Source organism: Micromys minutus (genome assembly GCF_963924665.1).
Source record: "Micromys minutus genome assembly, chromosome: 18".
In the NCBI taxonomy this organism is placed as follows: Eukaryota; Metazoa; Chordata; class Mammalia; order Rodentia; family Muridae; genus Micromys; species Micromys minutus.
Genome location: NC_137953.1, coordinates 23,308,250 through 23,452,428, shown reverse-complemented (window position 1 = coordinate 23,452,428; position 144,179 = coordinate 23,308,250). Strand labels below are relative to the sequence as shown.

At 40.6% G+C, this 144,179-nt stretch overlaps 1 protein-coding gene and 1 pseudogene across 6 annotated transcripts; one reads left to right on the top strand and one right to left on the bottom strand.

The window, feature by feature from the left end:
• Window positions 1-13,967: 13,967 nt before the first annotated feature.
• Window positions 13,968-68,736, top strand: ABCG2 (ATP binding cassette subfamily G member 2 (JR blood group)). 5 transcript variants are annotated; one of them, XM_080932498.1, is made up of 16 exons: window positions 13,968-14,039; window positions 34,532-34,750; window positions 42,441-42,500; window positions 43,239-43,353; window positions 43,898-44,050; window positions 45,485-45,642; window positions 47,441-47,592; window positions 49,421-49,525; window positions 51,980-52,230; window positions 55,498-55,580; window positions 60,051-60,140; window positions 61,218-61,342; window positions 62,641-62,795; window positions 66,083-66,172; window positions 66,916-67,007; window positions 68,528-68,736. In XM_080932498.1, exons 2-16 carry the CDS (start codon window positions 34,551-34,553, stop codon window positions 68,673-68,675), a joined length of 1,977 nt encoding a protein of 658 aa, XP_080788624.1. In that variant the 5' UTR covers window positions 13,968-14,039; window positions 34,532-34,550; the 3' UTR covers window positions 68,676-68,736. The 5 variants fall into 5 exon arrangements, 4 of the variants coding, with proteins under 4 accessions (XP_080788624.1, XP_080788626.1, XP_080788627.1 ...); XR_013975420.1 differs by lacking the exon at window positions 62,641-62,795; XM_080932500.1 differs by lacking the exons at window positions 13,968-14,039; window positions 34,532-34,750 and having other exon boundaries at window positions 42,467-42,500; window positions 43,239-43,752.
• A 6,726-nt stretch (window positions 68,737-75,462) lies between these two features.
• Window positions 75,463-141,190, bottom strand: LOC308432423 (mitotic checkpoint protein BUB3-like; annotated as a pseudogene). Its single transcript has 3 exons — window positions 140,280-141,190; window positions 137,457-137,480; window positions 75,463-75,764 (listed from the first exon to the last, which is right to left on the bottom strand). The product of its transcript is annotated as a mitotic checkpoint protein BUB3-like (transcript).
• Between the last annotated feature and the right edge of the window lie 2,989 nt (window positions 141,191-144,179).

Here is a 144,179-nt window from a genome sequence, read left to right as displayed (position 1 = left end):
CACAGATATGGAGGGGCTGGAGAGATGGCTCAGTGGTTAAGAGCACTGACTGTTCTTCCATAGGTCCTGAATTCAATTCCCAGAAACTACATGGTACCTCACAAACATCTGTAATGGGATCTAACATCCTATTTTGGTGTGTGTAAACTACAAAACAAAACAAACAAACAAACAGAATAAACAACATCCCCCCCACAGATATGTATATTATAATTCATAGCAGTAGCAAAATTACAGTTATGAAGTGGCAACAAAAATAATTTACAGCTAGAGATCACCACAACTGTATTAAAGGGTTGCAAAATTAGGAAGGGTGAGAACTAGATATTTTCCAAGGTCCTTGAAACAAGGATTAATCAGGAAAATGGTCTCAGACAAACTTGCTCTGCTATTTTTTTTCCTTGCACTCTAAGGTACTAACATGTTTTAATGTAAAATCAAGCCTTTTTCAGTACTCAACTTTGATAAGGTAAGTAAATCAAAGGCATACGAGTGTAGTGGCACACGCCTCTAATCTCTGTATTTAGGAAGTGGGTTATTTGTGGGCTGCCTGGGCAAAAGACCATTTCAAAATAAATGATTAAATTAGCTAATCAATGAAAACTAAAATAAGTAAATTATATATATATATATATATATATATATATATATATATATATATATATATATATATATGGTTAATCTTAGTTCTCATTGTCCTACAATAGTATAGCACAGATGACATATTCCTGGATAGAAGAGAATGGTTACTCACTCCAGATAGAGCTAATGATAGAACAAAGTGAAGATACTACCAAAATTCAACTTGGGTATTACTGAGTTTTACTGAGGTGGCTTACAGGAATATAGATGAGGGCTTGTTTATAGGGCAGAAATGACTCAAAGACAGCCATTTCTCCATCCCTCATGGGTGACAGCTCATGGGATCTGGAAAGTTGTAGTGTACTGTATAGCCTAAAGGTAGGTCAGTATGTCAGAGAGTGTCCTTTCCTGTTAGATCAGTAGGTCTGAGCCTCTTCCAGGCGGCTCAGTTTATATGAGAGTCTTTTAAGCAGCTTGGCTGGTCTCTGTGTCTCTTGGGTGGTCTGACTGGTCTGTGAGTGTCTTTCAGCAGTTTTAATACTTATATGTGCTTCAGGAGGGTGCGGCCCTGTGTGTCTAATTGGTTTCAGGGACTTCCTGAAACCTCTTGTTTATCTCCTGGGCATAATGAGCTTTTCTGCAGAATGGAAGGTTTTTTTACCTACCTTGAGAATATCTATGTCTTAATGAAGTTCCTGCCAAGATGGAGGTTTATATGATTAACTCTAAATCTTCCTCGATGAAAATTGCTTTTCCATTTCAGAAACTGTAAATTGCTACTGAGACTTTTGGCAGTTGGCTTAGAAGTTGTCATGGTTTTTCTTGCTCTGACCTTGACTTGTGCTTATGAGCAGTGTAATAGTGCTGTGTTTATGGTATATGCTACCTAAGTGTGATTGTTGACCAAAGAATACAATTTATCCTATATTAGTTATTATTAAAGTCTCATTTTTCCCCATGAGAAAAGAAATTCTAAAGTCATTTTGTATAAATGTTGAGCATTCCCAACCCCAACAGGTTTATCATTATTTTGGAAACAAGAACCTTTCAGAATTTTCATGTGCTATAAAGTTTCTGGGTGTTTTTTTTTTTTGTCATTGTTTTCCAAAATCCTCAACCCTGTGAACACTGGCTTTAACACTTATGATCCTCTCAGGGTTTTAGGCCCAGAGACTGTAAGAACAATCTCTAGTTCCTAAGGGCAGGAGAGCAGTGTTAACTCTCTAGAGTTTCTCTGAATAGTCAACTAATCTTCTAGACCTGCTTGATAAACATTCTAGTTACCATGTGCAAAGGGAATCCAGAGAAATGCATGAACGTGCTTTGCTTGATGGGGGGATTCGGGGTATTCTTCCCCATCTCCTAGAAGAGGTGAAAATTTGTATTCTTCTGGATCTCAGGCACCTCTGCATCGATTTGCTTATGGACATCATTACACCGAATGTAAGGATTCTAGCCAGAGTTCTGGATGCTTAGTACCACAGTCTAACTCAAGCCATGGCCTCTGAACAGGTACCTGCACCAGCGGTTCAGTCACAGCGCTGGAAGCAAATGTGCAAAATGCATGGTTGATGTGTTCAGGCTTCCTCTTCTCCAGAAATCATTTTATTTAGGGGTCCGGAAAGCCCCATGAGAGACCTGAAGCATGGACATGTATCCTCCACCTGTCTCTGACAACCCTCCCCACCACACCACAGGCTGCACGAAAGTTTCATCTAGTTTTCTGTGTACTTTGTAGCGCCAAAGTACGTGGAAGCCTACCTCCTAGCATCTACATGGTATTTTCTGTGACAAACATGACCTTCTTCATGGCCAACAAGCAAACATTGTGAGCCAATGCTAAGGCTTCCATCTTTCATTTCTGTCCCTGTTTTGTAGTCTTGCCAGGTCACATTTGCACAACTTTTGTACATAAAATGTTATCTGATCACAACCTGTCTTTGGGAGTCTGGGAGAGGTGTTTAGGACTCTCTGCCTTAGGTAGAGTTGGTGTTATGAGACCGAGATTCCCTCCCTGAAGGGAAGATAGGTGTAAAGAAGCAGAAGGCAGGATGTGTGGTACTCTGGTGAGTTGCAGGGAGGTAGGTGGAGTTGCTAGCCTGTGCCTAGTGTCTGTCCACTGCTTAGGGCATTTCCCCAATCACAGCAATGGATAGAGTTGATGGGAGTGGATGAAGCTGAGGCGGGAATCTAAATTTCCTACCTGTGGATGGGACAAAGGTACTAGGTAGTGATTGATTGGAGTTAATGGCTCAAATTGAGCCTCCATGTGTGAAAGTGAGGCAGAAAGGGATTTTAGGAAGGTAAGCAGACCGTGTGTTCCCATAGGCAGGTCGCAGGAATGGGAAGAGCTGCTTGTGTGATTCTAGTAACTTCCCTGGAGGGGAGCAGTTCTCAGGTGGTGGGGTTGGGCATAGCTGTTAGCATGAGTCAGCTATAGAAGATACCAGGTTCCCACAGAAGGGATGAGTGGAGCTGGTGGGGTCCATGGAGTTGAGTGTTGGGCATGTCTAGGTGCCTTGGCTAGGGATGGGCAAGTGCTCTGGCAGAGAGACCTTTAATCCCAGAGCAATCTGTGCCATTGTGATTTAAGTATAGATTTAAGTCTATACAAATAAAAAGAAAGAGAACAGGGCAAGACCAGTTAATAGACAAAAAGGTGAAATTATGTTACATATATTAAATATGGGAAGCATAAAAGAAAACTGGGAGAGTGTGTAGTGTCTGCATATGGTCCTTCACCTTGGCATGCGTGCCCTGTCTGCCTCAATATGGTCCTTCACACACATGCAAGAGCTGTGACAGCCTCTATACCACATAGCTTGTGGCGCAGACTCACTTCTGCCTCACAGAACACACATGGCAAGCCCATGGAAGTCAGAAAACCGATAGGAATTGGTTTTCTCCTTTCATTATGAGGTACCCAGGAATTGAACTCAGGACTACAGGCTTGGCAGCAAAGCACCTTTATCAACTGAGCTATTTCACCAGCCTGTGTTCATGGTTTTGATCCAGTGCGTCATGAAGTCTAGCTGACCTCAAACTTGTTCTATAACTCATGGTGATCTTGAGCTCTTGATCTTTCTGCCTCTGTCCACCAAGTGATGGTATTGAAAATGTGCTATGACATTGCGGTGCTGGCAGGTGAACTCACGCTAAGCAAGCACTATACCATGTGAGCTACACCCCCTACCCTGCCCCTATAGCTTTAAATGCTGATTTCTTTCCTGAGTAGGGCAGAAAAGCATTTATTTTGATGTCTAAATCAATTGTTGATAAGTTGTGATTAATCGGAAGCACTTTGTCCTTGATACTGACTTACAAATTATTCTAGGTACAAGACTGAGCCTCCCAAATCCAAGTCTAGAAAATGATTTAAGTATACTTGGCTAATTAGGTCCATGGTTGCCAACTAAGGTCATAAGAAATTAAGGTATGACTCAGAGCGGCAATTAATCGGTTTCATGTGGTACACTCCTAAGAGACATTCATGTTCTCTGCACAATCATTTCCAGGTAACATTAAAAAAGGAGTGGACGTGATTGGGAACTCTTTCATCCAGGTAATGGCAAATATTTCTCTTATCTGTTTCTCCCTATGAAAAAAATGTCTATAGTCCCAGGAAATGTCATAGTTCCCCAGTCCAGAGTTGAAACTCTGGTTAAGAATCTCAAACACTCAGGGCTGGAGAGACGGCCCAGCAGTTAAGATCACTGACTACTCTTCCAGAGGTCCTGAGTTCAATTCCCAGCTACCACATGGTGGCTCACAACTATCTGTTTTAGGATCTGATGCCTTCTTCTGGTGTGTTCAAGGACAGTGACAGTGTACTCACATAAAGTAAATAAATCCTAAAAAAACTCAAACACTGGTAATTGGGATTAATATGAACTGAAACCATCTAGAAGGTGATTGCTCTTTGCTAGGAGTTCTATGCTAAAATACCAATATAAAGAACCTCGAGAACTGAAGCAGAGAGCACAGAGGAGACCTGCTGCTGACTGGCTTGCTTTCAGGCTCCTAGTTAACTGTTGTCCTCATACCTTTTAAATTAACCTGCGCAGAGAGGGAGCACTACCCACAGTGGGCGGGGTCCTCCTATAACAACCAATCCAAGAAGAAGACACAAAGACATGCCTACAGGCCAATCTGATGGAGGCATTTTCCTAAGGTTCTCTCCCCTAGGTGACTCTAGTTTGTATCCAGCTGACAAAATATCACTAGCACAATATATAAATATATTCGCTTAAGCACACACATACAAGCACATGTTGCTTCTATTCGGAGGGAAATATTATGATATAGATAAAAGTTGCTTTCCAACCTTTGATTTGACTATATTCTCCCAGCCTCTGATTTGTATTTTCACTTTCAGAATGTTTAACATATAGCTAGAAATGATATGTAAGCAAAGAGTTTGTGCAGTGCCTGATGCATCTCTATAGTATCCTGGAATTATTATGCCACAATGTGACATCTAATTATTCACTGACATTTAAACTAAACAAAATGAGTAATGCATCCTTGGCAAAGTCATGTACTAGTAGAGTTGGAAAGGGCCTACATGACATAATGCCTTTCTAGCTTTCAAGTAATTTCTTGCATGTTTGAATGATTTAATCATGATTCCTGTACATACAGTTTTATGAAGTATACGGAGTACAACGTAGAATCAAAGCAAAACACAGAGATACAGTTAACGTATCCAGGGGAGAAGTGTGAAAACAACCAGTTATTCGTTGTAATATTAGGCATTTAGTTGCTGGCTTGAGATAAAAAGAATTGGATGTCAAAGACAATGAAGAACTTTGAACTCTAAAAATAACCACAATGGAAATTCACTGTAGAAACAACTTGTTTTGCAAAAGCAAGACAACAGCAAGCAAGAGCCCATGCGTTTATGGGAACGGTAGTGTGCGCACCAGATAAAGTGTTCCACCGTCCTGAGCCCCCTTCCCATTTGGGATTTGTATAGTTTTTGATGTCTCTTTAAATTGACTTCTTGGTTTTATTTGAACACCTATGGTAAAGCTAAAGAGTAAATTTATACTCTGATAAGGGAAACCAATAAACAGCTAATAATAAGATCATGAGGTGGTTAGAGAGATGGCTCAGTGGTTAAAAGAATGCCTTTCATTTCCCCAGTAATGTACTTCCTTTAGCAACGCTTCACCTTCTACATACATACATACATACATACATACATACATACATGCATACATACATACATACATACAAACAAACAAAATATGTAACAGCTGGGATGGCACAAGAGGAAGAGAAACAATATTAGGTGTAAGTCAGATTCACCTCAACACAATAATAGTGGTGACTTCGATGTCCGTTGGCTTCAGTGTTACCAACTTCTCAGCTCACCCTGGGGAGAAAGGAAACTAAGTAGAAATAGCTGGATTAAAATTCCTCTATAGAAAAACCCTAACAAACGGAAAACCTGCGAGTAAACCTACTAAAAAGAAAATACCTTCAAAACAAACAGAAACTAAAGAAGACACTCAAAGATGTATAGAGCTCTTATGTTCATGAAATGAAAGAGTGAATGTTGTGAAGATGAACATCTTATCAAAGACAGCCTACAGATTCAATGCCATTCATTTCTATTTTTCACATAACCAGAAAAATAAATCTTGAAATTCATATGGAAGCACAAAAGAACTTGGATGGCCAAAGCCTTTCTAAATATAAAGAACAATGCTAAGGTTCACACCTCATTTCTTGTTGTCCTCAGAACCGTAGTAGTAAAAACAATTGTCGAAAAATAAATTAAAATAATTAAAAATAAAAACATCCATTAATCTTTTAAAAATTATTCTAAATGTTGTAAATGAAGACATTCTTTTTATTGTACGAGGTCAGCATACAATACCCTAATATCAAAACTAGAAAACGGGACTATAAGAAAGAGCACCATGGAGTAGTGTCCTTTATAAACAATACAAGAGTCCTTGAGAACACACTGCAAATCAAATTTCATAATATATTAAAAGAACCATACACAGTGACCAAGTGGGGTTCACCTATGAAATGGGAGGATAGTACTTCTGTATGCATGCTTGTTTTGGCAAAGGTAGAAGAATGCATCCAAAATTCATATAAACATCAAGAGATTTTGCTAATGCAGTGTTAAAAAAGAAAAGAAAAGAAACAAAGAGATCTCAAACTTTTTATTTTAAAATATACCACAAAACCACCATTATAACCCAAACAAGATGAACTTAATGGACCAATATTTTTGCTTTTCATTCCTAGAGCTTTTTATTACAATGTTTTCTAAGTAGCTGGGTATTGCGGTCAAGTAGGTTTTTCTGGACTACTATTTTTTTTGAATGTCCAAGAATATTTGCTTCTGCTTGATATGGTTTATACGTTTTGTGTGATGTTACGGGTTAAATGAAGGATCTACAAACTAGGCAAGTGCTGTCCCAGTAAGCTGCCTTCATCTTCCAAGATTCTGTGCTTACTATTTTAAACACAGACAAACATGGAAGGCAGAAGGCTCCAGTGGTGACACTGTGGAGGTTCAATCACAAAAAACAAACAAACAAACAAACAAACAAACAAACAAAAAACCCAGCAATCTAGTTTCTTATTACTTTCTCAAAGTTTCAGTCTAGAAGTTCAAAATAAAGTGGCCGGATCTAGTTTCTCATTTGCTTGCACACAACTATCTGTGTTTTATGCTCAAGTGATCTCTGTGTGTGCAAGCGTCACTGGTGTCTTTGAGAAACCAAATTTCCTCTTGTCAGGACACATGTCAGTTTGGACTAAAACCCATAGTAAAGATCTCCTTTTAATTTGAGCATTTACCCCCCCCCCAAACCCTGTCTCCAAATATAGTCATATCCTAAGGTATTGGAGTTGGTATTTAACAATGGAATTTATGAAGCTCACAGTTTATCCCAACAGAACACGAGGGGGTCCTGTCAATTAAGAGCTTATAGGGACAGTGATTTTAAAAAGCCAATTATTTTGAGACAATCTTGGAAATTTGAATAATGACCAGCTACTTCAGGATAGTAAGGAATTATCAGGCGGCACGTGTGAGACAGTTCATCTAGAAAAACTTACCTACTGTTTAAGTGTGAGGTTAGTGCCACCAGAGCTGCCACTAGAGCTTTTAAGGTACAAATACTGCCACCTGGGCTCAATAGGCCAATTCAAGAGACAAGTAGTTGGAAAAGCGGGGACAGAAATACCCAACACGGTCACACTGGGAAGACAAGAAATAAAGATGCCTAGCATCTCCTGTTTCCACCTTTGACATTCTGAGGTTTAAGTTAAGGGCAATATGCGCGGATGAGTAGTCAGTCTGGGTTAAAGTGTAATCCTGCTATCACTGACCTGTCACCGTCTTCCCTCCTGGTTTCCTGTTTGTCCTGAAAGTTCTCTGTACTGTGTGAGATCCCTTCTATAAGAAACAGGCTTCTCATTTTGTTAGCACCATGGCCTATTTCTTTTTTCCCCGAGTGTCTCTGGGGAAACTCCAGTACTTTGGAGTCTGACAGCCAAAGAGAGGTCATTTTCGTTACCTTTGTGTGATAAAAATACCATGAGCAAAGGTCACTTTGAGAAGAGTTCATTTGTGTTTAGGATTCCAGAGGGAGAAGAGTTCATCATGGTGGGAAGTTCTGGCGTTGGACAAGCATGGCGGTCTCAGTAGGAAGCTAAGAGAGAGATCACAGGCCACACACAAGCGTGAAGCAGAGAGAATGAACTAGAAGAGGCCTGATGCTTTCGATCCCAAAGCTCACCTCTGGTGACAAGCCTCCTCTAGCCACTCCACACCTCCCAAACCTCCCCAAGCAGCACCACTAACTAGAGACCAAGCGTTGAGATGTCTGAGCCTATGGGGAAAGGTTCACATTTAAATCACCACAGTGGGCTCCCACTGTTTCTGTGTGGAATGTCTTCTCTACTGCCAGAATTTATATGCAGACTTAAGTGGAGAAAGGATGTGGAGAAAGGATGTCTATGGAGGAAAAAAAATGAGCATTTAGAGAAAAAGATGTTGTTTGGTCATGCAGCTACTCATTGAAATAGATGTGGTTAGCCTCCTTCCTGGTGAGGATTTTCTTCTAAGAAGACATTTATGGCAGCTTTATTCCCAGAAAGCTTTGCTTTCTGTCAGATAGGTGAAGCTCCAAAATTACATTTCTACCTCAGTTTTATCATAAATATCTTCACTTAAAGTAACCCTCCTCCCAATTCAGCGAGTCATAAATGTTTCTCATATTTGCATACCCTTCCAATTTTTTAAGGCCTTGTGATGGGCAAAAACACACCTCCCAAGATGTCTGCTTCTTAATCCCCAGAGGGTCTGTGTGTTGATTTCAGGGTTATTTATCATTATAAGTGGAAGAGAGAAACAGCTAAAAGAGTGAAAGATTCGAAACAGGAACAGAGGGAGAGATGCTGTGTTCTAGCTTTGAAGATGGAGGTATGAGCCCATGAGTAAGGAATACAAGCCACCTCTACAAGCTTGAGGTGTTCTAGAAAGGACCACCTACATTGACAGCTTTATCCTAGCCTGGAAGATTGTTCTATATTGGGCTTATGATTTACAGATATGTAAGATGATGATACTGTGTTAATTTAAGACGCCAGGTTTATGGACATAGCAGCAGTAGAAAATGAATGTAGGCTGGAATTAAAGGGGGGGGGCATGCCACAGTGTCCAGCTATTTTCTTCAATCCACTATCTTATCAGCCACTGGGAAACAGTGTTTGTTCTCTGTTTCCACTGAACAATAATCAACGCAGATTTCTGTGACCTCAAAGCTGTATGGGTTCTCTCTAGAAGCGAGGTAGCAGCAAATTCTTCAGCAGACATGAACTAGATTCTTCTTGTCAGTTTTCGTTCTGACCCTGGAGATACCATCAGTCCCTTTCCACAGGTTGAGGGGCTCAGTCTTCTGGGTGGCTTCTACTTCAGATTAAGATGAGAGTCTGTGAAACTGTTGGCTAAGCCGCTAAAAATTCCCAGGACTCCATACCCAGGTTCCCTTCATTTGTTCCGGTGGCTAAGCTGAGCTGAGGAAACAGATATCTTAAAGATTACAAATACGCATCCAGATGAAGAGATACATATCCAATGATATCTGGAGGGATCTCAGGCACCCGGATTTCCGTTGATGCAGGGCTGAGGTTCACCACCCGTTCAGCATGCAGATGAGTTTTCTATGTGTTCGGCTGTCCTGAAGTTCCCTCAACCATGCCCTCTGTTATTTCTGTGGAGATTTCAATTTTATAGGCACAACTGAAGCATGATCATCCCCATGAAAATGACTGGGTAAATGGTACAGCTCAAAGCTAGCTGAGGGTGAGGGGACCAGGTAAGGTCCCCATGTTCAGCTCTTTCTGGGTGCCTCTGTAGCGAGGTATAGCTTGGTATTATTTATGAAATATATTTTATTACTGGAGGTGTAGATCAGTTGTGGCAGAGTATTTTTTTTTTTTTTTTTAGCATGTATGAGGTCCTGAATTCTATCTCCAGCACCACAAAAGAAAATAAAACCTCAAGGAGAAGCCACAGTCCTATTTCCTTGCTCCTTTCTAGAGCCTACAATAGAGCTTGGTAAAGACATGCACCAAATATGCAGTTCCTGAAGAAAATGGTATTTTCCTTTTGCATACTTGCTGACAAGACATGAGGGGGAAAAAAAAGATTAGAATTTCAAATAATCAACTCTGTGGATATGAAAGGGGCCTGAAGGTAGGTGTGTGTGTGTGTGTGTGTGTGTGTGTGTGTGTGTGTGTGTGTGTGGCTAAGAGAGAAAGAGAAACAGCATTTTCTAAGGCCTGCTTCTGAAGTACACGAACATTACTGTTACTTAAAGTGAGCCAGACGTCATGAATAAAAAGCGAATTACAATCCACTTTCAGCAGATGCTTCAATTTCAGGGAAAAGCCTTAGTTACCATCCATTCATTTCAACTGTCTCCTTTCCGGAATTAGAACACTTTCCTTAGACCAGGCGATGGTCCGGCAGCTCTGGCCATCACATTTGGTAACCCAAATTCAGCTCCCTGAGCCCCATGGTGGAAGAAATGACTCTGTAAGTTCTCTTCTGACCCTTTGTGTATACATCATGACACAGGTGTCTGCGCACACACCCAGTGACAGAAAAATGTAGTGTGTGTACCCAGTTGTGGCAGCTGTTGACTCCCAACGCACAGAAACTCAGCGCGTGGTCAGTGATGAAGTGTAGACAAACTTGTTTCTTGACCAAAACCACAATTTCTCCTGTTTGAAATATTTCACTCCTAATACGACCCCTGCAGAAGTTGATCATGCATTTCTTTTCCCCAAACACAAATTTAAAAACGTTCTGAGGACAACTGAAGGGGGAGCAGGAGACATGACTCAGAGTGTATACTGTTCTTGGAGAAGACTAGATGGGTTCCCAGTACCCATGGGAAACACAAAACTACCTTCGGGGGATAGGCTTCTGGAACTTCTTAGGCACTGGAACACACACACACACACACACACACACACACACACACACACACACACCACAACACACAAACACATATTAGAAATTAAACTAAAACACATTTCTAAGATATCTAACATCAATTTGATATTTTCGATTTAAGCACAAAACCACACAGTGATTTTAGAAATACAAAGCCAAAACAAAGCAAAACAAAACAATATTTCACGTGTATTGTTTGGGGGCTGAGATTAGAGATACAGTATGGAGAACTCCTGCTTTGCTTTTGACCCAAAATGAAACTCTTGTTACATAGCTAGTCAGGCATTGTCACGCTTGGGGTGGGGGGACTGACGTCATGCTTTATTTAGAATCCACCTTCCATTTCCCTGGTAAAGCTAGAAAAGTAAACATCAGCTTTGTTACTCCCCGGAATTTAAAACTGCATAGGAAATGGTAGACGCGTCAGGGTTTTGAGGCACAGCCATTTCTTCTAGGTCAGAGAATGGGTTAGTTATCTCTAGCCTTGGGTGGAGCTGTGACATTCAGATCTGCTTCCCAGATTAGATCATTATTTATATTATCTCTTCCCATAACAGTTAATTCACGAGGGCTACCAGGAGATGGGAGCAACAGCTGATCCGTTTAAGGAGACAGTGTATGTGTCTTTTCCAGAAGTGCCCCTCAGTACCATCCCTTAGGGAGCATCTCTCTTGGAAACACTGTTGAATTTTCCTCTTTTCTTTTTCCCCACAGCTACTGGCAAAGCCCAAGCATGTTTTTCCAGACACCTTGGGTCTCACTCCACGCCCTACCTACCTCCCGTGCATGGCTGCTTGGTGACCTCCAAAGCGAAAGGGTGATGGCTTTTCCTCTTCCTCTTCTCCCTCCAATGAACCCATCAACAGATACTGGGGTTTCAGCTCGCCTACCCCATTGTTTTTGTGGTGTTTATTTTTTGTTTGTTTGTTTGTTTTGTTTTTAAACTACGGAAACTAAGAACCCGACAAAGGAATCACAGTTTTCTTGGTTACATTGTTAGTAGCAATCTGGGCTAGACTGAGCCATGGCTTGTGAAGTTCAGGGGGAAGTTTAAGGACTGTTGGGACCGTTTGCTGCTATAAAATAACCTGTGGTGCTGGTCAGTTGGGAATCGCTGAGGAAATAACTATCAGAAACACCGAGTGAACCCTTTGCTTTGCCAAGACAATGCAGGTTAGTTGGAAGTGAGAAATTAGCTGAAATTAAGACCAGCACCATCCAGGCAAGACCTACTGGGAAGTGTTTCAGCACACTGGAACACAGATGCTATGCCCCAGAGATAGCCCAGGATTTACCCAGTGTTGGCAGCTGATCCTGGTAGTCACCAGGTGGCACTGGTTTTGAAGGCACAAAAGGATCCTGGAGGGCAGCTACGGCTTGGCACTGGGTAGCTGGGCTGGAATCTCAGAAGAGAGCCCAGGAAAAGCAAAGGGTGAAAGTATACTCCAGTTGCACCAGGAGACCCCAATGTTTCAGAGACACGAGTACCATGGGATACCTGTGAAGGACAGCCGCAGCCCTAGGGTGGAAGGCCTGCAAAACAAGCTGTGTGTGTGTGTGTGTGTGTGTGTGTGTGTGTGTGATGGGGAGGCTTTGGACAAGCCCAGCTTCTGTGACAGGCATCTCACATGAGTCTCAGAAGCCTGGGACTGAGCTTTACACTGTTGGACTTTGGTTCTGCTCTGATCTGATTATGACTGTGTCTGATATCTTCTTGGAATAAGAAAGAGTCGAATATATTTTGATTTTTATAGTAGTACACACACACTTGCAGAGACTTTAATTTAAAAAAAAAGCAAGAGAATGAATAAACATTTAAATTGTTTGAACTTGTAAAGACTATTGACTTGTGTTTTATATTGTCATATTTATTACAATCTTGGGGATGTTTTAAAAAAAAGAAGGAAAAGTTATGGGTCAGTGTCTGGGCTATCTTGTTAGCAACTTGCCACAAGCTAGGATCATCTGAGAAGAGGGACTCTCAGTTGGGAAAGAAAGCTTCCTTAAGATTTGGCTGTAGGCTAACATGTAAGGCATTCTCTTTATTAGTGATCTATGGGGTGGGCCCAGCCCATTGCAGGTGGGAGACACTCCTGGGCTGGTGGTGGTCCTGGGTTCCATAAAACAAACTAACTCTGCAAGCCGTGATCCAGCCAGGTAAGCAGCACTCCTCCGTGGCCTCTGTATCAGATCCTGTTTGCGTTCTGCCCTGACTGCTTCCAATAATTGACCATGGTGTATAAAAGTGCAGAACAAACTCTTTTCTCATCAAGTTGCTTTTTGGTCATGGTGTTTCATCAAAGCAATATAAACTTCGGTCATAGCGGTGCTCGGGATTACCTGGATTTAGGAAATATCACCCTCGTGAGAGACGAATTTGGTGTCTCCCAGTTTATGTGTCTTTTTTTCCCCTATGGCGTTCTGTACATCCACCTAAGAGAAGCCCCCAACTTCTAGCATAGGATCCTTCCATTTTTGGCAGCCACCTGATAGGTAAAGTTCCCAAACAAAAAGGGAACAGGATAATTTTAGAAGCAGAACCCCCCCGCCCCTCATCACCACACCCCATCCCCTTAAATCCTGGGAGAATCCACACAAAGTCCGGCCTGTCACGATTATAACAGTAATTTGCCTAAATTGCATCTTCGGTATCTTGTGGTTCCCCCAAGTTCACAGGGGTGAAGATTTCCCTGAGTAGATTTTCTTTCGAGGCCTCTGATGATATGGCTGCGACTCGCCTGTACTCTGACCCGGGCTCTCAGCCCTAGGCCAGCTCCTGGGTAGCGGCTCACGGGATCGGCTTCCCCTGCGTGCGAGCTGCGGGGCGGCGCGAGCTGACGTCACCGCGGCGGAGCCTCCGGGCGCCTGTGCGGGGCGGGCAGACGCTCCTGGCGGGCGAGCGCGTGCAGGTCGGTGTGCGAGTCTGGGCGGCAGCGGCGGCTGCTCCACCCAGGACGGCGAGGTGAGCGAGCGGAGCGCGGGGAAGCCCGGGGGAGCGAGTGCGAGCGCGGCGTGGGCGGGCGGGCGAGCGGCCCCGCGGGGAGGGGACCGCATGGTGTGGGTTGTGACAGTGAGAAGGAGACAAGAACTGACAGTTAAGTCATTTCTCCAGAAACTTGTGCGGTGTGGTGATAACGGGAGGATAAAGTCCAAGCCTATTTACCCCAAGTGTTTGGAAAAGATGAGTGATCTTGGATGGATAGAGTAAACTGGCTGAGAGTCCGCGCAGCAGTGGAGAAGTTTTCAGGGGGACTGAACAGCCTGTTCTTAACAGCCCACCCCACCCCCGGGCCTAAAGTTTGTCAGTTATAGGTGGATTGTTACTTACTGGGCTCTCTTTCCAACCTTTCTGTGGAGAGTTGAACCTTACTTTTATTGTTATTTTTTTGCCTTTGTCCTTACAGTTTGTTCTTTGACTGTTGCATGCGTGGATGAAATGAATTCTGATAACCCTTTTCCGTTTTCTACTTTCATTTATCTATTTATTCGTTCGTTTGTTTATTTATTAATTTTCGGCTGGAGGGGGTGTCTTTCTATGACTCCAAGGCTAGCTAACAGGTCCAACTCAAACAATTCTCTTGGCTCAGCTGATTCAGCTGGGACTCTTCTGGGGTACCATCATACCAAGCTATTGAGTTTTAATAATTAACTTTAAAAATGGACCTGCTTATCACTGTAGCTCCTAAACTAATGCTGAAAAGTTTTCTGTGGATAGTTGAGTCTTACTTTTATCGTTACTTTTTGCCTTTGCCTTACAGTCATTTCTCATTCACTGGGAAGTCGCGGAGAGTTTTTTGAGCTCATAATTCATTTACTTACAAAGATGAAGCTTATAGGGAATTACTCAAAAGGTGCTAGTGTACCAGTTATTTAAAAATGGACCTGAGTGGATGTGGGTTGACCAAGATTATTTCTCCAACTCCAGCGACAGTTAATCTCAGTGGTATGTGCATTTTTCTCAGGAAGAGGGAAGGTAATCTTGGTGACTTGCCTCTGAAGATATTTCAGGTGACTGTTCTTTAAAGACGAAGACTCCCAGAGGCACTGTGGCCATAACTGTCCTTACTGGTTCCTGGCCCATCATGATTAACCTGGAAGGAAGAAGGCATAGGAAGTAAGGGACAGCTGTTATTTTGAAAGAAGAAGACATTTTCCCTTTCCAGGAATCATTCTGTTAGTTTGACTTCACTCTTCAGATCTCTGGAACAGTTACAAGGAGTGGGCTTTCGAGTGCAAGCATGTCTCACAGCTACTCACAGCTACTCTCATGCTCAAACTCAAGCTACGAGGTAGGCAGTTTAACCTCGTGTTCGTAGGGAAGGAAATCTACGGTTCCCAGAAGAAAAGGACTACTGAACTTGTGTTCACCAAGGCTGTCTCTTCCTTTTAGCTTCCTGTTTCTCCTCCCATTCTTTCCCATCATCCTCTTTCTCCTCTCCCCTCTGCCTAAGCTGTGTGTGTTGGGGAGGGGGAGAGGGCAGAGGACAAGCTCAGGTGTCCAGTCTCAGGTCATCCACCCATCACGTGGTTTTTCCAGAGCATCCCGCACTATAGTCTGGAGCTCACCAGGTAGGCTTGTGACTTATCAGCTAAGCCCCAGGGACTCTCCTGTCTGCCCCCTGTCTGCCTGCTGCTGCCTCAGTAGCGTGCAGATAACCACTCAGGTCTTAATGTTTGCAAGGACTCCACTGACAGAGCTATCTCCTTGGTCCCTGAATGTATATTTTCTATACATCCTACGAGTCCTTAGAGTAGCCCCACTATAAAGGGATGTAGGAAAAATAGGAGAAAATATGAGCTGATAAGAAAATGCAGATTGAACTTGGGTCTACAAACTATATAATTCCTTTCTTACCATTTAATAAGTCACTTCACATCTATGGGACAATTTCTTCATGCAACTAGGGAACAAGGAATTTGTTAACATGGTCCATATTTTATTGAGGAACCCTGAATGGGTTCTAGTATGGTTCAGTTGGAGTCCCAGGAAAGTAGTACTGTGAACGTAGTATTGTCACTGGAAATGCTGAGTGGTTTGATTGTTTAAGCTTTTGTATTATGTAAATATTAAGCAAATGGGAGTCATGACCTGAAAAGCATTTAAAGTGCTAGGGACCCAATTCTAGGACGTCAGTTGTTCATATCCTCTCTCTCCAAGTCAAGTTCATCGTTGTGAGGCACACAGAAGTCAACACATTGTTCTAAACATGTAAAATACTGCATGTGTCTGTAAATAGCGGTATGAAATACTATATTAAGTAGAATTAAATAGAATTGCAGTCAATACTAAACTATTGATAGATTTTTACACTAATTAAAACCTACTGCATGCCTTACCTAAGTCATGTACAGCATATCTTAGTTCATACTATCCACAAGTTACATAGAGCTGGTGGGTGCTCCTGTAGATAACAGAGCTCTAGGAACAGTTCATTGGTACGTGGAAAGAAGTTAACTTAGTCTGGCTTTTTATTGTAAAATTTTTCGTAGTTACAGCTTCTTTTAATAAGTACATTTTGTTTCTAACAATTACTGTTAATGAACACAAAATACAATTGTGCTAGGAGCTGAAATAGAGGAGATCAGACTTCCTCATTATTTCAGTGTGTACCAATACTGTAGAGACCCTGATCTTACCTGTGCACCCTGTGATCTAACTTAGATCTGTAATCTCTCTCTGGGCCTTTGTTCCTGTTCAGTAACATGGAGATGATGTTACTGTGACTCAACACAAAATATATTTGATCTTTGCCTCATCCCAGTCAGAAACACACACACACACACACACACACACACACATTTTTAGTATCTTCTGAGAATTTGTGTCTTTTGTTATTCTTAATAGGTTAGTTTTCAGAGATCCGTCACAGAATTGCACCTTCAACCCCAACCAGAGTGCCTAGTTTGCTCACAGCGCACTTTATGTGAGCCAGGTGACCTAGGGTAGGGCTCTTTGGTAGCCTTAGGATGGGCATGGTCTCAGAAAGGCCTAGTGATGAGAGATTTAAGATATAACTCCACCTGTGGACCTCTGAAAAGGGAGGAAGAAGGCAGGTGGTTCAGCTCTATAAAACTTGTTAATCAGTAATTCCCGGACAGAAAGATTCACTTGTCTGATAAAAGCGTTTGGCACTCAGAGAAGGGGCCATCTCTCAGCTCTGCAGGATAAAAGCTAAAAGCTGTCTTGCTAAGGACCCTGCCTGACATCTCTGTGAGTAGATATTTTTCTTGTCATTCATCCATGTCGTTTATAACAGCTATCTTTTTTTGTTTGCTTTATTTTGTGCTTTTGATCTAGGGTCTAACTGTATGGCTGTGGTTGGCCTGGAACTTGCTATGTAGACCAGGGCTGGCTTTGAACTTTCAGTCCGCTCCCTTCCTCTGCCTCCCAACTGCCAGGATTATAGTTACACACTGTTGTGTTTGGCTATCAATGTTCTTTAACTCTGGTAAACTCAAGTAGAGCGGCTCCCTGCATTTCCACGAACCTGTTTGTGTTTATTCAACACAAGGGGACTATATTCAGCTATAGGAAACATGAATTCTACCCAGTCATTTAGAAGTACAGGTGACGGCCTACTACTTGGATTGATGTCTGAAACAGGGCCTTTCTAATGGGACTGGGCCCTTAGCAGATGGCCAAGTAGATGGAGTTAGAACACAGTTGAATTATTGGACACCAAAACTGGTGTTCACTGGAAAGTTATTTGGTGTATGTACCTGTCTCCAGTCCAGTTACAGACAAGTTTATTTTGTAGGATGGCAGTAGAAGAGAAACACTGTATTTTATATATCCAAATATACCTCCTGTGATAAATACCTCAAGTAACATGTATGCTTGACCCATTATAGAGCAACAAGATACTTCTAGTTAAGATCTGGTTGTGTAACGTGTCACTGCTGAATCTGGTAGTGCAGTTTTAATTCCTCCTGACCTTCAAATCTAAGCCACAAATAGAATGTATTTGGCGGGTGTGGCACTGACTTACACTGTGAGTAAGTAGCCACCTTAGGCTGAGGATCCATTCCACTTTCTGACTACTTCATTTCCCTATTGCATCTATCCAGATCTCCCTTGCCCCAGGAAAATGTGCTCAGTCTTTCCTCAGAGTCCCACTTGTGGAAGCTAATATCCCCAGAGGCCAGGAACACTTTCCACTTTATGAAGAGTTTATTCAAGTGACTTGTGTTTTCAACAAACAACAGTTGCCACTGTTTCCTTAGTTCTTTTCATTCTAAATGTGAAATGATGCAGCAGATGCCTGCGTGACCACCTCTTCCTTGGTCCAGGGTATGCCCTGAGGCTTGGGTGACAGGAGGGGCTCTCAACTGACTCAGTCTCGGTTTCTGATAATCATAAATGTCTGAGATCCAAGAAAAAATGTTAATATTATTGTTTTATAAAATAGTACATTGCAACCATGTAGGCTTGACTGAGTTAACAGGGGATTTGAATTTAAAATAGCGTCATGATCGATGATTATACTTTCAATATAAACATTGGAAAATGATTTTTCTTTTTTCTTTCCTTCTTTCCTTCTTCCTTCCTTCCTTCCTTTCTTTCTTCCTTCCTTTCTTCCTTCCTTCCTTCTTTCCTTCCTTCCTTCCTTCCTTCCTTCCTTCCTTTCTTCCTTTCTTTCTTTTTTACTGGTTCTATTGGGTATATTTATTTATATTTCAAACATTAAAACCTTTCCCAGATTCCCCTTCATATCCCCTATCTCATCACTCTTCCCCCTGCTTCTATGAGGGTGTTCATCCATCTACCCCTGCTGCCTCCCCACCCTGACATTCCCCTACACTGCAGCATTACGCCTTGGCAGGACCAAGGGCTTTCCCTCCCATTGATGCCCAACAAGGCCATCCTCTGCTATATGTGCAGCTGGAGCCATGGGTCTGTCCATGTGCACTCTTTGGATAGTAGTTTAGTCCCAGGGAGCTCTGGTTGGCTGGTATTTTTGTTCTTATGGAGTTGCAAACCCCTTCAACTCCTTCAATCATTACTCTAACTCCTCCATTAGAGTTAGAGAAACCCTGTTCTCAGTTCTATGGTTGGCTGTGAGTATCTGCCTCTGTATTTGTCATGTTCTGGCAGAGCCTCTCAGGAGACAGCTATATCAGGCTCTTGTCAACATGCACTTCTTGGCATCAGCAATATTGTTTGGGTTTGGTGGCTAAATATGGGCTGGATCCCTGAGTGTGACAGTCTCTGGATGGCTTTTCCTTCAATCTCAACTCCAAGCTTTGTATCCATATTTCCTCCTGTGAATATTTTTATTCCCCCTTCTAAGAAGGACTGAAGCATCCACACTTTGGTCATCTTTCTTGAGCTTCATGGGGTCTGTGAATTGTACCTTGGATATTCCAAGCTTTTGTGCTAATATTCACTTACCAATGAGTGCATACCATGGGTGTATTTTTGTGATTGGGTTACCTCATTTAGGATGATAATGTTTAGATCTATCCATTTACCTAAATTTCACGAACTCATTATTTTTAAGAACTGAGTAGCATTCCATTTTGTAAATGTGCCATATTTTCTGTATCTATTCTTCTGTTGAAAGAAATCTCAGTTCTTTTTAGATTCTAGCTGCTATGAAACATGGTGGAGCATGTTTCCTTGTTATAGGTAGGAGCATCTTTTAGGTATATGCCCAGAAGTGGTATAGCTGGGTCCTGACATAGTACTATGTCCATTTTTTTTGTAGGATTGGTAAAGATCTTTTCCAGTTCTGTTGGTTGCTGTTTTGTCCTAATGACAATGTCCTTTGCCTTACAGAAACTTTGCAATTTTATGAGGTCCCATTTGTTGATTCTTGATCTTATAACATAAGCCATCAGAAATTTTCCCCAGTGCCAATGTATTTTAAGTTCTTCCCCACTTTCTCTTCTATTAGTTTAAGCATATCTGGTTTTATGAGGAGGTCCTTGATCTATTTAGACTTGAGCTTTTAACAGGGAGGTAAGTATGGATCGATTTGCATCTTCTCCATGCTGACCACCAGTTGGACCAGCACCTTTTGTTGAAAACGCTGTCTTTTTTTCCACTGGATAGTTTCAGCTCTTTTATCAAAGATCAAGTGACCATAGGTGTGTGGGTTCATTTCTGGATCTTCAATTCTATTTGATTGATCTACCTTCCTGTCTTTGTACAATTACCATACATTTTTTATGATTATTGCTCTGTAATACAGCTTGAGGTTAGGGATGGTGATTCCCAAAACAGTTCTTTTATTGCTGAGAATAGTTTTTGCTGTCCTGAGTTTTTTATTATTCCAAATGAATTTGCAAATAGCTCTGTCTAACTCTGTAAAAGTTGAGTTGGAATTTTGCTTGGAATTGCACTGAATCTGTAGATTGCTTTTGGAAAGATTTTTACTGTGTTGATCCTTCCAATCCATGAGCATGGGAGATCTATCCATCTTCTGAGATCCTCTTCAATTTTGTTCTTCAGAGACTTGACGTTCTTGTCATACAGATCTTTCACTTTTTGTTTATTTTCTTATTTGTCTGAATTTTGAAGCATTACACAAAAGTTACAAGTAAACAACACAGCATCCTAGTCCAGAGGTTCTGGGTGTAACGAACACAGCTGACAGCGGGTCATCCAATGGTAGTGCTGAGCCGAAGTACTGGCCTTTGCACACACTGTTTCTCTTTCTCTTTCCATTGTCTTCTAGGATTCATCTAAATTTGCCACATTATAGTTGACTGCTCTCTATATAGTTTATTCCAGTACACACACACACACACACACACACACACACACACAATTTTATCTATAGTCTTGACACTAAAGAAGATATCAGTTTATTAATGTGTACAGTTCATCTCCTCTGTGTCTGATACTTTCTCATGACCAGATTGATGCCCTGTTTTGGGAGAACAATATGAGGAAAGTGAAGAAAATGTTCTTATAGATCATAATTACATTGAGGAAGTGTTTCACTGTCTCTTTGTTGATGAGTGTATTTGGAGACACACTTGAACTCTGTATATTGTGTTTCTCCTCAAACTTCTGCTTGGTGATTTTGAACCTCATTTGGGAAACACATTGCACTTTATGATTGTTTAGTGCCATGTTTTAAAGGAGTCTCCCTCCCTCCCGAATTTCTAATCTTCTTTTCTCTAAGGAGCAGTTAGCTGTCCCTTTTGTTTACTTACTGAACTGTTTGTGTCAGTACTGACTTGTGCAATTCTACTTTGTTATTTGGTTCTTAACCCCGTGTTTCTGCATTTGATTTGCTACTCAGATTGCCCCAGCTTTTGACACAGTTTGATGCTATGCTATTTTTTATGAATTTACCACTACCATCATTTTTTGAAGCAATTCCTTCTTCTAGTATCATAATCATTTACAGGCTCACTTTTGTGTATCAAACCTGACACTCTGGTTATGTTTATTTAAAATGATACTGAAAACTACGTTTGATTTAGGGACCAGGTATCTTCTGGGTCTCTCTTGTATGTCATTAATAGAATTCAGGGCTGTGCGTGTGCGCTTGCTAATAGGTACTCTCTCCTACTACGTGTGGTCTATGCCCAGACTACTACCACATTCAGCTTCTTACCTTAGATAAGGCCTGACTATAGTCCTCCGTTTGAATTTCCTTTTTTTTTTTTAAATTGAACAACCTTATTTTAAAAAACAAAGATAAATGTACAGATTTTAAAAGCATTTTTGTATAAAAGTATATAAATACACTTTTAACAGTACTTTATTTTTTAAAAGGCTTGATAGTATGCCTTAAAATATTACTAGTTACAATGAGCATAAAGTACATGTAAAATGAGATGTAACCTGGAAATAGTCAAAGTTTTCTTGGTATAAAGATTAAGCATAATGATTTTTATTTATTTATTTTTTTGACTTTTGTTTGTTTTGAACTTTATATAGTCTGTAAGTTGTTCTGGGGTATTAAGAGCTTTCTGGGGTTAGTATCCAATTATCAGTGGCTGCATATTATGTCTGTTCTTTTGTGATTGGGTTACCTCACTCAGGAGGATATTCTCTAGATGTATTCATTTTCTTAAGAATTTCATAAAGTCATTGTTTCTGATAGGTGAGTAGTACTCCATTGTGTAAATATACAAAAATTTCTCTATCCATTCATCTACTGAAGGACATCTGGGGTCTTTCCAGCTTTTGGCTATTATAAATAGGGCTGCTATGAACAATGTGGTGCATGTGTCTTTGTTGAATGTTGGAGCATCTCTGGGGTATATGCCCAGAAGTGGAATAACTGGGTCTTCAGGTAGTACTATGTCCAGTTTTCTGAAAAACCTCCAGACTAATTTCCAGAGTTGTTGTACTAGTTTACAACCCCACCAAGAATGGAGAATTGTTCCTCTTTCTCTGCATCTGCACTAGCATCTGCTGTCATCTGGATTTTTGATCTTAGCTATTCTGACTGGTGTGAGGTGAAATCTCAGGGATGTTTTGATTTGAATTTCCCAGATGGCTAAGGATGTCGAGCACTTCCTTAGATGCTTCTCAGCCATTCGATATTCCTCAATTGAGAACTTTTTGTTTAGCTCCATACCCCATTTTAAATAGGGTTGTTTGATTCTCTGGTGTCTAACTTCTTGAGTTCTTTGTATACCTTGGATATTAGGCCTCTATCAGATGTGTAAAAATCTTTTGCCAATCTATTGGCTGCCGTTTTGTTTGCTTGACCCTATTCTTAGCCTTACAGAAACTTTGCAATCTCATTAAGTCCCATTTGTCGATATTTGACCTTAGAGCACGAGCCATTGGTGTTTGTTCAGGAAATTTTCTCTTGTGCCTATGTGTTCTAAGGTTTTCCCTACTTTCTCTTCTAATAGTTTCAGTGTACCTGGTTTAATGTGAAGATCTTTGACCCACTTGCACTTGAGCTTTTTACAAGGAGATAAGACAGGGTCTATTTTCATTCTTCTGCATGCTGAATGCCACTTGGACCAACACCATTTGTTGAAGAGGCGGTCCTTTTTCCATTGAATGTTTACAGCTCCTTTGTCAAAAATCAAGTGACCATATATGTGAGGGCTCATTTCTGGATCTTCTGTTCTATTCCATTGATCCACATGTCTATCTCTGTACTAGTACCATGCGGTTTTTAACACAATTTCCTTGTAATATAGCTTGAGGTCAGGGATGGTGATTCCCCCAGATGTTTTCTTGTTGTTGAGGATGGATTTTGCTATACTAGGTCTTTTGTTATTCCAGATGAAATTGCACATTGCTCTTTCTAACTCTATGAAGAATTGGGTTGGAATTTTGATGGGGATTACATTGAATTTGTAGATTGCTTTTGGTAAGATGGCCATTTTTACAATGTTGATCCTTCCAATCCATGTGCATGGGAGATCTTTCCATTTTCTGAGATCTTCCTCAATTTCCTTCTTTAGAGACTTGAAGTTCTTGTCATACAGGTCCTTCACTTGCTTAGTTAGAGTCACACCAAGGTATTTCATATTGTTTGTGACTATTGTGAAGGGTATCTTTTCCCTAATTTCTTTTTTCACATGTTTGTCCTTTGAGTAGAGGAAGCCTACTAATTTGTTTGAGTTAATTTTATATCAAGCCATTTTGCTGAACTTGTTTATCAGCTGTAGAAGTTCTCTGGTAGAATTTTTGGGGTCAATTACATACACTATCATGTCATTTGCAAACAGTGATGTTTTTACTTCTTCCTTTCCAATTTGTATCCCTTTGATTTTCTTTGCCATATAATTGCTCCGGCATGGATTTCTAATACTATGTTGAATAGGTAGGGGGAGAGTAGGCAGCCTTGTTTAGTCCCCGATTTTAGTGGGATTGCTTCAAGTTTCTCACCGTTAAGTTTGATGTTGGCTGTTGGTTTGCTGTATATTGCTTTTATTATGCTTAGGTATGGGCCTTGGATTCCTGTTCTTTCCTTTTAACATGACTTTTAACATGAAGGTGTGTTGAATTTTGTCAAATGCTTTCTCAGTATCTAGTGAGATAACCATGTTTTTTTTTGTTTTTTTTTTTTTTTTTTTTTTTTTTGACTCTGTTTATATGGTGGATTACATTGATGGATTTACATATATTAAGCCATCCCTGCATCCCAGGAATGAAGGCTACTTGATCATGGTGAATGATCATTTTGATGTGTTCTTGGATTTGGTTTGCAAAGATTTTGTTGAGTGTTTTTGCATCAATGTTCTTAAGTGAGATTGGTCTAAAGTTCTCTTTTGTTGTAGGGTCTTTGTGTGGTTAAGGAATGAGGGTTATGGTGGCCTGGAAAAATGAGTTAGGTAGTGTTCCATCTGACTTTATGTTGTGGGATAGTTTGGGGAGTATTGGTATTAGGTCATCAATAAATGTCTGATAGAATTCTGCACTGAACCCATATGGACCTGGCCTTTTTTTGGTTGGGAGGTTTTTGATGATAGCTTCTATTTCCTTAGGTGTTATGGTATTATTTAGATGGTTTACCTGGTCCTGGTTTAACTTTAGTATCTTGTATCTGTCTAGAAATACATCCATTTCCTCCAGATTTTCCAGCATTGTTGAGTATAGGCTTTCGTAGTAGGATCTATTGATTTCTAGAATTTCCACAATTTCATTTGTTATGTCTCCACTTTTATTTTTGATTTTGTTAATTTGGATACCCTCTCTTTACCCTCTAATTAATGTGGCTAAGGGTTTATCAATCTTGTTAATTTTCTCAAAGAACCAGCACTTGGTTTCCTGGATTCTTTGAATGATTCTTTTTGTTTCTATTTGGTCAATTTCTTCTCTGAGTTTGATTATTTCTTGTTGTCTATTCCTCTCAGGTGTATCTCCTTCCTTTTGTTCTAGAGCTTTCAGCTGTGCTGTCAAGTTGCCGATGTATGCTGTCTCCAGTTTCTTTTTGTAAGCACTCAGATCTGTGAGTTTTCCTCTCAGTACCACTTTCATTGCATCCCATAGGCTTGGGTATGTTGTGTTTTCATTTTCATTAAATTCTAGAAAATCCTTAATTTCTTTATTTCTTATTTGACCATGCTATCATTTAATAGAGCATTGTTTAGTTTCCATGAGTATATGGGCTTTTTTTTCTTTGTTGTTATTAAAGACCATTCTTAGACCATGGTGATCTGATAGGATGCATGGCAGTATTTCAGTCTTTTGATATCTATTGAGACTTGTGTGGTAACCGATTATATGGTCAGTTTTGGAGAAGGTGCCGTGAGGTACTGAGAAGAAGGTGTATTCTTTTGTTTTAGAATGAAATGTTCTGTAGATATCTATTAATTCCAATTGGTTCATAACCTCTGCTAGTTTCACTGGGTCCTTGTTCAGTTTCTGTTTCCATGATCTGATGAGAGTGGAGTCTTGATGAGAGTGGGGTATTGAGGTCTCCCACTATTATTGTGTGGGGTGCAATGTATTTTTTGAGCTTTAGTAGGGTTTCTTTTATGAATATGGGTGCTCTTGTATTTGGAGCATAGTTTTTAAAGATTGAGAGTTCCTCCTGACAAATTTTCCCTGTAATGAGTAAAAAGTGTACTTCCTTATCTTTTTTGATAACTTTTAGTTGAAAATCTACTTTATTTGATATTAGAATGGCCACTCCAGCTTGCTTCTTGGGGCCGTTTGTTTGCAAGGTTTTTATTCCCAACCTTTTACTCTGAGATAGTGTCTGTCTTTTTCTCTGAGATGAGTTTCCTGTATGTATCAAAATGCTGGATTCTGTTTATTTTTCCAGTCTGATATCCTATGTCTTTTTATTGGGGAATTTAGTCCATTTATGTTAACAGATATTAAGGAATAGTGGTTGCTGTTTCCTGCTATTTTTGCTTTTAGAGGTAGAATTGTGTCTGTGTACCTTTCTTCTTTTGGTTTTCTTGCTTAGGTATTTTCTTGTTTTCACTAGGATGTACTTTCCCACCTTGTATTGTTTTTTTTCTACCTATAATTTGTTGTAGCGCTGCGTTTGTGGTCAGATATTTTGTAAATTTAGTTTTGTCCTGGAATATCTTGGTCTCTTCATCTATGGTGATTAAGAGTTTTGCTGGGTATAGCAGCTTGGGCTGACACTTGTGTTCTCTTAGGATCTGCAACATGTCCGTCCAGGATCTTCTAGCTTTCACAGTCTCTGTTGAGAAGTCGAGTGTGATTCTGATTAGTCTACCTTTATATGTTACATGACCTTTTTCCCCTTACTGCTTTTAATATTCTTTCTTTGCTTTGGACACTGGCTTTTTACTATTATGTGTCAGGAGGAATTTCTTTCCTGTTCCACTCTATTTGGAGTTCTGTAGGCTTCTTTTATGCTCATGGTCATCTCATTCTTAAGGGTAGGGAAGTTTTCTTCTATGATTTTGTTGAAGATATTTACTGTGCCTCTTAGTTGATACTCTTCACCCTCTTCTATTCCTATTATCCTTAGGTTTGGTCTTCTCATTGTGTCCTGGATCTCCTGGATATTTTGAGTTAGGAGCTTTTTGGCTTTTGCATCTTCTCTGACTGTTTTGTCTATGTTTTCTATGTTGTCTTTGGCCCCTGAGATTCTCTCTTCCATCTCATGTAGTCTGTTGGAGATGCTTGCATCTGTGACTCCTGATTTCTTTTTTAGGTTTTCCACTTCCAGGGTTGTCTCTTTTAGTGTTTTCTTTATTGTTTTCATTTCCATTTTAAATTCCTTCTTCAGTTCTTTCATCTCTTTGGTTCTGTTATCCTCTAGTTCTTTGATTTCTTTAATGTTTTTCTTGTTTCCTCTTTAAAAGCTTCTATTTCTTTATGCTTTTCTTCACGTTCTTGTTTAAGGATCTCTATCATCATCTTGTGGTGTGATTTTGGGTCTGAGTCTTCTTTTTCTGGAATGTTTGCCATTCTGCTGTTTGCTGTGATGGGAGAGCTGGGTTCTGGTGTTACCAGGTTGTCTTGGTTTCCCTGGGGTACATTCTTTCGCTTTGCTCCTACTATCTTGTTGTCCGTGACTGGTTCTTGTCTCTCCTGTGTACCTTGTCTGTGTCCCTGGATCTCTGCTGTTCCAGGTGGCAGATGGCGTGAGCGTTTGGTCCACATGCAGGGGCAATGGAGTTCCTAAGGTAGAATTCCTGCTTCCCTGAACCAAGTGCTCAGCCCAGACCTCTCTGTGCCCCAGCTACTTGCAATGCAGCCTCACCAGGCCTGTGTCCCTGGTTCTCTACTCTGGATTTTTTCTTTTTACAAGACAAATAAATTTGGGAAGATTTAGGAGCTGAAGTTTTTAAAATCAAATATTGGTCTAATAAGTATTATAAAATAAACATTCTACATGTTAATAACTTCTGTTTACTAGGCTCTGGTAAGGAACCAGAAATATTTTATTAACTTAGCTTCAAATATATTACCCATGTATACTGACTAATAACAAAGTGTATGAAAGGAAGTTGTGTGAAGACTCTGAGATTTACATTGTAAAAACCTTATGTCATTTGTGAAGCCTTTCCTCTTTAGTGTTTGTTATCTTTGGGTAAGTCTTTCTAGACTTGCCTCTTCCTTCTTAAAATAAAAGTCCTTAGCAATGTCTCTGTTTCCTGTGCTTTTTATTTTATTTTTTTAAAGACCAGAACGTAATGTAATATGCCCAGAATTTGAGACACTCTCCCTCTATGTTTTCTTAATTTTTGATTTGTTTACATTTATAAGGGTGACATGTTAAGTTAAATTTAAAATAAATATTACGCTGTTCCAGTTAGTAGTGGCTCAGACCACAGTGATACACTGTAGAAGGCACAGCTTACAGAAGACAGTAGAAACCAGAATTGTTAAACGGGCAGGCTCTTTTCTTGTAAGGAAGGAAAGGACACCTGTTTACCCCCAAAGGCTGCAGAGGTGATCTTTTCCTGTTCTGTGGAGGCCAGCCTTCATCCAAATCCCCCAGCACCCTGAGCAATCCCCCCAGTCCGTAGAACCTGTCTTTATGCTTATCATGAATTTTCCCTCCCTAGGTCCTCACCCTGAACACTGTTTATCAGTTAAAAGAACTCACAAGGTCTTTGCTAAAGAGATGTACTTTGCAAGGGAATTTTGGTGTAGCCTGTACCTAAAGCTTTGTTGTGATAATTGTCATGTTAAAACTTTCCTCCAAAGTTTTACTGTGTTTCAATCCAAAAAGAAAAATAAACCCGTTGGTAAGACTTAAGAAGTTTGGACCCAGGACCTGCTTAGTCATGCTGACCTGAGTTTTATTAACTAACTTCACCCTAATCATTCCCCCTGACCCCCACCAGCTGGGAGTCTTTCCCCTCTCACACACAAAATGCAGTGTTGGATTTGAGATGATGTTCGGATATGTCCATAGAATAGAGGTTTCTTTTACTGTAATTACGGGTTCTAATACGATTTTTGTGGAACACACACATGATGTAGAGTACATTTACTACGTTAAGTCTCACAGTGATGTTGAGAAACAGGGCTGCTATCGACATCTGCTTTTCTGTTTATGCTTGTGGACATCTGATCATGATTACATTTGTTTCATTACAAACTGGATGTGGACAGGAGTATCGACCTAATGTCGCAGACTGTGTTGTATTAGACTCAGGAGAAAGGGCTAGGTTGTAGACCCTGTGCTGTGCCGTTTCCTGTAAAAATGAGAAATTCAGCCTCACATTTCCTGGTACTCTCAGGCTCTTGGGACCTGAAATTGTGCTCTCTCCCTGTTCACTGAGGCTCATCATCCCATGACCCCAGTCGGGGTTAGGGTCTGAGTTCTTAGATGGTATTGTTGTGGATGTTGTTTTAGCTTTCAAATATTTGGGGCTAAGTCTCTTCATTTGTATTCATTCCCTAACTAAACTTTATTTGCAGTTTCCTAATAACCACCATAATATTTCTAGTCAGGTTTTAGGATCTCATCCGTCCCATGATGTCTAGTGATTTTAATGCCTGTGGCATGTTGTCTTTTACTCATAAGGATCATTGAGAACAGGGTATGAGACCTGAAGGATCCAAAAATAACAGACATTGTTACAGCTCTTCTTTTTAAATAGCTATAAACAGCTGGCAGATTAGATTTTCTTGAATTATTCATTTTTAGTTAATTTTGACACAAAGAAAATTATTATTTTTTATTTTTTGTCATTTTGAGACACGTGCTGACTATGAACTAAGTAGCAGAGAATGGTCTTGAACTACTGATCCTTTTTTCTTCTCCCTCCCAAATGCTGGTACTATACAGGGCCTTTTTTGTTTGTTTGTTTGTTTCTTTCTTTGTTTTTATGAGATAAGATCCCATGTAGCCCATGGTAACTTCAGATTCTTCATGTAGCTGATGACTGGCCTTGAATTCCTGTGGGCGGCCAAGTCTAGCTTACAAATAAAGCTTGTAGAATTTAAATTTTTATTGAAACTTTAGTGTGTTTATTATTTATTTTGTGTGTCTGTATGTATGTGTGCATGTGTGTCTGTCTCTAGGGAATGAACTCCAGGCATGTGGCTTGGTGGGAAGTGTATTCAACTGATGAGCCCGACTTCTAGAAATTGTGGGCTTGTAATGTAATCTAAAGGCAGTTCGGGTCGGGGTGGGGGTCTTGCACTTACAGATACACAACAAGAGATAGCTGAATGTGAAGAACTTAACTAGAAAGAGCTTGCCCTTGGACCTGGGCTATGTTGTTAGTGCTACAACTCAAACTTTGGATTTATAGTTAGGGACCTTGCATTGTAAGGAATGTTTTGGGGGTTGTCTTGAAGGGTTATAGCTATTTAACTTGATCTTTTCATCCCCCTCATAATCATACTTGGAATACTGAACAAAATAGTATGACACTTACTTCAGTAATAAATGTGGTTCTTCATAAAGTTTTATAATTTCTCTTTTGAGAGCGGGTCTAGTTCTTTGTGACTCATTTGTGTTGTGGGAGGATAAAGATTGACTTTAGCAAATAGAAGATGGTTGTGAAAACAGAGTATTTTCTTTAGGCTCTACCAACTCTGCTCATGTTACAGATTTGTTATTTTCATCTAGAAGCACATAGCAGTCACCTACTGCTACATTTACTCTAGATTTCATTTAAGCACTTGATAATGTTGAAGGAAATATAATACTATTTTAAGACTTTAAACATCTGTGTGTGTGCACGTGTGAGTATGTGTGTGTGTTCCAATGTGCATGAAGAAGCCAGAAGACAACTTGGAGTTGGGTCTTCACCTCAAACATGTTGGTTCTTGGAATTAGGCATAGGTTATCAGGCGACAGTTCCCCTCTGAGCTGACTCACCAGCCCTGTTCTGTACTATGTAGAAACTCAGGAATGAATTTATATGATATAAGATATAGAAAAAAAAATCTATGGCTTCATAAAATTGTTTATATTCATTCATGAATTTATATTAATTCAGTAATAAAAAATATATCCTAAAACCAGAAGTAAGGTAGACTTGTATTATCTTGTCCAGTATCATATGTAAAAACTGAACTAAAATTAAGGATGTCTGACTTTCTCAGTCACATTGTCATATGCTCAGGTGAATGTGTCTGGTGGACAGTGTTTGATTCAGCTTCATAGTCAATCTCTTGATGGTTTCTGAAGGAAACAAAGTAGCTAGGCAACTTTTTAAATTGAAAATAGATATTTAAAAATACATTTTATTCTGATTATAGTTTCCCCTTACACAACTCCTCCCTGCCCACTTACCCAAATCCACAACCTTTATTATCCCTCTCATTAGGATACAAACTGGCAGCAAAAGAATAATAAACAGTAATAAAATAAAATTAGATAATATGAAAACAGCATAAGAAGAACCAGAGCCAAAGAAAAAGGTCAATAAACACATATAATCACACACACATACGCAAAAATCCCTTAAAAACATATAACTGGAAACCATAATGTATACACAAAAGACTTATAAGTTTAAAAAAAAAAGCCTTTCAGACTATTCTGAGGCAAAGAACCTCTAAAAATGCCACCAAATTAATTTGTGTTTGGCATCTACTACTGGACATGGGGCCTGGCCTTAAAAGTGGTTTATATCCTCAGTGGGACTCTATTGGAGAAAACTAATCTTTCATTTGTAACCACTTATTAATATAAGAGAAAGCTGCTGGGTTAGGGATGTGGCTCCATTTCCTCTCTCAGGCCTGGGTCACAGGTAATTTTTAAACTGATGCTGTTGCGTTTAGCTGCAACACTAAAAACAAAGACTTTTACTTGTTGACTTTTTTACACATCAGGAACCAGGTGTTTGTTAAGTCCTTTTCTATATGGTTTGTTGGCTTAATGCTGCGAATTTTGAGCTTTTACCAGTACCTGTAGCTGGTACTTCCTGATCTTAGTTTAAGATACAGCATCAGGATTCAGTCTCTGAAAGGCATTGGCTGTGCTGTAGTAGAGGAAAACCTCTTTTCCCTTCTCAGGTTGACTATTTGGAGACATGTGAACTGAATTGAGAAGAACCAATAAGAGAAATTATAACTGCACAGTGAGAGAAAACTGTAAGTCAAAGGAAAAAAGATAGAATTAGGGCCTATTTATTTATTTATTGAAGGCAGGGTCTTACCAGGCCTAACTTGGCCTTGAATTTCCAAGATCCTGCTTAAGTCTGCAGAAGGCTAGGATGACAGTACTATGTTCTACTCTCCCCATTCACCATTTGTATTGCCCCACATGGGTGTAGTTTTCATCATATAGAAAGCAAGTTCTGCTCCCTGATTAGAGCAGTAGATGGTTAAGAGATAATCGAGGAAGCTGGGTGCAGATGGTGGTGAAGCCCTTTGGAGGTATGTTTTAATCTGAGGAGTTACAGTAGTTATAAAAGACCTGGGATCAGAAAATGAGAAAGCTCTATTTGATTAGCAGTCCTCTAGAAGCCAGAAAACAAGGTGAGATGTTAAATTTTTGTCACAGGAAACCCCTAAAAGGTCTGAGTTGATTTCCTTTATGTTAAAATAAAAGGGGGAGAGGGGCTGAAGAGATGACTCAGTGGTTAGAGCACTGACTGCTCTTCCATCAGTCCTGAGTTCAGTTCCCAGCAACCACATGGTGACTCACAACCATCTGTAATGGGATCCGATGCCCTCTTTTGGTGTGTCTGAAGACAGAGACAGTGTACTCACATACATTAAATAAATAAGCCTTTAAGAGGTGGGGAGAGCTCTCTAATGAGCAGTACAGGAAGGCAGCCACCATAAGGAAAGGCTACTGTGAATGTAAGGGTGGTGGGCACTTTTGTGAATCATCTAATTTAACTAGAGGTTCAATGCTGTGGTACGGTGTTAAAGTTTTATTCCTCCTTTGTGTGTGTGTTTTTAAATCTTTAATGTACTTTTTTGCTTCAACCTAGGGTAATACATTTTTCTCAAATGAGAGCTGCAGAATTTGTTCCATTCTCTTCCTCTTCGTGAGTCTCCCTCACTCCTGCTGAGTGGCATTCCTGGGTCAGACCTGTCTAATCTGCTGCGTTGTCATTCTTGAGTTCTGAAGGCACTAAGCCCGCGCGGGAGGCTGTAGAACTCTATTTAGGAATTAGGTGGCTGCTCAGCAGTGAGGGTGCAGACTATTGGGAGAACAACCAACCAACTGCACACGCATCTAACATCGTTACCGGTTTAACAACTCCACATCTCCATCTGCTGTGGGTCATGTTACCTTGGTTCTTTAGCCTTTGGTTCCAGTTATAGCCTTTTATTAGTGAATATTTTACAAAAAAAAAAAAATCTCATTTTTGTCTTGAGCCAGTGACCAATTTAAGTCAAGTGATACATTCTTGATTCTTACGGTGCTTGGGAGGGGGGTTAAGAAGTAGCCGCCATGGCTGGACACAGTGGGTTAGTAGACGGAGACTTGATTGGTGTGTTTGCATTGGCATGTCTTCGTTTCTGAAGATGTGGAGAGATCTAGCAAAATATTTAGAATATAGCAGTAGAATTTCTGTATCACTTGTGCCTTTTATCGAATGCTTCAGAATAAACTTTGTCCAGTTACCCCATTTTTAAAAATGAATAGTAGTAAATGCTGTGTTTGGGATATAAAAAACATTATTTAGAAGTGTGTGCTTTTTGGCTGGTACACATTTGGATTCCTCTGTATCTATCCTGCTTGTTGTTTTTGGAACATCATTCTGAGACTTGAGACTCTCAATCTGTTTGGGAGAATACTGCCCAACATTTTTTTTAAAAATATTGATTCTACTCTGTTTCTCCTCCCTTCCCTTCCCAGGTCTCAGTTGCATACATGAGGGATTATTTTAATCCCAGTCCCCCCCACACATACACACACACACACACACACACACACACCTACACACACACATATAAACACACACATACATATGCACACATACATACACACATCCACACACAGACACACATCCACACACATACACACACACATAAACACACATATACGTATGCACACATACATATACACACATACATATACCTACACACACACTTCTAATGAAGTTCTCCTTAAATCTGGACATTCTCTTTCCTTGTTGGTGACTCTGTTCATAGTTTTAGAAATTTATTCCTAGATATATCCTGCATAAATTTTGTAGAAAACAAAATTCTAGAAAGGAATGGACAGCAGTGAAGGGAGTCCCACCCCTGAGCACTTTCTCATGTCTACACATATAAATTTCACACATGCAAAATAAAACTCACGAAAAATAGACAGAAAGTTCTTCCTGGATGGATGTCTTTTAAACCTGGAAACTAAAGAATGTAGCATGTTAAGCCTATTTCATAAGCTCAGGTAACCTTAAGGTCTCAGACTAATCAGATTTTTTAAGGGGCTTTTTTTTTTTTTTTTTTTGATAGTATACCTTTGAAGCACTATAAACTTAATCTGTATATTTATTTCTCAGTTTTTACTTTAAAGTCCAGAATTTTTTAGTTACTCATCTGATGTAGTTAATAGCTTCCACACTTTAAGTTATCCTAGAATTTAAATGTATTTCCCCACTATGGTTTTGTCACTGGAGGCAGTTTGAGAGTTTATCTTCTTGAAGGGGCAGAGTAACCAGAGGGACAAAGTCTGGCAATCAGAGACCCCTGCTGTACTGGACACTAAGCTAAGCCCATTTGCTAAAAACAGTGTACAAACTCTAAGATCAAACAATCATGCCGCCTGAATTTAAGTTTCATTATAAGCTTTAAAGCTAGAAACAGTTACCCATCCTTTTTCTACTTGACTAGTTTTGAGTACTTTGCATTGAATTAAAGTCTTCTTTCTTAGGCATTTGAAAGCTAGCGGGGGCAGAGGCACTCAAAGTTATGTCTGTTCCATGTTACCTGGTATAAGGTGCTTTTCACCCAGTGGGATGAGAAGAATGTCCATTGGAGAGGAATCTGCAGATCAACTGAGAGGTTTAAAGACTTGTTTTAACAAGTTCTAGTATCCTGCGCTGGAGAGATGGCTCAGCTGTTGACAGGCTGGGCTCACACCCCCAAATAAAAGTGCTGGTCTCTGTGCTGATGCTCTGTTGATTCAGACTGTTAATGGGCTGTTGCTTCTCCCTCTGCAGAAAGGCATAAATCCTAGAGATGTCTTCCAGTAATGACCATGTGCTGGTACCGATGTCACAGACAAACAATAACGGCCTTCCTGGAATGAACTCCAGGGCCGTGAGACCGACCGCAGAAGGAGATGTGCTAAGTTTCCATCACATCACCTACCGAGTGAAAGTGAAGAGTGGTTTTCTAAGCCGGAAAACAGCTGAGAAAGAAATACTCTCAGATATCAAGTAAGTGTCTGGACTCTTCAAAGGTTGCTTTATTATCTACAGCGACCTTTTCAGAATCTATTCTTAACAGGTTGCTATGAATATTTCAGCTCACATCTTCGTACATATGTATAGACACATCCTTTCATTTTCTTTGTCTAAACTAGGACACTAGTGACTTGAGCTCTTGTTAGGCGTATATTTTACTTGCAAAAGAATTGTCGAAACTTAATATATATGTCATTTTGTGGACGTCTGACTGTGAAATTTTTGGTGTGTTGATTTTAAAGACGTAGTTGTAACATAACCCCAGCTTTAGTTTCCCTTTTTTTTTTTCTGCAATAGAAGACCTGCTTAATATGTGTGTACTTTTTATCTATTTTATTCTGGTAGAAATGCAGTATACACAATAAAGACATGTAAAAAGGCTTGGATTATGGCTCACTTTGAAGAGTGCTCACATAGTGTACACAGAGCTCTGAATTCAGTGCCAAAACCACATAAAACCTGTGCCAGCAAGTTTGTAATCCCAGCACTTGGGAGATGGAGGCAGGAAGGTCAGAAGCTCAAAGCCATCCCGAACTACATGAAATTCTGTCTCCAAACCAAACCAAACCAAAACAACAACAACAAAAATGAAGGTAGAAAACATTAACATGTAAGGCAGTTCTCATTTCACTGACTGTATAACCCAATGTGATGAGGAGTCCAACTTAGAGGAGCCAGTTCTGTTTCAGAAGCACTTAGTAATGTGTGGTATTTGTTCTTCTGTCAGGGATGAATTTATAAACAGACTATGGTGTACAGTAGGAACTAGGGGTGGAGAATAACTGTCTATAGAACCTGTCACCACTGGCATCGTGGTTGCCATTAAGCCTTTCATCTTTATCCAGTTTCTAGAGAACTGAGTCTACACTTTAGACAGCCCATCGTCTCCTAGGCTGGGGAGTAGTTACAAGAGTTATTTGATCCGGTGTAACTATAGGTCTACATGGAATCATATACTTCCGTTTTCTTGATGTTTTACATGGAACTCTATTTTCTCCATGTTAATATCAACCTACTTTGTCCAGAAAGCAGGAAGGTGACAACATACGGGAGACAAGGTTCGGATGTAGGTGGAAGAAAAATGATGAGGTTCTGAGACCGGGTTGGCCTGAGGTCAGGAGCATTGCAGAATTATAGCTATCCCTGGGGCCGAACCTGCCGACATGCGTCTCTTTTCATTCTTACGTTAGTTAAGCCTAACGAAGAAGAAAAGGAGGTCTGCTAAGTGCAAAGCTGTTTCTTTTGTGCACGCTTAGGTAGAACTGACTAATGAAAAACTGATCATCTTTTTTGAAGCATAATTATCTAGGAATTAGGATGTAGCTTAGTAATCAGTGGGTTGTCAATCATATACAAGACTGTGGGTTCAGTTCCCATTACCACATGTGTACAAACACACACACACACACACACACACACACTAACACACACTAACACACACAAACACGCACACACACGGACTGTCACTTCACATTTGTATTGAAAGATAAAGGTGGCATTATTTGAATAAACACGGTTTGAATAGATTCACAGTGCATGCAATGAGTTATTGCTCTACACGGGTGTATGCATGTTATGTGTGTAACGATGAGGATTAAACCTGGAGCTCTGTGCAGGCTACACAGTTGTTCTCCCATGCTGCCAGACCCTGGTGGTTCTTTTCAGCCATACAGGAAATGGCTCGATATGTTGCATATATTGTATGCTCCACTCTCTCCCGTCAGCATGGTAGAATGGTATGGGCATCAGCGAAGGAGGCGTGGTCTTAGTATCCCCTAGAGAAACAAAGTATAGACGAGTCTCGTTTTCTGTTTTTTCTTTCTCTTTACAATTAAAATGGCAGCTAGGATTATTACTCATGCTCATTACATCTAGTTCCAGCTTCAAGATCTGAAATGCTCGTGACTTAAAAGGTCATACCTGGGGCGGGAGAGATGGCTCAGTGGTGAGGAGCACTGACTGCTCTTGCAGAGGTCCTGAGTTCAATTTTCAGCAACCACATGGTGGCTTACAACCATCTGTAATAGAATGCTTCCTTCTGAAGTGTCTAAAGGCAACTATAGTGTATTCACATATTAATACAATAAATCTTTTAAAAAGTCTTATTTATTTATTTATTTATTTATTTATTTATTTATTTATTTTTGCTTGCAGACTTTCTAATTTTTCTCCTGTCTGCTGGCTTCAAGGATTACTTTCGGCACTTTATTTTTTATTTGTGTTTGATTATAGCATCACCTCTCAAAACGGTAATTATATTCAAAAAAGAAACCTAATGAGAATCAATTTTTCTTTGAATCATTGTTTCTTCTTTTCCTGTGTGAGAAGAAAGATATACAAAAAAAAAAAAAAAAAAAAAAAAAAAAAAAAAAAATGTGTTCATGAGAAAGCCAAAGGGTTTTCTCCTCATCGTATGATCTTTCTCTTGTACTTCTTTTGTCTCCATGTGAGCTCAACACTTGACATGTGAGCTTTCCTTCTCTGGTGCTGAACATGTCTGGAAGAAACCACCTTCCCAGTACATGTGTGTCCATCGTATACCCCAGTATATGTGGGGGTTGGGGGGGAGTTCATTATACCCTTGGGAAGACGGTTAAGCAACTTATTTGAAATAACTTCAGAATTGAACTTGTAGGAGCATGACACTCCACCCAGTTCCCTGTTGACGCCTCACTGACTTTGCTGTCCTCGCCATCCCCACTGCCACTGGGTTTGGGGGATCCTTGTAAAACTAGGTTATCTCCTTGTCACTCTTCTATTCCCAATTCCTTCAGTGCAAGTGGTTTAGAAAGAGGACCTTTCTCATGGGGACACAGCCACAGGAAGGGGGAACCGTAGTGGCCTCATGGCCAAAACAGTTGTACCTCTGGAGATTCCTCACAACTGATGGACTGCCACACTGTGGTTTTATTCTTCTCCAACCTGACATTCCTCCGTTTCACCCAACAGGCTGTTTCATCCACTTGTGATATTAAAATAGATTAGCCGGTGATGTTATTGTCTGTTAATCTGTACCTGAATGTTATAAATTTGAACCTTTGTCCCCGATTGGCACTACGTGGAGGAGTCTCCTGACATTCTTTCAGAACCCTGGTCCTAGTTAAATGAACATAAATTTGTGAGTTACTGACTCGGAGATGATTCCTGTCTGGATCCATCGCCACTGAGAGCTGCCAAAGGGTTCTCTCTGAACATCATCTCATGGTTGGCATTTCACTTGGGAAAAGCTGAGTCAGCTCCTCTCATTTACTCTTAGCATCCCCCATAGGGTCTGAGATCTGAACTTAGTCCCCAGAGGGCAGCACTGTTTGGAAGGGTTACGGAACCTTTAGGAGGTGAGACTTGCTGGAGGACGTAGACTGGCTTTGAAGGTGTATAGCCTCACCTCACTTTCTACATCCTCTGTTTTCTGGGAGTGGTTGAGATGTGAGCTCTCAGTTTCTGGATTTGGCTGCCATACCTTCCCAGCTGTTGTGGACACCTTGCCCTCTGGAACAGTAAGCCAAAATAAACTCTTAAGTTGCTTCTGGCCGTGGTATTATATTACAGCAACAGAAGAGTAACTAACACAACTGTATATACTCCTGGATCTCTGCTTTCCTCACTGGCCTTCTGCAGTCATTCACTGTCACTGTGGTATTGGTGCTCCTTATGTTCCCAATTTGGTGACAGGGAAACTTTGAGGGTAATTTCCACCTCTCCTTTGTGACATTGGTTTATTCCTTGTTTTTAGTATCTTCGGAAGACGTTCCAGAATTACTGGTTACTGACCCTGCCTGTGACTTGCACTCAGCTGATGTTCATTTTTGTAGAAGGCGGATCTAGGTAGTTGGAGTTTTCACTGCTGTCACAGTGTGACTGTCCCCACTTTCCAAATGAGAAGATCATGTAGACACACACATACTTTGTTTGAAGAAAAAAAAATCTCCCATGTTCAGATGCATGCAGATAGAAGTTAGTCCTGGGCAAAACTCTGGTGAAGGGGCACTTGGTGGGTGTCTACTCTCATGGGTACTGGAAGTTCCCTACCTGTGCTTTTCTGCAGCTGTCTGTATCTAGATAACACATAATTCCTCATGAATGTATCAGTTATAACCTCATACTTTACATTTGTTATGAATTTGCCTGTTTTCTTTCCTGTCAAGATGTCCATCCCCCCAAGCCCTTCGATCTTGAGGATTAAATCCAGGGCCATGGACATACAAGACAAGTATTCTACTGCTAAGACTCGTCTCCAGTCTTCATTGTTCTTCATGTACTTGCCAATCCGCTCAATTTCCTTACTCTGTCCATAGTGGTTGTAGTAATACAGATAAGTAACAATCTGTCTAGCTTGTGGCTATCTCTTCTTTTGTTGCACAGCCTCTTTGAAGTTCCTGTTCTTGGGTGCCAGTATGGCTGGGTAGGACTTAAATAGTCTTCCTACTGAGACAGGGAAGAGAAGAAGAAGTCTAATAGAAGTGATCAGAAGTTGTGATTCTTGTTAATGTTAGGGGGTTTTGTTTGTTTGTTTTGTTTTGTTTTTTTGTTTTTGTTTTTTGTTTTTGGCTTTTGAAATAAGGTTTAATGAATCCCAAATGAACTCTAAACTCACCATTAAATCAAGGATGGCTTAAATTCCTGATCTTCCTGTCTTTGTGTCCCAGGTTCTCGGCTTATAGATGTGCCCACCACATCCTTCTAATAGAAAGGATTAATACATTATTTGAATAAGAAATCACACATGAAAATATAAAGATGGCATTTATTAATAACATTGTCTTAATTCCTGGCTTGTTTTGCTTTGTTTTAAATGAAGATAGTGTTTTTGTTTTTTGGTTTTTTTTGTTTTGTTTTTTTTTTTTAGCAGTCTCAGCCTGTGAGCTCACCAGTCAGGAAGCTGAGGCAGGAAGATTTCTGTGCATTGAAGAGAATTCAGAGCTACATAGTGAGTTCTAGCCTGGGTTACTGTGTTAGGAACTATCTTCAAACAAAATTCTCAATAATACAAATGTGGATTCCTTTATTTAAGAACTTTTTGAATACCTGATAGGTTATTGATGTTACACAAATTTTTTTTCTGTTCTTGGGGACTTTATTTATTTCACTTAGGATTTCTGAAACTGGAATGCTTGCACTGTGTTAATTTCTGCTGTGCCAGAGGATGAAAAGATGGGACAGAAGTAGCCTGCTGTGAATTGGAGGACTGGGTAGTAGCAGAACTGAGGAAGCTTGTTTGTATTTCTGGGTATCTGTGTGTGGGGAAGTGGTCCTCCTGCAAAACTGTCTGTAAGCAAAACAGGACGGAAGTACCGACTGTTACCTACTACAACGCCATAAGAATGACAGGATCCTCCAGTATTTCATTTTCTGCATTTAGAAAAGTGAGCAAAGTCTTCGTTAATCACTCATGCAAAGGGCTGTAAAGCCATAAACAGAGTAGGAAATGGCTGGCGAGGGATGTCAGAAGGGTGAAGGGTAGGGTGGGGTAGTCAGGAAAATGTAGGTCACAGACTGGAGCAGAGGTCATCGGCATATACTTTCTATAAAGGCAGATAGATATCATAAGTTTTCAGCTTTATTAGCCATGCAGCAGTTTTGTAACTGAACCCTGGCATCATGGCATGCAAGCTGATAACATCTCTGAAAACATAGGTTCATTCAAATCACACCATTGATGGAAACAGGAATTGGGTGACCAGCTATAGTGTGCTATCCAGGAGGACCCAGACTTTGTTGTTTTTATTTGATTATCCCCTTGTGCTCTCAGCTTATTCCATCTCCTAAGGTGGAATGGATCAAGAATGCCCCTGGTCCATTCCATCTCCTAAGGTGGAATGGATCAAGAATGCCCCTGGTCCATAACATACAACAATGATGAGTAAGTAGAGCTGGAATTAACCACTGCCTCAGGTTAGAACTCCCGGGATGCAACCCTATTGTTTTCTTTAATGGTAGAATTCAATGTAAGTATAAGCCAACCCCAGAGACCTATTAAAGTATCCTAGCATACCATTTCTGCTTAAATCACTCTATATGTCTTAGTCTTTATAAGAATGGATGTTTTTAAATACTGGAGTAGTTTCATGGCAGTGAATTCTTACTGAATGAAGGTTCAGTTCATTTTAGAAGCAGGTGCTAGGTAGCTATTAATACAGATACTACATCAATAGGTATTCATAGATGCACACTGAAAATTTTTCCTGGCATCTCTGTGTCTGTGTTTCGGACAGTATGTGGGAGGGGTAACGCAATAAAAGAATTATAGTTTACAACTTGATTGAGGCTTACTGACCTATTGTTATATTTGTCTGGTATTTCACTGAGAGGCACATCAGTTAACAAGCCAAGTAAAAGATACATTTCACCTTAATCCCCACCAGCCCTCATATATCAGGCATAAGTGCTGAGCTTCTCTTGGATTTAAGTGCAGGGAGTAGATCCTGTGTTCTGTGGACTACATCTCGACCTACTTAACAGGTCTAGGCTCTGAACACAACAAAGGGAATTGTATGGGACAACTCCGGCCTCTCTTCACCATCCCTGTGCAGCTGTAATGGCCTTGCCCTCAATTCTCCCGTCTCTTCTTTATTTTCTTCAGCCATCCCACTTGTCAGATAAAATCCATATTGTCTTACATAGCATCACAGTCAACATTGCTGTGATTGTCTGTTGCTCTCAATCTAAATATCCATTTAGTTTGTTGAAATGAATGGCTGTAAATCATTAAACACTTCACAGGAATGAAGGCCACCTCTCTTCCAAGACTGTGTTTCCCTCTCTAATTATTAACAAAATTTCTGTTGTTTCAAACTGTGTGTGTGTGTGTGTGTGTGTGTGTGTATGAGTGTGTGTGTGATGAGAAAAGGAAATAGACAGACCAAGGCACACATATGTCGATCAAAGGATAGCTTTGGGAGTCCCTCTTTCCTCCATAGATTCTGGGGATCAAACCGGTCTTCAGACTTGCATAGCCGCGAGTTCTAACCGCTGAGCTGTTTTGCTGACCTGACATGTTTTACTTTGGTGTTAAGTACTTGTGATGCTTCTGTTCTAACATGGAGACTTAGATTTAAGATACTTGTCTTTTTAAAATCTGATTATGTTTTAGTAAAGAGGGTATTTTTTCACTCCTAATCTTCAAGCATTGATTGTAAGTGAAAACAAGTTAAAGTCACCAACTTTTCTCAAAAACTATGGAGCATTTTATATTGGTTAAAAGCAATGCGGATTCTTTGAGAATCTTCCTTCCTTGTTTCGGGAATCTGTTATTTTAAGAATCTTCTAATAGAACCTTTCTTACTTAAAAGACCTTCGGTTGCTGTTCCTGGGATGGAGCCCAGGGCCTCACGTTTGATAAGCACAGCCTGAACTCTAGTAGTATACCAACTCAACATCAAGGAACCTGGAACTTTGGCTATGCCATTTCCAAGATTAAATTGTTCCAGGAGCGAATGACAGAACAATAATAAAAGAAAGGAATTAAAAAGGACCAATCTCTCTCACTGGTACTTGTGGTTGAGAGCCTTAGGTTAGACTTCTAGTATCCGTGATTCTTTGTTTATCTTTAAGAGACTGTGGGTTTGCAATTTTATCTTTCTTTATTAGTGTGTTCAGTGCACATAGTAAGTTTATAGAACTGCATGTAAAATACAGGACTCAAACAATATGGTTTTGTTTCTAGTGGGATCATGAAACCTGGTCTTAATGCTATTCTGGGACCCACAGGCGGAGGCAAGTCTTCGTGAGTATAACATACAAATAAATGAGCCTATTCTGTTCATTAAGCATCACATTTACATAAGCAGTTGTTAGCCCATTATTTCCAGTATATGTGGTCTGGCCTTAGATACCGTGGATAATATGGAGTTGAACTAACACATGGTTTTGTGCCAAGCACCAGAATGAGGTCAGCTCTAGTTCATGTGGAAGTGACTGGCATATAGTGGAAAACCATATTATGTAATAGGAAGGAGGAAAAAGGATGAAGTAATGCTAAAAATGAAGGCATATAGAGAAGGTATAATTGTAATTTTGAGTAATTAAGCAACATTTTGCCTGGATTGCAATCTCCAAGGTCCATTAACCAAGATGACCATTTGCGGAGGTCTTAATATTTAAGCCAGTATATATATTGCTTTTATATTTTGGGTTTTGCTGCAGCATATAAGGAAACAGAAGCTGAGAACTTTAAGCCTTTTCCTTTTTTTCTTCCTGTTTGATTTTGAAATAGGATCTCAGCTTTGTAGTACTGGCTGTCTTAGAACTCACTAAGGGTCTAAGTTGGCCTTGAACTCTCCCAGATCCTCCTGCCTCTGCCTCCTGGATGCTGAGAGGAAAGGTGTATGTCACTATGCTTAGCCTATGAATTTATTTTTAAACTACAAACATAGCAAATAGCAAAATTTGCATTTAGAACAGCTAAGCCACATGGTCTGTGTTGAAAAAAAAAAAATCCTAATAACCTGTGTGTTCTTTACAGGTTGCTAGATGTCTTAGCAGCAAGGAAAGATCCACGAGGGTTATCTGGAGATATTTTGATAAATGGAGCACCTCAACCTGCCAACTTCAAATGCAGTTCAGGTTATGTGGTTCAAGTGAGTGTTAGTAGATTCGAGCAATATATGTGCACATATATATGCTTACCGTGTAGTTAACTGCCAAGTGAATTTATAAAATGCTCATAGAATCTGTGTGTTTGCACCAGATTTTCACAATCTTTCACTGCACTGGCAGTGTTACTTAGGGAAAGACAGTATACCTACCTATACTGTGGGGTCAGTGGGGTCAGTCCTGGCTGCTATATAATTTCAACAACAACAGTAACAAAAAAAATGTTTACTTATCCTTTACTTTCTCTCTTCCCATTGTAGACGTCTTTCCCAAATCCTTCCATCAGCCAGCCTTGAGACGTGTAGCAGTACTTTCACACGTACCCTGTTGGGGTGTATGACTGGGCGATAAAGACATTTAACTCTCCCTGTGCGGTCTATGAGGTCACTGCAACTTAAGAGAACTTGCGGTTTGCCCATAGCCAGATTTTTACCCTGGATGTGTTGTGTATATGGATTGAATTGTATATACTCAGGTCATGGGTATAGAAAGACTCCCATATCTCACTAAATGCCACCTTTCCTTAAGGATGACGTTGTGATGGGCACCTTGACCGTGAGAGAAAACTTACAGTTTTCAGCAGCTCTCCGCCTTCCAACGACTATGAGGAACCGTGAAAAAGATGAGCGGATTAACACAATCATTAAAGAGTTAGGTCTGGAAAAAGTAGCAGATTCCAAGGTAAGAAAACGCCTCATAGCAAGGAACAGAACCTTAGCTAAAAGTTTCCTATAATGTCTAAGTGGCAGAAAGTAACTGCTGTTCTATATGACGAGAAAGTAACTGGCTGTATAAAATAAGATAAAAATTAAGAAGAAGAAACAAGCAATGAATAGTGATTGGTTCCTGGGAATGGCGTGCAGGGAAATGGATTCTCCATAGCCTTTTCTCTGTGTTCTTCTGTATCCTTGTTCTTCTAATCAGAGCTCGGCGCATCCCTGCACTAAGTGCTGTGCTGCTTGTGGAGGGACAGGGACACAAGAAAGACAAGAATCCAGAGGTTCGCTGTGATTTGTCTTCCACATTTGTATCTGCTCACATTGGGATTGACTTACGGTCTGTCCCATGTGCGAGTTACTTTCCTGTAGTCATTCCTTGACGGTTTTGTTTCTCTTCCTTTCCTTCTACCTCTCCTTTCATTTGTTTTCAGACTTCTCCATACCAGGCTGTGTTGGTAAGAGAGTAACAAAGAGAAAAACGGAGCTGCTCCTTTTGCACGGGAATTAGGATCAATAAGAGGAATTGAGACAGTAGTTGAACTTTATAAACCACCAGTCAGTCTAGTTTTGGCTGAGCAGACATTTGGGCATCACGTGAAAATACAGTGGCTGTAGTTTAACCCTCCTGCCCATAATAACTTAACTCTCTAGAGGCCATGGATAATGTGATTGTAAGGAATTGCTGCGTTTCTTGGTACTTGCTAGCAGTCATTCATGTGCTGTTATTTTGTTGGGAAAAAATAACCTTGCATGTTTCCACAGACAGCATCGACTTGGAGACTTAAAATGGTGTAGTAGAATGGGAACTGCTCCCCCCACTCCCACCCCCTGTCTCAGTCCACTTAGGGACCGTTGAACAGATAGTGGGGCTTTAGGTGCTGGATGGTAATAGACTATGACCAGCATGCTTCCCTTTCCTCCTTATTAACCTGTATCTCACTTGGTAACCTGCTTGCAAGCACAAGGACCTGACTTCAGTCTCCCAGTGTCCACGCAAAGCCAGCCTCCCGTGGTGGTCACTTGTAATCTTTGCATTGGGGAGGCAGAGACAGGTGGATTTATGAAGCCTACCTGACTTGACGAGAGACAAAATAAATTGGATGGTTTCTGAGGAATAACACACTGTTAAAAGCATAGACCTCACTTGAGGTCAGGCCACCTTGCAGCTCTAATCAGAGCCTCGGTTTACTTATCTGGCTAAAAAGAAACTGCCTTCCTCCAGGTATTTTGTTGTTGCTAAACCAATGATCTTAAGAGTGAAGGCAATAAAGCATCTCTACAAGAGGCAGGTGATGGGGGTGTGTGCTTACAAGAGACATCCAGAGACAATCAGGGCTGTCTGCCAAATGATGGCAACCATGTTCACTCTGGTTGACAAAGATGTTGCTTGCTTCAGGTTGGAACTCAGTTTATCCGTGGTATCTCTGGGGGAGAAAGAAAAAGGACAAGCATAGGAATGGAGCTGATCACTGACCCTTCCATCCTTTTCTTGGATGAGCCCACAACTGGTTTGGACTCAAGCACAGCAAATGCCGTCCTTCTGCTCCTGAAAAGGTAAACGCTGAGAGACATTTTTTACTCATTTACTAGGGAGTTAGTTCTGTGACACAATGCCTGCTTTGTGCAGGAGTGAACAGCAGATGTCTTCCTACCGTATTAAAGGGAAAGAAGAGATATTAAGAATGGTTATTTAGAACATGGAGAGTAACGGCTGTGGTGCGGCTTAGTTTCTGTTTTACTTTTATTTATTTTTATTGGATATTTACTTACATTTCAAATGTTATCCCTTTTCTTAGTTTCTGCTCTGGAACCCTTCTCCCCCTTCCTCTATGGGGGTGTTCCCCCACCCCACCACTCTACCCTGGCATCCCCTACACTGGGGCATCGAGGACCAAGGGCCTCTCCTCTCCTTGATGACCTTATAAGGCCTTATATAACATCCTGTGTTATATAAGGACATTTTCACACAAATATGGTGTGTGGTGAGCACAGCCCTCCATACTCCCCACTTCTTACTCCCACTCCTGCGCTTTTCTGTCCCCTAGACGGTCTCGCTCCTAATTTTATGTCATATATAAATACATGATTTAATGTATCTATAAAGTATTGGAACCCAGATGAGAGAAGGCGGAGGGTGTGTGTCTTTATGAGACTGGCTTAATTTACTTAACATGATTTTCTCCGTTTAACTCAGCTTTCCTACAAATACCATATCTTATATTACCATGTGTTTACACACTTCGCTCGGATTGACACCTAGGTTGGGTTCCATTAATTTTGCTGCATTCTCTGTCCTCAGTTTCTTCATCTAATATCATCACTGTATACACACAGTCACAGGGAGAGAAAGAGACAGAGAGAAGAGAGAAACAGAGAGACAGAGACAGACCGATGCTTGCTTCTGTAACACTGACCTGTAGTTTCCTGTTTAGACCTTATGTTATAGTTTGATATGTTCTACTCTGAGTGTCTTTTCTTCCTCACTCCTGTGAGGCTCCCAATACTCTACTTTATAAACTCGAGACTGAGCTTTACATTTCGTATTTGGTGAACAATAACTCCTAGATGCATTTATTCCATATTCTATCTCGATTATCCAATTATTGATATTCTGTCTTGGTGGAGTATTATTGGTGGTGGTGGTGGGGTGTTTGTTTGCTTGCTTTGGCTTTTTGAGACAGAGTGTATTCCTAGAACTTACTGTGTCGGCTTCTGCATTTGCAAGCCAAAGTGTCCTTCTTCCTGTGTGCCTTGCTGTATGTGTGCCTGTACCCTAATAAAAGCCTTTTCTTACCTTTCATATATATGTATTGTATATAATATATTATATATATGTACACACATATATAATACATACATACACACACATATATATATATGTATGTATATGTATATATTCTCCCCAGACTATGATTCAGTATCTGTGAAGACTGTCCCAGCACATTCTAATGTTTAATGGACTCCATTCTGCAGCTGTTCCTTTCTTAAGAAATCCTGGCAGGATTTGTTTGACTTGTATTTTGCTTGTTTCTAAGCACTGAGTCCAAGGCCTCTCACATACAAAACACTATTGACAGCTAATCTCCAAGACCTCTATACTTCCAGCTGCTCTTGTTTTTCATAAAAACAGCAAGTTAAATTTTCCTCACATAGAGTTTGACACTTAAAAATGTGTAAACTGAAAGGATGTTCTCAAGCACACACCTTGAGATGAGATGACAGATGAAATGTGTAAGAGAAAATCAGATTGAAATTGGGAGAGATGTTCTAACAGAAGGAATGAAGCACTCCTTAGCAGTGAATGTAAGGGTCAGAAGCTCAATGACTCTTTATTTTCCTTCTTGTCACATAGGATGTCCAAACAGGGCCGAACAATCATCTTCTCCATTCATCAGCCTCGGTATTCCATCTTTAAGTTGTTTGACAGCCTCACCTTACTGGCTTCCGGGAAACTCATGTTTCACGGGCCAGCACAGAAGGCCTTGGAGTACTTTGCATCAGCAGGTATAGTTCTTTTCCCATGCTTCCTTCACAGAATTGTGGACAGAGCAGAGGGTCGGACCGCAGAACTGCTGTTTATTCTTGACTGACCATGGCTTCTTCATTTTAAAGTAGCTTTGCTCCATTTTGTGTTAGTGTTTCTCTTCATTGTGTGCTTGTTTGTGTAGACCTATAATGCTCCCGGTACTACTTGAGTATCTGGGTCATTTGTGCTTAGGTGTATCCATCAACTGGGCCTGGGCTGTTCCCGTTTCCCAGTCCTGGTGGCCTTTCCCATAAACTCAGTAATGAGAAGTAGATTCACACCTAGCAGTTTAGTCAGTTGAACCATTTTGGAAAGACTAGGATTGTGGTTTCCTTAACCACAGGGCAGATCGGTTTTCACAAGCTACCAGGTGTGCGGTCATGCTGGGCTTTAATTGTGAGCGGGGTTGGGGGGTGGGGGGCGTGCCATGGAAAAGATGCTTAACTTTCTTATAATGTGAGACTGATCATTTAGTCTGTGAGGGGTCTGAGTGTTATTAGTGTGACTAGTCTCAAATCTCACTTTGATGAGCCTGCATTTTTGAAGATCTATGTACTTCATTTGTTACATGTATGAATTGTTTTGTCTACATGTATCTATGTGCATCATGTGTAGCACTTATCCCCTCAGAGGTCAGAACGAGGCACTGTATCCCCTTGGAACTGGAGTTACAGATAGCTCTGAGCTGAGATACAGTGCTGAGAACCAAACCTAGGTTCTCTGTAAGAACAAATGCTCATCTCTCCAGCCCTGTAGTTTCTTTTTAAACTCAGTATATAGAATCTTTTCTCATTGTAGAGATACCTGGCTATGATTATAAATGATTCTTTATAACCTCATATACACTTTTTAAATGTTCACAATTATTCTTAATTTTAAAAAAGTCAATCTCTCATTTAAAATAATTGGTTAAGCGCCCTGTCCTCACTTGCGGGGAACCCTAGTTTGAGTCCTAGCACTCACACAGTGGCCAAACTTCTGTGACTCAGTCCACAGAGATCCCCTGGCTCTGGCTCTGCAGGCATTAGGTCCACGTGTGGCACACAGACATATGTGTAGGCGAAATACCCACATATATAGAAAATATTTTTTAAGAAAAAAATACAATAAATTATTGAGTGGAGAGTTCAATAGCTGTGAATTTGAGGCAGACTTCAGGCCAGTGTTAGAGGACTGTAAAGTTGAGACTGGATTGAAGTGCTCTACTGTCTTTGTTCTACTGAGAATGCTGCTCAAATCTTGCTCCCTGTTTGGGATGATGGAAGGGTGACAGAAGAGAATTATAATCTCCCCACTTAACTGAAGAAAGAATAGTGATGTGCAGATACTGAAGTTGGGACGATTAATGTTTCTTTCCTCGCTCCCTTCCTTCCTTCCTTCCTTCCTTCCTTCCTTCCTTCCTTCCTTCCTTCTTCCCTTCCTTCCTTCCTTCCTTCCTTCTTCCCTTCCTTCCTTCCTTCCTTCCTTCTTCCCTTCCTTCCTTCCTTCCTCCTTTCTTTCCTTATTTCCTTTTTTTTTGACTTGGATTTACATCTTAGATAAAAGACTAGTGAGCACCGGAGCCTATCAGTAGTCTTTTATGTCTCATAATTTATGGTACACAGCAATGCAAAGGTTTCTTGAGTGTCCAAAATTGTTGGAGCATTTGTTAAGATTTTGAGGAAAGGATGTGTTAGTGAACGGGAGAGGGAGCATGGTGAGAACTTGTCGAGTTCTGTCTTCCCAAGCCTTTCCCACCTCATCTGAACGCACGTTGTCTTTTCCAAGACCATCAGGATTGTGCCCGTGTATTGCCTTCTTTTGCAGGCTACCAGTGTGAGCCCTACAACAACCCTGCAGATTTCTTTCTTGATGTCATCAATGGAGATTCTTCTGCTGTGATGTTAAATAGAGAGGAGCAAGACCATGAAGGTACATGAATGACTCTTGGAGATTCATTCACTGGTGTCTAATTGATTGATTAAAGCAGAGCAGTGTGACACATTAAAGCATGCGTTTGTAGGCCAGCCAGGACTACATAGTGAGATCCTACCTTAAGACAAAAATCATGTCTTTGAAATTCATGTTAACTCAGTGATGTGAAAACAGTCAGTAGGCAGACTGTTTTCTGTAAGTGCTATGAGTGTGTTTTTAAATTTAATTTGTAAATGAGTGTTCTTCTTAAAGTATCAGTTCTAAGGCAAAATTTCAAGTAAAATGGTAATTTTTAATAGTATTATCAGGGTTCTCTAGAGGACAGAAGCAATAGATGCATGTATGTATGTACATGTGTATGTATGAGAGTAGCTTACAGGCTATGGTCCAGCTAGTTCAATAATGGCTGTCCATTAATAGAAAGTCCAAGAATCCAATAGTTCAGTATTAGGCTGGATGTTCAGCTGGTCTTCAGTGTATGTTGGAACCCTGAAGAAGTGGACTCCAATGCCAGTGAAGGAATGCCTCAGCAACAGGCCAGACAAACTTGCAAGTGGAGTGAGGGCAAGCAGGCAAGAAGCTAAGGCTTCTATCTTCTATGCCCTTTATATAGGCTACCATCAAAGAGAACGGCCCATATTTAAGGTAGATCTTCCTACCCTAAAAAGGGATCCAGATCTAGGGTTCGTCTTCCCACCTGAAATGAATCAAATCAAGAAAAATCCCTCAAAGGTGCACCAAGTCACTGTGGGTATTGGTTAATTCCAGATGTAGTCAAGTTGACAACCAAGATTAGCCATCACAAGTATTTTATAAACAACCCTACATAATGGCTCACACCTTTAATTCCAGCACTGAGAGGCACAGGCCTGCAGGTATCAGTGAATTTGAAGCCAGTCTGGTCTAGAAAGCAAGTTTTAGGCCAACCAAGGCTACATAGTGAGATACTATCTCAAAACAAAGAAGAAACAAGAACCAACACATTATGCATTGTCCATAGAAGGCAAAGGCCAGAATCTTTTTAAAAATTAATTCTAAGTCTGTGGACTAAAGTGTCTATTTAAATAATGAGGGTCTAAACTCATGTGTGTGTGTGTATGTGCATATATTATTATTACAGAGTTTTCTGTGCCCATAAGATGTGACTATGCGTGGCTCAGATGGTTTTGGGGAGGGAGTATGGAAACTAATTATAGTAAATAATTTTATTCTTTTGAGAGGGTTTTACAGTGTAGCCTTGGCTACCCTGGACTCACTATGTAGATCAGGCTGGCCTCTGATTCAGAGATTCATTTGCTTCTGCCTGTTGAATGCTGGGATTAAAGGCATGTTGCACAATGCCGCTCACTACTGCAGAGGGATGGAACCTAGGAAAATAGAGCCGGTGAATATGGTGGACTAAAGTCTCACGAACTAGCCAGCTTTATTCAGAGCCTTGGACAGTTCATACTTTGAGGGTTAAGAAGGGTCACATTAGTAAAGTTCTCATGAATTCAGGATGTACATGATCACAAGGACAAACTGCATGTGGCAAAAAGGTGGTTTTCCATAAAGAGATATAAAAGGTGGTTTAAACATTTCCTTGAGTAACAGCAAGCAGTAATAACTTACCTGAAGTAAACTATCCACCATACTTCTGAGAAGCACAACACATACTCCAAGGACAATTCCATGTTTTGAAGGAACAAAGGTCATAAGAGGTGGGTCCTTAATGGCCCAGGGTTATGGAGGAAGGGTCAAGAGAGTGTAAACCCCAGATACCTCAATCATAAGAATGGCAGGAGTTGGCCATTTTCCTTCTCCCAACCTGATGCCATGATGCTGGCTTTCCCATATTAACCTTAGTAAGAAGTTATTGCCCTGACAGGCATCAGGGTTCCCTCTTTGATCTTAAAAAGGTCTCCCACCCCACAATGGTCAACCCTACCACCCCTGAGTATGCAGATGAGTCTTCCAACACCCCAGCCCTGGTCAGTGGTACCCAGCCACACCAACCTTGCCCCCAAAACCCCAGGGGCATAAATACCCCATTTTGCCATGATAAATGAATCAGTTCTCCGAAGCTGTTTCCAGGTGTGTTCTTTGTCCACACACTCCCTGATCCTGCATTGTGCTTGCCCACACCCAGCTAAGCTTCCCTTCCTCCATGCAAGTCTGGTATGCAAAAGGACTAACTACCCCAAGGGAGAAGCAGACATGGGGCACTGAGTAGCAACACAACTCTTGTCTTGTTTTATAATAGTATTCTTGCAAGCACTCAAAATTCTTATTATATGACTACATTTTTTGACCATGTTCCAACACATGCCCAGCTGGTGTTTACACACACACACACACACACACACACACGTGTAAGATTAAGGGATTATATAGTTGTGGAACCATAGAAAAATGAGTTAAATCTGTCATTAATTGTTAATGTTTCATTTCTTTATCTATGTTTATCCAAAGCAAACAAGAATGAAGAGCCTTCCAAGAGAGAGAAGCCAATAATAGAAAACTTAGCTGAGTTTTATATCAACTCTGCCACCTATGGAGAAACAAAAGCTGAATTAGATCAGCTTCCAGTAGCTCAGAAAAAGAAAAGAACATCAGCCTTCAAAGAGCCAGTATATGTTACTTCCTTCTGTCATCAGCTCAGATGGATCGCCAGGCGTTCATTTAAAAACTTGCTCGGGAACCCTCAAGCTTCTGTGGCTCAGGTAAACCAGCCAATGCCGCTGTGCTATGGGGTTGTCACAAGGAGGAGCTTGGCTCCTGATTAGTCCTCTCCTCCTTCTACTACTGTTCTAGTTGTTTCAGGATTGTATTTTACTTTCTCCTTATCCTTCTGTAACTTTCTGTCCTCTCTGTTGCGCCTCTGTTCCCAGATACTCAAGTTCCAATTTCAAATTATAAACAATACTCTTTTTTTTTGTGGGTCTCTCCCCCAGTGGTAAAATTCAGTGATAGTCGTTCTTAGCTCTTGAGCTTACAGAAGAAGTGTACAGTTGGCCCTGTTTGCCATTTGTACCACAGCTTACTCGTCTACACACAGGGTTTTCTATAATGTGTATTTTTTATTTTATAGGTATTGAGTTAATATACTGTTTATTGGTGTTGTGATGATAAATCTTTTGTTGGAAATAGTTGAACTTTGGTTTGAACCATCTAGTTATTTACACAGTGTAGACTTGGCAGATGTGGTTATATTTTCAAGATCTTAGAATGAATGTGTTATCTGTATAAAGAATTTAGTCTAATATAGTAATGTTTTTCTGGTTAAAACCATTTGTAAGCTATTTCAGTCCCCTGTAGAGTCATTAGGAGCAGACTATGAACTCTTTTATATTTTTGTTTTGCTTTGACTTTTGTGTTTTCAAGACAGGCTGTCCTGGAACTCCCTTTGTAGACCAGGCTGGCTGCAAACTCAGAGATCCACCTGCCTCTGACTTCCAAATTCTGGGATTAAAGGTGTATACCACCATGCCTGGCTCAAACTCACAACTTTTAACTGTGATCACTCAGAACATACTTTGAAAAAAAAAGCAAAAACAACCAAAAAAAATGGATCAGTACCTTTGAGTAAAGAGACAATAACATTTTCAAAGAATTTTTTTAACCCTTTTGTTCAGAACCGCAAAAAAGTCATAAATACCAAAATCTCATAGAAGTGTTCCTTTGTGTCATTGTAGAAGACTTAGCATGGCTGTTTCAAATTCGCCTTTCTATTCGCCGTGGGAAATAACTGGGAGGAAAGAATTCAGGGCCACAGTCACTTAAGGAGGTGCTGAAGCAGAAACCACTGGGGACCACTGCTTACGACTTGTCTCCCCTGGCTTACATAGCTCAGGCTCACCTGCCCAGCGTTGGCATCGCCCACAGTGGGATGATCCCTCCTACATCATTTAACAATAAAGAAAATGCCCCTCAGACACGTCCATAAGCCACTGTGAGGGAGGCAGTTGCTCAGTGGAGGCTCCATTTTCCCAGCTATGTCCAGTTGACAACCCAGACGAGCCACCCTAACAATAACCGTTACACATAGAAAAAGGCTGACGGGGTCTTTAGGAAACAGTCTAAGGGTGATACTTGCAGTGTGAGTATAAGAAGTTTGAATGCCCCCCCCCCCAACCCCAGATTGTGAAGTATGTAGTTTGGAACAGTAAGTACTTTGAAAATTATACTTTGGAAGAATATATGCATGCAAACTATGCATTGATGGAGTTTTCAGGATTTATTTTATAAGCTTGGCCTGCTTAGGGTTAGGTAGGAGAGTTATAAAGATATGCCAAGAAAATGGGTTTCCCCATTCTAAATGTATACCTTAATAGCAAAGGGATTTGTAATTCTCTCCTGAATGTGGGACTTCCCAACCTTTCTTCACAGCTATGATTCTCTGTCTCTATTTTACCTTGCTTCTTGTCAGATATGGCCTTCTCTAGTTACTTTGTCATGCAGGAGAGATAACTTAGGTGCTAAAGAGCATGTCCTTCTTCTGCAGAGGACTAAAGTTCATTGCATAACCCTCATCAGAGACATCAATCATGTATAACTCCAGCTCCAATAGCAGCTGACCCTTCTGGCCTCCTTGGGCATCTGCTCTCTTGTATGTTAGTGTGTATGTGCATGTGGGCACACACACACACACACACACACACACACACACACACACACACACACACACACCACGAAAACCTCATGTTTTGAACCAGAAGATTTGGCTTTTTTCATACACACAAGTGTATCTGTATTGATACAACCACACAGAACATTAAATGTTTGCTTTTAACCAGTTTTAGGTCTGTTCAAGCTGGACTTTATATTGTGATACTGTTAAAGTATTAAGATTTATTCTGAGCTTTGAAAATCCAAGATATATAAATGAATATTTCCATTTTTTTCAGATGAGTTTTTTTACATTTTAAAAATTACCTGTGAATAATATATTAATAGATAGAATTCTTTAGATAAATATTATTATTACCACTTTCACAAGCAGGCCAAGCTCATAAAATAAATCCAGAAAGCTCTATCAATACATAGTTTGCACATATATAAGTAAGTGTAGTTTTCCAAAGTATACTTTTTGGAGTACTCTCTATTCCAAACTACACGCCCTTGCTGCTCGAATCATCCTTAAATATTTTTTTCTCCAAAGTGATCCTGATGCAGTCTCCTTGGAGCTGTCTGCACAGGCTGAGTAGATGAAGATGGGTGTGTATGTGAGGATGTGGTAAATTAGCCAGATGTATTGTGATGACCATAGGCGCACAGCTTGCTGATGTTGGTGGAGAGGCAGTGAGAGAGGAGACAGGTAATGGGAGCTTGGATACCCACAGAGAAACAAGATGGATGTATGGATTTGTTTATTGTGACATGACACTTTACATTCATTCACATGCAGCTTGAATGGGTGGAAATCTTACTTCCTTAGCATCCAAAATTCCATCATAAGAATTTGTGGTTGTGTCCTTTAGGTTTTTTTTTTTGTTTTGTTTTGTTTTTTGTTTTGTTTTTGTTTGTTTTTTTGTTTTTTAATTTTTAATGTTAACAGAAAAGACATCATGTTTTCATTTAAACCTCTTGTGTGAAACATTTTGTTCATTATCAGGAAAGCTTAGTTCAACTCAGTTCAAGACTTTTAGACTCTTAGACTTTGGTTTGTTCTCAAAACAACCTCTGAAGTTTGCCCTGTGTACCTCTATACATGGATCCAGTGTCTCAGTCATGACTGGTAGATCTTAGGGCCCACTTGGCTGACTTGTCAGTTCCCTGGCTGCAAATGCTTTGATTTCCAGCTTAATCTAGAAAGCAGTGTAGTAACATATACTGCTCCATATGTTATCAGGAACTTATTGTAACTAAGTGTCTAAAGTGCTTATGAGAGATTATTGGATTTTGTACATGTATCTTAAAATAAGAAATGGTATGCAGAGATTTTAACCTCTAACGAAAATCCTTTTATCTTGATTTTTCTTTTTGAAAAGTTAATTGTTACAGTCATACTGGGGCTGATCATTGGTGCCATTTACTTTGGTCTGAAAAATGACGCCACCGGAATGCAGAATAGGTAAGTGAATTTGGACCCTGCCCCCATTCTGTAGATAACAATTAGCATGTATTAATTCAGAGCAGAAAAATAGAAAATACGTTTTCAAAAAGAGGTACAGAAGTCTATTCCAGAGGAAAAAAACAACCAAATTTGCATCTTAGTTTTGATAAAATACTGTTACTTTAAGTTTATGAATACTAATTAATGATTTAAACATAATAAATGTTCTGGTTAAATGTCACTGTTTTTTTGTGGGTAGGAATGAGTTGGTGTCTTAGGTAGGGTTTTACTGAGGTGAACAGACACCATGACAGGCAGCTAGGAGGAGGGTATTAAACCTCAGGCCCACACTGACACACCTACTCCAACAAGGCCACATTTCTTAATAGTGCCACTCCCTTGGCCAAGCATATACAAGCAATCACATTCTACTCCCTGGCCCTTATAGACTTGTTCAAGCACATGAATCTCTAGGGTCCATATCTAGCCATAGCATAATTTAAAAGCACATTTAGTCCAGATTCCAAAGTCCCCATAGTCTGTAGCAGCCTCAACAGTGTTAGAAGTTCAGACTCTTGTTCCAAAGTCTGGAATCCACTTAAGATCTTCTGGGCTCCTCCAAAGAGCTTGGGTCACATCTCTAGCTCTGCCCTCTGAAGCACTCTAAGCTCCAGTTAGTCCACTCCACTGCAGCTGCTGTTCTTCGTAGTTATCCCTTGGTATTGGCATCGCCAATATGCCGAGGTGTACCACTACAATTAGGCTTCACCAATAGCCTCTCATACCCTCCCTTTATGGTGTCAAGCCTCAACAGTTTTGCATGATCCCTTCAGTCCTGGGCTATCAATTGCAATTGAGGCTGCACCTTCACCAATGGCCTTCCCTGGCCTCTCACAGTGCCAGGCCTCAGCTGCTCTCTATGACCCCTTCATGCTTAAAAACCAATACACCTGGGTAATTCTTAGACATTGCTAAGTCCAACTGCAGCACAAGGTACAACCTTGGCTATCTCTGGAACACAGCTTCTTTGTGCTTTCAGAAAATGCTTCCCAGATGATTTCCCCTCAGTGATGCTGGCCTCTTCTTAATCAGCACTGATTTCTTAGCTCCAGCTAACCAACATCAATTGTCCAAATAGTTCCTTCTATTCTTTATGCTAAAGCCAGAACCACATAGCTGAAGCTGCTGAGTTCTGCTGCCTGCTGGGGCTAAAACATGGCCCCCAGCTTTCTGTTTTCTAACTCTCTTGGGTATCCTGGAACTTCTGTGGATTGACCTTGAACTCCGAGATCTGCATGGCTCTGTCTCCTGGGATTAAACATGTGTACCATCACACCTGGTCTTAATCTTTTCTTCACCTAGAAAGTGCTCTGTTCCAGGCTAGCCTTAAACTCAGAGATCTGCTTCTCCTGGGATTAAAGGTCTGTGCCACCTTGTTTGCACCTAAACTTAGCTGGGTGGGATCTTGCCTTAAATTCCCACTCCATTAATCTGTTTATCTCCTAGAACATAGGATTCAGCTCTGTTATACTTCCTTGTGCCCCTTTAGTATTCTAACAGTGTATTTTTTTTTCTTTTCTAAGCTTGCTACACTTGTTCAAAATGTTCTTCATGAGACCTAACCAGAGAACAAAGTCTATGCTGGGTGTTTCTGAAACTTCCTTTGCCAGTGCAATTAATCCAAGTCTCTTTACTTTAGCCTCAGGCAGACTCTTCAGACAAGGGCAAAGAGCAGTCATGTTCTTTACCAAAATACCACAAAAACAGTCTTTAGGCCGATTTCTGAAGTTCTTCTCCACTGAAATCTCTTAGACCTGAGCTGCACAATTTAAATCACTCTCAGCAACAAAGTCTTCCATGTTCCTTCTAGGACAGCTCACTAAACCCCACTTAAGATATTCCCATGGCTTTCTGAATTCAAAGTCCCAAATCCACATTATTCCAAACAAAAGCGTGGTCAGGCCTATCACATCAGTACCCTAGTCCCTGGAACCAACTTTGGTCTTAGTTAGACACCATGACTAAGGAAAGTCTTACAAAGGACACCATTTAATTGGGGCTGGCTTACAGGTTCAGAGACTCAGTCCATTATCATCAAGGTAGGAGCATGGCAGCATCCATGCAGGCATGGTGTAGGAGGAACTGAGGTTCTTTATCTTGTTAGGAAGGCAAGCTGGAGAAGACTGGCTTCCAGGCCGCTAGGAGGAGGATATTAAAGCCACGCCCACAGTGACATACCTACTCCAAGGCCACACCTCCTAATAGTGCCACTCCCTGGGCCAAGCATATACAAACCATCACAGTTGGTGAATTGAAAACTGACAGAGTTGGCTTTCTCATACACACAAAGCATGCAGATATGTATGTATTGATATAACCATAGATGATAAGTATATCCTTTTACCCAGATAAGAGTTTTATAAGTATTTTCTCTAATTCTGTAGGAATTCTGTCTGTTGGCAGTATCTGTTGATGCATGCATGGTTTTGATTTTGTTTGTTTGTTTTTCTGTTGCTTGTAAGACAAACTATATGTATGTTTTGATTCATTTAACTTGAGAGTTGAGTACATGTGTGGGATTCAGTGTATGCTAACTCTTTAATATGATAATGTGTAAATTCAGTCATAATTCTTGAATTTTTTTTAAAGATTTGGCTGTGTTTGGGTGTTTTGACTATATATAACTAATAATGTGTACTTGGTGCCGAAGATACCACAAGAGGGTGTCACATTGCTCAAAACTGGCATTACAGATGTTGTGAGATGCTATGTGCATGCTGGGAATTGAACCCAGGTCCTCTGGAACTGCAACGAGTGCTCTTAACCACTGAGATACCTGTCCAGCATATCCTTGAAATTTTTGTTTTCATAGTGACTTAATTTTTTTTTTTTTTTTGGAAATGAGGTGGGGGTACCATGATTCCTAGGCTGGCTTGAACTGATCTTCTTGTTGAGACATGTTACCAAAGCTAGCTTTACAGTGAGATATTTCGCTCTGTCAGGCTGTGAGTATATGTGCTTAGTAGTACTGACCTGGAGATCAGCGTCCGTGTCATGATTCATATAACGAGGGTCACAGTTTGCTATTGAGATTTAACTCAGCATTTGGCACCGATAGCTTCAGGTCACCATTGGAGCCTAGAGTGGATAGATGGTACTATTCCCATTTATTATCAAGGACTGTTGAATTTATTTCACATCTGGAGAAGGCTTATTTCTTTCCACAGAATCAACATGCAGGTCTGTCATTCAGGTCAAATAAGTTTTCTTTCTGTATAGAGTCAGTTAACATTATTCTAGAGAGCTATTCTCAGAGATAAATCATTATGTTTTTACCCACCTTGAAGGTTGAGATAACAAGACTGTCTCCAAAATTGCTAGCCATTGATGGTTATTGTGGGTGCCGTTTCGTAAGCCAACATAGTGTATACATAGGAACCAGAGGCTGAGGACGTGCACATTGGTGAGGGCTAGAGCAGGGCATTTGTTGCTCTTTCAGGACCCCGAGTTTAGCTCCCACTTTCTAAGGAATTTCACAGTTTTATGTTGGGCTATATCCTCATCTTATTTTTACTTATTTATTTTTTAATCATCGCTGTTTTAAAATATCCTGACCACTGTGAGAAGAACGATTACTTGGGTTCTGGGTTAACATTATTTTGGGAAGGTCAATGCCAGAAGTTAGAGCACCACATCTGCTGTCAAAAGCAGAGAGAGGAAGCCCGGGCTCCCTGCCTGCTGCTCTCGGATCCATGCGGGCTCGGCTCAAGAGGAAATCTCTTTACCTGCACATGCCAGGGCTCAGCCCATGAAATGGTGCCACCCACGTTCAGTCAACAGTCACGACAGTCCCCCAGCAAACGTGCCTAGAGGCCATCTGATCTGGATGACTCCTCATTCAGACTCTTCCCAGGTGATGCTAATACGTATCAACGTGGCGGTTAAAATTGGCTAGAACAGGCCGCACTTAGAGCTGCCCTCTGTCGCCTGCCCGGGCACAGTTGGGCATGCCTTAAAATATGTGTCCTATACCATCATATTAGGAGGTCATTGCCTCAACAGGAATTTTAAGGGAACACAGCTCAGTTCACAAAAATCTGAGGTGGAGAACTTCACTGTAACATGCAGTTAGTGGAGTCACATAGTCACCACCACAGGGCCACAGACGCAAGAGTACCTGGTACCATGTGTGTGTGTGGGGGGGTGTATGCAGTCATTCTACCTTCTCGGTATGTATGTTCACACGTGCATGTATGTGTATGTGCACAGTGCACTTGCAGGGGCAGCTCTCTCATGGTGGTACTGAGGTTTGAACTAGAATTGCCACCTATACCTGCTAAGACCCTACGCTTCCTCTCAGTGTTAACCGGAACAGTTTTATTAAAAAAAAAAAAAAACAAAAACAAAAACAAAAACAAAAACAAAAAAGACTACTAGTCTAAGGACCCAGAGTTGACTGGCACTTCTTTTCCCATTCTGTCCTGACAGAGCTGGGGTTTTATTTTTCCTGACTACCAACCAGTGTTTCAGTAGTGTGTCAGCCGTGGAGCTCTTCGTTGTGGAGAAGAAACTCTTCATGTGAGTATGTCACACGGGTCATGTGAGTATGTCCACACTTGGGTTAAAAATATCAGCCTAGCATTATTGGTGTCATTTATCTATCCTTTCAATTGCATGTGTACATATATGTGTTCCACAATATGGGTGTTTTTTTTAAAATGCATAGGATTGCAGTATTATGAAAAGGCAGTCCCAGAGTGGGTGGTTAAGGAAGTGTGGTGCCTGTTACCCGTAGTGAGGAGTTTCAAGTTTGGGGTGTGGTTTGGAAACCTCGGAGCTTCGAGAGAAAGCACAACAGCAGACCTCAAAGCATCTTCTGGTTAGCCATTGATAAGGGGCATCAGAAGTGTTAGGGGGTTCGGCAGCGCGGTAAAGTGGGTCAGTAGGGCAGGGAGCAACTACAAGCCTTGGTGGGCAGCAGCCTGCAGAGAGCCAGCTTCACAGCAGGGAACTGGCTGGTCTTTCTCCCGAGGTTCTCAAAGGTTGGAGAGATTTCTTTTCTTCCCACCTTTATATTTGCCAACAAAATGAACCAACAGAGCAAAGGAGCAGAGACATTGGTGGAAGTGTTTAGAATGAGTAAAGAGAGAGGTCAGGAAGAGGAGAGATTAGATTTGGTACCTGGCAGCGCTATAAGGTTATACGGCATGACTTTTAAAGAAAGAAGTTTTGCTGTAAAACAAATGAGAGTAGCCGGAGCTTAAAGAGTCTGATGCTGGCCTTGGCACCTTGGAGAGTAACAGTGTCATCTTCTTTGCCTCCGGAACTGGAAATGAGCTTCTGAGATACAGTTCTCCAGAAGAACCCAACATCAGAGAAGCAGTGTCTGAGCAGAACACGTGTGCACAGACTTGTTTCCCCAGAGTAGGATCTTCAGATACTAGATTTCACAAGCCAGAAGTGCTGTGAGGAGAAAGGGACAGTCTGAGAGCCTCCTGAAGCTCAGAGAACAGGAGTTGGCACCTAAGATGACAAAAGGCACAGGGGTCACGTAGGATGCTAACCTTACTAGGACTCTAGCGGTACAGCAGGCAACCTGTCTTCTGTTCTGCACCTTCTAGACTAATGTGGAACCTTTGTTCTGTATTTTTATAGACATGAGTACATCAGTGGATATTACAGAGTATCTTCTTACTTCTTTGGAAAGATTATATCTGATTTACTACCCATGAGGTTCTTGCCAAGTGTTATATTCACTTGTATATTATACTTCATGTTAGGTAAGTGAGCAGCCAAGTGAACATACCTGTAGTCACGGATGTAAAGGGAAGCTAACATCTCTGTGTATTTATATTTACATTTTCTATGTGTCTGTATAAAGAGATCTAAGAATTTTAATAACTACACACATTCCATTGCATATTCTCTAATGGGAAAAGCATGTTGAATTTGGAGTTATTTTTTATTTACTCAGAAAAAATCGCAGATTTAATCTTATATTATGCTCAGGTCTCAACCTTAGGATGGTGACATCAAAATTTCCATATTTTCCACCGCTATCTGTGCACATCCATAGAAACCATTCTGTTTTTACAAAACACTATCATGACAACCACTGATAGAGCTTAAAATTTCCATTTTATATATGTGGTTTATCATAAAGGATAAGAGATGGGGGTCTAGACCCTTAGATTCCTGATCTGTTTTCCTGTCACTATTTTAAAACCATCAGATTGTAAAACACACACACACACACACACACACACACACACACAAGATAAAAGGCCATTATTTCACATATTCTGCGGATTTCTTTACATTTCACTAAGAATAATTCTGAGTCCATAGATGGACAGCCACAGGAAACATGGCTGGTCCCACAGCTGCTGCCTTCTTCTGCTGCAGGAAACTCAACCAAGAGAAAACATTTATTCACCTGTACATCTCCACACCTCTCAGTGTTTGTTCTGCATGTATTCGTCTCCTGTAGATTATATGACACACACACACATGATCATGTTAGTGTGTGTGTGTGTGTGTGTGTGTGTGAGAGAGAGAGAGAGAGAGAGAGAGAGAGAGAGAGAGAGAGAGAGAGAGAGATCTCATTATAGTTTATAAAGTAGTTCTCAAACTTGATCCATCTTTTTATGTCTGGGGAGACATAGGTGGTAGAAGGCCCCTTCCCTCTACATGTCAAGCTACACTGAGATTATGTAATTATGATTCAGGTTTCTTTATTAATGTAGCTACAGCAAACACGAAGAGATGGGTGTGAGAAGGCAGTAGTCATGGAGCTGGTCCAGTTTCTCATTGCTGTTTGTTCGTGGATTTAGAATTAATCTTGGTTACATGTAAAGACATCCACATACTATCTGAAATAGTGCTCTTAAAACAAGCCTGGAGGGGAAAACTCTGGTGCAGTTACACAGGATCTAGAACAATGAGTTGGTGACCCAGAGGAATGGGACGATGAGGGACCCTTTCTCATTACTTCTGATGGGCACTTCTGCAGTGTTATGTGCTCAACTAACAAACCAGACACACAGCGGCTGCTCTGACGACCCCTTTTCTTCCCAAGGACTGAAGAAAACGGCAGAGGCTTTTTTCATCATGATGTTTACCCTAATAATGGTGGCTTATACAGCCAGTTCCATGGCACTGGCCATAGCCGCAGGCCAAAGTGTGGTGTCTGTAGCAACCCTTCTCATGACAATCTCTTTTGTGTTTATGATGGTGAGTACAGTCAGTGCTCCTCCGAGGAGCTGCTTCTTGCCTTGCTTTCTCTGAGTATATTCCATCTGTTGCAGACACCTGCTTTGAGGACCCTTGACAGTAGGATGCTGAAACTTCCAGAAAGCCAGATGCAGAAATAAAGTGAATGTTGGGGAAGGCAGTGGTTTTGCTGACATGTCCTTACTAAGGAGTTTTTAAGACAGTGGTTTTTACCCTGGGCATGTGGTGTGTGTCTGTGATCTTGGCACTTAGGACTGTGGCTGTACATTCAGTCCAGGCCTGAGCTACACAGTGAGACCCTGTCTCAAGACGGCTGCCATCGAAGCCACTGCACCTAGTGTGCTTCTTGTTACTCGGGAAACTCTGATGTCCTGGAAGGAAAAGTCACAGAAATGGAAAATAGTCTTCTTGTTGATATTTGACGATCTTGATAAGTCGAAGTTTGAAAACCAGAATCACTGTTGACTTCTTCAGAAAAGGAGCAGCATATCTTGTATGCTGTCTCCTGCTTAATAACCAGAATTGAATTCCCACAGAAGGGAAAGTGAAGTTTATGAGAACTGTAACAGTGTACACCACGGAATCTGTCTTCAGACCTTCTTATATTTTGAAAAGTATTTTTAAAATAGTAAATAAATAAATATAAAAACTTTAAAGGCCAGGTAGTATGTGTTCAGTGTATGTTCTCAGCTCGAGGGAGATCTTAGAAACAGGCAGATCAGTAATGTGAGGTCTTCTTTAGCTCCATAATAAGTTTGAGAGCAGCCTTTAAGAAGAAAAGGGTAGAAACTTTCAGAGTCCACCTACCTTCTCTCTAGGTTCCTGACTGCTTTCCACCAGTACATACTTGCTTACTTTGCAGTGTGTTTCCTTATTCCTAATCTTGCTCAATTTTTCACTCAAGTGATAAACTGAAAAGACTTGCTATGGTTTACTTCCTTTGTCTTTGAATTTTGAAACTACCAGGGTATATGCTATGTAGAAAATGACAATTTGTTTATATTCTCATCCAATAAGTAAAATACCTTCGAACAAGAAATGAATCTTTTCAATTTTTGAAAGACTTATTTATTTTATGTATGTGAGTACACTGTCACATATCTCCAGACACACCAGAAGAGGGCACCAGATCCTATTATAGATGGTTGTGAACCATCATGTGGTTGCTGGGATTTGAACTCAGGACCTCTGGAAGAACAGTCAGTGCTCTTAACCGCTGAGCCATCTCCCTAACACATGTTTTTGTCTTTGTTTGGACTGATTACTGTGTAAGTATTTATAAATCGGACTTTGAACTGGCTTTTGCTCAGAGGTGCTGTGTCATACAGTCAGTACTTGCTTAACACAGTTCTGACCATGAATACACAGGCCAACAACATTGTTGCTGCCTTGCGTACTCCAGCCCTCTCAGTATGTTACAACACATTCCATGAGAACCTCCTCTGCTTCTTTTCCTCTTGAGCATTCCATTTCTGATATATCCACTCAGATTCTGATTTGGGGGCAGTCATGGTTTTCTTAAGATTTATTTTGATGTTTAAATTATGTGAGTGTATGTGCTTCTGTGAAGAGTCTATATAGAGTGTAGTACTCTCAAAGACCACTGATGGCGCCAGATACTTATGGGTGGTTGAGATCCATCTAGTATGGGTGCTGAGAACCCAGCTCAGGTCCTCTGCTAGAGTAGTAAGTTCTCTTGACCCCACTGAGCTATCTGTAGCCCCATAGCTTATGTGGAGGTATTAGCTGTGTTTTCTGCTGTCAATTTCTACATGTGCTTAACAGTTCTAATTTGGAGATAATTTTATACCTACATTCTGAACCTAAAATTATTCCTAGACCTATGACTATGGAATGTACATTGTGGAAGTAACATCTTGTCTGAATGTACAACATGCTTGCCCTGAATTGTTTTAGTGTGCTCCGTATTATCCAGGATTATTAGCAGGAGCATTAGTACAGTCTGCCTCCCATATCAAAAGATTCAACTGAGAAAAAAATGTACATTTTACTTGTGCGTGTATGTCATTTTCTTTGTCATTGTTCCTTAAAGAACAGTATATTCTGATAATGGCAGCGCATAATTTTAATCCTAACATACAGGAGGCAGTGTTCAGAGCATGACTACACATTTGAGGCCAGCCTGGTTTACATAGAGATTCCCTGTCTCATCCATTCACTCACTGATTTGTAAATAATAGAGTATACCAACTGTTTGTTTAGAATTTTTATTGTACCAGGTATTTTATTCATTCGGTGGATAATTTGTAATGTATCTGTTTAAAGTGTAAAGGTGGGCTGGGAAGATGGCTCAGGGTTTGAGAGCACTAATTGCTCTTCCAGAGGTCCTGAGTTCAATTCCCAGCAACCACATGGTGATTCACAACCATCTGTAATGGGATCTGATGCCCTCTTCTGATATGCAGATATATATGCAGAACACTGTGTATATAGTAAATAAATAGATCTTTAAAGAAAATGAAGTGTAAAGGCTAGACTGGAGAGATGGCTTAGCAGTTTAAAGCTCTTCCTGAAGATCTAGGTTCGATCCACAGCACCCACATGGAGGCTTATAGCTGTTGGTAATTCCAGGGGATCTAGTACCCTCTCTGGTCTCCATGAGTATCAAGCATGCACACTGTGCACTTACGTAATGCAGCGAAAACACTCTTACACACAAAACAAAAATGAATAAAGTATAAAGGTTATGTGAAGGTTATGTTACAGTACTGTGCCATCTTAAAACTAAAAGAATTGCACGTCTGTATAATTCAGTTCATGTTAGAGGCCTGGACCTAACCTACACTCTTGGAAGACCAAGGGATAATTCTGTTTCTTGATCTTCCATTGCAGTTAAAAAGAAAGTTGAAGACATATTCTAAACCATTAAGGATCTTCAAATAACTCGGATCTATAATATTAATGATAGGTGTATTATCCCTTTTTATTGCCATAAATACCCACTACAGAAGTACTCGCACATGTCAAGCAAGACTGTTAGCAGGTACAATACCTGGGAAGGTTTCATACTGCCTTGGTCTTTACCGAGATACTTACCAGGTACAGATTATTTGAGGAAGAGTTTTGTTTTTTTGTTTGTTTGCGGTAATCATGCCATATAGCGTAGGCTGGCTTTGAACTCACAGGCCTTCTGTCATAACCTCTCTAGTTTTGATTATAGGCTTATACTGTCATTCTTGTCTATTTGTAGGGGCCTTGAAAGAGGTCTTGTCTAGAGTTAGGGAGTTACTGGACTGGTTCTGACTTGCAGGTTTTGCATCTTACAGCTCTTTTCTGGCCTCTTGGTGAATCTCAGAACCATTGGGTCTTGGCTGTCCTGGCTTCAGTACTTCAGCATTCCTCGATATGGCTTCACAGTAAGTTACACTTGTTTGTCATTGTGACTGTGCTCCTGAGCTAGGAACAGTACAACAAAGTCTAACCATGTCATTTCCTTAGCCACAAGTATGAACATATGCCATCCAAGGTTTCCTTGCAGGAACAGTGGATGATAACTTCCCATTAATCTTTGTTATTGGAGGATCAAAGAGTCATCTGGGATTTTTCAGTTACACCATTATTGGAGGGGCATAAAGAGTGGGGGAAATCACATAAAGGAGAAAGTTTGACTAATTGATGAAAGATATTTTGTTTCTGTTCAGTATGAAAGTAAATGAGAGGACAGGGGACTATTACACATAGTTTACATTGAAACAAATCTGAAGAGAAATAGACTGTAAGACTCAGCAACTGTATTGGTTTTAGCAATTAGTCAAATACAGAGAAAACAGCTGCATCTTAATTCCGTGTAATGAGCATAATTATAATTTTATTAAAACAGGGAAAGATGGTTACTATAAATTAACAGTATCCATTGAGTATGATTATACCCTAAGTTTATTGATTTTTCCAGGGAAAATAACTTCAGCTATTTTAGTGCTGAGAGGGGAGGGAGGGAAAAGGCAAGCAGGCCAAACACATGTATGCACACATATGCATATTGGCATGCTCTTAGAAATAATAATAAAGATTACATTTGTGCATATCATTGTAATAATTCTTTGGAAACATTTTGGAATGTAACACTGTTAATATTGCTCTGACCTTGTGTGTGTTCTAGGCCTTGCAGCATAATGAATTCTTGGGACTAGAGTTTTGTCCAGGACGCAACGAAACTGATGACAACACCTGTACTCCTAACAACTATACAATGTAAGTCTGTGTTCAGTGTCAGGGTATGTTTGAGTTTACTTTGGTGTGCTGTAAATAGTTGCTGGGCTTAGAGGTGGGATGAGTCACACTTTTGAGCCTTGATTTTCCAGTCTGTAAATGGGCTCTTTTCTTTATACAGTTGATCCACGTGAGAATATTGAACAGCTCACCTAACTTATTACAGTTAGATCCATATTTAATGTGAAGAAATGCTTCCTGTATATTGACTGGGACATTTTGAAAGCCCCTTAGTTATTTTTGAATGTCAGTTTGAATTCTTTTCAGAACTTGTGGGTTATAAATGGGCTGCTTTGATAGTTTAAAAGGGATTTGTGGTCTGTGAACTCCCAGAGCCCAGAGCGGAAGACAGTCTTAAACACTAGGACAAGAATGGAGTCCCAACCACTGTGACCTGTCACCTCGTTCTGCATCATTGGCTTTAGGAGCATCATGGAAGACAGGGATGTGTGTGTGTGTGTGTGTGTGTGTGTGTGTGTGTGTGTGTGTGTACAGAAACTCTATAAGAAGGTGTATTCTTTCAAAAATTAAAATAGAATTTGGTTCTAATAAATTAGATGAGCTTATTTTAAAATGTCGATACTTTCTGTAATTGCTAATGGTTTGACTTTTTTAAATACAGAAATTAATGAACAAAAGAATGCTTGTCTCCTGAGCCTTCAGTTGTAGAAATAGTTGCTGATAATAGGATGATTTTTCTATTGTTGGTTGTGAAAAGAGCAATTTCTGAAGAAAGGATTTTTTTCTTGCACTTCTCTTTGCATCCCCACTTCATTTGGGTTTGATCTGGGTGTGGCATCTTTCTCACACGAAGTCCCCTCCTGATGGTCAGGAAAGAGTGGACAGAAAAGGTACAGAGGACGAGGAGATAAGACAGGCTTTGTGCTTACATAGGTTCATACTGCTGAGAAGAAGGAGAAACCTGCTCTTAAAGCAGAAAGGAATGGCTGTTCTGAGAGTGCTGAATCCCAGCATGCACCGGAAAAGCAGCCACGTGGGTAGATTTGCAGCCAGGGCCACTCCATCCCAATCCGATCTACTTCCTGTCTAAGGCTGTCAGCAGCGTTCTCTTGCTAAGTGTCTGCGGTCAGACTGACAGACACGGCTTTTCCTTCACTTTGTGGGTGAGCAAAATGAAGGACTGAGCTACAGCTGAGCTCTTCCTTTTAAAGGCAGCTGATGAAGTGTTTCTGCTCTTTGTGGACAGAGCCTAATAGGTTTAAAGAATCTGAGGAGGCAAGAAACTCAGCTCACAGTGAGACTATGTTAACATGAATAAACTTGTTGAACTACTTAACAGTTATACACTTTTAGATTGTTTTAGGATTAATTAAACTTAACTAGGTACAAGTTGCTTAGCATAGCATCTTGTAAATTATAAGGGATAGTATTTATTTGGCTACGCAATAGGTTTATGTAACAAAGAAATGCTGAATATATTGGTTAATATTTGACAGATGCTAGAAATGAAGTTAATTAACTTTGTGTATTTTCAATTTCAGATGTACCGGTAATGACTACTTGATAAATCAGGGCATTGATCTGTCATCTTGGGGGCTGTGGAAGAATCATGTGGCCCTGGCTTGTATGATTATTATCTTCCTCACAATTGCCTACCTGAAATTGTTGTTTCTTAAAAAGTATTCTTAATTTTCCCTTTAAAGAACTATTCATTGTACTCCAATTAAATATGGGCACTTTGATTAACATACCCAGTGTTCTTTGCTTCACAGTTATTCTGACGTATAAAAATACCTAACACTGAAAACTAAGGGCATTTATGTGTCACATACTAAATCCAGTCGGATTTCCTGACTTGAAAAGGGGAGACTTGGATTCTAGAGACTGCTGATATGTCACTAATATATATTTTCTCATCTTTTAAACTGATGTGCAGAAGCCAGGCATGGTGGCATCCCTAGTAATCCTGGCACTTAGAGGAGGCAGAAACAGACTGTAGGTTGAAGCTTGTTTGGACCCTGTATTAAAATAACACTAAGCGAGGTAATCGGATAGGGGAGTGGCTCTTGAATAGTCTGCGAGTTTATAGTCTGCTACTATTTAATTACTAATACATATGTATTAAATATATATATTGAAGCTGTATCAGAAGTCTGGAACCTATTGTAAAACTTACTATCTTTCCAGTTGAGGGCTTTGGGTATAGTAGAAGGTTTATATTACAGCTCTTATACCATTCTAGGGACTTGTAGTCCTGAATAGTCACTTTCCCTCTTTGGCGTAGCTCAGGGATATAAAATCTGTGTATCAGAGTCTTTTGAGAGACATTACCAAGACACAGATGTCTGGCTCCTGCACTTCTGCCCGAATAATAATAATAATAATAAAAATTCTACTACTTAGGGATTTGCAAATTTCCAGTCGTTTCTAGCCAGAGAAATTATAGAAATTACTATTCAGTAAGTGTTTTGATATATGTTCCTGGGCATGTTTGCTCCACTTATTCATAAACTCTCCTCACTGATATTTAGAGTAACTTGTAAGCGTTTGCCAGTTAACAGAGGTGGTTTTAAACCTTAGTTAAAAGGTAAAGGGTAGGATAAGGCACAGTTCAAGGAATCACTGTAAACTGAAGACACTGTGGAGCAACTGCTGCTGCTCAGGAAATGGAACACAGCATGCAGGAGCTCCTGGCGCGCCTCAGCTACGCCGCCTCTGTCCGCACGGCTTGTTCTGCATCCATGTGTGTGTGGCTGTCACTGCAGCATCCGGAAGCTAGTTTTATGTTCTCGTACACATACGTGCTCACACACGCACACATGCACAGGGAACTCACCTTATTGTACTGCATTGGCTTTGATTTTATTAAAAAACATACTTTATTGTCATAATACACTGCTCACACTAAATAAGGCTGTGTAGAATGATTTGATATCATTTTAAGCAGAATAAGGAAGGGAAAAAGTTAAGGTGAGAAAACCCCTCTCCCAGTTGGTTTCTTGTTGTTGCTTTGCAATTATTTTATCGTTTTTCCGAGAATCCCATTCATGAGTGCTATATTTTTATCTTTGCTCCCAGGCCCCTCTCCTGCCTCTCAGCCTTATGACCTCTTTAAAAATTAAGCATGCAAACCCAACCTGCGGAGCCTATTTAGTGTTGCTCATGTGCATTCACCCTGAGAGGGCTGGTCCTCCATCTCCTCACAGCCCTTAATCACCTTAGGTTTTCCTGTAGACATGGGAGGGCCTTGTAGGAGTTCCTTGCCCATGATGCCGTCAACTGGTTGTCATTATGCAGGTCTCACTGAGGCAACCATATTGCTGAGACCCCAAGGGTGCAGCTTCCCTGTCATATACAGGGGACTCTGTTTCATAGCAGATGTCATGGGCCTCTAGCTTCATTCTGCCATCACTTCCACAATATTCTCTTTATCATCTGATCTAGGGCTGGTTTTGTAGATGTATCAATTAGAGATGTGTGCCAGATAGGCAGTTGCGGCTTTATGTGATGGTTTCCATCTGCAGCAAGAAGGAAGCTTCTAAGGGAATGAGAGCTACACTTATCTCTAGATGTAAGGATAGGTGTTTCCGGTGCAGCTGGAATTTACACTGGTTTAATAATGTGGCAACAGTGAATTCTCATTTATGACTCATGACCTCTCCAACAGATCGCTGACTAGGATTATAGTACCAGCTCTGAATTTCCTCCTGTTAAAGTGGGCCTTGAATTACTCCTGGCAGTACTTTGAAATACAGTAAGAGCAAGTCCTCAGGGAGGAGGCTTTTAGGTTAGTTAGCTTTAGCTGGATTTCCCTAAGTTCTGTGTCCAACCCGCACACTGAATTCAGCAGTACGGTCTTAGATTTCAATCTCAGAACATTCTTTAAATTTAACTTTTTTAAATGTGTCAGTCTGACAAATACATCCAATGCCTAGTCAGCAAATTCCTGTGGGCCAATGTAATTAAAGTACAACTTTCAGAGTTACTGTGTTAAAGAAATAGTACACGTGCTTCTTTTAGAATTTGAGAATAGTTATTTCTGCTTCAGTACACAGAAAGGAAATTGAATATTCATCAGAAAATATATCTGAAAGTTGAAAAACTTAGGCTTATGTCTACTTTAATGGGTCCTTTCACCTGTGCTTCATCCTTTCTTATAACATACTACCCTCTCTTGATCCCTTAAGATTTTTAGATTTTACCCACACATAGGCTTGCTTATGTACATGAATACATTATAGGCCAGAGTCCACATGTGAGAGAGAACATTTTTCTTTCTGAGTTTGGATCACCTTGCTTAATACTATTTTTCTAGGCCCATAAATATTCTTATTAATTTCATTTTTTATACTGAATAATATTCTATTATATAATATATTACATAATTATATATATATGCATGCATACACACACACACACACACAAACACACACACACACACACACACACACCACAATTTCATAATCTATTTGCTGATACATATCAAGGATAATCCAGTTTCCTTGTCATCATGAATAGGGCAGCAATAAACATGGGTGTATCAATATCCTTATAGCAGGGTATGGAGTTCTTATATGTACAGGAAACACACTCAACCTTACCAAGTTTCCTGACACGGTCCACTGCCCCACAACTAGGTGTGGGACTCCATAAAATTTATCCATTTCATGTTAGTATGCCCACGGATACTGCCGTTCTTCTGGTCTTGTTTACTTACATGTTTCTAAAAAAAGACTCTTTGACTGCAGACTTCCTGGTATTCTGGATCTAGCAATCATTAAATTCCCCTCTTCATAGATGTAGGACTTATGATACAGATGTATCTGTTGGGATTGGCTCTCAGTAATCCTCTGAGCTCTGTGTTGTATCCATTTGCTATGAGAGAGTGAGAGTGAGAGAGAGAGAGAGAGAGAGAGAGAGAGAGAGAGAGAGAGAGAGACTTCTTTGATGAATAGGTGGTAGCTATATTTATCTGTGGGTATAAAGATTTAGAAGAGGAGTTTGTCTTTCGAAATGGCAGGGATAGATTGTATTCAAGTGTCCGTAACCTCACTAGCCCGTGAAGCTAGCTAGATATTCAAATCCAGGCAAGATTTCCCTCCTGTTGGGTGGACATTAAGTTCATTTAGACAGCTATTGGTTACTACCAACATGTGAATGCCATTCGTTGCACCTTTGCAGATATCTTGCCCTGTTGGTCCTTGTCATGATTCATGGGTATTGCAGCTAGGTAGGACTATTTAATCCCTTACAAATGATGCAAAGATTGTTTGACAGAGCCTTATGGAATTGTATTATTTTATGTTTTGTTAAAATTATACACAACACACACACACACACACACACACACACCACACACACGCTAAGCCACTTGGGCTGACAATGTATATGACAAGATCCATAAACAACCCCAGGACCAGGCACTAGAAACCTATGAATGGTTGGTCAGGTTTTTCCTGACCCCCAAAGCAATATAGACTATCAGTATAGCCCTCCAGAGTTAAGGGTGGAACATTTTTTGAGTATATATAAATGATAACCATGTTTTACTGTCTTAAAATAAATTTCTATCCATTAAAAACCTACTTTGAAGTTTTGGATATTTTTTTTCAAATATGGAAGAAATTGTCTTTCATGATGTATCATCTGAATTTCTAATTTTCTATTTCCTCCTCCTTGCTTAAATTCTGGTTAAAAAAGAAAAAAAACTTCTGCATCTGTAGGTAGGCAGATACACCTTCCTATAGATTTGGTTCCAGTATGAAGTAGACCTTTGAAAAAACGTTTATCATGCCAACTTATTTAACTACTACATTTTCAGGTTTATTTTCGAAAAGTCTTCTGTGCTGAGTTTAACTTTTATTTGTCATACTTAGTTGACATCTTAGAGGCTTACTGGTAAATAAACTGTCCCTTTCTAGCTCTTTCTCTGGCTGGCTGGTTCAACTCAGCTCTTCTGGCCCAAACTCCTCTACAAGGCGACTATGTCAAACTGACTTCGCACCAGCTTCTGACTGAATTGCTCTGCTTTGCCTCAAACTAAGTCTGGCAATCTGTTTTCATCTTCTGGATCCTTGTTTCTGGCTCATTCTGTCTTCACCTGCAGCCTGTCTTTGTAAAACTATCCCATTAAAAATGCCCCCTATCTCTGTGCTGTTCTTTTAACTTCTCTTTTTCCTATGGTGTTCTCTCTCTCTCTCTCTCTCTCTCTCTCTCTCTCTCTCTCTCTCTCTCTCTCTCTTTTTTTTTTTTTTTTTTTTATACCCTTAAAGGCTGGTTTTACTCTTTATTCTTTAGCAGCCTTCATTGGAATGCCATTTGCTAGGCAAATGTGTTATGTTCATATTTAAAACATTAGGTCTCAGTCACAGCTCCATTTATGACATGAGTGTATCATTCAAAAGTGTGAATATGCTCACCAGGCATGGAGCTGCCTGGGTTCCCTTGCAGCTCAGAGAGAGATATAAGAGCCACTTTAAGTAAAATGCCGTTCAACATATAAAAAAATTATATACATTATACATTTTGTTAATTTAAGTTGATGTTACTGTTTTCTGCTATCAACACATGACAGTGTTACCCATAAGCTGTTTGCTTCTTGCCTTATAGATAATACACTAGCAACAGCATTTTGAGATAACTCATGCCAAATCGTAACAATGCAACTTCTCAGATCGTTAGAAATATTTTCACTAGATTTAAGAGCACACACAAGCGTTTCCTTCTTTATTCTAACTGGGTACACAGGACCCAGATATAAAACTAGACGGTGATGAGACGCCAATGGAGCAGGCAGAAGGTATCTACTCAGGACGAGGAAGTTGCAGTCTCACGATTATTAGCAATGTCTCAAGAGATTTCCAATTATGCACTACAACCAATGAAAGCTTTTAGGGGAAAGAACGCTATATAACGCCACATGTTAGCATAGTAATCTTGGTGGTTTAAAAGGAGGAAATGTTAACACCGTCATTTAGTATTTTCCTATTTAATAAGCATGCTACAATGCACTGCAGTCAGTTTGTAGCAGTGCCCTCACCGATCTCTGCCTCAGATTAATCAAGCTGCCAACAAACAAAAGAGCAAAGAACAGGACAAATGCCCCCTCTGTAATCCTTCCGACCCAGAAAGATTTCAAGCATAGCATTCTCACTTAAACGGTCTTTCAATATAAGGACTGGGTGTCTCAAGTGAGAAGCCATTCCTCCATTTCCTAAATTTGGCTAAATTAAGCATTTGACATACACTGACATGAAGCAGGGACTGAATGGCATAGCGATGTGGCAAGATCTCTGATATTCTCCTGATGGTAAGTCAAAGCCAACGCTCTCCAAAGAGGCATTTTTTGATCCAGTGTCAAATCAAGGGTTAGACCTGAAGGAAGACACTCTATAGTCATAAGACTTGCCTGACAGCCACTGAATCATTATAACTGAGCAGAATATTTAAGTAATAATTTTCCCTTCTAATATGAGAAACCTTAGCCACAACACTAATGAAACCCATGACAGACAGGCCTCTTGTTTTGACCAGGGATAAAAGACCGAAATCCTGAAGGGGTTGAAGCAGCAGCAGGAGAGATCTTGGAAACCAAGGAGCCACATGGGTACTCTGCCTGCCTGTGGGCTACAAGCACCGCCCACGCATGTCCATCTCATCCACATTCAGTTACAGATTTCTGTTCCTGCCAAAACCAGCAGTTGTCTTTCAAAGCTTGATGTCATTAAGAACAGTGATCCTGAATTGCTGATGTATTTGATTGCAATCACATAAGGTCTATAAAACCCACTTTTCTCAACGCTTAGTTGGAGAAGACACGTCACAAGAACGTCTGGTAGTCCATATGATAAGCATAGTCACCCACCAAGCATAGTCAAGATCGAAGAGGAATTAGCTTTTAAAAATGTGAAGCTGACAAGCTCCAGTTAAAAACCATTTTAAAAGATCAATTTCATTACATAGCCAATATATCTTATTTATAAATTCTTGACACGGCCTTCTTAGAATAAGGTCTACGTGGTAACTGGTAGAGAACTTCTCTAGTCTGTTTATCCAGAGTTTGAATGCTGTAAATTCATTCCCACAGAGCTGGGCACCCTTAATGACATTTCCTCTAGGAGCAGAATGACCAGCACACACTGCGGGTGTCAGAGGATGTGAGGCAAACTTGTCCCTGAGGACACAGAAAAAGAGCTCTGATTTCTAGGACGTTAGCTACTGCTTACTGCTGCAACACATAAAATTTGTATGCTGGGTTCACTTCTTCATCTTGAAAAACACTGATCCTGCCATTGTTATTTAACTAAAAAAAAAAAAAAAAAAAAAGGCTATCTTTGTTCTTTAACCCTCAGAGAGCGAATACATTTGGCAAGTAACCAAAAAAGAAAAAAAAATCAGAAACTTGTTCTTTGTCCAGTCTACAGAGGGTTAAAGTGTAGAATTTTCTGTTATAAGGCACCCTTATTCCACTTTTTTCTTAAAAGAAACTTTTTTTGGTTTCTTGTAACTTTTCAGTGAGTCTATCCTTTGTCTCCTCCATTTTCTCTGTGATGAGCTCCTTGGTCTTTTCTATTCTGCCCTGCGAATACTCCTTGACTGGGGGTGGGATTGACATGTAACCATGACTTCGAAAATACTTCACAGTAAAGGACGTTCCTCCCAATGTCACGATGTAGCGGGCAAGCGTTTCCATCTTAAACATGGCGTAGGCTGTCAACGCATTCCCACTTTGGGAGTTTTTCAGGATGTCTACTACACTGTTGGGTAGCCCAATGAACTCTAGGAAGAGGATGACATTCACTCATCTCTTAGGGTGCCGAACCACAGGACTTGAGCAAACGCTAGGCCTCCACCACCCAGGCCAGCCGAGCCCCCCTATGCTGTTCTCCTAAGTACCCTAATCTTTCTGTGAGTTGAGCATATCCTAGTTCTAACTCAGTCTGTCAAATCTTATCGGGGTTGCCACTTTGTGTGCCCCTCAGGTAGACCTTACTTTCAATCATGGCTGCTTCCTTCTACAAACTAACTTTACCTACACAGTTTGGGGTTGAAGGTGTGTCATTCCAGCTGTATCACTGAAACCTAGGAGGTCTTTGGTTGTGATCCCTTGCCAGAGAAGCCATGCTTCTGGGTTAAAATTCCTTCTACAATGTGTAATTAAATAACCCGAAAATGGAAAAATTATTGAGGTCTACCTTAGGGTTCACTGTAGCTTCATGTAGACTCTTCAGACAAGGGCAAAAAAGCAGCCACACCCTTCACCAAAATATCACAAAACACTCTCCAGTCCAAATACTAACATTCTTCTCCTCTGAAACCTCTTGAGCCGCCCCTCCCCTATTTCAAATCACCCTCAGCACCAGTGTCTTCCATAGTCCCACTAGGGTGGCCTATTATGACTCACTTAAAGCATCTGCTGCTCTTTAAATCTAAAGTCCCAACATCCATAATCCTCCAAACAATAAAGGCCATAAAGCCATACCCCAGCCCCAGGTACCAACTTCTGTCTTAATGTTCCCATTGCTATGGAATCCATGACCAAAGCAACTCATATAAAGGCAAACATTTAATTGGGGTTGCCTTAGAGTTTCAGAAGTCTAGTCCACTATCCTCATAGCAGGAAGAAGGGGAGCATGCAGGCAGACATGGTGCTAGAGAATGAGCTGAGAATTCTGCATCTTCATCGGAAACAATTCTATGAAAATCAAGAAAAAGATAAAGCTTTCCTACATCTGTATATCTATTCAGTATAGTGCGTGAAGTAAGACAAGACAAAATTTAAAAGCTACAAGTAGAAAAAAATAGAACTGTCTATATTTATAGACGATGTATTATAAATAAAAGATCCCTCAAATTTCACATAAATGCTTCTAGAAATGATCAACGCACTCAGGAAATTGGCTGGGTACAAAATCAGCTTTAAAACATCAGTAGCCTTTCTATCTACCAATCACAAAAAAATGAGAAGAGCAAGCTCATCGTAATTGCCCCATTCATAAAAGCTTTAAATATGTAGAAGTAAACTTAAAGAGAATTAACTACAATGAAAACTTTAACTCTCTGAAGAGATAAAAGAAGATACTAGAAGGAAAGAGTTCCCATTGTCATGGGTTGGTAGAATCAATATTGTGATGAATACTACCATATCAAAAACAATATACAGATTTAGGGCAATTTTAACAAACACTCCTTCCCCAATACTTTTCATAGAAATAGAAAAAAAATTATAAAATTCAAATGAGGCAATAAATGACCCTGGATAACTAAACAATCATAATTAAAAAGAATAAAGCTGGAGTTATTACCATACCAGATTGTGAAGTATAGTAATAATAATAAAAATAACAGAAAGCGAAACTAGATGTACAATGTGGAACAAAACGAAAGAACATAAATGTTTATAATCACAGCCATCTGATTGTTGACAAACATGAAAAGATGGAGAGAAAATAATGGGCATCTTCAACTAATGCTAAGATGGGGACCCTGTATATTCACATGTAGAAGAATGAAATTAGAACCCTATATATCACCCTGCAGAAAAAAAAAATCAGTTCCAAGTGAACAAAGACTCCAATAGGGATTATGAAAGCTTAAAGAAGAAAATATACACAGTACCCTATCTAATATAGGTGTAATCTAGGAATTTATGAATAGGACTCTATTTGTTCAGGAATTAAGACCAGTAATTGACAGCTGGGACCACGTAATATTACAGCCACCTGCACAGCAAAGAAAACCATTCCTGAAGTAAAAATAAAGCCCCCAGAATAGAAAAGAACCTGTGCCAAGTACAATATAATAGAAGAACATTAATTAATATTCAGAACATTAAAAACTCAAGATCAAAGAATTTTAAAATTACACAATAAAATTTTTTTCAGAAACTCTCACAGAAAAATTTCAAGAAAAGAAAGAAAAATGTCTATGAAATAACTTTAAATGTCTTCTTCATCCTTGGCAAGTAAAGAAATGTAATTAAAACTCGTACAGTTATTCTCAAAAATCAGTGCAAAAAAACTTTTCAAAAATGTAAAAAAAACCAAACCAAAAACCACCCTACTAAACCACCCAGCTGAACTCTTCCTTGGCAAAGTCCCAAAGGTCTTAACACCCTACTCCACAGACACTTGCTTAGCCACATACAAATGGAAATAATCTGTTCTTCGATGATAAATTGATAATGAATGTCATTTATACACTATGGAATACTATTCAGCTTTAAAGAAGAAGGAAATCTTGAAATACACATGGGGAAGGGCAGTGCCACTGGCGGGCAGGTGGTTTGGGGTCATATGAGAAAGCCAGCTGGGCATGCCGTAAGGAGTGACTCCTCCGTGGCTTCTCCATTAGTTCCTCCCCCTTGAGTTTCTGTCATGGTTTCCCTCAGTGACAGAATGTGGCCCAGGAATTATAAGATTAAATAAACTCTTTCCTGTCTAAGTTGCATTTAGCTTTGTTTTGTCACAGTAATAGAAATTATTACACCAACAGGTAAGTCTTTTTAACCCTTTATCAAAGAAGCTTCTCTTGGCAGCAGATGGAAACCATTACAGAAAGCCACAGCTTGTCAAAATGCAGAGATCAACTGATCCTTGGGTATGCAGCCCAAGAGATGCATGTACAATACATCTCCTGTGCCTAAGGATCAGGACCAACACACAAGAGGGGTGGGAAAAGTCTAAGAGCCAAAACCCCAGAAAGTCTGCTGTGAAGTTATTTTTCCTGGAAATGAAAGGGAAGCTACACCCATGAGACCTCAACAGTATTGCTAAACAATCCCTAAGTCAGTATAATACTAATAGACACACTACTGTAGAAGGCGTGCATCTCACTGGGCAGAACCTAGAAGAAGAATTAAAGGCCACTAAGGATTGTTGAAAGAGGGAGACTTAGTGTTCCCCGGGGATCAGCACCATAATAGAGTATCTGATAATATATGTGGTCAGTCCTGAACCACTTGAACCATTCTAGCATACAAGCAAACCCCAAATAGTCTTCCCATGTAGAGCAATATTAGAAGTGTCATAAATTCAAATGGAAGCCTCTATACATGAGCTATAAGGGAAACATCTGTCTCTGTATAGGGTATCTTTCTGGTATCCCTGGGGACCTTTGTCTATCAAGAACCTACATGGGTGCTGGAAGCTTGTTTTTGCTCTCCCCTGCTTCTCTCAAGGTGAGATGTATGAATGTTCTGTCCCAAAGAGTTGTTAGCATATGTGAACCCTAAGGTAGAGGTTATTCTTAACTGGATTACGATGAACGACAAATCCCCTTCCACACACACTTTCTCCAGCTCTGGCTCTCCTTTGTCCTTGCTGTATGTGCTGGAGACACGGGCCTCTGGGGATCTCTGGAATTATGGAGAGAGAGAAGGAATGCTGGCGGTGGGTGGGACTCAGGGGGAGATAGCTTTCGTAAATATGCAAAAGGCACTTGGTGACATCCCTAGCACTAAATTTAGGCATCTCCAGGCCGGATACCAGACAAGCTTCTGACGGTAATAGCTAAAATTAGAGACTGAAGGGCTGGAAACAAGGACTCTGCCACCCTTTCTGTCCAGCACCCACATGCCTGGCATTACTAGGTTTTCCTCCCTCCTGTCTGTCTGTGTTTCTTCCCCAAAGCACCCTGCGCATGCCCACTTTTAATTTCACTTTCCAGTTACTGTGACATAAACAGGCTTATGTAAAAGGTCATTCTATATTCTCAACATATGAGCAGGTAGAGTACACGTGGTAGTTATTCATTCTTGCTGCTTATCATGACTGCTTATATATTTGGGGGAACGAGTCAAAGGAGCATTTACTTTTCTGAATGGTGTAGATTAGGTACAAGATAAGATTAGAAATGCATTAAGGTCACGGGTTACTAAGGGTCACATAAAGCAATATAGGCTTCTGTTTTCATTGTCACTGACAAGAAAGTAGAGGATACAGTACCCAGGCCCATCTCAGTAAATCTCCCGAAAACACTCTGCAGAGGGAGACAGAAGATTTGAAACATGTCCCAGTGTATCTTCTGCTGTCTTATAGACAGGTAGATGTCAGAGAAGGCTCCCCTAGACTGTGTCCCCACAATCTTAAGAACTGCCTGTCCTAAATATAAACTGGAGTGTTTATAAAAAAAATGACCTCTAGTGGGAAATATCAAGTAGAGATAGAATGTCTCCTCCCCTGTTAGCTGATTCTGCCATGGCTTGAGAGTTAGATGGACCGGCCTCTTGCTGGCGTGGATGCCTGTGTTTCCTAAACTCTTGCCAGTTTCTATCAAGCATCCTTAATAAATGAGCCACTTTCAGAGATGCTCCCAAAGGCGACAAACTGGGGGGTGTTAGCTATAAATATTCAGACTGCTGTGTCATGAACACCTGGGTAATCCTTCTTTCAGTCTTTCTTCTTCCATCTGGGAAGGGCATGACGTCGAGTTCTACAAGTGTTGATTGTTGTCGTTTTAGACCTTTGGCCTCATGGTATTCTAGTGAGCTGTAATAACCAAGGAGGATATCAAGATCCCGTTTCTGTTGAAAAATGGGCAGACTGTTTAGAGGTAGCAGTGCCATAAATATTGGTTCATCATGTACTTGAAACCTTGCCCGCCATGTCTAAAAGGATGCATGAGCCTGTTTCATCTGGGTGACAATACTACATTCATTGACACAGATCACACATTTGCCAGAAATTGTCTCCTCCAAAGGCCGATAGCCTGCTCACCACTCCCTCTAGGCCCCAGAGTCTAGGGAATGTGGGCAGCAGAGAAAAACCTGTGAGGACCAGCCTTGCCTGTTAGCTGTAGGCAGTAATGATGAGCTGGTCAGACCTAGCTGGCTTTGTGAAGTTTGAAGAGAAGTTTGAGCGTCTCTTAAAGACTATAGAGTCATACATGTGATCTGTGGTGATGGTCATCTGAGGCTGAAGAATCATCTGGGATGAAGAGACAAGAGGTAGCGAAGTGAAACCTTCGCTTCAGAGGCAATAGGTACTGGCCGAATGGTGCTGAAGAATCAGCTTAAGGGAGCAGCATCATTGTGATGGATCTTCTGGGAAGAAGATTTCCTTAGAGTCCGCGCACAGAGACAATGGTCCAGAGGGGACCAAGGACTGCACTTTGTGCTGGCAGATGAAGATGGTAATGTGTAAAGACTCCCACTTGGCGGTAGTTTGGGTGGCACAAAAGCCAAAGAAAACCCAGGACTATGGGATGACAGCTAAGTACAGCATCACTTGTGGGGCAGAGCTGACGTGAGTCTATGAGACAAGATTTGTGTACTGTGGAGGGCAATACCTGGGAAGTGGAGTTGCCCAAGTCTTTTAGAGCCATAAGATTGTGAGTCCCCAGTATTAAAACTAGTTTTTGTTGTTGTTGCTGTGGGTTTTTGTTTTGTTTTGTTTGTGATCAGATTGTAATAGTCCCCTGGTTTCAATTGTCAGGTGATTTCTGAAAGTGACCGTTTATGAATTGGTAGGTGGACGGGCCCCAGAATTAAGCAGGGCTACTTGGCTAACACTCCGGCATCTAGCCATCTTCTTTCTGCATCTGGCTCTGTCTCCAATTCTGCGACTGATCGCCGGAGGCTGGAGCAGAGACACACTCCCCCCCCTTAGGTTAATGGAACTTCAGGTTTCTCTCAGAGAATATACGATTTCTATGATTTATGATTACCAAAGGAGGGCATTGGGAACTGAGCCATGGGTAAGATGTGAAATGCCACTACTCAGCCCAGTCTCTCCTTAGGACATACAGTGCCCTGGCTCTTTCCTACTGACAGACTGGAAATGCCCATCTGGTGGACTAGGGGATGAGTGTAGGAAGAGGGCAACCCTGACTCAAAACTTCTCTGTCTTCGCTCCTCCATCTTGTTACAGATGAAGCTAACTGACTCTAACATTAGGTCCAAGTCACCATGCAGTTGTCTTTTCAAATACTAGGAGCCCCTGGCTTTCTTTTCTTAGGAGTCAAGGTCTCAGAATCTCCTGGAATGCTTCCTTGCAGGAATTTGTACCTATCTATAGTCACAGAACCCTCTTGGTAGCGGAGCCTAAAGGAAAGAAAACACAGAGGGTATTTAAATTTTTCAGGATGTGAGCCTCCATTTGCAGATATATATGTGCTTATTTAGGATACAGGCTTCCAAGCTGTTAGTCACCTCCAATATAGCCATAATTCCAGGTCAGACATTAGAAAGACAAGCTTTATATGTGTGGGGTAAGGACATCTTCATGGAGAAAGGGGCAGGGGCTCAGGAAAGAGGTATGAAATGTGGAACAGTCAAAGGGGGGGGCAGGAGGGGAATAAAATCTAGGGTGCAAAATAAATACATTAATTAAAAAAAAAAAAAGAAAGACAGGCTTATTCCTCCCTGAACACATGCGCTCATTGCCTCTCACCCTTAAACTTATAAAATTCGGACTCTAAAAGACAAGTGTATAGGACCCAGAGGGGTCAAGGATACCATGAGAACAGGACCCACAGAATCAACTAAGCAGGGCTCATAGGGCTCACAGAGACTGAAGCAAAAACATGGTCCCTGTATGGGTCTGAGCCAAGTCCTCTGCATACACATTATGGTTGTGTGGTTTGGTGTTTCTGTGGGACTCCCAGAAGTGGGAGTGAGGGGTGTCTCTGAATCTTTTGCTTGCACATGGGAACCTTTTTCTCCTACTGGGTTATCACACCCAGCCTTAACATAAGGGTTGTGCCTAGTCTTCCTGTAACTTGTTAAGCAAGGTGCAGTTGATATCTCTGGGCAGCTTGTTCTCTTGAAAGGGAGGAGGAGTGGGTCCTGGGTGGAGAGAGAACGTAGAGAGGAGTGGAAGGAGGGGAGGGAGAACAAACTGTTGTTGGGATGTAAAGTATGGGAGATAAATAAAAATAACAAAGAATGAAGAAGAGGAGGAGGGAAGGAAGGAAAAACGAAGGAGAGAAGGAAGGAAGGAAAGAAAGAAAGCAAATCTTTGTCAACCTGTTCAAGTCCATGAGGAAAATCTGTACTGTTAGCTAAAAAAGGGAAATGCTTTAGGTCCGGCCCGTGGTCACTTAACTGAACAGCAAGTCTCCTTTTCTAGGTAAACCACTAGGTCCATTTTATAGAGGAATAGCTGTCTTTTATGTGTACACTAAATTGCCATGTGCTGTGTGAGTTCATGGAGAATCTGGCTCTGGATATGGAATTTGACTCTCCCACCTCTGACACAAGTATATTTCGTCTCAAAATGTCCTCCCGAGTCCCCTTCCCTGAGCTGTGCTCATCTCTTGACCCTGTGACAGGGAAAAAGAAGAACAGAGCATCCAAAGAGAAAAGGCACTGTCTGTGGCTGCTGTTTATCTCATGATTAAAATTCCATTCCTGTCGGCTACTCAAACTCATTCAAAAGTCAAAGCATGATTATGGGAGATCGGTCATGATAGATAACTCTGTGTGCTGTCTTATGTTTCTATGAGGTTGACCTGAGGGCTAACCAAGGTCCACAGTGTTAACTTCATGCACAGCAATACTAATTTACTATGTGTGCAGTTTGGCTTCAGCTTCCTTTTATCAAGGTTTTATTGGATTGTACTATCTTCCGAGTCAAACAACTTCCAAGTCAAACATTAACAGTGACATCTCATAAATGATTATTACAAACAAGTTTGCCCACTGTACACTTATTAATTCTATTATGCTTTATAAGATGGCTGGATGTTTTTCCAGGATAGGAAAGAAAACTGGAAAACTTAAAGAAATACAAATGTCTGAGCACCTTATCTAAGGTGTATAAAAGGTCAAATTTCAGTATATTGATGTCAAAAATATTTTTACATAATAATTACAAGGTCTGACAAAAATGGATGCCTAGTTAAAGTTTATTTAAGTGTTTGGTTTTTATTTAAATATCCACAGTGCTTAAAAGAACCAGACTCAGGCTGGAGAGATGGCTCAATGGTAAGAGCACTGATGGCTCTTCCAGAGGTTCTGACTTCAGTTCCCAGTACCACACAGTACCTCACAACCATCTGTAATGGAATCTGATGCCCTCTTCTGGTGTGCCTGAAGATATCTACATTGTTGTTATATACTTAAAATAAGTAAATAGTTCCTTTTTTAAAAACTTCATTTAAAAAAACGTACTGGACTCATAAAACTAACCTTCTGGGTGATTCATACCTATATTCCATGACTAATGTGGTCAGGAATTTTAAAATGAAATATTGTTCCACCCTTTACATCAGAGGTTAAGTAGGCCCAAAGGGATTGTGGGACATCTCTCAGAAAAGTTTTATAACTGTCACCTATTCTATTAAGGGAGGACAAGAAGATATCCCTTGGTGAGCTCTAGCCAGTATCTAACCTAAAAGAAGGAGAAAAGGAGGAGGGAGGGAGGGAGGGAGGGAAGAAGGAGAAGGGGGAGGGGAGAAGAGGGAGGGAGGAGAAGGGGGAGGGGAGGAAGAGAGAAAGAGAAAGCCTGGCAGTACAGGGCTCGGACCATCCTCCACAAGGACCAACAGAGACCCAGAAATAATGACCTGGTGAGAAGGGGTTCAGACCAGCCAGGGAGCAGAGAGATCTCTGTCTAGTGCTCACGGAAAGCACACCCCTGCCCTGCCTGATACAGAGATCAGGAACCCAGCATTGGGCCCTCTGATCCGAGACAGTGGCTTTGGAGCACAGAACAGGGCTCGGACCATCCGCCACCAAGAACAGTGGAGATCCAGGGACACAGGCCAGGTAATAGGGAAAGGCGAGAATCAACAACTGACAACAAGATGGCAAGAGGAAAGCTAAAGAGCATACCCCAGGGAAACCAAGACAACCTGGCAACACCAGAACCCAGCTCTCCCATCACAACAAACAGCAGAATGTCAAATACTCCAGAAAAAGAAGACTCAGACCCAAAATCACACTTCAAGATGATGATAGAGGTCCTTTAAGAAGAACGGGAGGAAAAGCATAAAGAATTAGAAGCCTTTAAAGAAGAAACAAGAAAAACACTCAAAGAACTCAAAGAACTAGAAGAAAACAGAACCAAAGAGATGAAGAAATGGAAGAAGTAATTTAAAACAGAAATGGACACAATAAAGAAAACACTAAAAGAGACAACCCTAGAAGTAGAACACCTAAAAAAGAAATCATGAGTCACAGAAGCAAGCATTTCCAACAGACTACAAGAGATGGAAGAGAGAATCTCGGGGGCTGAAGACAACATTGAAAATATAGAAAAAACAGTCAGAGAAGAGGCAAAAACCAATAAGCTCCTAACCCAAAGTGTCCAGAAGATCCAGGACACAATGAGAAGACAAAACCTAAGGATAATAAGAATAGAAGAGGGAGAAGAATATCAACTAAGAGGCATAGTAAATATCTTCAACAAAATTGTAGAAGAAAACTTCCCTACCCATAAGAATGATATGACCACGAGCATAAAAGAAGCCTACAGAATTCCAAATAGGTTGGACCAGAAAAGAAATTCCTCCTGACACATAATAGTAAAAACACCAAGTGTCCAAAGCCAAAAAAGAATACTAAAAGCAGCAAGGGAAAAAGGTCATGTAACATATAAAGGCAGTCCAATCAGAATCACACCCGATTTCTCAACAGAGACTATGAAAGCTAGAAGAGCCTAGACAGACAGCATGCAGACACTAAGAGAGCACACGTGTCAGCCCAAGCTGATATACCCAGCAAAACTATCAATAACCATAGATGGAGAGATGAAGATATTCCAAGACAAAACTAAATTTACACAATATCTGACCACAACCCCAGCACTACAACGAATTATAGGTGGAAAATCCAATACAATGAGGGAAAATACAGCCTAGTAAAAACAAGAAAACTCTTAAGCAAAAAAACCAAAAGGAGAAAGAGACACAGGCACAATTCAACCTACAAAAGCAGTAATAGCAGGAAACAGCAACCACTATTCCTTGATATCTACTAACATAAATGGACTCAACTACCCAATAAAAAGATATAGACTATCAGACTGGATACAAAAACAAAACCCAGCATTTTCCTGCATACAGGAAACTCATCTCAGAGACAAAGACAGACACTATCTCAGAGTAAAAGGTTGGGAAAAAAACTTCCAAGCAAAAGGCCCCAAGAAGCTACATGGAGTGGACATTCTAATATCAAATAAAGTAAATTTCCAACCAAAAGTTATCAAAAAAGATAAGGAAGGACACTTTTTACTCATTACAGGGAAAATCTGTCAGGAGGAACTTTCAATCCTTAACATATATGCTCCAACTACAAAAGCACCCATATTCGTAAAAGAAATACTACTAGCTCAAAAATACTTTTCACCCCACACAATAATAGTGGGAGACTTTAATACCCCACTCTCACCAATGGACAGATCATGGAAACAGAAACTGAACAAGGACACTGTAAAACTAGCAGAAACTGTGAACCAACTGGAATTGATAGATATCTATAGAACATGTCATCCTAAAATAAAAGAATATACCTTCTTCTCAGCACCTCGCGGCACCTTCTCAAAAATTGACCACATAATTGGACACAGAATGAGCCTCAATCAATATAAGAAGATTGAAATACTTCCATGTATCCTTTCAGATCACCATGGTATAAAGCTGGTCTTTAATAAAAACAAAGACAACAAAAAGCCCATATACACATGGAAACTAAACAATGCTCTATTAAACGATAGCAGAGTCAAAGAAGAAATAAAGAAATTAAGGATTTTCTAGAATTCAATGAAAATGAAAACACAACATACCCAAACCTATTGGATGCAATGAAAGCAGTATTGAGAGGAAAACTCATAGCTCTGAGTGCTTCCAAAAAGAAACTGGAGAGAGCATACACTAGCAACCTGACAGCACTACTGAAAGCTCTAGAACAAAAGGAAGCAGATACACACAAGAGAGGTAGACAGCAAGAAATAATCATATTTAGGGCAGAAATAGACCAAATAGAAACAAAAAGAACCATCCAAATAATCAACAAAACCAAAAGCTGGTTCTTTGAGAAATTAAGAAGAGTGATAAACCCTTAGCCAGACTAACTAGAGGGCAAAGTGAGAGTATCCAAATTAACAAAATCAGAAAGGAAAGTGGAGAAATAACGACTGAAACTGAGGAAATTCAAGAAATCATCAGATCCTAGTACAAAAGCCTATACTCAACAATGCTGGAAAATCTGGAGGAAATGGATGAATTCCTAGACACATACAAGCTACTAAAGTTAAACCACGACCAGGTAAACCATCTAAATAATCCCATAACACCTAAAGAAATAGACACAGTCATCAAAAGCCACCCAACCAAAAAAAGCCCAGGTCTAGATGGGTTCAGTGCAGAATTTTATCAGACATTTATTGATGACATAATACCAATACTCTCCAAACTATTCCACAAGATAGAATAAGATGAAATACTACCTAACTCATTTCTTGAGGCTACAATAACCCTTGTTTCTAAACCACACAAAGACCCTACAAGGAAAGAGAACTTCAGACCAATCTCACTTATGAACATTGATGCAAAAATACTCAACAAAATCCTTGCAAACCTAATCCAAAAACACATCAAAATGATCATTCACCAGGATCAAGTAGGCTTCATCCCTTGGATGTAGGGATGGTTTAATATAAGGAAATCCATCAATGTAATCCACCATATAAACAAACTCAAAGAACAAAATCACATGGTCATCTCACCAGATGCTGAGAAAGCATTTGACAAAATTCAACACCCCTTCATGTTAAAAGTCTTGGAAAGAACAGGAATCCAAGGCCCATACCTAAATATAATAAAAGCAATATACAACAAACCAACAGCCAACATCAAACTTAATGGTGGGAAACTTGAAGCAATCCTACTAAAATCAGGGACTCAACAAGGCTGCCCACTCTCCCCCTACCTATTCAACATAGTACTGGAAGTCCTGGCTGGAGCAATTAGAAAGCAAAAGGAGATCAATGGGATACAAATCGGAAAGGAAGAAGTAAAAACATCACTCTTTGCAGATGACATGATAGTGTACTTAAGTGACCCCACAAATTCCACCATAGAACTCCTACAGCTAATAAACAAGTTTAGCAAAGTGGCTGGATACAAAATTAACTCAAACAAATCAGTAGACTTCCTATATTCAAAGGACAAAGATGTCGAGAAAGAAATTAGGGAAAAGATACCATTCACAATAGTCACAGAAACTAGGATATACGTTGGTGTGACTCTAACTAAGCAAGTGAAGGACCTGTATGAGAAGAACTTAAAACCTCTAAAAATGGAAATTAAGGAAGATCTCAGAAAATGGAAAGATCTCCCATGCTCATGGATTAGAAGGATCAACATTTTAAAAATGGCCATCTTACCAATAGCAATCTAAATATTCAATGCAATCCTTATCAAAATTCTAACCCAATTCTTCATTGGGTTGGAAAGAGCAATTTGCAATTTCATCTGGAATAACAAAAGACCTAGAATAGCAAAATCCATCCTCATCAACAAGAAAACGTCTGGGGGAATCACCATCCCTTACCTCAGGCTATATTACAAGGCAATTGTGTTTAAAACTGCATAGTACTGGTACAGAGATAGGCAGGTGGATCTATGGAATAGAATAGAAGATCCAGAAATGAGTTCTCACGTACATGGTCACCTGATTTTTGCAAAGGAGCCATAAACATTCAATGGAAAAAGGACAGCCTATTCAACAAATGGTGCTGGTCCAACTGGCACTCAGCATGCAGAAGAATGAAAATAGACCCTTTCTTATTTCCTTGTGAAAAGCTCAAGTGCAAGTGGATCAAAGATCTCCACATTAAACCAGATACACTGAAACTATTAGATGAGAAAGTAGGGAAAACCTTAGAACACATAGGCACAGGAGAAAATTTTCTGAACAAAACACCAATGGCTCAAGGTCTAAGGTCAAAGGTTGACAAATGGGACTTAATGAGATTGCAAAGTTTTTGTAAGGCTAAGGACACTGTCAAGAAAACTAAACGGCAGCCAGCAGAGTGGGAAAAGATCTTTACCAACCCCACATCAGATAGAGGCCTAATATCCAAGGTATACAAAGAACTCAAAAAGCTAGACACCAGAGAATCAAACAACCCTATTAAAAAATGGGGTACAGAGCTAAACAAAACGTTCTCACTTGAGGAATATCGAATGGCCAAGAAACATCTATGGAAGTGCTCAACATCCTTAGCCATCAGGGAAATGCAAATCAAAACAACCCTGTGATTCCACCTCACACCAGTCAGATTGGCCAAGATCCGAAACTCAGATGACAGCAGATGCTGGCGAGGTTGTGGAGAAAGAGGAATACTTCTCCACTGTTGGTAGGGTTGTAAACTGATACAACCACTCTGGAAATCAGACTGGCAATTCCTCAGAAAATTGGACTTAGTACTACCTAAAGATCCAGCTATTCCACTTCTGGGCATATACCCCAGAGACACTCCAATATACAACAAAGACGCATGTACCACAATGTTCATATCAGCTCTATTTACAATAGCCAGAAGCTGGAAAGAACCCAAATGTCCTTCAGTAGATGAATGGATACAAAAATTGTGGTACATTTACACAATGGAGTACTACTCAGCTATCAGAAACAATGACTTAATGAAATTCTTAAGAAAATGGCTGCATCTAGAGAATATCATCCTGAGTGAGATAACTCAGTCACAAAAGAACAGACATAATATGCAGTCACTGATAATGGGATACTAACCCCAGAAAGCTCTGAACACTCCAGAAACAACTCACAGACTGCGTGAAGTTCAAGGTAAAAAAAAAAAAAAAAAAAAAAAAAAAAAAAAAAAAAAAAAAAAAAACAACAACAACAACAACAAAAAAACATTATGCTCAATCCTTACACACCAAGAAAACTTTGACTAATTCCGGGTTACATCCTGTTTTACATGTAATTTTTACTCATTGTAACTAGTAATACATTAATGCACACTATCAAACCTTTGGGAAAAACAAAAAGCCAAGCACTGACAAAAATGTATTCGTATACATTCATGCAAAAATGCTTAAAATTTGTTCTTTTATCTTTGTTTATCAAAATAAATTTGTTCAAAAAGAAAAGAAAGAAAGAAAGAGAGAGTCTTTGGCTCATGCTGACACAGAAAGAACAATTGGTAAGAGGAAGACTAGGGAGGAAGTAGATGTTTCTCTCAAACCCAGGTGACACCTGAGAACAAACTTCATAGGTGATCTTGACAGTGACATGGCATGAAGTGGTGTATTTCAGCTGGAAAGTGTAGCAAAAGAATTAAGATGACTGGTGTGTTTCTTTGACAGTTTAAGGGATCATACATCCTAAACATTAGGCTTCAATCTATGTAAGATGTATAGACAACCGTTCCTTATGATTTTCTTCTCGATAAGAAAAAAGTGTTGCCCAAATGTAAGACAACCATAATCTTGGTTCAATGCAACATCGTAATGCCTACCTGAATCCAAGAAGTACAGGCCCAATATTCTGTCTGTCTGTCTGTCTGTCTGTCTGTCTGTCTGTCTGTCTGTCTCTCTCTCTCTCTCTCTCTCTCTCTCTCTCTCTCTCTCTCTCTCTCTCTCTCTCTCTCTTCTCTCTCTCTCTCTCTCTCTCTCTCTCTCTCTCTCTCTCACACACACACACACATACATACACACACACACACACACACACACACACACACATCTGGAAAGGACTTCACACTGATTTCTATCTACTCCAACGGCTCTCAACTTTCCTGAAAGTAGATCTTGGTGAATCATTCTAACAACCAGCTATGTGTGTGGGACTTTCCTGGAAATGGTTGCCCTACTTGCCCTACTCTGTGTTATACTGTCCTGGCCTCGGGAGTTCTCTTCCCCCTCTCCTTCTGCTTCTATAAAAGATCCTACTGATGGATCCCAGATGCACTCCCCACCAGAATGTTGCTGTTTCACCCTGGTCCAGCTCTAAGAGCCCAATCTTAAGAGTTTCCTATTTTTGAACCAACACTCCCTAGACTCTGAGCCCTCTCAACAGGAAGTAGCTATAGCACTCACATACCCCTAACAGCAGTTGCTTTTGATCATGAAAAGGACAGAATGAAGGGGTGTTAGAGGGACATAAATTAGGAATGCAAAAATGAACTTTCTGAAATGAAATAGTGGTTTCTTATTTCTGAAAGCCATTGCCAGGGGAGAGAGCTAGAAGGCAAGAGGCCAAGTATCAGTCAGGACCAATATGGTAAAGGGGAGGACAAGGGGGCCTATAAAATACCCCAGCCAACGTCTGCTTAGAGGATTTTCAGCCTTATGCTTCTCCCAACCCTAATATGTTAAGATGTTACTTTTCTTTCCTGGTGGCTCCATCATTTGTTTGTTCCAGAGAAACATGTCTCACCGAGACAACCACTGTCACACGCACCCCTCCTCCATCGCACTGAGGTTGTCCCCAATTGAGACTGAACTACTCTGTGTACTTGAAAATAAGACAGGGTTTGCCTTCAAGGACCTTAGTGACACCCTGACCCTGTGCCTGAGAGGCAAACAGCTACATGTGGCAGCCAAGTAATAGAGAATGTGAGACAGATGCTGGATGAGGGGGCTAGCCAGTGACAGCTGGGGTCTGCGGAGCTGCTGCAAATGCTGCAGGGTTTTGTTTCAGTGCTTGGCTTGGCCCTTCGGAAAACAGGAGCTCAGTGAAGAGACAGTTTGACAGTTTAAGCCAAAGTATACTTAGGAAACAAAGCAGCAAATGTTAATTAAAACCAAGCAAACAGGCCAAAGGGACTTTGAGATGGGCTGCCCCAAGGCCAGGAGCAGCACAGGAGCTTCTGTATTGTAGGCCTTAAAGAAGTTCTTGTGTGTACTTATGATGTGGGTACCATATTTGTCCCAAATTGTGGTGAACTGCATCTTCTTTTAGGAATGTTTCTTCTATGATCCCCATAAAAAAATAATAATAAGGAAAAGGCATTAAAACTACAATGCTAGTGCTAATATAACCAGGATTCAAACCCACGCTAGTGCGCACGTATGGGCTGATACAGTGGGGAGAACCTCACTCAGCGCTGGGGATACCATCCACAGAGAGATATCAGCAGACACAGCTACCCAGACGCAATTACCACACATCTAACTTCTTGTCTCTAGGGCAGTTAAGGCGTGTCCTCTTTCTGGAATATGTAGAGGTTTTCTAATAAGTCATTCCATGATTCTGTTTCAATTAGATACAAGAATATGGAAAACAGCAATAGGGCCCTGGTATGTTGCTGGGGGAAACTGACAATTTCCTGTATTTAACTCTGCCCTTATCCCACAACTTAGAACCCCAGTTATTACTGTGGCAACACAGACTTCAGATATGAACCTCTATCTCGAGCCCCAGACCTGATAGAAAACTATACTAGGGGCCAAGGAAAAGCTCCTATAATTTGCCTTTTTTTTTCTTTTTACCAATTTCTAGGGTTCTTTTTTTTAACAAAAAAAATTGTGTCTGTACTTGTTATTTCTCTTTTACCTTTAAATTTTTATTTCTGTATTTCTGTTTCATAATTAGCCTTTAAATGTTATTTTCTCTTTCTCGAATTCTTTACTATTCATCTTCTTTTATTTCTCTTTGCTTCTTTTCCCCCATTTTGTTCTTGCTTTAATTTATCCTATCCCTGTTTACTTTTACTTTCATTAATTTTAACTGTATGGTTCTCACTGGATGCTATGTTTTCCCTTTTCTTTTCTGTGATCAATAACGAGGTAATAGTTGTCATTAATTTGTGTTGGAGCTGTTGTTTATACAGTGGTTTATTTGCTGTTTTCTAGGTGGGACTGGGAAACTGAGGAGCCAAAAGGAGGTTGCTTGCTAACCAGAACCCTTATGAAACCAGGCCACCTGATTCTTCTAGCCACTCAACAGCCCCAAACCCTAGATCTGCCAGATATAGCCCAATCCTAATCTGGTCAGCCCTGCCCACATCACCCACAACCTCTAGATTTGGGCCAGGACATACATTCCGTGCACCAGCTTAACCCATCCTGTTTACAACATCCATGCCATAGCCAAACTCCAGGCCCAACCCAATCTGTAAGTCCTGTGTTCTGTCTTAGCCTATTGTACCCATATCAGAAACAGAGCTAACAAAAGGAGTCTTCAAGCCCACATCTCAACACACACACACACACACACACACACACACACACACACACACAAAACCAAATAACAGGAAAGACTGAGACACTAGTTCCCTTCAAAACCCACAATTCCTATAGAAATGGCCTCTGATGGAAATTACCTACATAAACCCTATGGTACAGAATTTAAAACAAAACAACAACAAAGTCATCCACTTCATCAAGGAATGCAAACAACTTAATAAAGACAAAAGTAAACAAATGAATATATCAGTTGTGGGAACTAATGAAAGCAACGCAAAGATTTGAGAAGTGAATTCAATAAAGAGAAAGATTAAAGAAAACTCAAGCTGAAATAAAACAAGATTAAATCTTTCCAAGTAGAATGGATAAAGGCAAGGAACTTTAAAGCAAACAAATGCCAAACACACACACACACACACACACACACACACACACACACACACACACACACACACACACAAACCAAAACAAAAAAACCCAAACAAACAAAAAAAAAAAAAAAAACAAAACAAAAAACCACAAGAAAAGAACATCCAGGGAATGTGGGACACATTACTTGAAGTGTAGGCACAGAAAAAGAACCCCAGGTCAATGTCACAGAGCAGATCTTCAACAAGATGGTAGATGCAAACTCCCCCCTCCCCGCCCCCAAACTACAGACAGAATAGCAAACAAACATCACTCTCAGGACTTTGTTTATTGTCGTCTTATTTGTTCCCTTAACCTAGAACTGACCTTATTACTTGCATTCAATTAAAAGGGTATAAAAACAGACTACGATAAAAATGAATTCGCCTTTCAGCCTCAGAACTGGCTGGGGGTCAAGCTTCAGTGTTATCTAATTGTCTCCTTCTTAATCTTTGCTCCGCTTCTGCTTCCGGAGAACAGGTTGACTGACTGAGCCGGCTTGGTCAGCACAAACTTAAGGAGCACTCACTGCCAAACGATGAATAGGTCAGGAGAAGGAAAGAAACACAGCCCTAAAACGGAGTGAAAATGAAAATACAATGCAGCAAAAACCGCTGCAATCATGTTAAAAAGCTGTCCCCAAAGGGAAGTTCATAGGCCCAAACGCCTACATGAAAAGTAAGAAAGGGCACAAGGAAATGACTGAATACAAATCGAGAAATGGATTCGCAGTATATAGGGCACGAGGAAGGCAGGAGACAGCGCGGTTTGAGTCGCAGAAGGATGGAGGAGAGGGCATCCGCCCTGGCCTTGTCTCCTTCTCTCTTGTCCGAGCTTCAGCACAGTCTGAGATGGCTGGAAGTAAGGCTGGAAAGGACTCCGGGAGTGTCCCACGGGCCTTACTCATGCACACCTGAAATCTAGGACTTCCAGCCACGGACGTGTGGGTGGCAGAGCTGCGGTGTGCAGCGCAGCCATTCCGAAGTACCTCACCACAGAGGTACTTGAGTTGGAGGAAATGCATCAAAAGACTTGAAGGTAAAGCATATTACCCCTCCTCACTTTCAGCTTGCTATACGCAGAAATGAAGAATTGGATTCTCTGAATAAGGGTACGATTTCGGATGGTGGTGTTATCCACACACAGCCACAAATCGCTGATTGGGAAGATGTCTGTCTAAGGATGCCTGGATTCCTTTTTATCTCAGGACTCTAAATATTGGTAGCATGGCCTCCAACAAGCACATTCTAGTAGTCCAGTATTCCACCCTTGGTTTGTCTTCTTCTCCTTGTCTTTGTCTGAATCCTACACCAAATGTGGCAATGCCCTATACCTAGTCAAAATCAAGATGTAGGATGTAGTGGCAAATTTTATCCTGCTCAAACTTCTCCTGCTCATTCAGATCTGAGGAATCTTAGTACCTCTCCAGTTCTGACCAAACACAATCTGAGTCAGAGCCATTGTCCGTTGGGGAGGGGGGGCGGCATATTAAAGTAAGGATCCATGATTTGCCAAAGACTCAATATATATAAAAGCAAAGACCACTTTATTCTGCGGAAATTCAACATTTGGGGGCCTACCTTTAACAAGATGGAAATACCCGGGTGAGCTGCAGGCCCAATTTAAAGCAGATTAGGGGAATACCTGGGAAGACCATTATCTTGATTGGTTGGCTTGATGTTTAGGAGTGTGGGGTTGGCTGTTGGTTAGGACTCTGGGGACATTTCAAAACTGTTTTGGATAGGGAGCTGGGGATCCCTGGAAAGTGTCACTGACTACACTGCTCTTGCCTCAGGCCAGGTGGTTGGGCAGCTTCCGATCAGCTGCCCGAAGCCTGTGGTTTTTCCAGTAACCGACTTGCTCAGATTTGCCCAGTTCTGGGAAGCAGAAATTTAGGCCTAGTCTCATGAACTGCGAGCTTGAAGCCTGTCATGGAGTCAGCCTGTCTCAGGCACCTGATTAAAAAATGCACTCATCCTGGTTCAGAATCCTAACCCAGCTCCTGTCAATCCCTATCCTCTCCTATTTCCAAAACAACCCTCTCCTCTATATGCTTTCAGTCCTCAGAGTGCAGAAATTAGTGAATTCCTTCCCAGTGCCCATCAGATCCATGTCAAGGTCTGTAGCCTTAAAATGTTGTATAGTAACTTGGCAGGTTCCTTATAAAGCTGTTGTCATCTGAACTATCTTAGAACCAGGCAGTTTCCTGGACAGTAGCTGTAGGTGATCTGCTTGGATTCTCCCAGGAAACCTTATCATCTTTGCCCCATCGCAATAATTGCACACTTTTACATTACATACACACATACATACACACTCATACACATATACACACACATGCACACATACATACACACTCATGCACACATATACACACATACACACACATGCACACATACATACACACATACACACACATACACACATACATAGACATGCACACACATACACACACAAATACATACACATAACACACACAAACAAACAGATACACACACATAAACACACACATTCACATACACATACATACATACACTCATACATACACATATACACACATATACACACATAAACACACACATTCACAAACAGATACACTCACATAAACACACACAATTCACACACACACACACACATTCACACACTACATTAGTGGTGTTTATCACTGTCAATTCAACCATCTTCCCCAACACTCCTTGCTCTTAGATGAACTAAGCTTAACCATAGTTTTGAGTCCTTTTTTCCCTGGAAGTATTACTTATCTTTCTAGAAGCTTTGGCTATCCTAGCTTAGCTCACAGTAGGGTTGCAATATGTTCTCTGTGTGCACAGTGGGCTTGGATACCAGCACCACCAGCAGCTTCAGAATGTCCCAGGATGCCATTGAGGCAAATGGGGTCATGGTGGGGAGCAGAAAGAATGGAGCCCAGCAGCAAGTGAGCTTTCTGCTCTCCAATGAAGTATAGGCCTCCACTGCCCCAGGATGCTGTTCTACTCATGCACCATTGACCAGGGGGCACTGGGGACGCCTGGGCAGTCAGCCGAGACACCAGCCCTGCTGACAGGACGTTCTCACTCAGTCTTATTTATCCACAAGATGCAGGGGTTCATTCAAAATATGCAAGTCAATAAATATCATCTCACATAACACACTCTAAAAAATTAAATTATAACTCAATAGATACAGAAAAATCTTTTAAAAAATGAGAAAAAGAAAGAAAAAAAAATCCTTTGATAAATATCCAGCAGGCTTTCAGGATAAAAGTTGTAGAGTACAACTGTATGGAATATATACATATGTATACATACACACATGTATATATGTGTGCATATATGCATAAATGTATATGTACACAAACACACACACACATGCTGCATGTCACAAACCCACAGGGATCATCATCCTAACTGGATTAAAACAAATTGATCTCATTGATTTGGACCCACACAGGGCTAATCACTGTCCCCACTCATTTTTAACACTGTTTAAAGCACTAGCTGTGTTGTGCAATGTTAGTGATCTCCCCCAAAACAGACAGGAGCCAATCTGATGGAACTCAGAGCAGGGTCTTTATTCTATTTGATCTAGCTCAGCTCCCCCCCCCCATGCACCTCTGTCATACAGGGTGGTTTTGCTGAGGGTTAATGTCTATCAGGACAAAGCTTTATAGGAAGCAGGAAGCACGGAGCACAAGTGTAACCATCTAATTGGAAAGCTACTGTGGCCGGTAACATAATTGGCTGGTGCTGGGAGTCATATCATAAACTTAACTTCTGCTCTCCTCTGCGTTGGGGGTCATTAGGCAAGGGGTGGGATTGTAACCTGGCGATGCCGGTGTTTCAGGGGAATAACCTGAAGATGCTGATCTTGTTGGGAATTAGCCTAGAGACTGGAGATAGGCTCAGGTTTTGTTGGGGGCAACTTGGAAACTAATGCTAGGTACCAGCCTGTTAGTTTACCTGAGTCCAAACTTAGGTCAGGTTCTCTAAAATGGAGTGTAAAGCTAAAAGATTTGGCATCTCAGCTGGAGTAGTAAGACAAGGAAGTAAAGGGATATGAAAAGGGAAAACAGTGAAACTGTGCGTATCTGCCAATGACATGATACAGTACATAAGCTACCCCACAAATTCTGCCAGAGAACTTCTAAAGACAATCATTGCAGCAAAATGGCAATCAACTTACAAAAATCGATAACTTTTTTATATGCCAAAACAAACTAACAACATGCTGAGTAAAAGGTGAAGGATACACTCCCATTCATAATAGCCTCAAAGAAAATGAAGTATCTTGGGCTGGAGAGATGGCTCAGTGGTTAGGAGCGCTGGCTGCTCTTCCAAAGGTCCTGAGTTCAATTCCCAGCAACCACATGGTGGCTCACAACTATCTGAAATGGGATCAGACGCCCTCTTCTGGTCTGTCTGAAAACAGCTACAGAGTACTCACATAAAATAAATAATTAATTAAATATTTAAAAAAAGGAAAGAAAATGAAATATCTTTAAATAAATGCACCTGCTCCAAGGCCATGGCCAAACTCCCACCAAACTCTTTGTTACCAGAGACACCTGGCCCAGCACCAGTCCTTTCGCTAAGGGAGGTGGCTGGTGTCGAAGGGCTAGTCTGTGTCCACATTCCTTTCTCACTAAATGAATTCTCCCAAATAGAAAACAGACTGGATTCCCACACCTCAGACAGGGCACCAGTGTTGTTAATTAGAGTTCTCAGCTCATGCCTGGACAAACCACACCAAAGCAACACAGTTCCACATGGAGAGGTTTAATAGAATGACGGGACAGGGATTGGGGACAAGAGGGAGAGGGAAAGAGGGAGGGAGGGGAAGGAGGAGGGAGGGAAAGGAGGAGGGAGAGGGGGAGGAGGAGGGAGATGGAGGGGCGTTCGGTCTTTTATGGGGGTAGAGAGGTCATTTGTTCCCAGGTAGAGGTGGGCTTCTGAACCTGTGTATCCTGGGGATGCATGGCTGTTTCCATGGCAATGGATGTGACACCTGTGGGTGGCACCATCGCTGGGGGTAGGAGCTGTTCTAGTACCAACAGAAGGGCCTTTACAATGGAAAACTTACATCTCTGAAGAAAGAAATTGAGGAGAGATTGGCAGAATTAACACTGTGAAATGGCAAGTCTATTGAAAAAACATTAGACATTCAATGTTATCAGAATCATAATCCACATCTCATTCCTCACAGAATGAGGACCCTTGAGAGCAATCCTGAGCAAAAAGAACATTATTGCAGAGGTTACCATTCCAGACTTTAAGGTATTACAGATCCATAGTAATTAAAACAATATGGTACCGACACAAAAACAGACTTGTAAACCAGTAAGACAAAATTTAAGACCCCAAAATGAGCACACATAAGTTCAGCCTTCTAATATTTAAAAATGATACAGGAAGCATACTCTTGAGAAAAGAACACTCGTCAACAAATCATGCTGGGAAAACTGGGTGTGTCTTCGGTCATTGCTGCTATATTCACAATCTGAGTATGGAAACAACCTCAATGCCCTTAACTGATGAATGAATAATGAATATGCAGTAAAGAAATATGCTGTCCAAGAAGTACTTACTGGCAGGAACCAGGTAGAGATGCCTCCTCAGGGACAATGTTAGAGCCATATAGATGTAGCTGCTGCAGACTGAACTCGGGGACCCCAATGAGGTTGCGAAAAGAAAGGACTGAGGGAACCGGAAGTGGTTGCAACTTCGAGGGAAGAACAACATTATCAACCAACCAAACCTTCCAAAACTCCCATGGAGTAAAACACCAAGAATTGAGAACACACTGAGAGATCTATTGATCCAGTTGCATATGTAGCTGGAGATAGCAGTGTCTGGCATCAATGTGAGAAGAGGCTTTTGGTCCAGGGAGGCATGTTTTCCCAATGTAGGGGAATGCCAAGGCAATGGGGTGGAGAGGGTGATTAGAAGGGAGTGCACCTTTATGAAGGCAAATGGAGGGGAAGGTTGGATGGGAGGGATAACATCTTGAAGAGTAAAAGGTTGTCAAAGGACACTGATTCCTTGCCCTAGGGATTTCCTCTGCCGCTCCCAGGAAATCCCACTTTCTTGAGATTTGAGTTCCCAAAATACCACAGAAGGTCCGGATGACCTCTGTGGAATGTTCCAACGCCCTAGGTGTGCCTGGGGGTGTACTGATAAAAAATGTATGATTCTTCCCCTTATGAATTTCCTCATTCCCCCTGTCCTCCCCCTCCTTTGTGATTTTTGCCTTTATAAGCCTGTTACAAGTTCAGGCCGGGGTCGAACTCCTCTACCCCTGCGTGGTATATGAGTCTCGACCCCAGCATGCTGGCCTGAGATCTCACTCTTTCACTTTCAATAAACTTCCTCATGTGATTGCAGCAAGTCTGGTCTCGGTGCCTCGCTGGGTGCGCGCCTCTTCTGAGATTTGAGTGAGGGTCTCCCTTCGGAGGTCTTTCAATCTCAAATGTAAATACAAAGTATTCCTTTCCCTAGGCTTTATCCTTTGGTTTCATCCAGTCACTAGGTCACTAGATAGGAAAAGAAGATCAATGAAGGGACGAGAGGCTGAGTCTCTGACACTAACTTTTCCCTTTTGTTTCTTCTTTAAGCATGACTACTAAGTACTAAGAAACCACAACTTCCCTGAATGATCAACAAAAATCAACCCTACCTCTCGGGGCTCTAGCATTTATACACCCTTTGAAAAGTTTCCAGAATTCTAAATGTGACAGAATCACAGATACTATTATGCCTCTGCTAGAACACACTGCAAACAATAGGCAGCTGCTGCAGGCAGTCTTGGGCAGCCCCATATTCCCATACCTAGGATTAAAACAAAAGCATATTCCAATAATATTTCTGCATTTTTAAAGAAACCAAAATTTCAGAATTCTCAAAATATGTCATTACAATGTCTCCTAGAAACGACAGGGTAATTTTATCCACAACACTGCAAGAATGTGGCGATCTAGAGAACACCTGGAAAAAGTACCTGCTACCATGGAAGGAGAAAATTCTATGTCCTTCTACCCTTAAAAATAGAAGGCAACTAAAGACTGATGAAATAGTGAGAAAGTCTTTCCCAGGGATGAACCCATGATAGCTTATCCAGTACGAAATGGTCAATGTTGAAGTCATATACATATGCATAAGCTTAGAAAGTCAGATTCATAAATTTGAGCACTTATACATTTATATGACAATGACAAAGAAAAATAGATCACATTCTTGTTAACAGGGGAGTTAGAAGAGAGGGGTTGAAGGGAAAAAAATAAAGAGGGAATTATGTAATCATATTTTAATTTAAAGAACAAAAAGATGGGTGAGTTGTAAATGTATGTGTGCACTGAATATTGATGTGCTTGGTTTTATAAAACAAGCACCGGTGAACATAACCATGCAATATTAAGAGAAAACAAATAAAGAAACCAGAATTTTATTATAGATCCGACAGCCTTAAACATCTACAGCAACGGTTCTCAACCTGTGAGCTACAATCCCTTTAGAGATTGAATGATCCTTTCACAGGGTCCTCCTAAGACCATCAAAAAACACAGACAGTTACATTTCAACCCATAACAGTAGCAACATTACAATTACCAGATCACAATGAAATATAGTAAGAAATTATCAAAACTAAACAAATGTGTGCATTGAATAATACGCATTTCAATGATAAGTTGGTTCTTTTAAAACTTGGTTTATAAGTATACACATACTTATATATCCAATTGCGATGTGATGTTTAGTGTGTGATCTGAAGGTTAAAATTAGTTATTAAGATCGAAATTAAAAGAACCCATGGTTGCCATTTCTTTTTTCAAAAAAATTGTAACTACTTTGACAAATTACAACCAGGAAAATCAGTGTGGATGTGAGTTTATTTTTATTCAATTAATTCTGACGTGGTGAATTAGCATAAACATGTCGTTCTATGATTTTGACATAGCAAACCCATAAAAAGACAGATGAATTAGGGGGGCTGTATTGTACATGTTCCAATCCAAACACGGAGACAGACAGACAGACAGACAGACAGAGAGAGAGAGAGAGAGAGAGAGAGAGAGAGACCAGTTCTCTTCACACAACATGCTCCAGAAAGCCACGGTCTTCCAAAACAATGTGTCTATCTCTACAAGTACTTAGACAAGAACAACCCTCGTTACCAAGAGTCTATCTTTGGAAGTAGGAAGTAGGAAGTTCCCAGGGCCTCAGGAAGTGTGCATTTACCCTGTGAACTCCTGTGGAAATCTATGAAACTTTAACTTGGCAGCTTCCTGCCTCTCTGCAGTGGCATCTACACTACTTTTTTTTTCCTGTTTGTTTTTAGCAAAGCTCTATGATTTACTTCCTGGGGAAAATATTTATTCTTCTCTTGAATTTGTTTTATCTTTCAGTGACAATAGTGCCTGGGGAGGGTGTGTTGTGTGCTAATAAAGGAGTGATAAGCAAGTTCACAGAATTCTAACAAAAGAGACACATGAAGCCAATGCCTCTTAGCAAGTCAAGACAAGGGTCTTTCCCTTATTCTGTGTACTTCAGTTAGGAGACCAAAATAAAGCTCGATATACATTTTCATAGTTTTATGCCCCAGTGTGTGTGTGTGTGTGTGTGTGTGTGTGGTGGGGGAGTAACAGTGGGTAAGAATAGCAGTGATTATAAACTATGAACTCATTGTTTATTTTTATATTATCTCATAGTAAGGAATTTCCTTATATATAGTAAACATGTAAAAATCTGTGAAATATGGGTAAGAACATTTAACTGAAAAACTAGAGGCAAGTGGATGGGTCTGTGAGATAGTTAACATAAAGGACTTGCCAGGAATTTATGAGGCCCTCTATTTATCTATTTATCATAGCCGTGCAAGAGTAAACTAGAGACAGGCTGTACTGCATGTGTCTAAGACAGATAGTGACTCAGCAAGCTATTCCATAAAACTGAACTGAATGATCAATGGGAAGTTCTCAAATAGTTCCATAACTTTTGAAACATGTTCTTAAAAACATTAACAATGCCATTAGTGTATAGTGGCATCAGCAATATGGTCTTATCATCAAGTCTGAGACACTCACCAAGAGCAGTGACAATAATTTGCAGTAATTGAGGGTTTAATGGAAACTTACTGGTCAACAACTCAAAGAGGGGGAATCCATTCTTGCCACTAAACTTTTTTCTCTTAGCTTATGGTGTGTTCAGTAGGGGCACTGTTGCCCTAAGATGGTATATTTGCCACTTTAAATGCAGTGTGAACCTGGGAGAATGAATCCTAAAAAAAAATGAGGCAGACTAAAGTCTCATGCCATTAGCCAACTTTGTTCAAAGCATCAGACAATTTATACCATCAGGGTTAAGAGGAGTCACCTGAGTAAAGTGTACAATCCCAAGGACAAGCTGCATCTGGCAAAAACATTTTCTTCCATAGATGCATATAAATAAATAACAATAGCCAGGTGTGGTGAATAATCTGAAGGAAATGTACTCCTATCTAATACACTTGGGAGAAACGATTCCAACGAGGAATGCATTCTCAGAACAATTCCATGTTTTGAAGAAACTGAGGTCACAAGACTCTTGGGTTTTTTGTTTGTTTGTTTGTTTGTTTGTTTTGTTGTTGTTGTTTTGGTTTGGTTTTTGGTTTTTGGTTGTTTTTTTTTGGGGGGGGTTCTCACAAGTACTCAGAATTCTTCCAACACAACTCCATGTGCATGTGTGTGTGTGTGCGTGTGTGTTAGAAAACTTAGACCGTCACCTGGAAACTCCCATTTTTCCTGGCTGGTGCTGGAAGATGCTGTGCATAGTACTATAGGAAAAAAAGCATTCATCAATCTTACCCAGCTATGAATCCTAAAAACTGCAATAATGACTGGCTTGGCAAGCCATTGCCCACTGGTGCAATAGTGGCCAAAACATCATGGGAGTAACCAACTACTTCCTAATTGGATTTGAGGCCTACTTCACAAAATGAAATCTATACCTGACACCATTATCAAGACCCAGAACCTAGAGCTAGACAGATCTTAGATCTTAGATCTTAGAGGAAAATATATTACTGTTATTCTGCTAAATCGACATAGTATTAAATTTAATTGAAATGGCATTGTTTACCCATAGATTAGTGCATTTCTCAATCCTTATCAGAGAATCTTTTTCTCTCCCAGTAGATGATGATTATCACAAAGACCCGCAAGTAGTAAAGGTGCAGAGAATAAGAGACTGCAGAATATTTAGCCACACAGTGAACATTTATGTTACCCATCCCCCTTCCCAGGCTCATGGATCATTCTAGAAGATAAAGAAGAAAGAGTATAAGAGCCAGAGTTGATGACTACAAGGAAACGGTTTTCTGGACATGGGAGGGTGGTTGTACATATGAACTCACAGTAATTTTTGACAAAATGAGTAGCAACTATGCAAGCTCAAGCCAGACAAAAATCTCAGCATCAGAAAAGATAGTCCCCAAAGCCCACCCCTCACTAGGGAACTATTAGCAGTTGATAGCTGCTGGTACAGGGTGAGTCAGTTTTATTTAATGTATGGTCACTCATGGATCAACCAGCCATACTTCAGTGTAAGGTCACACAGCTCAGCACATATTGAATTTGATATTTCTTTTCTTTAGAGGATTCAAATTTAAATGGGCAGGGAAGAGGAAGTGAATAAAAAAAAAAAGTTGGGAAAGGGGTGAAAATCAAAACTCACTGCATAAAATACTTAAGAGCTAATAAAGTATTAATAGCAGGCAAATTTATAAAGAATTCAAACTATTAGAAGATTAAAATTTAAGAGATAGGCAATGAGAAAATATTTGGTGAGCAGGACCTCCCAGTCTAAGAACAATATTTTCCCATTCCTTACAATCTAGACTATATATGTATATTCTATGCTTTGGTGAATGTATGCTTTTCTGTAACCCTTCCTAAATATGGATTATAAAATCTCCCAACATGTTTTCTCCAGCACAGTCATTATAGGGAAATGTGTCTAATCATGGTTATCTTTAAATGAAATTCTTTGCTGGTGGCACTTTCCCAAGGTATTCAGTCTTTTCGTCACACATCTTACTTATTTATGTTGATAAGCTGAGCAGTTTCCCTGGATCTCTCAATGGTAACAGTGGCCATATTTCCACAATCAGGTATCTCTTCTATTGACTCACAATATTTGTTTTAACTCTACATCCAACATCACCATCTTTTCTTATGTCTTTGTTGTGCTTTCATCCTTGTTAACCATTTTTTTAATTTAAATAATGATTCTATTTTTGTAAAATTTCATGTGTGAATTCTGGGTACTCAAGGAGGTGACTTCTCACTTTCTGTGAGAATGGCAGATGTCCAGTGTTAGTCAACAACACACAGATAGTAATGCCACCACTGGTCCAAGTGTGGCTAATTGAGTAATGATTTGAAAATTATAGAGCCCGTAGAATGTGGAGTTTGCACTTTGTGCTTTTATTAAGTTAATAATCTATGATAAACAAACTCCAAACTGCTGGTGAGGGCAAAGGAACTGAAATGCTGAGTCACAGAGGAGGATCCACATATTGTATTTAGGTGATAGTTTATAGAGCAAAGAACTAGGAGTGGAGTTTGTACTTTGTACTATTATTCAAAATGAGAATTTAGAATTCAGTTCTGTTGCTGTGGGACTGGTTTATGTAACTGTTGATGCAAAAACAACCACAAGTGAATAAAATATAGTTTATTCTGGGTGAATGACCACAGCCTGGGGACACAGATTTGGGTTACTATTTTCATAGTTGTACTATGTTGCAGTGTAATTGAAGTAATCCACTCAAAAAACTTATAGATCACCATGCTTATTAACAATACTGAGCTAACTGACGAAGCAGCCTAGCACCTCAGAATGACAACATACCATAGGGTTTTTAAATAAATAAGCCACTTCCTCTTAACAGTTTCATTAAGTTTTTATAGTAATAGGACACAAAAAGTCATGAATAAAAATATCATTAAAAATACATGGGTTGGGGCTGGAGCAACAGCTCAGCAGAAACGAGCAATGACTGTTCTTACAGAGGTCCTGAGTTCAATTCCCAGAAACCACATGGTGGCTTGCAACCATCTGTAGTGGGATCTGATACCTTCTTCTGATATGTCTGAAGACAGATATACTGTATTCGTACACACGAAATAAATATATTAAAAAATTTTCAAATTAGAAAATAGGAAGCTACAGGGACATAAGAGAAATATTTCCAGACAGGTCTGGTTTCCTCTGTGCTACTTCAACTTACTGGTTAAAACTGGCTACAGAGGTAATGCATGCTTTCCAAAACACACCTTTTTTATGTTGTGTAAGATGTACTCCTAGCACAATGTTAAGAGGGTGTGTGTTGGAGGTGGAAGTTTGTTTTTCACAACCTTTAGAGATATAACTTGAGAGCAACTACATCCTTGATTACAGAGACAATCATATCTCTTCCTAGAGTAATTCATGACCACCCTGTTGGGAATATCCTTCCTCATTCTTGAAGGGTTGATGACCTAAAAGATTCAGATAGACTGACGACGCTCTGGACAGGAAAACTGACTTCACTGATAACACCTGTGGGTTGATAGGTTCTGGGACACTTCTGACTAGAGGCTCAACAACCTCTGAGTGGTGTCTGCTACTTCTAGATTGCAGGGGTAACTGACCTGCAGGTGGAATCTTCTGTCTTTGCCCTTTCAATCTAATAAATCCCTACTCCCCATTTCCTCACTTCATCTGTCCTGCACAGAGTCAACTTCCTTATAGAGATTGCAGCCCCAGCTCCAGCTGCTGGGCTACCCACAAGGAGACTGAGCAGTATATCTGCTACGTTTGCCCTGGGAGCCTCGGTCCAGCTCATGTATGCTGTTTGGTTGGTGGTTCAATCTCTGAGAGCTCCCAAGTGTCCAGGTTAGTTGATTCTGTTGGTCTTCCTGTGGAGTTCCTATCTCCTTTGGGGCCTTCAATCATTCCCCCCAACTCTCTTGAAAGAGTGCCCGACATCTGTCCAATGATTGGCTGTGGTTCTCTGTATCTGTTTCAGTCAACTGCTGGGTGGATCGTCTCAGAAAACAGTCATGTTACTTCAGTTTCTGGTCCATCTTTGTCCTTGCATTTCTTTTAGACAGGACAATTTTGGGGTTGAAAGCTTTATTGTTGGGTTGATGTCCTTATCCCTCAATTAGAGGTTCCTGCCTCACTACTGGAGGTGACCTCTTCAGGTTCCATATCCCCACATTATGTGTCTCAGCTAAAGTGACCCAAATAGACTGAGATCCTCTTCCATCCCAGGTCTCTGGCACTTCCTAGAGATTCACCATTACTACCATCAACTGCAGATTTCCATTCATTTTCCTGGCCCTCCAGTCCTTTCTTCAGATTATCCCCACACCTGATCCTGAAACATACACCATTGTGCCTCTCCATCTCCTCTACCACCCAGTTCCATCCCTCTATGTGCTCCCTATGAGAATTTTATTTCCTCTTCTAAGTGGGATTCAAGCATATTCCCTTGGACCTTCCTTCTTTTTAGCTTTTTTGGGTCTGTGGTGTATATCAGAGATATCTCACTTTTTATTCTATTAGATATAGTGTATTTGGTTTTATAGTAAGGTCCTTGATCCACCTGGACTTGAGTTCTGTGCAGGATGATGAATATGGATCTATTTGCCTTCTTGTACATGCAGACATCCAGTTAGACCAGTGCCATTTATTGAAGATACTTTCTTTTATCCATTGTATGGTTTTGGGTTCTTTGTCAAACCATAGGTGTATGGGTTTATTTCTCGGTGTTCGATCCAATTCCATTGATCAACCTGTTTGTTTCTATACCAATACCATGCAGTCTTTTATCACTATTGATTTGTAGTAACAGTATTTAAAAGTCTCACAAGCAAAATAAACACAGGGCTAGATGGTTTTTTATCAGAATTCTACCAGACCTTCAAAGAAGAGCTAATGTCAACACTCTTCAAAGAATTCTAGAAAATAGAAACAGAAGGAAAACTACCAAATTCATTCTATGAAGCCACAGTCACCCTGAGACCTACACCACACAAAGACTCAACAAAGAAAGAATATTTCAGACCAATTTATCTTATGAATGTTGAAATAAATAAATACTCAACGAAATACTTGCAAACTGAATCTAAGAACACACCAGAAACATCATTCACCAAGATCAAGTAGGCTTCATCTTGGGAACTTAGGGATAGTTCAATATATAAAAATCCCTCAACATAATCTAGTAAATAAACAAACTGGAAGAAAAAAAAAACACACACAAAGTCATCTCTTTAGATCCTGAGAAAGCATTTAGCAGCATCTAACATCTTTTTATGTTAAAATCCCCGTGAGATCAGGGACACAAAATACATACCTAAACATAATAAAAGCAATGTACAGCAAGCCAGTACCCAACATCAAATTAAATAGAGAGAAACTTAAAGCAATCCAACTAACAGCAAGGACAAGACAAGGCTGCCCACTCTCTCTATTTATTCAATATAGTACTTGAAGTTCTAACAAGAGCAATAAGACAACAAAAGAAGATCAAGGAAATATAATCTCTTCGAATCAAATCCTGCATTCTCCTGTCCCTGCTCAGAGCCAGAGCAGTTAGCACTCTCCCCCATTTTTCCCTAGCATAGATGCCTCAGGCCTTTGGAGAGGGCAGACAAAAGGGGCCCAGCCTCCCCAAACTGATGAAAGGCAGCCTACCTACTCCAGGCTCCAAAACTCTCACTCCCCACCCCACCCTTTTTAACAACCAGCATTTCTCTGGCGCAGATCACTCTAGCCCTTGAAGGAAGCAAGGGCCAATATTCATGAAGTGATAAAAGTCTACTCTTGGACTATGGGAAAGAGGCAATTAAGTGTTCCCAGACAGCTGTGACCAGTTTGTAAACTACACTAACTTCTGATAATGTAAAGAGTTACTACTTCCCAGGTCGGGAAGGTCCTTTTCCAGTTTTGAGGTTCTGCCCCACTGTCTGAACAAATATTATCAGGTTTGAAGGACAGCATTCCTTTACCACTCCCCAGTCACGTAACACCAAAGCTCAAGAATGCCAGCTTATGCATACTCCTATATATATCTTAAGTCCCTAGACACAAGCATCGAATTCCTAGCTTGGTTAGTAGAAAAGGCTTGCTATCTGGGTCAGATGCATATAATAAAGTCTTTCTTTGTCGGATGTTCACAGCCAACCATTGATCTGAGAACTGGGTCCTCCCTCGATGGAGGAGCTAGAGAAAGGATTGGAGAAGCTGAAGGGGTTTGCAACCCCATAAGAACAACAATATCAACCAACCAGAGCTCCCAGGGACTAAACCATTATCCAAAGAGTACAAATGAACGGACCCATGGTTCCAGATGCATATGTAGCAGAGGACGGCCCTGTTAGGCATCAATGGCAAAGAAGCCCTTGGTCCTGCCAAGACATGATGCCCCAGTGTAGGGAAATGTCAGGGCTGGAGACAGGAGGGCATGGGTTGGTGGGGACACCCTCATAGAAGCAGGAGGAGAGGGGATGGGATTGGGGGTTTATGGAAGAGAAACTGGGAAAGGGGATAACATTTGAAATGTAAATAAAATGTATTCAGTTTTTTTAAAAAAGACTCTTTTTTTCTTGCATCAGACTCACAATTCCTGATTATCTGAGGTTCCCTCAAACTGGACACAACAATATGTGATCTGAGCTTAGTAAAATTTCTTTGACAAATGTGAGTGTCCTTGCATTTGGAGCATAGATGTTCAGAATTGAAACTTCTTCCTCATCTCTTTTGATGATTTTTTGTTGAAAGTCTATTTTATTAGTTATTAGAATGGCTACTCCAGCTTGTTTCTTGGGTTTGTTTGTTTGGAAAACCTTTTTTTTAGCCCTTTACTCTGAGGTAGCATTTATCTTTGTTGCTGAAGTATATTTCTTGATTGGAGCAGAATAATGGCTCCTATTTATATATCTAGTCTGTGAGCCTGTGTCTTTTTATTGATGAATTGAGTTCATTGATATTGAGAGATATTAATAATCAATGATTTTGAGTTCCAGTTATTTTGATGTTGGAGGTGGTATTCTGTGTGTGTGTGTGTGTGTGTGTGTGTGTGTGTGTGTGTCTGTGTCTGTGTGTGTGTGTGTGTGTGTGTGTGTTTGATTCTCTCTCTCTCTTTTTGATGTGAGATGATTAAGTTCTTGTGTTTTGGGGGGGTATAGTTACCCTTCTTGTATTGAAGTTTCCTTTCTAGTAACCTCTGTAGGAGTAAATTAGTAGAGAGGTATTATTTAAAGTTGGTTTTGCCATGGAATGTCTTGGTTTCTCCATCTATAATGATTGAAATTTTCCTAAATATAGTAGTCTGGGCTGACATCTCTGGTTTCTTGGCATTTGCAAGACATCTGTCCAGGACCTTATGGCTTTAGAGTCTCTGTTGAGAAGTCATATGTAATTCTGGTAGGGCTGCCTTTATATGTTAGTTGGCCTTTTTCCTGTGCACCTTTTAATAGTCTCTCTTTGTTCTGTTACACTTAGTGTTTTCATTATTATGTGGTGGATGGCTTTTCTTTTCTGGTCCAATCTATTGGGTGTTCTGTAAGCATCTTGTACATTTATAGCCATCTCTTGCTTTAGGTTAGGGAAGCTTTTGTCCATAATTTTGTTGATGATATTTTCTTGGCTTTGACCTGAGAATCTTCTCCTTCTATTCCTATTATTCCTAGGGTTGGTCTTTTCATAGTGTCTAATATTTCATGGATAAATTGCATTAGAAACTTTTTAGATTTGGCATTTTCTTTGACAGATATATCAGTTTCTTCTGTTATATCTTCTACACCTGAGATTCTATCTTACATTTCTTGTATTCTGTTGGTGATGCTTGTGTCTTTTGTTCCTGTTCTCTTTTCTAGGTTTTCCAGATCCAAGATTGCTTTCATTTTTATGTCTTGAACAGTCTTATTCATTTCGTGCACCTTTTTGATTGTATTCTCTTATATTTCCTTTAAAGGATTTATTTATTTATTTTCTCCTTAAAGGTTTTTATTATCTTTATAAGATGATATTTAAGGTCATAAATAATCTTGCTTGCTCTTCAGGCATGTTAGGATATCCAGGGCTTTCTGCAGTAGGAGAACCAGCTGGCAGCAGGCCTTCCAAAAGGCAGACAGAGCTGTGGACTAGAGTGTGGAATTCAGATCCTAGAGATTGCAGGTAGAGGTGTGGTCTGGAAGTTGGAATTTAGAAAGTACAGGGAAGACCTCATAGCTGCTGAATTTGCCCCAGATAGTTATCAGGTGGGCAATTGGGGCATGGGAATTTCATCTCATTGTCCTGGGTAGGAGCAGGCCTCCTGGGAGGCATGCATTGCTGTGGTCTGGAAAGTTGATGTCAATCTATGATTGCAGGTAAAGGTGTAGACCAGATAGGAGGATTTCTTAAAATGCAATAAATTGTGATGGAGTATCCAAGTCTGCAAGAAAATGGAAAAATGGTAAATTGGGGATATTTGAGAGGAAAAGAAGCCAGTAATTCTGGAATATAGTTTGCTTCCTGCTGCTAGAAACAGGGACCCTCAGACACCACTGATTAAGCCAACAATGTCTTCAGACAATGTAGATTGTCCTGAAAGCAACCCAAATGAGGACAGTTGTTGTGGTAAATATTAAATTATGGTTACTTTTTATCTTGCACTAGTGCCAGCTCCCATAGAACCACATGGCACTGTGGGGTATCTGTATCTTAGGGGCCCCATACCCCCTCTAAGTACTCACAAACACCAGCTTCTTTTGACCCAGGCATGGTCCACTCCACCCCACCTTGTTGCTTCTGTCCTGGGTGGTCCATGACCACAGCATCATGTTGCTTTCACACACTGTCCTCCACAGCACAATAAAAACATGATTCAACAACCAAGAATTTATCAAACAGAGTTATATGTTAAATCCTCAATCCATATTACATCTAAACAATAAAGTCACTGCCAATTAATAAAGATAGAAACCGCGCTCCTAAACAAGATTAAACCAATCTGATACACTTTGATCCGAACCATCTTCCTCTGCCACTTCCATTATGAATTCCCTGCCTCTCTCCTCTGCTTCTGCTTTACCAACTTTGTCCTTGCCCCACTCTCTACCGTCCAGTCATGTATCACCTTGACATCAACCTACAGACAGTAATGATAACAAGCTAGCAATGCTTTTAAGCTGAGTATAAGCATATTAACACCCCTCACTCACCTTTATATCTAAACAATCCACCCCCTAAGACCAGGTCACAATTGCATTTATAAGAGAAGTCCTTAAGATAGGATAAAACAAAAAAATCAGCTCATATTCTTCTGTATTTTGAAAACTTAAAGTTAAGCTTTGGGAGCAAGCAGGCTAAATTGGTAAAGGAGTTTGCTGTGAAGCCTGCTGACTTGAGTTCACTTCCCAGAACTCATGTGGAACTGGCCCCTGCAAGTTGTTCTTCAACGTTCAAACATATTCCACAGACAAGCACACACTCATGCAGACACTTACAAAATACAAACACACACATGCTGTCACACACATGTACACACACATAGTACAATTGTTAGAATTTTAAGTCTTGATTAATTAATTTAGTTGTAGACTGCCTTTTCAACAATAAAACATATAACGCCATTTTAAAGATAATAAAGAGGCTGGATTCACATGGGCTTCACCTTTTCATCAGTGTCTCCATTTCCATCAGCCCCTGTGCTTAAGACCACTGATAATCATGCTCTAAACAGACACCAACTCAGCTTAATGGTAGCTCATATTAAAATCCTTTTCTCTTGTTAAACAAAAATCTAGCTTTACCTTAGTGGAATTCTTGCAGGGAGGTGTGTATGCATGTGGGGTGGGGGGCAGATTGCTTTTCAGATTGCTGAGTTCTACAGTGTATACAGTTTTTTGGTTTTGTTTTTTTGTTTTGTTTTGTTTTGTTTTGTTTTGTTTTTTGCTGTGATACAATTCAGCAACAGTGCATAGATTAATTGTAGCCTTGAATAAAACAAAACCTGAAGCAAACAATGTTTTTTTTTTTTTTTTTTTTTTTTTACCATGTAATTTAAATACTGTTGGTGGTTGTGTCCACTTTATTTGGCTAAATAAATCCCAACGAGAACAAAAGTCCCAGCCACTTGGCTCTTCTAGATAATCGTTAAGCACTTCTGAGAAGCAGGGTAAAGTCTTTGCCTCAGGCTGGGCCCTTGATCCAGAAAAGCTTTCCTACTTCACAGCTGTCCCGGAAGGTTCCATTCAACTCTGGGATCAAGGAGCAGCCACACATAGCAAGAGATGATGTTTAGGAAGTATCTTGAACAGCCCTGACCAAACTCAAAAGAAGCTTGATACAGGTTTTTTGGTCACACAGCATCTGGTACCTCAACTGTACACTTTCGCGTGCCTGTTCCTCACTCTGCTGTCTACTAGCCATTTCGAAGGCTTACTTGCATTCTCAGTTCCATTATGGTCTCATGCACGGCACAGCTTTCTTATTCCTTTTTTCTACTTACACAACCTGCCAAAGTTACTTAAGATTTCATTCCTATCTTGTCTTGATAAATAATGATTTTTGCTACGGCCATTGAACCATGGTGTGCTCTAATTCCGATGTGAACAATCGCTATAGCCCCCAATCTTGTCAGAAATCTGTTAATTATTAATATATTTATTTCTATGACAGACAGAATCCCCCAAAGCCTTTAATAGTTTGCTCCACAAGGTCTCAGAAGATATGGACACAGCTTCGTGGTATGACAGCCACTGAGAAACACAGTGGACAAAGCTGGATATCCTCAGAGTCAAATGATTTATCTAAATCAAGGTTAATCATTTATCATATCACATGTATTCATTTTACAGAGAAAAAGCCCTGCATCTTCTGGGCTTGAAAACCAGACTCCACCCAAGTTGCTATGAAAACCACAGAAACCAACGGGAACTGTTGGCTGGTGGACTCTGTCATTTTTTATTTGATATATGACTGCTATATTATAGTTTCTTCTTACCCAGATTTCTTACTGCATTGACAGCTAAGGTAATTGTAGCTCGACAACTAAAAAAAGAACTGACCTCTAAACTCAGTTTCTAGCAACTAGTTCAGATGTAAGCTTTCACAGGTATCACTGGTTCCATTTTCATTGATTGAATGTTTCATATTTTCTCTTCTTGCTAAACATTCCACTATACAATCCAATTATATAATGACAAATTCTTGTTCCTTTCAACCCAAGAAAATCTTATCTCAAAGAATGTTCATGTTGTTAACTCATGTTCTTTTCTCGTTATAAACTTATAAGCTGCAGGAAACCCACTCAGATCTACCTCTCATGGGCCAAATAGACTCCAACCAGATAAGTCCATCTGCCTAAAGTTCTCACTTACTATCTGTTCCAGAGGGCGGGAATTCCTCTGGGTTTTAAGCATACATCTGTCTTAGTCATGGTTTCTATTGCTGCACAAAACATCTTGACCAAGAAGCAAGTTAGGGAATGTACATTGTCCTGAAGCTGTTTGTATATTAATGCTAATTCCACTTCTCCAAGAAGGACTGCATAGTCTTATGACTCCAACTGAACCTTCCCATTTTAATTAGTAAAATAAAGGAAAGCCAGTGACTGAGTGGGATGAGGGAGGTGGAGAGGGTGGGACGAGGAAGGTGGAGAGGACAGAGGGTGAAGGTCCTGGCAACATGGAGTTCCCCAAGAACCAGCTAGACCCAGGTGATATTAATTGGCATTAAATAGCTATGAACATTAAGGATTTTATAGATCTAGTATCTCATATAGAAGGTCAGTTTCTATCTTTGTCTATTTGGTGTAATCTTGTTGGGTAGAGGGTTTGTGGATTGAGAGTTGAACATATAAACCTGTATGGAAAGCTATCAGGCTTGTAGAGTTGTGTTTGCAGGATTTGGGAGTAGAGAAACACTCCAGGATGGAGGCAGAGAACAGGCAGTGAAAAACCACCAGGGAAGGGAGTTTCGTGGACAAGTTGGGCAGTGGTGGTGGCTTGGACCGGGCCCCAGAGGAGCAAGAGGCTCCAAACTAAAATCAGGACTGAGGAGTAAAACCTCAGGGCTGGTAAAGAGATAAGAACTTTTAATATTTACTGCAACAGAAGAGGAAAGAGTTTATTCAGCTTGCACTTCCACATTGCTGTTCATCACCAAAGGAAGTCAGAACTGGAACCCAAGTAGGTCAGGAAGCAAAAGCTGATGCAGGGGCCATGGAAGGATGTTGCTTACTGGCTTGCTTTCCCTGGCTTGCTCAGCTTGCTTTTATATAGAACTCAGGACTACCAGCCCTGGGATGGCACCGCCCAAAATGGACTGGGCCTTCCCCGCTTGATCACTAGTTGAAAAAATGCCACCTTACACATTACCAAGTCCAACCACAGCATGAGGTACAATCACAATCTTGGCTATTTCTGAAACACAGCTTCTTTGTGTTCTCAGGAAACACTTCTCAGAAAATTTTACCTCAGTGATTCTGGTCTCTTCTTAATCACCACTAATTTTTAGCTCTAGCTGACCAACATCAATAGTCCTAGTAATGCAAAATTTTTGCTTTAGTAGTTCTGGTATCTTGTTAATCACAGCTGATTTATCAGCCCCAGCTAACCAAAACTACAAAACCTTCACAATCAAACAGCAACAGCCCTGACAAAAGTCTTTAATCTTCCCTCTGAAATTTCATAAGCCAGGCCTCCATCTTCTGCACTATTCTCAACATTATCTTCCAAGATCTTACAGAGCATCTCATAGAGTTCTTAACATCCCAGTGGCTCTTCTAGCTCAAAGTTCCAAAGTCCTTCCACAGTCCTCCCCAAAACATGGTCATGATGTCTCCGGGATACCCCACTCCTGGTACTAATTTATCTTAGTCAGGGTTTCTATTTCTGCACAAACATCATGACCAAGAAGCAAGTTGGGGAGAAAAGGGTTTGTTCAGCTTACACTTTCACATTGCTGTTCATCACCAAAAGAAGTCAGGATTGAAACCCAAGCAGGACAGGAAGCAAGAGCTGATGCAGAGACCATGGAGGGATGTTGTTTACTGGCTTGCTTCCCCTGGCTTGCTCAGCTTGCTTTCTTATAGAACCAGGTCTACCAGCCTAGGGATGGTACCACCCACAAAGGGCTGGGCCCTTCCCCCTTGATCACTAGTTGAGCAAATGCCTGCATCTCATAGAGGCATTTCCTTCATTGAACCTCCTTTCTCTGTGATAACTCCAGCTTGTGTCAAGTTGACACAAAACCAGCCAGTACAACATCTAAGAAAAAAAGTTTCTTTCAAATGTATTTAATTTCTACTTATAATAAATATATATATTTTAGCATCTTGTCAAGTTCAGGAGCTTACTACATCTAGCATGGGTCCAGAGACGCAACCTACATATGCTCCAACCTTCTCTCACAGACCTTTTCCTTCTGCCTACCCTCAGATGGTTCCACAGATCATGGGCAACAAGGAAACAGCCAACTCTAAGACTGAACAAACATCCCAATACCCACTTTCCTAGGTTTCCTAGAGACATGTCACCCAAAGCCAGCAGAAAGTAGTTAGAAATCACCATAACTCTGTTTCTGCTCCACCACTGCCTCTCTAATTTTTTTTCCTTTTTAATTGAAGCAAAATGGGGGAATGTTATCATTTTGTCTAAGCTCTGCCCCATAGTCACCAGGAAAGTCTGTCATTATAAAAGGGGCTGTTAGCCCCCCCTTCTCCGTTTTGTTCTCTTGCTCTTACTCTCTTCCCCTTTTTCACTTCTCTCCATTACCCTCCCTCCTCTCTCCATGTGCTCATGGTAGGCCTACACTTCTCTACTCACTGCCTCTCTCTCCCTTTCTCTCTCTCTGCCACTACTGCCCTCTTAACTCCTCTCCCCATATCATAAATAAACTCTATTCTGTACCATACCTTCATGTGGCTGGTACCTCAGGGGAAAGGGATGCCTCAACATGGTCCCGCCTGAGGCACCCCCTTCCCCCACACCTCACCACACCTGTATAGAACATATTCCCCCTCCCTTTATCTTTTTATAAACACATCAGGTTGTCATTGGCTGTTTGAAGGAGCATTGTCAGCCTAAATGAGAAGAGTTTATTTGAACTATATATGTATATTAATACACAAAATTATGCATGTTGTAGAATTTTTATGGGCAAATAACCAACAGTATGATTGTTTATGAATTTTTACAAATCCTTATTGTTATTTTATTCTCCTGACTCTTTTTTCCGAATTTACCTCCTGGACTCATATCTACAAAGCCTCTCTTCCCCTGTTTCCATGTTCAGGTGACTTGTACCGTGTTCCTCTCCCCTGCCTGCTCCCCTGCAATCATTCCTTTTGATTTTCCTACTTCTATAGTTACTGCAGCATGTATCCACACATCAGAAGTCTTGGAGCTACGAGCCTCTAATATGAGACAATATTTGATGTTTGACTTTCTGGATTTGGGCTATCTCATTCAGTGTGACCTTTTTAGCTCATTTGTCTGAAAAAAAAAAGCATGATTTCATTTTCTTCGAAGCTGAATAGCATTCCATGGTGTATATGTACAGCATTTTTATCATCCAATCGATGGCTGAAGGGCATTTCTATTTCCTAGCTATTGTGAATAAAGTAGCAATGAACATGACTGAACACATTGAATAGGATGTCAAGTCCCTTGAGCATGTGTCAGGAAGTGCTGCAAGTGAGTCATTGGATGGCTTCATTTCTAGGCTTTTGATGATTCTCCACACTGATTTCTATAATCACTTTATAGATCTGCAATACCACCAACAGTGAAAGAGGGTTATTTTTTCCTCTACACCACTTCCAGCATTTGTAATCAGCTGTTTTGATGATCTTTTCCATTCTGTAGGGGTAAGATAAAATCTCTAGGATGTTGTGATTTTCACTTCTTTTTTTTTTTATTAGATACTCCCTGTATTTACATTTCAAATGTTATCCCCTTTCCCCCTCCTCTCATCTCCACACCACTTGTGGGGTAGCCAAATTGTACAATATAGGGGAATGCCAAGGCACTGAGGTAGAGAGGGTGATCTGGAAAACACACCCTCACTGGACTAAAAGCCTCTTCTCACATTGATGCCAGACAATGATATTTTTAGCTACATATGCAACTGGAGCCATGGGTCTCTCCATGTGTGCTCAATGGTTGGTGTTTTAGCCCATGGGAGCTGTGGGGGGTTTGGTTGGTTGGTATTGTTGTTCTTCCCATGAGGCTCAACACATTTCAGCTCTTTCAGTCCTTTCTTTAGCACCTTCATTGAGGTCCCCGTGTTCAGTCCAATGGTTAGCTGCAAGCATGCTCGGCTGTATTTGTGTGACTCTGGCAGAGCCCCTGAGGATGCATCTTTTTCTGGTTCCTGCCAGCAAGTACTTCTTAGCATCAGCAATAGTGCTTGAGTTTGTTGGCTGCATATGGGGCGGATCCCAAGGTGATTTTCACTTCTTTTTTTTTTTTTATGTATATTTTTTGTTTTCTTTATTTCTTGGACTTCATACAGTCTGTGAGTTGTTTCTGGGGGAGTGCAAGCCTCTGGGGTTAGCATCCCACTATCAGTGACTGCATATTATTTCTGTTCTTTTGTGACTGGGTTATCTCACTCAGGATGATCTTCTCTAGATGCAGCCATTTTCTTAAGAATTTGGTTAAGTCATTGTTTCTGGTGGCTGAGTAGTATTCCATTGTGTATATGTACCACAATTTTTGTATCCATTTGTCTTCTGAAGGACATCTGGGTTCCTTCCAGCTTCTGGCTATTATAAATAGAGCCGCTATGAACATTGTGGTGCATATATCTTTGTTGTGTATTAAAGTGTCTCTGGGGTATATGCCCAGAAGTGGAATAGCTGGGTCTTCAGGTAGTACTATATCCAATTTTCTGAGGTATCGCCAGACAGATTTCCAGAGTGGTTGTATTAGCTTGCAACCCCACCAACAGTGGAAAAGTGTTTCTCTTTCTCCGCAGCCTCGCCAGCATCTGCTCTCATCTGAGTTTTGGATCTTGGCCAATCTGACTGGTATGAGGTGGAATCTTAGGGTTGTTTTGATTTGCATTTCCCTGATGGCTAAGGATGTCGAGCACTTCCTCAGATGTTTTTTGGCCATTCGGTGTTCCTCAACTGAAAATGATTTGTTTAGCTCTGTACCCCATTTTTTAATAGGGTTATTTGATTCTCTGGTGTCTAGCTTTTTGAGTTCCTTGTACACCTTGGATATTAGGCCTCTATCTGATGTGGTGTTGGTAAAGATCTTTTCCCATTCTGTTGGTTGCCGTTTTGTTTTCTTGACGATATCCTTAGCCTTTGCAATCTCATTAAGTCCCATTTGTTAATCTTTGACCTTAGATCTTGAGCCATTGGTGTTTTGTTCAGGAAATTTTCTCCTGTGCCTATGTGATCTAAGGTTTTCCCTACTTTCTCATCTAATAGTTCCAGTGTATCTGATTTAATGTGAAAATCTTTAATCCACTTACACTTGAGCTTTGTACAAGGAGATAAGAACGGGTCTATTTTCATTCTTTTGCATGTTGAGTGCCAGTTGGACCAGCACCATTTGTTGAATAGGCTGTCCTTTTTCCATTGAATGTTTACTGCTCCTTTGTCAAAAATCAGGTGATCATATACATGAGGGCTCATTTCTGGATCTTCTATTCTATTCCATTGATCCACTTGCCTATTTCTGTACCAGTACCATGCAGTTTTCAGCACAATTGCCTTGTAATATAGCTTGAGGTCAGGGATAGTGATTCCCGCAGATGTTTTTTTGTTGTTGAGGATGGATTTCGCTATTCTAGGTCTTTTGTTATTCCATATGAAATTGCACATTGATCTTTCCAATTCCATGAAGAACTGGGTTGGAATTTTGATGGGGATTGCATTGAATCTGTAGATTGCTTTTGGTAGGATGGCCATTTTTAAGATGTTGATCTTTCCAATCCATGAGCATGGGAGATCTTTCCATTTTCTGAGATCCTCCTCAATTTCTTTCTTTAGAGGTTTGAAGTTCTTGTCATACAGGTCCTTCACTTCCTTAGTTAGAGTCACACCAAGGTATTTCATAGTTTTTGTAACGATTGTGAAGGGTACCTTTTCTCTAATTTCTTTCTCCACATGTTTGTCCTTTTAGTATAGGAAGGCTACTGATTTGTTTGAGTTAATTTTGTATCCGGCCACTTTGCTGAACTTGTTTATCAGCTGTAGGAGTTCTCTGGTAGAATTTTTGGGGTCACTCAAGTACACTATCATGTCATCGGCAAAGAGTGATGTTTTTATCTCTTTCTTTCAGATTTGTATCCCCTTGATCTCCTTTTGTTGTCTAATTGCTCCAGCCAGGACTTCCAGTACTATGTTGAATAGGTAGGGAGAGAGTGGGCAGCCTTGTCGAGTCCCTGATTTTAGTGGGATTGCTTCAAGTTTCTCGCCATTAAGTTTGATGTTGGTTGTTGGTTTGCTGTATATTGCTTTTATTATGTTTAAATATGGGCCTTGGATTCCTGTTCTTTCCAGGAATTTTAACATGAAGGGGTGTTGGATTTTGTCGAATGCTTTCTCAGTGTCTAGTGAGATGACCATGTGATTTTGGTCTTTAAGTTTGTTTATATGGTGGATTACATTGATGGATTTCCTTATGTTAAACCATCCCTGCATCCCAGGGATGAAGCCTACTTGGTCATGATGAATGATGGTTTTGATGTGTTCTTGGATTCGGTTTGCAAGGATTTTGTTGAGTATTTTTGCATCAATGTTCATAAGTGAGATTGGTCTGAAGTTCTCTTTCCTTGTAGGGTCTTTGTGTGGCTTAGGTACGAGGGTTATTGTAGCCTCAAAAAATGAGTTGGGTAATATTCCATCTGATTCTATCTTTTGGAATAGTTTGGCGAATATTGGTGTTATATCCCCAATAAATGTCTGATAAAATTCTGCACTGAACCCGTCTGGACCTGGGCTTTTTTTGGTTGGGAGGCTTTTGATGACTTCTTCTATTTCTTTAGGTGTTATAGGGTTATTTAGATGGTTTACTTGGTCCTGGTTAAACTTTGGGACCTTGTATCTGTCTAGGAATTCCTCCAGATTTTCCAAGTTTTTGTAGTAGGATCTGATGATTTCTTGAATTTCCTTAGTTTCAGTTGTTATGTCACCACTTTCCTTTCTGATTTTGTTAATTTGGATACTCTCCCTTTTCCCTTTAGTTAGTCTGGCTAGGGGTTTATCAATCTTGTTGATTTTCTCAAAGAACCAACTCTTTGTTTTGTTGATTTTTTCAATGGTTTTCTTTGTTTCTATTTGGTCTATTTCTGCCCTAATTTTGATTATTTCTTGCCGCCTACTCTATTTGGGTATATCTGCGTCCTTTTGTTCTAGGGCTTTTAGCTGTGCTGTCAGGTTGCTGATGTAAGCTCTCTCCAGTTTCTTCTTGGAAGCACTTAGGGCTATGAGTTTTCCTCTCAATACTGCTTTCATTGTATCCCATAGGTTTGGGTATGTTGTGTTATCATTTTCGTTGAATTCTAGAAAGTCCTTAATTTCTTTCTTTATTTCTTCTTTGACCCTGCTATCCTTTAACAGAGCGTTGTTTAGTTTCCATGTGTATGTGGGCATTTTGTTGTCTTTGTTGTTGTTAAAGACCAGCCGTAGACCATGGTGATCTGAGAGGATGCATGGGAGTATTTCAATCTTCTTATATCGATGAAGGCTCGTTCTGTGTCCAATTATGTGGTCAATTTTCGAGAAGGTGCCATGGGGTGGTGAGAAGAAGGTGTATTCTTTTACTTTAGGATAGTATGTTCTGTATATATCTATTAATTCTAGTTGGTTCAAAGTCTCTGCTAGTTTTGCAGTGTCCTTGTTCAGTTTCTGTTTCCCTGATCTGTCCATTGGTGAGAGTGGGGTGTTAAAGTCTCCCACTATTATTGTGTGGGGTGAAATGTATTTTTTGAGCTTTAGTAGAGTTTCTTTTATGAATGTGGGTGATTTTTTATTTGGAGCATATATGTTAAGGAATTAGAGTTCCTCCTGACAGATTTCCCCGGTAATGAGTAAAAAGTGTCCTTCTTTATCTTTTTTGATAACTTTTGGTTGGAAATTTACTTTATTCGATATTAGAATAGCCACTCCAGCTTGCTTCTTGGAGCTGTTTGCTTGGAAGTTTTTTTCCACCTTTTACTCTGAGATAGTGTCTGTCTCTGTCTCTGAGATGAGTTTCCTGTATGCAGCAAAAGGCTGGATTTTGTTTATGTATCCAGTCTGATAGTCTATGTCTCTTTATTGGGGAGTTAAGACCATTTATGTTAATAGATATCAAGGAATAATTGTTTCTGTATCCTGCCATTTTTTCTTTTTTGTGTTGAGTTGTGTCTGTGTTTTTTTCTTCTTTTAGTTTTCTTGTTTAGGAGTTTTCTTGTTTTTACTAGGCTGTATTTTCCCTCCTTCTATTGGGTTTTCTACCTATAATTCGTTGTAGTGCTGGGTTTGTGGTCAGATATTGTGTGAATTTTGATTTGTCTTGAAATATCTTTGTCTCTCCATCGATGGTGATTGATAGTTTTGCTGGGTATAGCAGCTTGGGCTGGCACTTGTGCTCTCTTAAGGAATGCATGATATCTGTCCAGGCTCTTCTAGCTTTCATAGTCTCTGTTGAGAAATCGGGTGTGAGTCTGATTGGTCTGCCTTTATATGTTACCTGACATTTTTCCCTTACTGCTTTTAGTATTCTTTCTTTACTTTGGGCACTTGATGTTTTTACTATTATGTGTCAGGAGGTATTTCTTTTCTGGTCCAACCTATTTGGAGTTCTGAAGGCTTCTTTTATGCTCGTGGTCATCTCATTCTTGAGGGTAGGGAAGTTTTCTTCTATGATTTTGTTGAAGATATTTACTGTGCCTCTTAGTTGATACTCTTCTCCCTCTTCTATTCCTATTATCCTTAGGTTCAGTCTTCTCATTGTGTCTTGTATTTCCTGGACATTTTGGGTTAGGAGCTTTTTGTTTTTTGCATCTTCTCTGGCTGTTTTGTCTATGTTTGCAATGTTGTCTTCTGCCCCCGAGATTCTCTCCTCGATCTCTTGTAATCTGTTGGAAATGCTTGCTTCTGTGACTCCTGATTTCTTTTTTTGGTGTTCTGACTCTAGGGTTATCTCTTTTAGCGCTTTCTTTATTGTGTCAATTTCTGTTTTAATTTCCCTCTTCTATTCCTTTATTTCTTTGGTTCTGTTTTCGTCTCGTTCTTTGAGTTCTTTGAGTGTTTTTCTTGTTTCTTCTTTAAAAGCTTCTGAATCTTTTTGCTTTTCCTCCCTTTCTTGTTTAAGTAACTCTATCAGCGTCTTGAGGCATGATTTCAGGTCTGTGTCTTCTTTCTCTGGAGTGTTTGGAATTCCGATGTTTGCTACTATCGGAGAGCTGGGTTCTGGTGTTGCTAGATTGTCTTGGTTTCCTTGGGATATACTCTTTCTCTTTCCTCTTGCCATTTTGTTGTCAGTGATATGTTCTTGCCTTTCCCTTGTATCTGGTCTGTGTCCCTGGTACACTTTCCGTGTGCACTCCGCAGAGATCTCTCTACTCCCCGGCAGCCCAGGTTCTGGGTGGCAGCTGGGCCAGGCTCTGCTCTGCGTACTGAAGTCGCCTCCGGGTGGGAACAGACGTTCCTAAGATCTGTTCCTGGTCACAGATGCTCAGCCTCTCTGAGCCACCTTTCCAGCTGGCAGGTGGGCCAGGCTCTGCTCTGCGTCCTGAAGTAGCCTCCGGGTAGGAACAGAAGTTCCTAAGATCTGTTCCCGGTCCCAGTTGTTCAGCCTGTACGAGCCGCCTTTCCGGCTGGCTGTTGGACCAGGCTCTGCTCTGCGTCCTGAAGTCGTCTCCGGTGGGAACAGAGAAGTTCCTAAGATCTGTTCCAGGTCACAGTTGCTCAGCCTGTACGAGCCGCCTTTCCGGCTGGCGGTTGGGCCAGGCGCTGCTCTGCTGATTTTCACTTCTTAATTGCTAGGGGTGATGGAATTTTTTTTTTTTTTTAGTTATTTCTTAGCCTTTTTTCCCTTGCTTTTGAGAGTTCTCCGTTAGGTGCCAGGCCCATTTTCTGAATGAGTCATTTGGTTTTTGATTTTTTTAATTTGTTGTTTGTTTGCTTTATTTGTTTTCCTAAGATCTTTATGCAGTCTAGTTAATCCTCTGTCAAATAGAAAGTTAGCTAAGATTCCCATTCTTTGGGCTTTCTCTTTATCCTGCTGATTGTTTCTTTAGCTGTGCAGAAGCTTTGTCGTTTTATGAAGTCCCACTTGTCAGTTATTGGCCTTAGTTCTTGGGTAGAGGAAGTCCTAGTTAGAAAACTCATTCCCATGTCTATATCGCATAGGGTGTTGCTTATGTTTCCTTAAATTTCAGGTTTCATATTTACGTCTTTGATTTATTTAGAGAATTTGTGCAGTGATTGATACAGATCTAATTTTATTTTTCTGCATATGGATATGCAGTTTCCCAAGTTAAAGATGAATATTCCTGTTTATAGGGCTTTTCTTTTTCTTTTCTTCCTTTCTTTCTCTCTTTCTTTCTTTTTTGGCAATTTTGTCAGATATTAGATAGCTGAGGTTACATGTATTCATTTTGGGGTTTTATTCCATTGCTCTACACATCTGTTTTTGTGTACCATGTTGTTTTTATTACTATATGTGGGTTGATGTCTATATGCAGGTGAGGACAGGCACAAGATAAGGCAAGTCCTGTGATTGGGCAGCAAAAAAGAAAGGTGAGCTGAGAATTTTAGAGATAGGATAGAGGGATGGGGGGAAAGGGGAAGAAAAAGAAGATGAAGGAGGAGGACAACCAAGAGCCATCTGGCTTTAAATAGCCAGAGGTAGCTATAAATACGGATATAAGGATTACAAGGGATAGTTATAAGACCCTAATTTCTCTTATCTAGGTGGGCAGTTTATATCAATATCAGATGGCTCGGAGTTTATTGTGTGGATGATTTGTGGGTGAAATTTACTGATAAAAATCTGATTGATAAATTATAAGCCTCTAGAGTTTTGATTTTGCCAGGTTACAGGGGCTTGTGACAGATAACCTCAAGATAGGTAGCTGATATGTGGGTCTGGCATGGCCGTGATCTGCCACAGAAACTTATTGAGTCAGATGGGATGTTTGGAAACTCTGGGCCAGAGAGTCTGCTGAGATTAGAACAGCCCACTGATGCCATGTGACCCACTGGTGCCCAGCATAGCCCCGTGCTGGCATGGCATGTTGCCTTTTTACATTTCTTAATTATGCTACAATTATGGCTGTATAATATACCTTAATATTTGGAATGAGAATCACTGGTGATGGGAGAAACTTCAATTTGTAAACTGACTCCATCCTGAGCCTGCTTGTCCACAGTTTGAACTCTGGCTAATAAAAATACCAGGAAGAAATTTCCCTGGGTCTGTGCCAATCAGGGAATAGAGGAAAAGTGCCTAAAATTCCAGATGTTATAGACAAATTGCTCAAGCTGGCTGAAGTCATCCCTGACCAAACCCTGTGTGTCCGGATACCCCTGGCCAAATATGGTAACTGCTAGACATCCCCACCCCCAATTCCCTGCTTAAACTCATATAAAAACCCTGCCTAATTGAGGCTTCCAGCTCTCAGCACTAATCTGCTCCACTGGGGGAGTCTGAGAGTCCAAGCTTAAGCTCTTTGCTTTTGCATATGGATTTGGATTCCTGGTAGTCTTGGGGAACCCCAAAATCTGTGCACAACAGGAATGGTAATCCTTCAGCACTGTGGCTTTTATTCAGGATTGTTTTGACTATCTCTGGTCTTTTGTGACTCTATAGTCAGCCAGTGTCTTTGGACCAGAGAATTGAAGACATTTGTCATAGTTGACGTTTTATTGCTATGAAGAGAAAAGATGACCATAGTAACTCTCATAAAGGAAAACATTTTGTTGGGGCCAACTTACAGGTTCAGAGGTTTAGTCCATTATCTTCATGGTTGGAACCACGGCAGCAGGCAGACAGACATGATACTGGAGAAAGAGGATAGCATTCTACATCTGAATCAGCAGGCAGCAGGAAGACAGAGATGGTGTGCCTTGTTTACAAGCCCAAAAAACTAACCAGAAGCCAACTCTGAAATAAGTCACATTAGGGTCTCTTCATTACAAACTCAAATTCCACTGACCCACAGGACAGTTTGATGAATCAGCCTCAAACTCTCAGTGGCACAAGGCTTTATAAGAAAATGGGAGCAGGTGGGGGTGGGGTGTCCATCCTGGCACGCATCTAATTTAATAACTATTATAAGTCAACAGGCAAGTGCAAAGAAAAAAACAATCTGAGTCAAGATTATATATAATCAAAAATGGTCTGAAAGTACGTCTGAAATAATCAGACTAATCTTTGATTAACTGTTGCTAGGAAGTAGTTAGGGAGTAACTCTGGCCAGGGTCAAGCTGTAGGCTCCTTCCTAATACTTGGGTGCTGTTTGAGTTCGGTTGCTGGTTAATTTTTTTTTCCTAATGGAGTCTTGTCCCAAGATGAAGTAAGCATTTGAAACCTCAAAGCCCACCTCTGTTATAGGTTATTAGATTACTGTACATAGAAAACCTACTTGTTAGCAAAATATAAATCTAAAACAGTTGAAGGATGAGGTTAGGAGTGTCTGGAAGAGAAGTTGTTTGGGTGTGCCTCTAAGAGCCTCCCTAGATAAGAATGCCAAAGAATGTCAAGTTCCTGCCTATTTTAAGGCAAGGTGCTTGGGAGAGGTCCTGTGGAATTTGCTCTATGACCCAAGGCAAAGTCAGCTAGATGGTCTTGAGCTACCCCACTATAAAAATAAAAAGGTTCATCCGTACTGACTTGGCCCTACGCACCACGATGTTGACAAGCTTCAGCCTGCCAAGGGTGTGGGTGAGAAGCTAGAGATTTCTTTGATAAGCAATTGAACCTTTGATAAGCTCTTTATTTTGGCTCGGAAAAGCCTCCATGGAAGAGATAGGGCTTTTCTCCTTGGGCTTTCAGGAACAACAGAAAAGCAGCTGTCTAAACACGGGCGAAGAAGTGCTAAGGAGCCCTCTCGGGTTTGGAGGATCTCAGTGGTAGACTAGCTGGCTCAGTAGAATGATACAGATAGAGATTTCTAAAGAGCTAGCAGTTTAGCTGTAACATCAGTCTTGTAAAACATATTTCGTATATGGTTAAGAAAATAAAGTTACCTCACCAAGCTAGCATGTTTTTACCTCCATTTCTGCCTCCTATGTTTTTATTGCTGTAAATGTTAGTTAAAATTTAAAGAGGTAAATATTATATACCCCCAGTGGCATGCTTCCTCCAATAAGGCCACACCTCCTAATAGCATCACTCACTGATGATCAGTGAATGGTTATTCAAATCATTGAATCTATGGAGGCCAATACTAACTCAAATACTAAAGGACCCTAGGGGTTTTCGACAGCCTTATACCCAACTGCTTTGAGTCAAGGGTAGGTCAAGTTCCGTTCTCCACCCATGGGAACATCCTCGAGTAGAAAATTCTCAGAATTTACTGACTAATGCTTGCTTGCAAATAAATTTAAAGATCAATAAGTATAAGCTGTAGCCTTGCTGATGTAACCTGTGCCCCCAAACAAGTATAAAAAATGCTTGTAACAGCTACTCAGGACCTCCTTCTAGCCTTGAAACAAAGAGCTGCCTTTGCTGTACTGTGCTCTGTGTAATTCCATAAGCATGCTTCCGCCTTTCCCGGGACCATGGCCCTTATTCCATCCAGGCTTAGCTCCGAGATTGCCTGCCCTTTCCCCGATTTGCCCGTTCCTCCTGGCTTAGTCTTTCTTGGGAGCTGCCATCAGTGACCCGGCTTCTATCTCTACCCACCTTTGACCCTTGGAAGGAAAAACCTCAGACAGTTTTATTACTTTAGGATTTGTCTTTTAGCATAGTTGCATGTCACAGAATCTCCTGCCCTAACTTTATCATCTCCCTATGAACCTCCTCAGCCTCGCCCAAGGCTTTACATGACAGCTGTTTCCTTCTTCCAATGCAAGGCTCAGAAAGTCCCACCTTTCCTTTTTTTCTCTCTCCTGGGACCCAGAAGTCCCTCCTGTCACTTCCGTCCAGCAATTGGCTCTAGGCCTTCTTTTTTGACATAATCAAGAACCAATTAGAGAACCATATCTTAGTATCAGCTCCTCCCCTGTCACTGTCTTTTTCATTGCAATAACAATGAGACAGGAAGTTTCTTTTCCTGTCTATTTGGTGTTTCAATGTCTCCTGTTAAAAGCCATCTCCTTCTATTTTGGGAATTTTCTTCTACGAGTTTTTTAAAGAAATGCTTCATTGCCTTTGACCTGAATTTCTTTCTCTTCTTCTATACCTATGATTTAATCTAATCTACTGATGATCTTTCCTCTGAGCTCTTGGTATGACTTCCTTAGCTTTTCATTTCATTTTGGATATTCGTGAAGGAGCCTTTCTTTTTTTTTTTTTTTTATTAAAAAGATATTTTCAGATCTTGAACTGTTTTCATAGTTTAACTGTGTTTTTGTGCTTCTCATTCAGGCATTTCTTCGTGTCTTCTTTGAATTCCTTGAATATATTTATAATTGTTGCTTTGAAATTGCTGCCTGGAGTGGTGGTACATGCCTTTAATCCCAGCACTCAAGAGGCAGAATCAAGCAGATCTCTGTAAGTTCAAACCCACCCTAGTCTACATAGCAAGTTCAAGAATGGCCGGGACGACATAAAGATGCCCTATCTCAAACAGACAAACTAACTAACTAACATTAAAAAATTACTGCCTTGTATCTGAGCTAGCTTCCTTTACTCAGAGAATAGTACAGTTGGAGAGATAATGTCCAAAGGAGATGAATTTCTTATTCATGTTTATTGTGCTTTGGATATTTAACCTAGGCATGCGTTTACATTTTTTCTAGTGTTTCTTGGTGCAATTGTCTAGTATTCTCTTTGTTGGATGGTCTGGATTCTTCTTTGCTATCACCCTAACCTGCCAGGTTGTGTACCAGCAGAGTGGTACTTGGTGTTCAGTCTTGGAATAACTCTTTGTTGGTGTGGGAGTTGGGGATCAGAACCAGACTTAGCTGGCTAGGAATAGGTGCTCCTTCTGAGTTGGGAGTTAAATCTTCTCTAGGCTTAGAAGATTCTCTCTGCCGATCTTCAGGTGTTTGTAGAGGTTTCAGTAGATTTGTAGGGTATCCTGGCATTTAGGCTTGTATTCCCTGAGGCGTTGGCACTGGGTAGGATGGTGGATGGGGTGACAGAGAGACAGTTTGTTAGGGGAATGGGTTCAGGCAACTGCAGGTAGTTCTGAGTAGCATTCCACGTGGTATCTGTGTCAGGCATGGTGAGAGACAGGCCAGTGACAGACAGGTAGAAGGGAGAATGGGTATAAGCAGTAGTTGTGAGTTGGACTAAGTGTTATCTGGGTGGTAAATGTTGTTATATTTTTTGAGAAAAATTTTTTTCATGAACAATGATAATGTAAAATAAAATGTATATATTCACTCAGAAAACTATACTATAAAATAATTTATAAAAATATAGAATAAAATACAACAATACATTTTTACATTGATCTATGAACAAGGGTATCATTTATTTGCTTACCCATGTATTCTACATTTATTTATTTACTATTTATAGAACTTTCAAAAAGTAAAACTTAAGGACCATAGCTTTTGCCAGCATTACACCCACCGCTAGGCCAAGTTCCATTCTCCACCCATAGTTCTCAGGAGGAGCAGAAACATTCTTTAAAAATCACAGAATGTACTGATTGATAGTCACCTGACCCTCTGGTTCCAGATAGAGTTCCAATGCCTGTCACATGCTTGCTAACCAATAGATTCAAAAGACAATACGCTTAGCCAATAAGTTTAAACTGTAACCTTGCTGTTGTAACCTGTACCCCTAAAAAGTATTAAACTGCTTGTAACAACCTTTTGGGGTAACTCCTTTGGGTGTAGGCCACCCCAGTGCACTGGACTAATAAACCTCTTGCTTTTGCATCAATTCCTGATTTCTCATCTCATTCATGGGAGCCTCAAATAGATAAGACTCAATTTGGGTCTTACAAAACCTTCAAATTTCAACACCCAACAAAAAACGAGAATCTTCTCATTCCAAATTTTGTTGTATTATAATACTTTAAATTTATAGAACACATCTTAGAACTATGATGAAAAAAGAGTAAAGTTTGTGAAAGAAATGAAAATGTTGAAACAAGTGATCTTAGGTTTTGGGTTTTGGCCCTATCAACATTGCTGATCAACTTTTTACTATTCTCTCTGTGTGTGTGTGTGTGTGTGTGTGTGTGTGTGTGTGTGTGTGTGCACACACACTCTCACAGGTTAGTGCCAAGGGATGTTGCAAAATACTTGATCTCACTGTTAACCCCATGATTGTGTTATTTATTGGAAAACCCTGTTTTTAGTTGTGGGGTTTGTAGTCCTACCACACACCTTTAATCCAAGAGCTCTCTGCTTGAATATTGTAAACAGGATTGAGTAAAGGCAACTGTAGGTCAAAAGACAGAGCAAACAATCATTTGACAGGAAGTGAAAATAGGATTATTAAGAAAAAAAAACCACAGAGAATAAGTCAAGAGGACAGAGACTCACAGGAAGTAGAAGGGGGGACTTTTAGTTTGTGAGAGGGAGTTGAGACAGTGTGGGAGGAGAAATTCCTTCTGAGACACTGGCTGAGGAGGAAGGTCAGCTGGGTACTTTCTCTGCCTCTCTGAGGTAGGTTTTCACCACAGGATCTGGTGAACTTTTTATTGGTAAAATTGAACAACTGAAGCTGAAGTTGCCTTGGAGACCCCTAGATATTAGAGTTGTCAGAGCTATGGGATAATCTACTAACAAGGAATAGAACCAGTCTAAGAGAAAGAATTGTGTTTAAGTCAACAAAGCTGAAAGGAGTTGTACATCAGACATGGAAATGCAGGGTTTGGAGTTCGCTCAGCAGACTTTTGCTCTTCTTTTGGTCCAGGATTTCCTCACTATCACATTTTAGAATGGTAATGTATATCCTGTGATTTTGGAAGTATGTGAACTGCTTTTTAGTTTTGATTTTATAGGGGATTGCAGTCAAAAGATTGCATGAATCTCACCAGAGACTTTAAACGTTGAACTTTTAAACATTGTTGAGACTGTGACAGACTATGGGGACTTTTGAAGTTGGATTAAATGCATTTTGCATTATGTTGACTACAAACCTATGGGGGCCAGGGAGTTGAATGCATAGGTGTGGCCCCAATAGATTCATTTGTTTGAATACTTGGCCCATAAGGAGTGGCACCATTAAGAGGTGTGGTGCGTGTGGAGGTCAGAGGTCAGTCTATAGGAAGCAATTCTCTCCCTACATAATATCCTTCCAGAGGATCAAAGTTGGGTTGCTGAGTCCAGTCTGGCTGTGGGTGCCTATATTCCCTGAATTTTCTTGTCATCCCCAGTTTAATGTTATAAATTAATTTTAGGATTTGTTTTGAATAAGTAAACTTATAGTACCTCTCTTACATGTTGGTTCTACATGAAATAACAGGATGGTCTATGAAGAGTGCTTGGGAGAGGCCCCAAGGCAAGGATTCTATCCAAAGTAACTGCTGTCATTCATTGACCATGAGTCACTGCCTTTTTCTGACTTCTTCCCTGGTGGTAAGAGGTTGTGTTTCCAACAACAGAGTTCCTCAGTCTCTACTCAGCAATCCTCCTCCTCTCTCTCTTTGTGTGTGTGTGTGTGTGTGTGTGTGTGTGTGTGTGTGTGTGATGCTAAGGACCAATCACAGGACTCTGTGTGCAGCAGCAATTACTCTGTCACTGACACTGAGCCACATTCATGCTCCCAGACCCCTCTTAGTGCTTTACAGTGACTCAAGTAAGAGGACGCTGACCTGACAACATTCCGCTGAAATGTGCCCCTGCCTAAGTGAGATAAACTGACTTAGTTTGTTCTTCTGCTGGTCAAGTGGTGACGGTTCAAGTGTTAGGAGCATGAACAAAGGACACTTCAATGTATTAACTTATGGCAAAGTCTTCATCTCACCCAAAAGGCTGAGAAGAGATAGCAAAGTCTTTAAAGGGGTGTTTGTGTGTGTGTGTGTGTGTATGTGTGTGTGTGTGTGTGTGTGTGTGTGTGTACCAAATGAAGACTAAAAAAATATTTTGTGATGATTTTGATAAACTTTATTATTTAAAAATTTAAAAATAAATCACACTCACACAAAATTAACGAGACCCAAAATCTGTATGTTTCAGTTAGCTTCAAAATCCTAAATCCACGGAGCTCTGCATTGGATTTTACACATTCGATATTGAGTATATTTTATGTACTTATAATAAGTTAGAAAGCAGCTTTCATTCACTGTCAAGAGTACTTTTAAACTTAATAGAAGCAGATTCTTTTGGACAATACACATACACCACACACACACACACACACACACACACACACACACACACACACACACTACACAGGTCTCTGGCTTTTGTTTTTCTAGTTGTTTTTTTTTGTTTTGTTTTTTTGTTTTGCTTTTTTTATAAAAAGCGGGAGAGACATGTGCATGACATCAGAAAGCACACACTGATGTAGGCTGTGCTTCAGAGACAAAGCACCGTTATAGAAAACGATCTAAATTCTGCTTGTTCTGCTATATTAAAGGACACATACATGTAAATAAAAGACTGTAGAAAATGCTAGATTGCATTTCAAATTTTGAGCCAACTATAGATGAAAGCTTTAAATTCAACATTTTTCTGACTTTGTTTAAAGGGACTGAGAACAGCTTGAGGGAACAGGGAATATGGTAGGCTAAGTCAACTGCTGTAATGAAGCCTGCGCATATCAAGAGACTGATGAATGACACAAAGATGGTGAAATGCAGGCACTGCCTCAGTCTCTCCACATGATAGAGAGCTGAGTGGTGCTGTCAGAACAGAGCCCAGAGTGGCACAACACCAACAATACCAACAACAACAACAACAAAAAAAGTCACAGAGTTTGATAACTCTTCTTCAGGATGACTTCATGCATTTTGCATAGAAAGTGGTCTGTCTCTTTGGAGTATTGCTACTTAATTTAGCAGTTGAAGCCTTCTGGATTATGCTATGCTTTCATATGCTATATTATTATTCCTACATGATTCAAATTAATTATAATTATCATATGAGCTGCATTGCACTTTGGTTGTAAGAACCAATATAGGTTATACATGGTGTCCTGGCTCCTTTTATGTCAACTTGACACAAGCTAAAGTCATCTGAGTGGCAAGACCCTCAATTAAGAAAAAGCTCCCATAAGACCCAGCTGTACACAAGCCAGCAGGGCATTTTCTTAATTGTTGATTGATGGAGGGGGGCTCAGGCTATTGTATGCTGGGCTAGGGCTGGTGATCCTGATTTCTATAAGAAAGCTGGATGAGCATACCATGAAGAACAAGCCAGTGGATATCATTCTTCTATGGCCTGAGCATTGGCTCCTGTTTGAGTTTGTCCCCTTTGCATTCCTCTTCTGGCTTCCTTCAGTAATAAACTATGATATCAAATTGTGAGCCAAATAAGCCCTCTCCTTCTCAACTTGCTTTTTGTTCATGGTGCTTTGTTGCAGTAATTAGGAGCCCTAACTAAGACACACTAAGTCTTTTCCAGGTTATCGTATGTCTGAAGATAAATCTCAAACGAAGAAAGCAGGTTTCTGAAAGTCAGAACTGTAATGCTCAGGTCCCACCATCCTCTCATACCCACTGTGAGTAATCAGAGTCCTTGGTGTTTCCAGCACTCAGTCTTGGTGAGACAACTCCTGTTCTAGATTTTCAAGCAGCAACAAATTCCATCTTCAGACATGACAACTTATCAGTGTCCATAAATATGATCCTAACTACTAACCTAACTACTAACCTAACTACTAACCTAACTACTAACCTAACCACTAACCTAATTACGAACCTAACCACTAACCTAACTACTAACATAACTACTAACCTAACTACTAACCTAACTACTGTCTACTCACCTCCATATAGGTGGCACAGATATTAGATATCAAGTTTGTTTGTTTGTTCAATATTTGGCAACTTTGGATAAAGAATGAAAATTTCAGTACTGCTTCTATGGTTGTTTTGAAATGCTAGAAATGCCTTTTCTATTGCTTATAAAATGGCCTAACATGCAGTGCATAACTCTTAAAAACATTTGAAGGAAGGAAAAATAAACTCAGTGACCGTGAAAAGCTCTCGCATGCATGGTGTGTGTATGAGATGTTGGTCTTTGGAGTAGTGCCGACTTCTGCCAAGGTTCCATTGTAGCCCCTCTACTAGACTGGTGTCTGCTCTTCATTAAACATTGACATTTCTCCATGGATTATATTTCTTGCCTTGGTGGGGTAACACTTGCAAAAAAAATGATAGTTGATTCCTATTTTAAATAATAACAAAGATATGTTTCTCTTTAAGAAAGCCATAATAGATCTGTTCAAGTTTTTCCTTCCTGGAAAATATTGAAGTCCTTCACTTTCCTGCCAAAGACAAGGAATAGTGAGCAAGTACCAGGAAAATAATAAGGAACACAGCAGTGTCCTGGCACACAAAGCCTCTGGCACACAAAGACATAACTGTGGACAGCTGTCTCATTGTCCTCTACAAATTATAAATTTGAAGAACTTCAAAACAGAAGACACAAAGAGGTGAATGGATAATTGCAAGGTGCCATATACATATAATGAATTATTATCTGGTCATAGAAGGAATGGAAGTTTTGGTATTTGCTATGATGTGAACTTGAAAATGTCATGCCAAGTGAAATAAGCCAAGTTTAGCCAAGTAAGTATTTAGAGTAGCCAAGCTGATAGAGAGGAGGGCCGAAGTCACTGTGTTCTGGGGAGGAGAAAATATAAAGTCCTAGCGAATGCCGTATGTCATTTTAGGATTACAGAAATGTAGCGATGCATAGTGACATTTCACGGCACTGTAAACAAGCTTCATGTCACAGACTTCACACTTGAAGAGGATGAGGTGGTGGATTCCATGGTATATTTACCTCAGTAAAGAGAGAGAGAGGGAGGCTGGAGATGTGGCATGCAAGAACACACCATGACCCAGCATAAAATCCATCAGGTAAGGTAGTACACACCTGTAGTCCCTCTGCTCAAGAGGTAGAGGCCAGAGAATCTGGAGTTCAAGGTCATTCTCTGCTACATAGAACGTTAAAGTCTAACCAGGGATACAAGAGACCACATCTCAAAGACAAACCAAAAGAAAATAATTTAAAATTTACAGAGAAAAGAACATGAGAGGAAAGTCACATATTGATTTTTTTTCAAGCCTAGTGACTTTTGTCTTCTCACTTAAAAGGAGTTTAATGAATAATCACTAAGGATAAAGTACTGGGGATCTGGAGAGGTGGCTCAGTGGTTAAGAGCACTGACTACTCTTCCAGAAGTCCTGAGTTCAATTCCCAGCAGCCACATGGTGGCTCACAACCATCTGTAATGGGATCCGATGCCCTCTGTGTCATGTCTGAAGACAGAAACTGTGAACTCAGTTATATAGAAATAAATAAATTTAAAAAAATAAGAAAGCAGTAAATACAACAGAGCCTCTACCTCAGATAGCTTACATTTCCCCCTGATAATGAAAACACAGTATACTCAGGCTTAATTATAAATAGACGTCTGGTGACGTCCTTTTCAGATGTACTAACACAGAAGAGACAAAGATCATCACAGGAACTAAAATAATATCAGGAGATAATTAACGTGTATTACTAATGTTACTGATGAATCCCAAACTATGCAAGCACAGCTGTGTTGGGTCACTGCCGGAATCTTCCCAACCACCAAAACATTTGCATTCTGTACCCAGAAGTCGGGCTGGAAGCTGAGAGTTGATCCCGATTGCTCCATTGATCCAGGTTGTGGACAAGAGCGACCGTGGACAACAGACCTGAGGATGACAGCCCTGAGAGAACCGTGCACTGGCCACGGACAGGTCTGGCACAGTCATGCATAGAGTCTCAGCTGGGAGAGGACATACCAGGTCGCAGAGCTGGCAGGAGGGGTCAAGAGAACATGAAAACAAAACAGTCAATAAATAAATATATCACCCAATTGGTTAAAAAAAATAGTATGCAATTTCTTCCTTTGTCTCACAGATTGTCCTTGTCCACAGTGAACTCCTTTTCAGGGCTGTGATAATGAGGTATTGCTGACCGCTAATTTGCTTTCTAGTTGTTTTTGCAATTTTATTTTATTATGTTTAAATGTAAGAGCTGGGGTTGCTGTGTTTATGACAAAACTCAGGCTTGGAGATGACACAGGAAGAATGGAGAAGAGCAGTCATCTTTTTATCCACCAGAGAACTGCGATCATAACTTCATTAATTAAAATATGGTAAGAAGAACATATTCATTCGATTTTTTTTTAATACATGGTAAATTTTTTAAATCCCTCCACATTTGTCACAAGTTGCAGACCTTTCTAGACATTGTCGCCTCTTCCTCCCTGTTCAGACCGCTCCTCATGCAGCCTCTCCAATCTTTCTTCTCTTCACCAAATACATACTATCTGCACTCACAGCACCAGTGGGAATAAACAGAAATAAAATTTTAGATACAATTCGCTTTTAAACTTACACTCCGGTTCAGGATCTCACAAGGATAAATACAAGAACAAACCAACAACCTAAGGAACAGTGGTGTCATACAAGATACGATGGGGATGAAGCCAGATGTATTAAAGAGAAGCACTTATAAAAGGAAGGAAGGGATAAGCATAGTCTTAAATCACAGTGTTATGGTGGCACAAATAGGTAATCATTAATCTAAAATTGGTGAAACAGGGCCAAGAAAGTTTGCAAAAACAGTGTGGGAGGCAAGTGTTTCCCGTTTTTTCATCTCTTCTTTCTGAATCTTTAACTTGTGAGCAAATGCTTTTCATTTCTGACTTGTTTGGGAAACGCCCTCAGGTAGCTTGGCATCTGTCACCACTGGATCCACGTGAGTATGTGGATAACTTAGCCCTCACACAAAACTGCAGTAAACGGGCTGTGGCAGGTGCCAAGCTGTTGGCTGCCTATTTTCTCTCTTCTTGGGGATGACGGTCAAAGATGCTTTCCTTGGTCCCTCGTGAGAGAGCCATCGACTCCACGGCCCAGGGAAGTACTCACACCATAGACCTAGCTTCCTGTTGATGAGACCTAAAAGGCCAAACCCAGTTGGTGGAGTTCAGAGGCAGTCTTTCCAAGCAGAGCAATCCGGTCAGAAGCCAGCAGCTGAGTTGACTCAGACAGAAAGAACTAGAAAGGGTGAGCTTATTCCGCAGTCAGTCTCCAAGACAACAACTACATCTGGCAGATGTAAGTTACTTTTACAATAACCCTGTATTAACTTACTTATGAATACCGTGTTGCAGTAATTATTAAATGAATGGCTTATCCCTTTATCGGCCCACAGGTCTCACTCTGCAGATGCCGCTCTAGTGTGGAGCCGAGCACAGGGACTCCGTCACTCCATCCGCAAGCCGCCCCCTCCATGCGGTTCCCTTCCCAGGTGGTTCACTCCGCCAGCCCTGTTGTTTCTGTCCCGGGTGGATACGACCACACTGGCGTGTTTCTTTCCTCCACAGCCCGGCACAAACATGACTCCAAAGCTTTCCAAGCAGGTTTATATATTAAATTCTCATTTCACAACCCCTCTACACAATAAGATTACACCCAATGGACAAAGATACAAACTGCCCTTCCGTATGAGATTAGAGAATCCCTTTAAAGTATTCATATCTACCTATCGCCAAATAAGTCTACCTGGATCTAGATCCTCCTTCTCGAGCTCCATCCTGATTCCTCCCGGAATCTACTTTCTGCCTCCTGCCTCCACTTCTGCTCCTCGACCTTTCCCCACCTATCTCTCTCCTGTCCAATCATGTATCGCCTTAACATGAATCTACGATACAGCCTTCTTTACCTTTCAACGCCATAGAAGACAAATCTAAGGATGTGAAAGGGAAGAAGTAAAGGGCAATTTACGCAAAGCAGTCCATTAGACAACACCCGTACTTGGTACACACACCTTGTGGGTAATGTATCAAGAGGAATGCGAATAACATCGATCATCCCATCCCTCAAAGCAGCGAGACTCCAGCCTCCAAGTTTGCCAACTGCTCCCTTTGGTCTGACATTGTGAACTCTAGACCTCTGAAAATGTAAGGCCAACTGCACTATTTTGTTGTTGTTGTTGTTGTTTTCTAAGTGGTCTTGGCCATGGTATTTAATCACAGCAATAGAAAAGTAACCATTACAGACGGACATAAGTAAAAAATCTTCTATAGAGACCTCTTGTGAGGTCAGAGTCAATATTGTAGCTAACTGAAGAGTTAAGTGTCCTCTACGCCGACCTACATGTTTAAGCTGATTGTTTTAAACTAGAGAGAAATCCATGATGGCTTTGGGGTAGAGTCGTTAATAAAGAAAAATCCCAAAGGGCTTTTGTTGTTCTTTACTATTGGAAGAAATAGAGGTAAAACATTGAAAACTTGTGACTTCTCAGTTCATACGTACATACATATTTTCGTCCCTGAAACAAAAAAAAAATTGCAGATGCATGCCCGCAATTCCAGGGGGCAGAAACATGAGAATTGCGCATTCTAGGATAGCCTTGTAGGGGGGGTGGGGGGGGAAGAATATCCTTCATTCTCTTGCGCTTTTAAGAATCAGCCTGATGCTGAAATTCTTAGGGCATGTTTTGGCGTTCACTGTTTTAGTGGGAGAAGAAAAAAAAAGTGCCAGCAACAGATTCCCTTTATTACACAGCACCCTCTGCTGGAACGTGAGGGAAACTGCCTCGAGCTTTGAAAGTCGTTTGTAAGAAACTAGATCAGCCAGTGTGAATGTTGTCTTCTTCCAAAGCCAAGGTACTGACTATCTCAGCGACTGACAGCTCTACACACTTCAGGAGTCTCTGCCCAGGAGTTTGTGCAGATGGCAGGGCAGCTGCCATGATCTCAGTCCCAGTCCCTACTGTTGCTCCATCCTGGATCTGTTTCCAGCGTTTGTGACTGTAACACCATGATCTTATCTGAAGATGTTTGTACTCTATAAAATGCCATGGAAACATGACCAGCACATCACTTATCCGACGGAGAAAGCTCACTTGGAAGGTAGCGCACATTTTCTTGAAATTTTAAAGACAAAGCAGGGATGTGTAACAGACAGCCATGACTGAGGATCAGAAAGCAGAGAAGAAGCCTTTCCTGCCTTAAGAGAAATTCTGGGTACGTGCTCAATGCACATATAACCTGCTATCTACTTTTTTGTTTAAACCCCATTTCTATTTTTGAAATAAAACGAAGTACATTTTAAAAACTCACTGATATGTAGCCTGCAAACTAATAAAAGCTGTTGTCAAAACATGGGTTATACCTTTAAAAGGGTTAAGGCACACTATTTAATTCTTGATACTAATGAAAAATAGAGTTCATTATCAAAAGTATATATAGTATATTACAGTCTATGTAATGGAAACATATTTGTTGTATAAATTTCAGTCGCTAGAATAAAAATTAAAGTCAAACATCTTTGACTGAACAAAATAGAAGAAAAAGAATACAATAAGAACATTTTACAACGAGGGAAAGATATGACAATAGAACTTTTAAAAGCATGAACTTTGAATGGGTTAAACTCTTTTTAAATAACAGGGTTTTAGGTAATTGGATTTTTAAAAAAAAAGAAAAATGAATCTTTTTAATTCTTAAGAAAAAACTCACTCATACTAAAAGAAGTAGAAGATACATGAGAGACGAAACGTTTTAGACAAAGTAGTAATGGAGTTTTACTCGTGACTAAGGCTCGATGTGAATCCAATAAAATGTTCATTGACAAGTGATACCGTAGGCAATGATTTGATCTGAATTCTATATAGTAAATAACCTATGCATTTGTTTTACAGTAGCAAAGCGTCAAAATATATAAATCACATCTGCTAATAAGAGGAAAATTAGCAACATTGAATGTGAAACTACCTTGCTGATTCTTTATGCAGCCCGACTTCTGTGGGGGTTTTGTTTTTTGTTTTTAATTCTCTGCTTTTTTGTTGTTTTCTGGCACCATCTAGTGTTTGATCAAAGCCACTGCTCCTGTGGACGGGCATTTCCTAAGACTAGCAATCCCTAGGGAACATGAGCTATCTACTGACCCAACAAGATCAGTGAAAAACGATGAAGGGACTTCGCTGCTGCTCATGTAACCTTGAACAGAATCATTATCTACGTCACTCACGATGCTGGAAAAGACCAGAGTCCGCAGTCCAAGCCGTCGCCGGGGCCTGTGTTCTCTGTTCCTGCAATAACCCAGGAGGCGGAACTAAACCACTATCGTTACTTGTCCTGGTAAAGAGGAGACATGTATCCCTGGAGAGTACGGACAACTAAACTTCACTCCCATTTACCCCACCAAGAATTTACATATATCCTAGTGTTTGCTGATATTCCCTTAGGATACACAGACGCCTACGCCACCCTGAATGGAAGTTCAAACACAACAAAACTTTTCCTCTGAGGATTAGCAGCCTGTGTCATTGCAGACCAAGCAGAAGTCATTGACAGCCACAAACTGTTCCTAAACGTTTTTGTCCGAAAAGAGAAAACTGCTCCCCGGTGTCTGATATGTAAGGACAAATTCCTCTCTGAATCTAACAGTAGTATCTTTCTTTCTTTCTTTCTTTCTTTCTTTCTTTCTTTCTTTCTTTCTTTCTTTCTTTCTTTCAAGTTCCAAATCTGATTTATCAGACAGAAGAAGACATCTTCGGGATGCTCCGTGTCATCCATTTCGTACGTGTATGACGATGCTATTGCGAGCCTGGTCCCGTCGTTACTGAAGGCAGGGGATGCGATGGTGGTGGGGGTAGCGATGGACCTGGCACCGGCGCTTCTTGTTTAAAGGATCCCAAATATTTACAAACCCGTCAGAACCATCTGTGGCAAATGTGTTGCGGGTGTTGTGAGAGGAGATGACGTAGACTGGGTAAATCTGCTCGGCGTTGTTCTCCTTTAACCTGTGACACTTGAAGGCATGCTTCTTCTTCTGAACCTCTCGGGGCTCGGGTTCCACAGCCACCTGGCCATCCATGGAGCCCAACACATAACCCTGCTTGCTCGGGAAGGCTCGGATGCAGCGGGTCTAGTACTTCAGTCTGGACTCCCTGCTCTGCTGCACGTAGCCCATGTTCCTCAGGTCCCACGACACCAGCACGCGGTGGCCTGCTGTGCCCACAATCAGCCTGCCCCCAGACACTGACAGCGTGTAGACCTTTTCCGGCTGAGAGACTGTCCCAGCATTACAAGGAGTTCTGGGATCCCACAGTTTAACTGTCACGTTCACTTCTGGACAGTATTCAACACCTCAGACAGGGGCATCATGAGTTCCAACAAGATTTCCTTGATCGGTATTCAAATCATGCTTTTTCAGTTGATGATCAAAGCCTCCACTCCAGGCGTGCGTTGGATTGTAGAAGGCACAGTCCCGGACCGCACCAGGGTGCTGGTACTTGAGCCTCATGGAGCTGGCAGGCACATCTTAGAGACGCACAGGCGTATCCCAGGAGGAGACTAGGAGGAACTGGGAGGTACTGAGGCTGAACTTAACCGAGGAGATGCCATCCTCGGGTGGCTGGTTCAGCTTGAATTCGCTCGAACCGGTCATCTCATGTTCGCCTAAGCAACGTTTCTGCACCGGCCATACCGCCCCCAGTATCTTTCTTTACATCTTGGACGCCTTCATTGCCTTTAATTCAGGCACTGTTAATGTAACCATAAAAGTATTTTCAAGGTGTAATTTAGTGCCTTTAGAGGTATTTGCAACTTTGGTTAATATTTTTACTTTATCTCACAGCTGATCTCTGTATTCTCATTTAATTTCAAACATATAAATAATATAAAAAGTAAGCAATAGAGGGCTGGAGAAATGGCTCAGCAGTTAAGAGCACTGATTGCTCTTCCAGAGGTCCTGAGTTCAATACCCAGCACCCACACGGAAGATCATAACTGTATAACTCCAGGTCCAGGGGATCTGAGACCTTCACTCCGATTTATATTCAAAAGTTTTAAATTAAATATATTATTTAAAAAATTAAGCAATAGCTCGAAGACATTAGATTTGATAATATAAGAAAAATGATAACATTGGGGCTAGAGCTACTGATTTAATTCTAGGATTATTAAAGCCACTTCATCAAGGCTCCTGCCAAGTCTTTGCTTAGAGCAGCAGTTCCCACCGTGTGGGTTGTGACCCTTCCGGGGTCACATGTCAGATATCCTGCCTATCAGATATTTATACTGCAGTTCATAACAGTAGCAAAATTACACTTAGGAAGTAGCAATAAAGATAATTCTGTGGTTGGGGGTGTCAAATAATGTGAGGAACTGTATTAAAGGGTCACAGCATTGGGAAGGCTGAGAGCCACTGGCTTAGAGAAAAAGACAGATTTAACCGAGCATGCCTGCCAGAATGCGCGTTGAATGTTCACCTCTCCGTGAGGTGACGAAGCAATGAAAAGAAACTGAGTTCTTCGTGGTGCAGGGCAGTGTTGCTGTGGTCACCCAGCCCCAGAACCACTGCAGTGTTTCTTGATTCTGGTATTGGGAGGTTTCAGACACCAAAGACTGGCACGGTGGTCCCAGTGATGAAGTCTAAGTCTCCGAGTTCACAGTGGGCATGTGTTTGATTCCTGCATTCAGCTGTTTTTTTCACCCTCGAGTCTTCTATTTTGAATATCTCTCTAACCTAAGGCCCTTATGTCTAGAGTAGTTTTTGAATAAACAGTGTAGATACTTGATCCGTTTTTAATTTATTGTTTCCATTTCCCCATGACTGTAAACGTGTTTGTTGCTAAAGTTGGACGTAGAGTTGCTACATCAGCCTTGTGCTAAGGGGTCATCTCCCTCTCCTGTGTGGTAATATAAACATTTCACCGAAACCCCACAGACCTGAAGGCTGCTGAGGAAATCTGGTGGGTGGCCATCTTTAAATTTACCATGATCAGTATGTGATGCAAATGTGCATTATAAAGAAGACTCTCATGCCTTAGTGGGATGGAGGGAGGCTGCAGTCAGCTCCGTGAGGTCCTCTGCTCTGGTTAGACTGTGGACAGATTTATAGCTCCTTTTCTTCCATCACAGAGGACTTAGGGAATAAAAAGACAAACTTATCATTGTAGCTTTATGGTAACCACAGTTAATGCTTAGGGAATGTCATGAAAGCACACAGGGCTGTGCTGGGCTTTGGGAGTGTGTGACTTGCCCAAGATGGTCGATTGGCATCTTTTTGTGTGTTTCGTAGCCCCTGGCTTTTGTATGATTCATGTGGGGAAAACATGTGTCTCTGTCACTGAAGTCATATTTAAACGTTTCTTTACGCTACTACACTTATAACTTGTGACAGGAAGCAGAGAAGGGTGAGTCCAAGTGGAAGAAACTTGTGTTAATGTGTCAGATGTCAGATGACCCTCTGCCTGTCGGTGTTTGTGACAATGTAGAACTTTTGTCACTAAGGGTGTGTCTGGTGCTGCTCTCACGTTTACTTCGCTGCTCACTGACCTTTGACACTAAGATGCTCGGTCTTTCTCAGCTCACCGTTGGCTTCATTACTGTCTGTGTACTTGTGCTTTAAATAAAACTCGAGCTTTGTGTCCCCCCCCCAAAAAAAGAAAAAGAAAAATGATAGCACTTAGCGTTTATAAGCGTCATTCACACAGATTCTGGCATAATGACTACGTAGCCATTCTGTGCTTCGAGGTTCCTTTCTACTTTGTGGTTTAGAGAGCATTAGCATCATAAAGATAGATGAAATAAAATGCTTTCTGGGGAAAACAGATATGTCTAGCACTCATGGTGGACGTCTGAGTAGAAAAGAATGACCATGAAGATAGTTGAAATAAAACGCTTTCTGAGAAAACAGATATGTCTAGCACTCATGTTGCACGTCTGAGTAGAAAGGAATAACCTACTTTTTTCATACATAAATGGCAACGTAGCAACGGTGTGCTGGGGATACTGATGATTTAGTCTTAGCCCTCAGAGGCTATGGCAGGAAGTTGTGAGGTGAAGGGTCTCCTGGTTGGCACAGTGAAACAGTGTTCCGTAGTGAAAAATAAAAGGTCAGTATTGATCACTCTTCATCCTCAACTTGACTGAATTTGGAACTTCTGGATGTGTCTGTGAGGGTGTCTCAGAGATGCTTAGCTGTGAGCACCACCAAACCATAGGCTGTGCATTCTGGAAGGGATTATAAGAGGAAAAGCAAAAGCAAGCTGGATGCTAGCACACACCTCTCCGCTTCTCGACTAGGGACACAACATGGCCACCACCTTTCTTGATAAGACAAACTGTATGCCTTAAACCGTGAACCAGAATAAACACTTCCTTCAAGTCACTTGGGTCAGTTGTCTTGCCGCGAAAATAAGAAAACAGATGTAGAAAAATCAGTGCAAAGGACTGGGGTTATTTCTGTAATAGTTCTTTTGAGTCGTAGGCTTCAGGAATTAGTTTTCAGGTGAAGTGTGGAAAAGTTTGGAGCTGTTGGCTAGGGAAACACAGGAGTGCTGTGAAAGCCGTTCTGGTGGAAAGCATCTTTTCTGAGCCCAATCAAACAGCTCTTCTGCCAGAGTTATCTGGCCCAGCTCCAGCCACACAGC

Excerpts from the sequence above, each read along its gene's own strand:
- ABCG2 (XM_080932498.1), top strand. The coding sequence starts at position 34,551 with ATGTCTTCCAGTAATGACCATGTGCTGGTACCGATGTCACAGACAAAC. Across the intron at positions 34,751-42,440 it reads GAAATACTCTCAGATATCAA|TGGGATCATGAAACCTGGTC; the intron begins GTAAGTGTCTGG and ends TTTTGTTTCTAG. Across the intron at positions 42,501-43,238 it reads ACAGGCGGAGGCAAGTCTTC|GTTGCTAGATGTCTTAGCAG; the intron begins GTGAGTATAACA and ends TGTTCTTTACAG.